Genomic DNA, 144,179 nt, shown 5'->3' with positions numbered 1-144,179 from the left:
TTACATATCTCCCTAGAAACACTATGCATTTTTTTGGTCTTCTGTGGTTATAAAAAATTTGATTGTTATACACATGTCGTTTTGAGGATATAATATTCGACTTTGAATCTTGGTTTTATCATTATAACTAACTTGAGTGATGGAGTGTGTGTGTAGATGATTGACCGCTTACCTCGAGGGATATCAGCCGGATATACTCTCGTGTCTTATAGTGAAGGAGCATTTCTAGACTGGAGTGGAAGTGCAAAGGCTTGTCACTACTACTCATAATGGGGAAGAGAAGAAAAACATGATTTCTATGGACTTTATTGTACCTAATACATTCCGAACTTGGTATCATTATGCTGCAAGGAACCCTGAGTTTAGAACACCTGAGCATAAACCCTCGCCTGTTGGGAGTATCGAGTGGATACAATTCAAGTTGGAAAAGGAGATTGTTTTCACTAATCAAATATTGAGCTTGACCTACGACTGACAAAAGAAACATGGATGGCCAAAAACATACTTCCTTTAGTAATGGCTAGAGGATACATCAACATTGTTATGTTTGATGTACGGGGTCGTCAATTCGAAAACAAATCGGTACCTTGAAATTTTTTCTTTGACTTATTGGGGAAGTGAATAATCCACAACCCTCGCCATATAAAAGTTTTATACAATGCCCACAATAGACCTCAGTGCCTTGCAGATTGTACAAACATACACAGCTCAATTGGATGGGACACATCGGATGTGTTTTCAAAAGAATCTGCTTACTTCAATGACTACTTCGGATACAAGAAGGTGAGTGTTCACACCAAAATGGGGGTACCTATAACAAACAAATCTCTTACTCAAGAATGGTACGACTCGCACGCCAACCAAGAAATGTTTCAACCAAAGATAAAAAAAGGATTATTGGGGTCACCCATCCGATATACTCAAGGAATGGGACAACTATACTCCATTGGTGGAAGGATGTCACAATGGATATTACTGAGTAAATTATGTCAGAGACCTTAAGATTTATTAGAAGCTTTTGAGACACTTTGTAGACTTTTCAAAAACCCAAATTTTTGTGATTTAGAAATTGGATTAATTTATTCGTTATTCTTTCTCCTATTTCTCTCTCATCTTATCTTCAACTGTCTATTCTATTTGATTTAAGGACTTCAAGAGCATTATAATATTGTACAAAGTGTGACCTTGATTGACATGGTGCAGTAAGTTACCATGTCTCCTAGAGGAAATGTGGCTGTTGCTACTAACACAAACGAACCTATTGTTTCTCAACACACCATCATTGATAGAGACATCCATGCTATGCTTCGCAAGTCTCAACCTAGAAATTTTAGCAGGGAAGGCAAAGATGTAGGTAAAGTTCTTGAAGATTGGATTGAGCACATGGATGACTACTTTGATTTGGCTCATTCGTCAGTAACAAACAAAGCTACCATGACTACCATGACTAAGTTCAACCTAGAGAAGACAACCAAGCATTGGTGAAGAGACCATTGCACAAAAAGTAGTGTTGGCCCTAATGCTGCGACTTGGGATTACCTTAAAACCTAGCTCAAGAAGAACTTTTAGAGCAAAGTTTATCATTCAGAACATATGAATGAGTTTCTTGACTGTACTCAAGGAACCAGAGATCTGGAATTATACTATCAACATTTCTTAACCCTTGTCACGTATGCTCCAATAGGGATGACTCAAGAGGTCAAGGTATCTCAATTTGTGTTAGGGTTACATAATCCTATGAAGACTAGACTCCGGAGTCTTTGTCTTACCAATTTTGCAAATGTCCTTGATGCAAGAAAACCTATAAAAATAGAGTTATCTAGTACCAAAAAGAGGAAACCAGAACCAGTTCCTGTTCATAAAATCAAAAGACCTCGTCCCGAGGAGGAACAAAGGTCTGGAAATCCACAGCAAAGAAGACACAACTTATTACATATGAAAGCTAGACAAGATCATTTATGTTACACTTTTTTTGATCCTATCCTCATCAATCTAGGGATTTTCCATTTAACAAGTCAAGTTTCATGGGAGTGATGGACAATTATGAACATAGAAACTTCTATATGAATCATGAAATTTGGAAATTTTAGAGCGAGACCATCGGCAATTGAGAGGAACTTCAATCAATAAAACTTTAACCAAACCCACAGACAACCTCAAAACCAAGGTAATTTTAGACCAAGAAATCCACCTTTTTGTTTGGAATAGACCGCATGTCAACAATAACAGCAATGGAAATTTTAACCGTCAACCTCGTCCAGAAGGAGGAGGGAATCAAAGACCTCAAGGAATACCTAAAGTTAACAGATCTCAAAGGGCTAGAGGTGAAGGTAAACAGGAAAACTCTTATGTACATGCTGCAATTGAACATCAAGGAGCGAATGAATAATTTTTAGTAATTCAAATCCCAGCGGAGTATCAAGGTAACCATTTTACCTTATTGATTAATTCAGGGAGTACACATTCTTTCATATCTCCCAAGTGTATCAAAAACCTCATTTTGCGTGAACACCCTGATACGAACCTTACAATAGAATTATATATAGATAGGAAGGTTAAATCTTCTACTTCAATGGGTAACTTGAATTTTGTTTTGCATGGTCATAATACTTCTGCAAACTTTAGAGTCTTACCCATAGGAATCTACAATGGAATCCTCGGCGTGGATTGGCTTAAAGCCAATGATGCTCACATACATTGGAAAGATGCTTCATTGACTTTCAAAAATGACAATAACTCAAGGGTTATAGTTACTCAGAAACAGGCGAACCTAAGCTCAGACTAGTGAACTTTACTAGACTTATAAAGAGTTGACGGGAGCAAAGCGAACCCCGAACCCCGACGGCCTCTAAAACACCGGGGACCGAATGGCGCGCCTCGAGCCTGTCATGGTAAAGCAAACAGGGGGCACCACCTAGCTTCAGCGGTTAGGACGCAAACAACACACCACCATAACAAAGTTTTCATCCAAGAGAGATGGATGCTTGGGAGCAATGATGAAGAGGAAAGGGAATGAGATCAAGTGAGAGAGAGAGAGAGAGAGAGAGAGTGAGGGAGGGGGTATAGCGGCTTAGTACTTAGGCACCACAAAAGGATGGCGAATCCGCACACCCTTCACAGATACACAAGCACACTCTGAACACAAGACTAGGTGGCGATTCCGCACACCTCACATGGGCAAAACATTGCAAGGAAACATACTCACAAAACCTCAAGCTTTATCTAGAGAATAAGGCGATGAAATGGGGAGCATAGGGTAGGGGAATGAGAAGGGAGAGCGTGGTAGAGCACATGGCGGATAGGTGGGAGTTGATGGCGAAGACTCACACGAGGGTTACGGCCATCATCCTTCATTTAGTTTGCCTTCATCTTCCATAGCCCAAGGGTGTAGAGGTCATGCTTAAGACGAGCATGGTGATTGCGGTGATGGTGATGGTGTGGGTGTGTGTGTACTAGGCACACACAGTGCATAGTGTACTCTTAGGTGATGGTGTGTGTCCTTAGTGTGATGGTGACCCGTCTTAATATAGGGGAGGAGGGGGAGAAATTCTAGAATTTAGAAATGAAGAAATCATTATCTACATAGGCCATGTGACTGTGGGCCCCACTTGTCTGGCTGTGTGTATATGTGCCAGAACAGTAGTCTCATGAGAGAGAGACTAAGAGAGAGAGATGGGTTGATGAAAAAAAGTGAGAGGTGACACGGAGAATAAAGTAATTACAAGAGGGAAGAGAGGGGAGTGTGTTCAGAGGTGAATCTGTGTGCAGATGTTGATCCGAGCCTATCACAAATTTTTGTTTATCATATTTTGTTGGTTTTCCTTGCTTCTAGAGGTTTACAATAAAAGAAAGAGTGAGAACAACCTCTTGGAAATTTTTTTTAAAAAAATGATTTGATAGGAATTTTTTCTTGACTAGTGGTAGAGGGAGAACCTAGTGGTAAAGGGAAGGGAAAATATGTAAATGTGAAAGAAAAGATATGATGTGGTTGTGGAGCCATGCACCCATGATTCAAGGGTCATGAGTGGCTCATATCATCATGGCTTTGGAGCCATATGATGATTCAAACAAATGGGACCCAAGTGGAAGACTTGGTAAAGGAAGGAACCAGACACATAATTTTGCTGAATTTTTAAAAAATACTTCCACTCCGATCCAAGAAAAGTTGTCCTCATCAAAGTTGTAGCTGATGCGCTGGAGATTCTGGCCATTAGTTTTTTTATAATTTTTGCATCTACGGTATAGGAGATATGGCCAAAATGGTGGACACCAATTTTTTCAACTGTGGTGGAGACCACTCCCTCTACCTTTACACACAAACACCCTTCCTTTTCCACATTGAGACATTCTCTAAAAATCAGCCATTAGTCTTCTCACCCTCCTCTCCTTCCTTCTTCCTCTCAAGCTAAAAAACCCATCAAAATTCCTCTTCTAATCACCTCTCGAATCATGCTTAATCTTGTTGTAATTCATAAGTTCTCATTCAACCCCTTTCTATTATTACTAGATATGTATTGATTTTATGTAGATTCTTTACATTTTAAAATAAGGAAGCTCTTGGACTCAAGCTATGGAGGAAGGAGTGAAGACAACACAAGTGATGATGGAGCTAATTGGTCAACAAATCACTTGGAAGGAGCTACTTCATTGGTTGAATGCCCCTAATCAAGCTTCATTTGTACAAATTACACTTGGATCTTAACCTCACTCCTAATCACTCTCTTTCCTATATAAAGAGGCCTTCCCCTTTGTAATTTCAAGCCTCCCTCAGCCCCATTGAGTCTCTGTATCACTCACCATGAGCCCATAAGCTCATTCATTCACTCTATTCTTGCACATTCTAGAGTGCAAATTGTTTCATGCTAGTAACCTCTCCTCCTCTTACTTATGTTAATTAAGAGAAATCTTTTATATGTGTGTGAGAGTGCTTGATGTGATCTTGGCTAATCCTTGAGTGGTTGTTTGGTAATCTACATGACTATTTGTGTTGGGAGTGTTTGAGGTCATCCATTCCTTGTACACACACTAAGGTTAATGCTTCATTCATAGTGATCTCTCTCTCTCTCTCTCTCTCTCTCTCTCTTTGTGTAGCGGTCCTAGCCCACGCTTCCAAGACTAGGTGGTGCCCTTATCTCATTTCCCTTGTGGCGCAATGGAGTTTGTTTTGGTGTAGAGGCCACCATTCCAAATTTCCTTCGTCATAAATTGGTGCCCCCACGGAGGAGTTCTCAAGCAGCGCTCTGTCAATCCTATGAAGGAGGATCCATCAAATTCTCCGAGACTTCCACTATGGTCTCCCCAAGAAGCTCGAGAAAAGAAGCGTCTTTATCGACAAACAGCACGTATACGGGTAAAGAGAGTTAACTACTCACACCCTTCTTTGCTTCAAGGAAAATCTTGTAGTCATCAAGTCCCTAGGTCAAAAAATTGTGTTGAGTGCTTTGTGGCTAGTGTGAGGACACTTCCTTTGAAGCCTCGACTTCAGGTGGTGAAATCACTCTCAAACTCGGGTATTAACAAGTTTTTGGAGGGGGAGCTACACATCAATGGGGTGCGGTATTGGCAGGAGGCTACATATGGTGATGCACTCCAACTACTACTAGCAAGAAGGCTCAAGGTGGTTGAGAGGGTAGCCATCGAACCCTATGAACTCTACAAAGCTGAAGATGGTCACACCAAAGCTAAGCTAATCACTGGTGAGCAAATTCTTCGCATCTCTCAAATGGTGGGATCCAAGAGAGCTCAACTTCAATGAAGTGCTTCATGGAAGTTTCTATTTAATGCACCAATGAATAATCCCATTTTCTACAACTTTCAACCAGTTCAGAATATTAGGGTGAATGTGCGCATTGATAGAAAGATTTTTTTCCAACAAAGATTGGTCTTCTATTTTGGAGCTGAGAGGTTGACAGAGATATTGTTGTCCCCTGACCCTATAATATTTCCTATTTTGGAGTATAATGTATCTTTTGATGTTCATATCTTCATCTTGCTTTAAGCATACTCCATGAATCATAGGGATTTATATGGACCTTTCCAACCTCTTGCTAGACAAACTGTGCATATAATAGCTAGCACAAAGCTTAGGTTCCAAAACATCATAAGGAACTTACTAGGCCCTCGTCGTCTAGCTGAGATTAATGCATCTATCAATCCATTTATTCTACCCTTAATAAGATATGATTTGGGCCTAGACGTTTTCATCTTTGTGTTGTATTGAGAGGAAGGCGACCCACTTTTATGATGGCTTTCCCAAATTTTCTTGGGCATAGTGGGGAAAATGATGGGGATTTTTTGGATAACTTGGAGATGGCTTTCCTTGTCTCTGGGAGGGATGATGAAGCATTGAAATTGAGAGCTTTTCCTTTGGTGCTCAAAGAAGAAGCTAGGGTATGGTTCCAGGCTCTAGATCCAACCCAAAGAATTGATTGGGAGGGATTGAAGGTGGCTTTCCTACGAAGATTTCAACGAGCCAATTCGGCAGAAGAACTATGGCAACGGCTTCTGGCCCTTCATCAAGTTGACCCTCATGGTTATGCAACCTATGAGGAAGGTTTTCTGAAACTTTGGGGGCAATGGTCAGACTCACTAAACCCTGGTGAGCGAGCTCCCAATTGCCTCCAAAAGGATCGATTTATCTCAGGTTTGTACCCCTTGCTAAGGGAGAAGGTAAAGAGAAAATTTCCAAATGCTTTTGAAGATGCCTTAAGAATTGCTAGGGAAAAGAATAGAAAGATTCTCTATCAAGCCCAAGCTGGCCAGCTAGCTTTGGGAGGAAATATCACAACTATGGAAGCTTCTCACATACCTCCAAATGTGCCTAATGCACCAGACCTCAATAGAGGTCAACAAGAAGATATGCTCCAACAAATAAACAATATCACAAACCAGCTAGAGGGGTTGAGAGTAAATCTTGTGCAGGGTGCAAGAAGGCCTATTGAGGGAAATGGTGGGAATCGGCCACCAATGCGACGTCAAGCAAGGGAAATGTTGTGTTACAAGTGTGGGGAAAATGGCCACGGCATGTATAATTGTCCTCATCCCAGAAGATATGACTACCCTGTCAGAGGTCCTCGACAACAAGTAAGTCCTCCCCGTGCTAGATCTCAAGCACAAGAGCAACCGCAACCTCAAATTTTGCAGCCACCTCGTGCTCAAGCTCAAGCCCCTGCTACTCAACCAAATGTGAACATCATAAGGATGGAAGAGGTCCTCAAGGGCAGAAGCAACTAGGAAGAAATAGCTAAAGGGAAGATGAAGATAGATGAAGTGGCTACAATGCCTATCAAACGTGTGCGTGTCCAAGATGAAGTAGGTAAAGAAACAAGCAAGGATGCAAGCAATGAAGCAAGTACATCTCGGGCAGCTAAAGATGAAGCCAAGAAGAGAAAGACCCGTACTAGGTCTCAAATTGACATCTCTGATTTTCCTATGGGATCTCGGACACAACCTTATGACTTGACAGCTGATGTGAGTTCTCAAGGACCAAAGATTACTTGGCCACAACTACTTCGTATCTCCCCAAAGCTTCGACGACAATGGTCAAAAATGGTGAGCACGAGGGCAAAGCGAAGTAAGCTAGTAAGTGTAATCAAAGCATATGGTCTCAAGGATATAGTGCCTTTGGTGGAGGCTCAAATCAAGGGACAACGGATTCCAAAAACTTACATTGACAGTGGAGCAGAGGTTTGTGTTATGACAGAAAAGCTAATGCATCAATTGGGTTTAGAGGTAATGGAATCATCAAACTTTAGGGAAAAAATGGCCAATAATGTCTCTGTCACTTGTGTGGGTGTAGTGAAAGCTTTGAGAGTTTCTGTTTTTGGAATCACTACAGAGGTTGATGCTTATGTGATGCCAGTAAAGGGAGAAGGATAACCCCTTATTTTAGGACGACCTTGGCTCATGGGTATAGGAGCTAGGAAAGATTGGGAAACAAGAGACTTGGAGTTGAGGCCTCGCATGGGTGGCCATAGTCGGAAGGTGGTTTATAACCTAAAGAATTGGTGACAAGAGAACCTTGAACTAGAGACGTCAGCTGATGAGTGGAGCTCAAGTGGATGCTCCTCATCCATGGACGAGGAAGAGAGTTCAAGTGAAGAGAGTGATAGCACTCTCGAAGTCACGGGCATTACCATAAAGGAAACTACCTCATCAAAAGACAAACCAAGGATCCAAATGGAGAATGTGTGGGATGCCAGCCTAGAGGAGATGTTATCCAAGGATATAAAGGAAGAAGAAAAGGAGGGTTATGTAAATGTTCTCAAGAAGCATGCATCATTGTTTATTTCTGATAACACTCACATTACAGTGAGGCGGTCCGGGGCGGGCAACAAAAGAGGCGACCTCTAAACACCCCTCAAGGCTCCCGTGCTGCTCAATTGGGGCTGGGGCAACCACAAGCACAACACAACAACAAACCCACAGCCAAACCCAAACAAGATAGGGGCACCACCTAGTTATGGTATGCGAACTAGGACGCAAGAGAGATTTTGGCACAACCAAGAAGATGCACCACACAACACACACAAACAACCTCACACCAAGACACGCACAAACTGGACTAGAGAGAGCTAGAGCAAAGGGAAGAGAGAGAGAAAAGGATCTTGCGTAATACCTTATTTGTGACTTGCAAATGGAGATGGTTCGTTATGATGCTATCGTAGAACTTGTATAAACTCACTCAATGCTTAGTGATTGCTAAAACATTGCCAAAACACACACACACTGTCTTAGGGTGTGGGAGACCTCTCACCACAATACCCTCTTACAATGGACACAAAACTGGCAATGAAAAACACACTAAAACACTTTCTAAAATCAAGATCAACCGATAAAAACTCAAATACACAAGTCACCTTGAATTCACCAAACCGTATTGCACAAATGGAAGGACGAAGATTTGAACGTCGAATCACGCCTTTGATGCACCAAACCTCAATTTATTGATGATGAAGGAGCATATACAATAGTGGGTTTGAAGTTTGTGGAACTCACACTCTCTCACTTGCAATGTGTAGCTCGAAGGCTTCTCTCACACCAAGAGTGAAGCTCACAAGTGGTTGCTACACCTAAGTCTCTCCTCGTGCATAGAGTGTTGGGGTGCTATGTGAGATGTTGGAGGTTGTTTTACAAGAAGGAGAGGGGTCTATTTATAGGTTGGAGACCCCTCATAAAGATGATTGAAAATCCTAATTTACAAGCTAACAAATCAGGATTATGATTTTTTTGAATATCAAAACATTGCGGGCCTTCTTTGTCTGCTTGAGTCATGGGTGTGGGCTCAAAAGAGAGCATTATTGATGGTAGATAAGGTGAAAGTAAGTAAGGAGAGAGAGAGAGAGAGAGAGAGAGAGAGAGAGAGAGAGAGAGAGAGAGAGAGAGAGAGAGTTACTTTGTACATGTCTTGAGGTTAGGTCAATGCTATTTTGTGTTAGTATGTTAGTCGTTAGTAATCACTAGAAAGTTAATGTTACATTTACAATGGGTAGAGTGAGTTGATTTGATGAAGGAAGAGGGGTGAATTAAAAGAGAATTATTGAGATGGTGAAGCTTTGAAGAAGCTTGAACTCACCCTTGTGTAGATTGTGGAAAAAATGACCGCTGGTCTTCTTCTTCTTCTTCGCTTCTTTACGCCGCCGCCACGGTTGACCACCACGATGAAAAGAGGATTTGTTGATGAAAAATCCTCAATTTGCAGAAGTTATCATGGTTAAGATGCTGAATTTTAGATATTTTAGGAGAGGTAAATGAAATTGTAACATAGAAGCAATAGAGAGAGACATGGAGAGGGTGTATGTATGTAGAGGTTCATAAAAGAACTATAGGGATGAGAGAGAAGGGTAATGGTGAAGAGGGTGGGAGAAGCCATGGAAATTGCAGGTTTGAGTGAGGGAAGGAGAGGGAGGGATGTGTAAGAGTGAGTAGGTGTGTGGAAGGGTGAGAGAAGACTAAGGGCTACTTGTGAGAAAAGTGGGCAGACTGGGGTCCACTCAAAAAATCATAGCTCACCGCTGGTAGCTCCAAAAATCATGAAAACATTTGAGATGATTATTCAGAGCGTGGTCTACATTTTCTCTTTTGACCACCGCTCCAAATTCGGAGTGGAGATAGGTGCCAAAATTCTCACCAAAAAGCCTGTTTTTTATGCCTGCAAAAGTCTTTTAGTGGCCCCCTCCTTTGTTGAATTTGTACAATGCATCCAAGAGTGAGCCCCTCCTTTGTCATATTATAATACAAAGCATTCAAGTTGCCCTTGACCCATGCATGGAGGAGGATTATTGGTGAAATAAGAAATATATACATGGTGGGACTAGTGTATGGACTATTCATGGACTTTAGCTCAATGAGCACATGGTGTTAGAATAATGAGTAAAAATAATAATAAAAATATGGAGGAGTTATGGATATGGAAAGATTTGGAATCATATGATATGGTCCCTCCTTGAATTATTTTGGGTGAAAGAGAAAAAGGTATGCAAGTAAATAATATAATAAAAGTAACCAATGAGTAGAAATCAATTTTTTGTTTTCACGAGGGTGAGGGTGAAAATGTGGGAGTGATTTGTATAAAGGAAAAATATGAGGTTAGAGTATGTACATATTGGCAAAAAATATAATTATGGTGTAAGAGGATGAAAGAAGGTGTACATAGGTTTAATAAAACACACACCTAAGTAGAAATATTTAAATAAATTACCAAAATAATTATAAAAAATCCCTATATTTAGGCCATATATACAATGAAATATTTACACACAAAGAGGCCATAATATACTTTATTTTTTTATTTTTTTTATTTTTTTTATTTTTTTGGCTCACCTAGCCCAGTGACTAGCTAGCTGAGGGTTTTTAAGAAGATATGGGAAAGTCCCCTAACTCACACACGCCTATTTACAGTGAAATGGTAGGGTTAGCCATAGTGTTTGTGTGATTTTGGTAGGGTGAGGTAGCTTACTATGGAAATTATGGAGAGCCGAAAAACGGCTATCATTAGCCCCCCCCTTAGATAATGGTACATTCATGTACCATTTATCTTATCATACAACATATATATTATGTAACGTCTGTCTTTGTCTGCTCTTATCTTTGAAGAACCTTTGTTGTATGATTAAAAAACCTTGTGTGATATGGAAGGTTCTCCGAGCCAATAGCAAGATGAAATGAAGTGACGGAGTAAACCTCCTCCATTGAGAAAGTTTCCATAAGCACCCCCCAGGATCAAAGATCTTGAAATATCTTTCCCAAAGCGAGATGTATGGTATGGAATCACTTACTGATTTCGGTTGAAGAAACTTGTAGATTTTACTGTTGTCCATCATTGCATCTATCACTATGAATGTGATATAAAAGATTGGTTGCTCTTCCTCCTGTGTAAAGTTGATGTATCTGCTACGATCTTCAAGAGCTTGTATGAGCGAATTCCTGAACTGTAGCTCATAAAATTCATTCAACCTGGGTAGGCTCACCAAGTCAAAAATTATATGGCCTTCATGATTTAGGAAAGCTCGATCCATGCTTCCAGCTGCTATTGGAAGGTATTGCAAATAGTTTACCACATAAGTAGATAATAGACGAAGGTTTCTATTGCTTCCAACACATTGGAAGAGAATAGATTTTGGTACTGATTGATGAGATATCCACATGTAGCAGTCAGCAAGTTTTTCATCTATGATGAAGACCAGAAGCATCACAATGTGCGACCTCCATACACCAAAGAACCAAATGAAGAAGGTTTGGAAACCTCCGTTCATCACCAAGTATTCATGTCCTCCTCCACTTAAGAAGGTATGGTGCCCTCGATGAAAGGTATATGTGAAGAGAGGAGAAGTTGACTTTGAAGAGGTGAAACCCAATATGAAGATGATTGGGGCTTCAAAAGCTTGGATTTCCTTGCTAAGAGATTGTCCCATGAATGAAGAGCCACCCACTAAAACACCATTGGAGAGAATGATACCCTTCTGATAGTTTCCTTTTATGATTTTATCTTTTACTACTCTCCCATGTTCTTCATCCCCTTCTAAGCCCCCCCTTTGGCAAGGTTGTAACTCCTCACATCGTACCACCTCAAAGGTTGATGGATTACTGTTTGATTTTTCAAAAAATTTGGCTTCTTGCATTATAGGTTCCTCCATGCTTAACATACATGGGTCATACCAATGCTTTTCAACATCCTCAAACACTTCTTCAAGATTATCCTCACATGGATTCAACTCACACTCTTCTAATTTGTTTTGGAGTTGTCATTCCATGTACACAATCATCTCTTTATGATCAATGTGGTCTATGATCTCTCCACCTATGATTTCATCTTCTTCTTCACTCTCTTCGTTTAGACAAGATACACTCTCAGAACATTCCATAAGATCAAGGTTACCTTCAAGGTCTTCATTCTCCATAGAGTCATGTTGCACAAAAGCTTCGTCTGCTCGGACTAGAAATTGATCCTCCGCCAAAAGGTTGGATGTATCCATTATTGAATCATCAATGCCATTTGAGATATCTTGTGTTGATTTTTTCATGCTTGTGATAAAGGTAGAAGAAAGAGATTCCACATTTGAATCTTGGCCACACACTTTAGCACTTGAATAATCAGCTAGCATGTAAGTAACTTCTTCAACATTTGTCGGAGTAGAAGGAGACAAGTATGGCAAAGGAGATGACTCCTTGATAGAAACACTTTCATGATGGCTGGTTCTTCTAGCATGATGGAAACCATTTTTGATGTAGAAGTACTTGTGAAACTTCCTTCGGGCAATAGTGACCGCTTCTTCAAAGGTAGAGGGTCCACTACAAGTAACCTTAGTCTTTAGGAAAGGAGACAAACCCGAAATAAATTGATCCATTTTTACATAATCTGGAAATGTAGAACTAAATCCACATCCTTCCCATTGACGAGAAAAAATATCCTCATAAGCATAGTAGTCTTCACCATGTTGTTGAAGTCTCCGTAGTGAAGCCCATGCTTTCTCCGTTGTTGGAACTTTAGAGAATCTGGCCTTCAAAGCTTTGGAAATTTGGGTATATCCATCTTCAATCTGAGAAGACATACTCCAAACCCATTGCTCAGCGTTGCCTCTAAGGCATAGCAATAGAAAATCCCCTTTTTCAATGTCATCCCTTTTACCAAGGATATGACAAACCATTCTAAAATCAACAAGAAAATCATCAACATCTTCTTCTGGATTTCCAAAGAAAATTGGGATATCATCAAAGGTATAGCGTGTCATAGTCTCTCAATGCTAGAACCACACAAAGATTAGTTCCAGACCATCATCAACTAACTACAAAAGGTCTTTCAACATGAATTCTAGACTTTTATGTGAAAATATTTTTTTCCTTTCTTATGTTATCCATAATCCGAACCATATTCTAGATCAATTTTTGTTTCCTTGAAATTAAACTCGGTCATACATGTTTTCATGATTCATGAAATCTACTTGATTATGCTAAAATTCAAGCATTCATGGAATACAACAACACTAAGCACACAATCGCTCCTCAGTGGGCGCACCAAAAGTGAGGCGGTCCGGGGCGGGCAACAAAAGAGGCGACCTCTAAACACCCCTCAAGGCTCCCGTGCTGCTCAATTGGGGCTGGGGCAACCACAAGCACAACACAACAACAAACCCACAGCCAAACCCAAACAAGATAGGGGCACCACCTAGTTATGGTATGCGAACTAGGACGCAAGAGAGATTTTGGCACAACCAAGAAGATGCACCACACAACACACACAAACAACCTCACACCAAGACACGCACAAACTGGACCAGAGAGAGCTAGAGCAAAGGGAAGAGAGAGAGAAAATGATCTTGCGTAATATCTTATTTGTGACTTGCAAATGGAGATGGTTCGTTATGATGCTATCGTAGAACTTGTATAAACTCACTCAATGCTTAGTGATTGCTAAAACATTGCCAAAACACACACACACTGTCTTAGGGTGTGGGAGACCTCTCACCACAATACCCTCTTACAATGGACACAAAACTGGCAATGAAAAACACACTAAAACACTTTCTAAAATCAAGATCAACCGATAAAAACTCAAATACACAAGTCACCTTGAATTCACCAAACCGTATTGCACAAATGGAAGGACGAAGATTTGAACGTCGAATCACGCCTTTGATGCACCAAACCTCAATTTATTGATGATGAAGGAGCATATACAATAGTGGTTTTGAGGTTTGTGGAACTCACACTCTCTCACTTGCAATGTGTAGCTCGAAGGCTTCTCTCACACCAAGAGTGAAGCTCACAAGTGGTTGCTACACCTAAGTCTCTCCTCGCGCATAGAGTGTTGGGGTGCTATGTGAGATGTTGGAGGTTGTTTTACAAGAAGGAGAGGGGTCTATTTATAGGTTGGAGACCCCTCATAAAGATGATTGAAAATCCTAATTTACAAGCTAACAAATCAGGATTATGATTTTTTTGAATATCAAAACATTGCGGGCCTTCTTTGTCTGCTTGAGTCATGGGTGTGGGCTCAAAAGAGAGCATTATTGATGGTAGATAAGGTGAAAGTAAGTAAGGAGAGAGAGAGAGAGAGAGAGAGAGAGAGAGAGAGAGAGAGAGAGAGTTACTTTGTACATGTCTTGAGGTTAGGTCAATGCTATTTTGTGTTAGTATGTTAGTCGTTAGTAATCACTAGAAAGTTAATGTTACATTTACAATGGGTAGAGTGAGTTGATTTGATGAAGGAAGAGGGGTGAATTAAAAGAGAATTATTGAGATGGTGAAGCTTTGAAGAAGCTTGAACTCACCCTTGTGTAGATTGTGGAAAAAATGACCGCTGGTCTTCTTCTTCTTCTTCGCTTCTTTACGCCGCCGCCACGGTTGACCACCACGATGAAAAGAGGATTTGTTGATGAAAAATCCTCAATTTGCAGAAGTTATCATGGTTAAGATGCTGAATTTTAGATATTTTAGGAGAGGTAAATGAAATTGTAACATAGAAGCAATAGAGAGAGACATGGAGAGGGTGTATGTATGTAGAGGTTCATAAAAGAACTATAGGGATGAGAGAGAAGGGTAATGGTGAAGAGGGTGGGAGAAGCCATGGAAATTGCAGGTTTGAGTGAGGGAAGGAGAGGGAGGGATGTGTAAGAGTGAGTAGGTGTGTGGAAGGGTGAGAGAAGACTAAGGGCTACTTGTGAGAAAAGTGGGCAGACTGGGGTCCACTCAAAAAATCATAGCTCACCGCTGGTAGCTCCAAAAATCATGAAAACATTTGAGATGATTATTCAGAGCGTGGTCTACATTTTCTCTTTTGACCACCGCTCCAAATTCGGAGTGGAGATAGGTGCCAAAATTCTCACCAAAAAGCCTATTTTTTATGCCTGCAAAAGTCTTTTAGTGGCCCCCTCCTTTGTTGAATTTGTACAATGCATCCAAGAGTGAGCCCCTCCTTTGTCATATTATAATACAAAGCATTCAAGTTGCCCTTGACCCATGCATGGAGGAGGATTATTGGTGAAATAAGAAATATATACATGGTGGGACTAGTGTATGGACTATTCATGGACTTTAGCTCAATGAGCACATGGTGTTAGAATAATGAGTAAAAATAATAATAAAAATATGGAGGAGTTATAGATATGGAAAGATTTGGAATCATATGATATGGTCCCTCCTTGAATTATTTTGGGTGAAAGAGAAAAAGGTATGCAAGTAAATAATATAATAAAAGTAACCAATGAGTAGAAATCAATTTTTTGTTTTCACGAGGGTGAGGGTGAAAATGTGGGAGTGATTTGTATAAAGGAAAAATATGAGGTTAGAGTATGTACATATTGGCAAAAAATATAATTATGGTGTAAGAGGATGAAAGAAGGTGTACATAGGTTTAATAAAACACACACCTAAGTAGAAATATTTAAATAAAATACCAAAATAATTATAAAAAATCCCTATATTTAGGCCATATATACAATGAAATATTTACACACAAAGAGGCCATAATATACTTTATTTTTTTATTTTTTTTATTTTTTTGGCTCACCTAGCCCAGTGACTAGCTAGCTGAGGGTTTTTAAGAAGATATGGGAAAGTCCCCTAACTCACACACGCCTATTTACAGTGAAATGGTAGGGTTAGCCATAGTGTTTGTGTGATTTTGGTAGGGTGAGGTAGCTTACTATGGAAATTATGGAGAGCCGAAAAACGGCTATCAACAGGTGTCGCTGCAGTGAAGCATCATATCCATCTAAAAGAAGGGAGCAAGCCTGTAGTACAAAAACTAAGAAGATTAGGAGTTGTGCAACAAAATGCACTGTAGTCTGAGGTGAAGAGACTCTTAGAAGCAGGATTCATATACCTAGTAGAAAATTCAGAATGGGTCTCCCCAGTAGTGGTGAGGCCAAAGAAGAATGGTAAATGGCGAGTGTGCGTGGATTACAAGCCACTAAATGCTGCAACAAAGAGGGACCACTTCCCTCTCCCATTTCAAGATGAGATTCTAAATGAAGTAGCAGGCCATGAGAGATACACAGTGTGTGATGGCTACTCTGGCTACTTTCAAATACGCATTGCAGAGGAGGACCAGAAAAAGACTACTTTCATCACACCATGGGGATGTTTTGCATTTCGAGTCATGCCTTTTGGTCTCACCAACGCTCCAGCCACCTTTCAACGATTCATGAACATGGTCTTCCAGCCTTACTTTGGTAAGTCCATAAGGGTTTTCATAGATGACTTTTGTACTTACAGCTCCAAAAGTATGCATCTCGGCAAGATTGATAAAGGATTTACTCGTTTAGCTAAGCTGGGTGGACAACTAAACAAGGACAAATGTCACATTGGGGAAAGCAAGGTTACACTATTAGGGCATGTAGTGTCCATTGATGGAATCGAGGTAGATCCTGAAAAGATAGAAACATTGCTAAATCTACCTTCCCAACTTCCATCAAACAATTAATCTCTTTCTTGCAAAAGCTAAGATATTTGAGTAGATTCATACACTTACTCTCCCAAGTGATATTTCCTCTACAACAGCTGACTCGTCAAGAGACTCTTGTTTGGAGTGAAGAAAGTGATGGGCATTCTAGAGAGATTAAAAAAATGTTACGGTCACTTCTTGTAATCCTCCAACCTTGTTGGGAAGAAACATTCTTTGTAAACCCTAGTGTGGGAGAAGAGGCCATTGGTGCTGCCCTCCTACAAAAAGATCCAAAAACATCCTTTATGAGGCCTGTGTATTTTGCTAGCCGCCTCATGGAAAACACAGAGAAGGCCTACACCCTGATGGAACAGCTAGTGTCATTTCTCATATTTGCGGTAACCAAATTTCGGCCATACTTGCTACCGAAGAGGTTTGTAATTATCACTGTGGAGGATATGTTTCCCTATGCACTACAACATATGGAAATCTCTGACAAAATAGCAAAGTGGGTGGTGCGACTTCAAGAGTTTGATTATACAATACAGGTTGAAAGAACAACTTGAGCATGCTTAGCCGACATTTTAACAAACAAGTGCTATGAAAAAGTTTTCCATTTGAAGAGAAAGGAACTTCCACCACCTCCAGCTCCTGAGGCTTTGGTCAATGCTTATAGCCTCTACTTTGATGGAGCATACAAGAGAACCAAGGATAAGGCAACTGCAGGCATCATGGTATTATATCCATTGGGAGAGAGGATCCATGGTGAAGGGATCACTCTAGAAGATGTCCACTCCAACAATGAAGCAGAATATCATGCTCTGATTCATGGCCTTTGTTGGTGCCTCAATAATTCAATTAAGAGATTAAACGCTTTTGGTGACTCCATGCTTTTGGTAAGGCAAATGCAAGGTACATGGGCTTGCAAAAATGCCCGTCTCTCTACTAAAATGAGAGAAGCCAAAGCTCTTATGAGGAGATTTATGGAGGCATAAGTACATCATGTGCCAAGAGACCAGAACAAGGATGCAGACCACCTAGCATCATCAAAGTTAAATGAGTCAATAGTGGGAGCAGTGGCCATCAAACTTCCACTTCAGCAAGGCAAGGAGGACTTGGAAGATATTATGCACATTTTGGAGCAAGGAGAGGCTCCTAAACACTTGAATGCATGGGAAAGGCGATGGTTAGCTAGGAAGGCTACCAGGTATCGCATAGTAAATGATGACTTGTATTGTCTTGGTAAGGATGGTGTGCTTAGGAGAGTGCCTTTGAAGAGTGAAATTGAAGAGATTTTAAAATCTTGTCACGATGATATGTGCGGAGGACACTTTGCACACGACGTCATTAGTAGAAAGGTTCTACAAGCTGGGTTTACTTGGCCAAGTCTTCATCGTGATGTCAAATACTGGTGTCAAACATGTGATGAATGTTAGAAAGCAGGACCACGACAGCTCATAGCTGAACCTCAGAACCCAATAAAGGTATATGGGCCCTTTGAGAAGTGGGGAATTGATGCCATAAGGCCTCTACCACGCACTCAGTCAGGTAAAGAGTACATCATCATGGGAGTAGACTACATGACTAGATGGGCTGAGGCTATGCCGACCAATAGAATTACTGCTAAGGATGTGAGTCAGTTCATCTTTGACCACATCTGTTGCCGGTTTGTCACCCCTCTTGAAATACTATCTGATAGAGGACCAGGGTTTAGAGCAGACTTGGTAGGAGAACTCATGAAGAAGCTAAATATTCAGCATCAACACTCTACTCCTTACTACCCTCAGTGCAATGGTTTGGTGGAAAAGGTAAATGGAATCATTTGCAAAATTCTCACCAAACAGGTACATGCCAGGCGCCAAGATTGGGACAAACACCTGAATGGAGCTCTATGGGCCTATACAACCTCCTTCAAAACCACATTAGGGTACACACCCTTTCATTTGGTTTATGGAAAGGAGGCGCTTTTTCCCATTGAAGTGAAGTTAACAAGTCTTTGAATATTGGGTAGCCAGCTAGGCTCTCAAAAGGAGAAATTACATCAAAGGATCATGGATCTAGAGAGGCTGCAATTGGATCGTGAAGAAGCCATCAACCACTCTTCTCAAGAAGCAGAGAAGCGCAGAGAAAAGTTCAACAAAAAGATAGCATCCAAAGACATCAAAAAGGGATCTCTGGTGCTTCGATATGACAATCGCTTCGACACTCGTAAGGATGGAAAGTTTCTTTTTCGATGGGAAGGCCCGTTCTTGGTCACCAAAAAGTTCAAAAATGGCTCTTACAGACTTCAAGACATTGATGGTAAAGTGCACAAGACCAGGACAAATGGATGGTGTCTAAAGCCTTATCACATCAGGATAAGGTCAGCTCAGGATCAAAGAAAGTAGGCTACAGGCATAAATACCCCTAGCCAGGTTTGGGGGGGCTATGATCCGAGCCTATCACAAATTTTTGTTTATCATATTTTGTTGGTTTTCCTTGCTTCTAGAGGTTTACAATAAAAGAAAGAGTGAGAACAACCTCTTGGAAATTTTTTTTAAAAAAATGATTTCATAGGAATTTTTTCTTGACTAGTTCACCGGAGGTGAAAGGTAGAGGGAGAACCTAGTGGTAAAGGGAAGGGAAAATATGTAAATGTGAAAAGAAAAGATATGATGTGGTTGTGGAGCCATGCACCCATGATTCAAGGGTCATGAGTGGCTCATATCATCATGGCTTTGGAGCCATATGATGATTCAAACAAATGGGACCCAAGTGGAAGACTTGGTAAAGGAAGGAACCAGACACATGATTTTGCTGAATTTTTAAAAAATACTTCCATTCCGATCCAAGAAAAGTTGTCTGCATCAAAGTTGTAGCTGCTGAGCTGGAGATTCTGGCCATATTTTTTTTAAATTTTTGCATCTACGGTCTAGGAGATATGGCCAAAATGGCGGACGCCAGTTTTCTCAACTGTGGTGGAGACCACCCCCTCTACCTTTACACACACACACCCTTCCTTTTCCACATTGAGACCTTCTCTAAAAATCAGCCATTAGTCTTCTCACCCTCCTCTCCTTCCTCCTCTCTCTCAGGCTCAAAAACCCATCAAAATTCCTCTTCTAATCACCTCTCAAGTCATGCTTAATCTTGTTGTAATTCATAAGTTCTCATTCAACCCCTTTCTATTATTACTAGATATGTATTGATTTTATGTAGATTCTTTACATTTTAAAATAAGGAAGGTCTTGGACTCAAGCTATGGAGGAAGGATTGAAGACAACACAAGTGATGATGGAGCTAATTGGTCAACAAATCACTTGGAAGGAGCTTCTTCATTGGTTGAATGCCCCTAATCAAGCTTCATTTGTATAAATTACACTTGAATCTTAACCTCACTCCTAATCACTCTCTTTCCTATATAAAGAGGCCTTCCCCTTTGTAATTTCAAGCCTCCCTCAGCCCCATTGAGTCTTTGTATCACTCACCATGAGCCCATAAGCTCATTCATTCACTCTATTCTTGCACATTCTAGAGTGCAAATTGTTTCATGCTAGTAACCTCTCCTCCTCTTACTTATGTTAATTAAGAGAAATCTTTTATATGTGTGTGAGAATGCTTGATGTGATCTTGGCTAATCCTTGAGTGTTTGTTTGGTAATCTACATGACTATTTGTGTTGGGAGTGTTTGAGGTCATCCATTCCTTGTACACACACTAAGGTTAATGCTTCATTCATAGTGATCTCTCTCTCTCTCTCTCTCTCTCTCTCTCTCTCTCTCTGTGTGTGTGTGTGTGTGTGTGTGTGTGTGTGTGTAGAGGTCCTAGCCCATGCTTCCAAGACTAGGTGGTGCCCTTATCTCATTTCCCTTGTGGCGCAATGGAGTTTGTTTTGGTGTAGAGGCTGCCATTCCAAATTTCCTTCGTCAATGTGTGTGAACACAAGAAAAATCAGGTAACCACCAGGTGGGGATGGGTCTGTGGGCACCTTTTTCAGTGAAACTGAGTGTGTGTGAGTGTGGGGGAGGTTATTTAGCTACAAGACAAGAGACATGGCGCCCTTTAGAGAGAGGGGGGGATATTTGGGTCATGGGATATGATAGGAGAGAGAAAGAGGGGGTGGGGTATACTATTTTGGAAGATAGGGTAAGCTGCATGTGAGTTAGGGTGCATCATTGGTGAGTTATAATGCATTATTGGTGAGAGGTGGGGTAGCTTGAGGGGAGAGAGAAAGGAGAAAGGACAAGGGGAAGAGAGAGGGGGTTGACCTTTTGAGTGGAGGAGAGGAAAAGGGACACCCGGCGAGGCAACAGTGAAGAAAAAGGAGGCAAGGTGGGGATGGGCTACCCCGCAGGCATGAGGTGGCCTATTTTGCCTTTCTTATATATTTACATAATCATACTTTATTTTTTTTCTTACTTTTTTCAATGCCTTTTATCACTCCCTCCCTACGAGGGGGTTTTCATGGGGTGGGGAGGAGAGAAGAGGGGTATTGGAGTTTGGCTTGTGAAAAGCCCCCATCATTAGCCCTCCCATTTTGGCTAGAGGCATTCATGTCTCTAGCTCATCTGTTTGATCATTATCGTCGGAGCTGGTGGCTGATGGTGTGTCCTCATCTGGAATGTCAATTGGTGGAGCTTGGTCAAATCGAAGAAAATAATGTTTAAGTCGCCAACCATTTACCCTGGTTTTATGAAGTTTTCCATCAGCCTCCATTGGCATACTTTTTCCTGATGATGAAAGGGCCTTCCCATCGGAGTAGGAGTTTCTTATCCTTGCGCGTGTCGAAGCGATTGTCGTAGCGGAGCACCAACATTCCTTTCTTCAATTTTTTTTTCTGGAGATGCTCGTTAAAGCTAAGCCGTCTATGCTCTGCTTGTGCTGCATAATAATTTATTGCTTCTTCTCTGTCCAACTACAGTCTTTTCAAGTTGATGATGTGATCTCTCAAATGCATGTTGGGTTGTTGAAGTTGGCTTGCCATTACTCTGAGACTTTGTAGTTTCACTTCAATGGGCAAGATTGCTTCCTTACCAAATACTAGATGATACGGTGTGAATCCCAAGGATGTACGAAATGAAGTTCTATAGGCCCATAAAGCTGGTAGTACATACTTATCCTAGTCTCCGGGATGATTGTTCACCTGCTTGGTAATAATTTTAGAAACCATTCCATTTACCTTTTCAACTAGGCCATTACATTGAGGGTAATATGGTGAAGAGTGCCTCCTTGTATTGCCCAGTTTCTGCATTAATTCTCCTACCAAGTCTGCTCTGAAACCTGGCCCCCTATCAGAGATGATCTCTAAAGGTGTGCCAAACCTACAACATATGTGCTCGTAGATAAATTTAGCTACCTCTACCGCTGTGATTCTAGTGGTGGCTGTAGCCTCTGCCCATCTAGTCATGTAGTCGAACCCCCATGATAATGTAGAATTTTCCTGAGTTGGCCCTAGGTAATGGCCCAATGGCATTGATACCCCATTTTTCAAATGGGCCATATGAGAGAATAGGTGTCTGTGGTTCAGGCATAAGTGACCTAGTGCCGGCCTCTTGACACAACTTACATGTCTTGCACCAATGGTGTACATCATGGTTGAGGCTAGGCCATATGAAGCCTGCCTGCAAGATTTTCCTACTTGTTATGTCTAGGGCAAAGTGACCACCACAAACCCCATCATGACAGCTAGCAATTAATCCCATGATTTCGTGAGAGAGAGGGACCTTCCTGAGTATTTGGTCCTTACCCTTACAGTACAGACCGTCATTGATGAGTCGATACCTTGTGGCCTTCCATGTCAGCCATTGATTCTGTCCCTTTGTTAAATCAGATGGGCATTCCCCTGTTTCCAAAAAATGCATGATGTCAGGTAAGGCATCACTTCCTTGAAATAGAGGGAGCTTTAGTTTTATTGCTCCAACCACCACTTCCTGTAGTCTTTCACTTGCTAGGGCATCTGCTTCTTGGTTTTGAGCCCTTGGGATATGGTGTATTTGAACTTCTTCAAACTTACCCAACAAGGTTTTTACACCACTTAACTGAGTCCTTAAACTAGGATTCTTGCATGTCCATGCTCCATTTACTTGCCTTACCAGAAGTAGAGCATCCCCAAATACATTAAGGCGTTGTACACCTTGTGAGACGCACCATTGTAGACCCTTGGTTAGTGCTGCATACTCAGCTTCATTGTTAGAATGTGAATCTAACAATTGGCCCAATGAAAATACCTTTGTCCCTTTTTCATCAAAGACCACTATGCCTACAGCTGCTTTGTCGGACGCTCGCTTGTAGGCTCCATCAAAGTAGAGAGAGTATGCTCCTTCTACCATCGGTGGTACTCGAGGTAATCGTACTTCTCCTTCCTTAGATTGCTTCTCCTTCCCTTCAAAGACTTGGTAGGTCATGAGTCCCCCCAAACTTGCCCTTGTCGTGCTTTCTACCTGTACCGTGTAGTCAAAATCTTGCAGACGAACTAGCCATTTAGTAATTCTAGCAAACACATCCATGTGTTGTACAACATAGGGAAATATTTCATCCGTGGTTAGAATCACAAATTGCTTAGTCAACAAATATGACTTAAACTTTGTAGTTGCAAATCTAAGAGCTAGGACTAAGTGTTCCACATGGGTGAAACCTTTCTCTCCTGCTGTCATCATTTGACTAGAGAAGTAGATTGGCCTCATGAAAGATGTCGTCGTATCCTTTTGCAGTAGCACAGCCCCCAACGAGTCATCACCAACACTTGAGGTGACATAGAATTTTTCATCCCACATAGGTGGTGAGATAGTTGGCAGAGTGGCTAAGACCTCCTTTACCTTGTTGTAGTGATGTTCGCTTTCCTCGTCCCAAGTGAAAGTTGATCTTTGAGTGAGTTGTTGCAGTGGTAGAACAAGTTGTGATAGTAGATGTATGAATCTACTTAAGTACCTCACCTTCCGTAGAAAAGAGACCAGTTGACGTGCGGTCGTTGGTGAAGGTAGGGCTATGAGTGCGGACACCTTACTTGGGTCGGCGTTGATACCTTTTGCTAAAATTTCATGGCCTAGTAGAATGACTTTACTCTCCCCAATGTGGCATTTATCCACATCTAATTGCCCACCTAAGCTCTGCAACCTGGCCAAACCTTCAGTTACCTTTTCTAAATGTGAAATACGAGAGCTATATATACAAAAATCATCAATGAACACTCTTATGGATGTTCCAAAGAACGGTTGAAAAACATATGTAACATATCTTTGGAATGTGGCAGGTGCATTTGTGAGACCAAATGGCATTACCCTGTATGCGAAACAACCCCATGGCATGATAAAAGTGGTTTTTAGCTGATCTTCCAAGGCTATGCGTATTTGAAAGTATCCAGAATAACCATCACAGACGGTATAGCATTCAAAAACCGCTACTTCATTCAGAATTTCATCCAAGAAAGGGAGAGGAAAGTGGTCTCTCTTTGTAGGTGCATTTAGTGGTTTGTAGTCAACACAGACCCTCCACTTACCATTCTTTTTAGGCGTCACCACTATGGGTGACACCCATTCTGAGTTTTCTACAAGATAGATGAATCCCGCCTCCAATAGTTTCCTTACCTCGGCCAAGAGTGCCTTTTCTTGTATGACCCCCAGTCGTCGTAGCTTTTGCACAATTGGTTTACCCCTTCCTTTAGCTTAATATGATGTTCCACCACTGTAATGCCTATGATTCTTTCATAGTTGTCAATGAACAGGTTAGGAAATCCCATGAACATTTGCAAAAAACTATCTTTCTCCTCAAGTGTTAATTCCGTAGACAACATACCCTTCAACCTACATCCTCCTAGGCCAGGTGATTTCCTCTCCTCTTCATTGGGTTGCCCTTTTGGTGATGGATCACCAGTTGTGCTTACCCGTTGTGGATCCTTCATAATGATACCCATCACATCAATGGAACTATCACTTTCGTCGATGGATGTGGTCTCCTCCTCAGAACTGGAAGATTCGCTAGTGGTTTTATCTGCCGATGTTTCCATACTCATTTGCTTCTGCTTGCCAATCATCATGTCATAGTAGATTCTCTCCCCTTTCTTACCGGTCATGCGTAGAAGGCCAATACCCCAGTCCTATTTTGCCTTCATGGCCATCAACCATGGCCTTCCCAAAATTAGTGGATAGCCCTCCCCCTTAGTAGGCATTCCAAAAACATCTACCTCTACCTCAGTGTTGAAAGCTTTGATTTTCACGGCACTTACCACACCCACACACTTTACTTTTGCGTTGTTTGCCATCTTTGCCTTGCATGGAGAAGGCCTGTCAACCTCGAGCCCTAATCGAAGCATCATAGCGTCACTCATTACACAGATTTGTGAACCTCCATCAATGTAGGTGTTTCCAACCCTCTTTCCTTTTATGTTTACGTCGACAATTGGAAGGATGTCATCCATGTTGCATCCCGAAATTTCTCCGGCTACGTTTGTTTTGGAGCGTCTTGTACTTACCATTTTAGACCATTGTCGCCTTACTTTAGGTACAAGATGTAGCAGCTGTGGCCATGTAGTCTTTGGTCCTTGCTCTGCCACATCCAATGTTAGATCATAGGGCTTAGAACTTTCCCCTAGCTGGAAGTTGGTGATGCCCAATTTCCGTCGTGGCTTGGATGGCCTCTTGCTAGTTTCTTCTCTCATGCTTCTCTCATCATCTGATTGTGTAGCTTTCTCCCTCCTAGATCTTTTCACAGTCATGGCTTCAAGTGGTACTAAAAAGGTTACCTTCTCCTTACCCTTGTCCCTCTCCTTTGCTCTGGGTGGATCCACTACTACGGCTTTTCCTTTCTCTTCTAGCCTTATGATGTTTACAGGGCGATCAGGTGGTGGGGCTGGTGGAAGAGGTGGGATGGAGCTTGTAGTGGTGTCTGGGGTGGACGTAGAATTTGTGTTGGTGGGGGTGGTGCTCGGGGTGGGGGTGTTCTTTATCTAGGGGGTGACAATTGGTTCCTCCTACCTCCTCTATTATAGTTTTATCGTGGTTTGGGACAGTAGTACATACCGTGACCGTCTTCTCCGCAGTTGTAGCAATGATACTCCCTGTTTTGTCGTCGTGCTCTTCTAGGGTCTTCATAGCTTTCTTGACGCCTCCCTTGTTGTATTAAGTGGATAGACAAATTTTGCAGTTGGTCAGTAATATGGGCCAACATATCTTGTTGGTCATCTCTTACCCCAAGAGCCGGTGGTGGTGGTGGAATGGTGGTTGTCGTAGTTTCTGGTGGACATGATGTTGCTATTTTTGTTGACTCGGTTTCTTTGGCTTTCATTCGCAGCTTCTTGTCCTTAAGGCGAGCAATCTCAGCGGCTAACTCGTACGTAGCCTCGAATCTACCTTTCACCTTCTCCTTGAGAAGCGGCCATAAGCCATGCGTGAACCGATATTTTTTTAGGAAATAGGGTGCAGCTTCCCCCCTTGCCAGTGACTCAACCCACCGTTCCCACAAATCCCCAAATTTGGACTCATAGGTGGCATATTCTAAAAGACCCTCCTGCTTCAAGTCTCTCAACTTGTCCCACAACTTTTCTGAAGTGGTACCTCCCCCAAAGCGCCTCTTAAAAGCGGTTTTTAAGGGTTCCTAGTCATCCTTGGTTGCTTGTGGAAGTGCATTGTACCACGATCTAGCTTCTAGCTCCATGAGATGCTTAAAGATTCTAGCCCGGGATTCATCCGTATCTTTATTGCTCACTACACATGCTACTTCAAAGTCATCTAGGAAGTCTGTTACCAAATCCTCCACCTTCTTTCCTTTAGATGTTGGAAATGCTACACTTGCCATGATTACTGAGAGAGAGCTAGAAAGACACACTGCTTAACTTGCAAAAGTTTTTTTCTTTTTTACAAGGAGGCGTGTATACCCTCTTATACTAGGACATAGATTAAAACTTCAAACGGTACATTGCCTTGTACCAAAGGTAGGACAAATGGTTGACCTGATGCCAGAACCTCAAAAAATCGCTCCCCACCCAGCATGGTGTCAATGACGTGCTGGTAGTGAGCCTTCAAATCCAGTATTACCTTGATTGAGCGTACACGTGTTGGTATGTGTGATCTGTCTTGAGGTAGGTTGTACTGATTCATGTGAAGCTTAGAGGTGCTTAGTCACTGTCCAAGCTTGTGGGAGAGGGTGGTGTTCTTTCCTGAAACAAACTCAGTAGATCCCTAGTTTCTCTAGTGAGAGTTTGAGCCAATGATTTCGTTATCTGTGCTGTAGCATCAGGTGCGACTTGAAAACTGACTGTGATAATTACCTCGGTGACTTGAGTTACCTGATTCTCGAAGTAGAATAGTGTTGATTCTCTATTGTGTAGAGATCCTTCCATTTTGTTGTTGTGAGTTGGTTGTAGGTTGCGGACATGGTTTCGACCTTCTCCTTCTTCTTCTTCTTGGAACTTGGCCTATGTATATCCACTGGGTTTGGCGTGTTGGTTGACTCTCCAACTACAAATCGATTACCGTTACGCCTGGCACTCGAGCTTCGATGGAGATGCGGAGTCTGTCTGGTTGTGCTTCGAGCTCTTCTTCTTCTGTCGTCCAATTAGAAAATCTTGCTAGCCATTCATCCATTCACAATACTTTAGGGGTTTCAGTCTTGTAAATTGAAGGGTTTCATGAAAAGATCCTCAGTGGGGGCACCAAATGACGGGAGCAAAGCGAACCCCAAACCCCGACGGCCTCTAAAACACCGGGGACCGAATGGCGCGCCTCGAGCATGTCATGGTAAAGCAAACAGGGGGCACCACCTAGCTTCAGTGGCTAGGACGCAAACAACACACCACCATAACAAATTTTTCATCCAAGAGAGATGGATGCTTGGGAGCAATGATGATGAGGAAAGGAAATGAGATCAAGTGAGAGAGAGAGAGAGAGAGAGAGTGAGGGAGGGGGTATAGCGGCTTAGTACTTAGGCACCACAAAAGGATGGCGAATCTGCACACCCTTCACATATACACAATCTCACTCCAAACACAAGACTAGGTGGCGATTCCGCACACCTCACGTGGGCAAAACATTGCAAGGAAACATACTCACAAAACCTCAAGCTTTATTTAGAGAATAAGGCGATGAAATGGGGAGCATAGGGTAGGGGAATGAGAAGGGAGAGCGTGGTAGAGCACATGGCGGATAGGTGGGAGTTGATGGCGAAGACTCACACGAGGGTTACAGCCATCATCCTTCAAGTAGTTTCCCTTCATCTTCCATAGCCCAAGGGTGTAGAGGTCATGCTTAAGATGAGCATGGTGATTGCGATGATGGTGATGGTGTGGGTGTGTGTGTACTAGGCACACACAGTGCATAGTGTACTCTTTGGTGATGGTGTGTGTCCTTAGTGTGATGGTGACCCCTCTTTATATAGGGGAGGAGGGGGAGAAATTCTAGAATTTAGAAATGAAGAAATCATTATCTACATAGGCCATGTGACTGTGGGCCCCACTTGTTTGGCTGTGTGTATATGTGCCAGAATAGCAGTCTCATGAGAGAGAGACTAAGAGAGAGAGATGGGTTGATGAAAAAAAGTGAGAGGTGACATGGAGAATAAAGTAATTACAAGAGGAAAGAGAGGGGAGTGTGTTCAGAGGTGAATCTGTGTGCAAATGTGTGTGAACACAAGAAAAATTAGGTAACCATCGGGTGGGGATGGGTCTATGGGCACCTTTTTCAGTGAAACTGAGTGTGTGTGAGTGTGGGGGAGGTTATTTAGATACAAGACAAGAGACATGGCGCCCTTTAGAGAGAGAGAGGGGGGTATTTGGGTCATGGGATATGATAGGAGAGAGAAAGAGGGGGTGGGGTATACTATTTTGGAAGATAGGGTAAGTTGCATGTGAGTTAGGGTGCATTATTGGTGAGTTATAATGCATTATTGGTGAGAGGTGGGGTAGCTTGAGGGGAGAGAGAAAGGAGAAAGGACAAGGGGGAGAGAGAGGGGGTTGACCTTTTGAGTGGAGGAGAGGAAAAGGGACACCCGGCGGGGCAACAGTGAAGAAAAAGGAGGCAAGGTGGGGATGGGCTACCCCGCAGGGATGAGGTGGCCTATTTTACCTTTCTTATATATTCACATAATCATACTTTAGTTTTTTTCTTACTTTTTCCAATGCCTTTTATCACTCCCTCCCTAAGAGGGGGTTTTCATGTGGTGGGGACGAGAGAAGAGGGGTATGGGAGCTTGGCTTGTGAAAAGCCCCCATCAGAGTCATAGGAAGAATGAAAGGTTTTACGCAATAAAGCTTAACCCTAAGGAGAAGAAAATAGATTCACCTGAATCCCAATGGATAACAAACTTTGATGATGTATTTCTCAAAGAATTTGAAGAGTTACCACCCAAGCGTGATGTTGATCATGCAATAGAGCTTACTCTAGGAGCTCAAGCAGTTGCCCGTAGACCTTGCAAAATGTCAATACCTGAATCTGCAAAACTCAAGGAGCAATTAACTCAACTCCTTGAACGAGGCTTCATTGGACCCAGCATTTCTCCATGGAGTACTCTTGTTCTCTTAAATCAAAAGGAGGATGATACTCTACATCTTTGTATTGATTATCGTGGATTGAACCAGGCAAAAATCAAGAATAAATATGCAATACCAAGGATTGACGAATTTCTTGACCGATTACATGGAGCTTCTATCTTCACAAAGATTGATCTTAAGTCACGGTATTACCAAATCCGAATCAAGGAGGAGGACATACAAAAGACAAGATTTAATACTCCTTTTGGACATTATGAATTTACAATTATGCCTTTTGGACTTACCAATGCTCCTGCAACTTTAATCGTCTTATGAGGTCTACATGTTTCGGGAGAATCTTGATGATTTTGTTCTTGTCTTCTTTGATGATATCTATATTTACTCAAGAAACAGAGAAGAACACAACAACATGTGCAGCGAGGACTTGAGCTTTGTCATCAAAATAAACTTTATGCTAAACATAGCAAATGCACCTTTTTCACTAACAAGGTGGAATATTTGGGGTTTATTGTATCTAAGGATGGTGTTTCTATTGACCCAAGTAAGATCAAAGATTTGAAACTATGGAAACATTATCCTCTTTGAAGGAAATTTAAGCTACATACCAATCATAAAAGCCTGAAGTGGATCTACACCCAACGTGACCTTAATGTGCGGCAACGAAGATGAATGGAGTTGTTATGCAAATATTATTTTGGGATTGAATATAAACCTGGGAAGGAAAATCTTATGGCCGATGCCTTGAGAAGGAGAGTACTGTAACGGCTGTCACAACCTCCACTACTTCTTTAATTGACCTTGTTCGAGAAGGTATGACTCAAGACCCGTATCACATAAAAATCCAGTACTTGATGAACTTAAATAATCGACAGAGAATAAAGAGAGGCAAATCAAAGGCTTCTGTGTTGAAGTAAATGACCTTTACTTTAATAACCGTCTTTGTAATCAAAATCAAGATGGAACAAAACTTCAGATATTACAGGAAGCTCATGATATACCTATAGTAGGACATCTAGGATACATTAAGACTTACTCTACTGTAAGAAAGAGTTTCTTCTGGCTAAGGCTAAAGCGTGATGTGTTCTGGTATGTTACAATGCCTAACATGTCAACGTATTAAAGCTGAACGAATCCGATACCTTGATAAGCTTCAACCTATTGATGATCCACAAATGAAATGGGAATGCATATGCATGTGCTCCACAAATGAAATGGCAATGCATATGCATGTATTTTATTATCAGACTTCCCACATCTCTGAGATATGAATCTATTTTTGTGGTTGTTGATATGCACGCTTATGTGTGAAGTTATATATGGTTTATGTTGCCGCACATTAAGGTCACGTTGGGTGTAGATCACGTCTTAAGAGTCACATGTGTATGAACTCCAACAGATTGCAGGGGCTATGTCAAACTCCAAGTCTAGGAGTTGGTTTAGTGTGATTATGATTCATGGTTAAGAGATGAGATTCTCTCATGGATTATGGTTGTGATTTTATGGTGGAAGTTGGTGTGGCTCATGGTTTTTTTTTGGGATATGGTTATGTTGCCAAAATGTTTGCAGCCATGTTATGTTCTAAAGTGGTTATGCACGATTGGTCGTGCCTCACCCAAGCTGGGTGGAGTGCTCACCCGTGTGATGTGATTGGATTATGGTTTCTGGTTTTGGGATTGGATCATGAAGTGATCTAGATGGTCATGGTAGACATGTAAGGGTAGAGACCCTGTACAATCTAACTACTTGGAAAAGATTGTTTGTGCATATGGGAAGTGCGATTGTGATTGGACTCACGTGTTATGTTTCTCATGGAAGTGTCGCTACAAGACTAGGATCACATACATCAATTAGCCTTAGACTAAAGGGTTGTTGACCTGGGGCTTTGCTGGATCGAGGGTGTTGCCTAGGTCTTCTTCTTTTTTCTAGACTCGTCTACACGATGATTAGTGCGTAGGGGGTTGAATGACCTACACGGCTAACGCGTCATGTATTTTTCCTTGGCTTTGCCTAAACACCCAGTGCTGGGCATCAAAGAGACGTGGTGCCTAAACTGGTATGGTTGGTGTTGATACCCTACCACCTAGTGTTACTTGGGATCCTTTCAGAGCTCGGGTTCATAGAGGGAGACGAAGCGGCCTCAGCTTATGTCTAGCGCAGATAGGTTGGAGGTGTTCTGGATCGCTTCCAACGGAGTGAAATTCTCTCTATCCGTAGTAGAGCAAATGTGGATGGGTGGACCGGTCCATCCCTACACATGGTCCGGCGCTCTGCTATTTTTTATATCATAAACTTTTTGATGTTATGGTATACCCATATTTTTTTATTGCATTAATACATGGTTTCCTGTTTCATTTAGATGGGGCATTTAAAGATTCTCTATTGTCATTTTCTCATGTCTCCGTGCACTCTAATTCACCCTCCACTATATTCTCTCTCTCTCTATCTATCTATCTCTCTCTCTTCTCGCAACGTAGTGTACACGTATATTCACCATGATATTCACCCTCCACAATGTTATATTTTTCTTGAGTACGCTTTCATTCATAAGACCCATTCAAGGGTAGCACTAGTCGCTAGTTACCTCTGGATGCAGTCCGACTCATGGCCTAAACTCCATTCTTGGTCGGGCACTGAGAACTCCTCCCCTATACAAATGTTTTCACAACTCTGATGTATATCGAAACTTTTATAAAGGTGTAAAGTTTATATTTTTTGCATAGACTCCTGGGGAAGTGTATCTCTCAATTTAGGTTTTGTTTTGATGAAGAAAGTGGAAAGACACTGATCAGAGCCTATCACAAATTTTTGTTTATCATATTTTGTTGGTTTTCCTTGCTTCTAGAGGTTTACAATAAAAGAAAGAGTGAGAAAAACCTCTTGGAATTTATTTTTTTTAAATGATTTGATAGGAATTTTTTCTTGACTAGTTTACCGGAGGTGAAAGGTAGAGGGAGAACCTAGTGGTAAAGGGAAGGGAAAATATGTAAATGTGAAAAGAAAAGATATGATGTGGTTGTGGAGCCATGCACCCATGATTCAAGGGTCATGAGTGGCTCATATCATCATGGCTTTGGAGCCATATGATGATTCAAACAAATGGGACCCAAGTGGAAGACTTGGTAAAGGAAGGAACCAGACACATGATTTTGCTGAATTTTTCAAAACTACTTCCACTCCGATCCAAGAAAAGTTGTCTGCATCAAAGTTGTAGCTGATGAGCTGGAGATTCTAGCCATATTTTTTTAAATAATTTTTGCATCTACGGTCTAGGAGATATGGCCAAAATGGCGGACGCCAGTTTTTTCAATTGTGGTTGAGACCACCCCCTCTACCTTTACACACACACACCCTTCCTTTTCCACATTGAGACCTTCTCTGAAAATCAGCCATTAGTCTTCTCACCCTCCTGTCCTTCCTCCTCTCTCTCAAGCTCAAAAACCCATCAAAATTCCTCTTCTAATCACCTCTCAAGTCATGCTTAATCTTGTTGTAATTCATAAGTTCTCATTCAACCCCTTTCTATTATTACTAGATATGTATTGATTTTATGTAGATTCTTTACATTTTAAAATAAGGAAGCTCTTGGACTCAAGCTATGGAGGAAGGAGTGAAGACAACACAAGTGATGATGGAGCTAATTGGTCAACAAATCACTTGGAAGGAGCTTCTTCATTGGTTGAATGCCCGTAATCAAGCTTCATTTGTACAAATTACACTTGGATCTTAACCTCACTCCTAATCACTCTCTTTCCTATATAAAGAGGCCTTCCCCTTTGTAATTTCAAGCCTCCCTCAGCCCCATTGAGTCTTTGTATCACTCACCATGGGCCCATAAGCTCATTCATTCACTCTATTCTTGCACATTCTAGAGTGCAAATTGTTTCATGCTAGTAGCCTCTCCTCCTCTTACTTATGTTAATTAAGAGAAATCTTTTTTATGTGTGTGAGAGTGCTTGATGTGATCTTGGCTAATCCTTGAGTGGTTGTTTGGTAATCTACATGACTATTTGTGTTGGGAGTGTTTGAGGTCATCCATTCCTTGTACACACACTAAGGTTAATGCTTCATTCATAGTGATCTCTCTCTCTCTCTCTCTCTCTCTCTCTCTCTCTCTCTCTCTCTCTCTTTGTGTAGCGGTCCTAGCCCACGCTTCCAAGACTAGGTGGTGCCCTTATCTCATTTACCTTGTGGCGCAATGGAGTTTGTTTTGGTGTAGAGGCCGCCATTCCAAATTTCCTTCGTCAACACTACAAGCCTATCTACTCTAGATAGTTGAATGATTAGATCTAGGAAAAGGACTTACACTGAAGATGAAGAGTGGATGATGACTTTGGTGTTTGTATGTAGGAAATTTAAAATAATTGAAAAGTTCTATGCATTTCATCTAAATTTTTTTTTCGTGAAGTGGTGCTTCATCTACACCCAGGAAAATGTATCATCAAGTGGGTGCTAGAGCTGCAAGAGTTCAAGTTTGAGTTCAAGCTTGATCACAGGATCAAAGCACATCTTGCCTATATTTTGGTGAACAAGGAAGCTGTATTATCGATGTATCCAAGGGTGATAAGAGAAGAAGGAGGGGAAGAGCCTTACTTGGAGGGATCTTTGGTAATGTGATTCCATTAGGAGATTTCTGAGGTCACTTGGAGGGCCTTCTAAGAAATTATATTTCTCTATCTAAAAATGTTTTTAAAATATACTTGCACTTGTTGCGTACATCCAAAAGGACAACTGAACACTCAGAAAAGTGAACCTAACTTTCCAAAAATCCTCCAAAACGGTCACTTTTTCATTCAATGCATGTGTCGTTTTCATGAAGTACACGACACTCATTCAATATAGCTTTCGTCATCATTGAAATTTAAAAAATCACAAAGTTATCAGTTGGTGTTAGAATTTAAAGTTTTTGACACCGCCAATGCATCCAAAATGACCAAAAACTTAAAAAATGTATATCTACTTTCCTCAATCTGACACCCAGAGAGGGAGAAATTTTCAGAATAACCCTTTAAATTTTGCCTCACCACGCACGGGGGGCCATCTAGAAAATTCCAAATGGCCCTCAGCACACTGTGAGGCAAAAAATAAAGAATTTGGATCACGGTGCGCAGAGGTTCATCAAGAATTCTCTAGATGGTCCCTTGTTATAGACCCATTGAGTCTGAGATATCTTTTCTCCTCCCAAGGTAATGGTAGCATCCGGATTCTTAGTACCAATGATAAACTTCGATGACTTTTAACTCCTCTATCCATTGAAGTTTCTTGAGGTTGGTATCCATGCACCATATCTTGTCAGCATCGATGGTATAGATTCCTCTAGATGGACTCGAGTTGATGCCCCATCCTCTATGCACCCTTGGGATAGGTGGTGCAAACACCCTATCCAAAATGATCATCACCCTTTTTCGAAACTGATAATTTGGTGATCGGCATGCATTTTCAAATATGATGGTGAACACCTGGAATTTTTGGTAGGCTGAATAAACATTTTCCTATACCAGGAAAATATACAGAAAAGTTCATACTGAACTTTCTTGTACCAGGACTGAACTTTCCTGTACCAGGAAAGTTCAGTCTTCAATACCATATAAAAACTCAAAACAATTTTTCTAGGTTCTTCTATTATTTCAAACATTCGCATCCTTCAATATCCAAACATCAATCTAAAAATCTCCGCAAGCTTTAACCTAAGCCTGATACCAGTGTGAGGTCCCTACCCCTTTTTGAGAGGAGCGGAGTACCTTTGATAGGTCTCCAATCCTGAAAAAGAAAAACCAAGAGGGGCATGAACCATTAGTGAAGGATTGGTCCTATCTCGCTATGGCGGAGGGTGATCACCATAACCCTATCTAAAAACTATCTATAATCAATTATACCTAAAAGTATAAATCTTAGAGTGACCAACCTGTGCGCTTTTTTCCCCATGTTTCAGAAGCACAGCCGCCAAGGTTTGTCTCTTTTAATCCTTATGACTTTAAAAAAAAACAATTTCTAGCATTGGAAAGTTACCCGACTCATCGGTTCCACCCGTCCATACAATGATACCGTCCGGGTATCGTTCTCATACTTTCCACACCACACTCATCCTTCTTTTGTTATCTAATTACTACCACATTGTTTAAACATACATGTTCCTTTACTTTATTTATGATACTGGCACGTTAAAACAACCCTTCAAACAGTATTACAAACAATAATCAAACAAGAAGTCGTCCAATTTTAAACCAACAACCCTTGGATTAGGTTCACTTAAGAATCTCTACTGGCGCTATTATGTCCGATCGGTATATACATTATTTATAAAAACCCTTGTCCTCATGAGCGTCCCATACCGCTTGACAAGTACTCGTTGTGCTAATCTGGATGTACTCCCACGGCCACGCAACAACGGTGCCAATCTAGGTGTCATCCTCACGCCACGTCAAAACAAAAATTCAGTATCCAGCTGGGCTAATATGGGTGAACTCCCACCACAGCATCAGCGGTGACATCCTGGGCGTCATCTTATGCCTCGGCAACTGCCACATAATGCTAGCGCTAATAAGTAGAGAGACTTGAGAGAAACCCTACCGAAGGTTTTAGACAAACATTATTTCCTATAGCAACCAGTTTAACCAGACAATCTTTTCTACTTGTCAAACATATGCCGGTTTCTTGGGGTTAAACCCCGTGGTTTTGGTCCGTGTTTTCTTTCCATAAGGTAAATAATATATTTCTATGGTCTCGCATATGCAATGATGCATAACTTGAAACCACAATACTAACCTGTACAATAGCTCTGATTGGTCCGCCTTGGGTTCGAGCACGCTTTGGAGCCATTTTTTGTACTACACCTATGTTATACACTTAGAACTTTAAATTGGTCAATTTCCCTAGTAATCTCCTTGTTTTCAAAGAGAGTCTGTAATTTGAACCCTCGCCAACTCGGATTCACACTTAGTGTTGTTGTTCTATATCTAATTTCTATACATCAAATATTTGTTAATCTTAATTAATCAAAAATTAAGTGTGTAAACTACGAGTGAAAGTTTAGGACTGCATTACTTTTATGCATGACATTTCTAATCCAATTCTTACTTCCATTTCTATACTACAACTAAATCAATTTTTAGTATTATTCAAAATTCTACTTAATCTAATTGACAATAAAATTGTTGAATGAGAATTTCATCATGTATAATAAGAATATGATGAGTTCTCTTATGTATTAACTTTCAATTAACTATGCATAAGTTAATTGTGAAGATGTACTAACTAGAGAGAGTAGGTATACTTAGATAGATTAGAGTAAGAGAAAACATACACACACATCTTTTCTAAAGTTAATTGAATCTTACTAATCCATTAGAAGATTAAAGTAAAATAGAACACACACGCATCCTTTTCTAAAGCTAATTGAACCTTACCAATCTATTAGAGAGATTAGAGTAAGAGATAGCACACACACACACACACACATCCTTCTTAAAAATTATTGAAGCTTACTAATCTATTAGAGAAATTAAAGTAAGAGATAGCAAACACACATCATTCTTAAAGTTAATTGAATATTACTAATCTATTAGAGAAATTAGAGTAAGAGATAGAACACACACACACACATCCTTCTTAAAGCTAATTGAATCTTAATTAATACGTACCTTACTAATCCACTAGAATGTTTGCTCTCTTAGTGGTTTGTGGACGTCTTCTCTGTAAGAGAAGTGGTAGCACTTCATGAACGCTATAGAGGCAATCTCTATGTTTTAAAGTGTGAGCATGGATGCTCTATTTATAGCAGAAAAGAAAACATCCAACTTTTTTTTTCCCCCAAAAAGATAAGTTTTTTTAAATTTTTAACTTTTTTTTTTTTTGGAAAATCATACCCACGTTTATGGTACCCTTGTGGTACCCATCAGCTTGATCAATTTGTCATTATCATCAAAAGATAAGGTCACACATCCCCCCCTCATTAAGATTAGTCAAGACTAGCCTCTCCTTTTCATGTGACAGTGTGTCCCACTTTGTCCCCTCCTATGTGAGTCCAAGTGAGTCCATGTGCCTTCATTTGTCATCTCTCTGTATTCTTTTGTCTTTATAATTATTTTATTTATTTCCTTAATGATAATTTATTTTACATTTTTAAGTTAAACTTTACAGTCTTATATTAACTTTACAGTGGTAAAAGAAAATTCTACAATCAGACTAAGTTTTACAATAAGTTAATTAGTGATTCGTATAGCTAAACATGTCAAAATTTTGTAGCGTAAATTTTAAGTTCTAGGTTTTCTCAGCCTACGATTTATAATTTGAACTTGAATATCTTAAATAATGAGTGATGGTTAAAACAAATTCAAATGCGTAATAGAACTTGTGTGAAATTTGAAAGTAGAGAGCTTACAGTAAGAGCCTCTCCCTAACAAATGAACCTCAATGTGCTTTGTGCGAGCATGAAAATTGGGTTTCCCACAAGTACCAATGCACTCTGACCTTCAGTGTAGATAGTGTTGGCATTGTCATGTCCAACACCCAAATCAGTCATAAGGCATCTCAGCCATACACGTTCAACTGTAGCTATGAAGACTACCCGATACGCAGTCTCATAACTAGAAGTGGCCACATTTTCTACTTTCTCAACCATGATATGCATGAGCTTCCAAGAATGAAACAAAAACCACTTGTGGACACTCATGTGTGAAAAAAAACTAGCCCAATTTGAGTCCAAAAAAGCAACAATAGAGAGAAAAAAATCTTCAAAGATGATAAGATTATTGCAAAATTACAAAGCTCTAGTACCAATGTTATGTGCAATATAATTGAAATGGTTAAGAACTAGTTTTACACTTCCACAATTCTTTACTTCTTTCCTTGATATTAGTGATTCATTTTAGTTGAATGATGGTTATTTAAACTTTTTCTTCAAGAGAGAGAACAAGAAACTGTGGTAGAGATGTGTCGAGGGGTAAAGAAAGAGGGAGAAGAGGAGAATAACACCTTATGGTGTCCCAACCAAAATTGTCCTATGTAAAATGCAAAATATGCAATAGCTTGCATAGAGACTATCCGTGCATAAGAAAAATACATAGAAAAAGTTGATATGAGACGGACGAGAGAAAGAAGAGAATGGGAGAGGAGAAATGGAGGAGAAGAAGAGGAAGAGGAAGAAAGAGGAGGAGTGGAGGAGAGAGAGAAATCGAGGTAGGTGGAGAGGGAGAGGAGCAGTGGACGAGAGATAGCTTTAGCACAAGGGTGCTCTGACCTTCGCTCGGCATAGCCCGAGGGGCTAGCAACAAGTCTTTGCAATTGAGCACATCACACTGTACGACTACACCTTATGCTCATTATAAGAGTGCCATGGAGGTTTTGGCCGATGGCGGGCGACGCAAAATGATGACATGGTAGGACAGTCGTAGGGTTCGATCACACCACCAATTGTCTCTGAGCCCTTTTGAAAGAAAAGGACGAGGGCACTGCGAGCTTAATGGGAGAGAGAGTTCAAAGTGACCCAAGGGAAATACCAAACCAGGCCTGGCTAAATGGACAAAGGTACCAACAGGGGAAATTCAAAGGCCGCCCAAGCTAGTCAAAGGGGCGAATTGGGAGCCGATCAAAGGGATTCCGAGGCTATCAAAGGGATGTAAGGGGAGAATGAGCTGGAGATGAGATCAAGGAGAGAGAGCACACTAAAGGGAGTCCAAAGCAGGTAGTCAAAGTCAACCAAGTGGCCAAAGCTAAGGGCCATTCAAAGAGGGTGGACAAGCAAGTCCAAGAGGTAGTCGAAGTATAGCCAAGGATTAAGCTCCAATTTGAGAGAAGGAGAGTAAAATAAAATAAAAAAAAACCAAGGGGCACTAGCAACATCGCTAGTGCACCCCTTTCTCAAGCTAGAACCCCCCCTTTCAAGAGAGAAAAGAGAGATTAGATCAAACAAGACGGCTCCCCGTTTAGAAACTACCAATTTAAGATGTTAGATGGGCCAATTAAAATGCAATTTTTAAAGCTGAAGGTCCCTTGTTATAAAAGCCATTTTGTAAATCAAACTGGGGACTTGTTTTGTGCCAGTTGAAGCATGCAAAGTGGAGGTTTTTGATAGAGGAGTGTGATTGTCAACCACCTTTGTATTTTCTCATGAAAATGGCCATTTTGATGGAAGGGAAAGCTTTATATGTGCCTTTTAAAGTGTAATCAAGACAATATTGCCCATTTGTGTTGTCATTTCCCATTCCCCTCTTCTTTTTCTCCTGTTCTTGTGTTCCCCCGCAATGTCGGCACAATGTGGATGTGTGCCCCCCGAACCGGCGATGCTCTGTGTGAAAGAGTGAGATTGAGCGGCTGTGTGCCACGTGCAAGGGTTACCATGGATTGTGGTAGTGAGTGTGAATTATGTGGTGGTCTCGTGGAGTGTGTAAGCATTGGGAAATGAGAAGGCACTGGTATGCTAGTTCATAGTGTGTGTTTTGAAGGTGTTTCTAAGAGGATAGGCGTGCTGTGGATACCCTGAGCTATAGAGAAGACCTTGTTTGTGTACTGGGTGTGTTCCCCCATTCCCCTTCTCTAATGTGTACTAGAAATTATCTACCAACACCAACTATATGCTAAGAAGAGTAACTATATCTTCTTCATAGAAAAAGCTATGTATCTTGGTTTCATAATCTCCAGAGAAGGTGTATCAATGGGCCCTAAAAATATTGTACGAACGGACGGAGATGGCCTATGATGAAGGGTACACTAGCACATAGAAAGAGGAGAGCAAAGCGGAAATGTTGAAGATAGATGTAGATCTATTTGGAGTCACCATAATCGAATCCCCTCCTAAAGAAAAAGATATGTAGCCTCAAATTCGTGTTTTAAGTGTTGAAAGAGGTGTCAAGCATGTTGAGTGAGGATGTGACCAATGGTAAGAAGGAGAGTTATGTTGAGCTATGTGAGTCATATCAAAACCTATTTGTGATGGAATAGAAAGATTTACAAGGTGCAAAAGGGGCAGAGCAGAAAACTCTCCTTCAAGGAGGGACATAAACCTAGAGCACGGAAGCTGAGAAGACTAGGGAGATCCAAAAGGAGGCCCTTTGGTAGGAGATCAATGAGTTCATGGATGTAGGTATCATATACCCTATGAAGGAGTCAAGGTGGGTTTTACCAATGGTTATAACCGCTAAGAAGAATGGGAAATGGAGGGTATATGTCGAGTACAAGCCATGGAATGCGGCAAACTGAGAGAAATTGCTACCCACTATCGTTTCAAGATGAGATCCTAAACCAGGTGCTCGCCATGAAAGATACTCAATTATGGATGTTTTTTGGGGTTTTTTTGGATAACGATAGCACTTGAAGACCACATTTATCTCTCCATGGGGTTGTTTTGCTTACCGCATGATGCCATTTGGGTTGGTGAATGCATATTCTACTTTCCAAGATTGGATGAACAGGATGGTTGGCCCCTACCAAGGCTGCTTTATCAGGGTATTCATGGATGATATAGGCTGTTACAACTCAAGAGTGGATCACTTGTCAAAGCTGCAGTTGAGATTTCAAAAGGCTTTATGTAGAAGGAGGTCAATTGAGCCCTAATAAGTGCAAGCTAGCACAACCTCGAGTGCAGCTATTGGGTCACGTGGTGTGGCAAAATGTTATATAGGCTAATACTGAAAAGGTGAAAGCATTGGTGCTGATGGAGCCACCATCAAATGCTCAAGGTCTGGCTTTGTTTTCTCATAAGTTAAAGTATCTATAGCGCTTCTTTTGGATGTTGTCACAATATGTGCATCCTCTTCAAAAGAGGGCTCAACAAGTGCATGGTTATAAGTGGAATGAAGAAGCTGAGGAGGTTTTTGAAAGGGTAAAAGAGATATTGTGTCAATTTCGAGTGGTGTGTCCTCCTAATCAAGAGGACAACTTTTTTTGTGTCTATGACAATAGGCATGGTTGCTATTGGCGCAGTTTTACTACAGGAGGTAGGTAGAAGCTTCAAACCAATATACTTTGAGAGCAGAGTGAATAGCCCATAAGAGACTACCTACATCAAAGCAAAGCAATGGTTAATGGCTTTGGTCTTCGCTTGCAGGAAGTTTAAAGTGCATTTAATTGTGTGCAAGTTTTTTGTGTTCACAACTGAAAATCTAATACCAGAGGTAGTGCTGCATTTGAAACCAGGGAAGAGGATTATGAAGTGGGTGTTGGAGCTTCAAGAGTTTGAATTCAATTTCAAGGTAGACCACACAAGTCGATGTCACTTGATGGACATTCTTGTCAATAAGGCTGTTGATTTTGCAGCCTATCCAAGAGTAGTGCAAAATGAAGCTAAAGAGGAGCGAGATCTGGAGAATGCTTTTACAATGTGGTTGGAGGAAGCGTATTGAAGGGTAGTACAAAAGGTAAGAGGAGGTGTGGTGATATATGACCCATGCAACAAAGCCATATTTTCAAAATCTTATGATATAGAGGATCTCTACACCAATAATTAGGTGGAGTATCTCACTCTGCATTTAGGTTTAAAGCACTGTATAAAGGTTGGAATTTCCATGTTAGTGGTGAAGGGAGATGTGTTGCTAGTCATCAAGCACCTGTTAGGCCAATGGTAGGTAAAGAGGGAATCTTTGAAGCATTGGTTCTTTTTCGTTAAGAAGATTCAAAAGTTTTATGGAGAAGTTTAATTGAAGCATGTGAGGAGAGAGCAGAACCAAGTGGCAGACCATTAGCAAGTAGTAGAGTGCATGTTGTAGGCCTATATGTGGGCCCAGCCACTTGTGAAAGTAGGGATACCTTAAAGGAGACTGAAGGGTTTTTGAGTACAGGGCAATGTTTAGAGGGTTTGTCCAAGTTGTAGAGAAGAAGAGTGGTGCAAAAATCTCACAACTTCACACAAGTAGATGAATATCTGATGAACTATGAGCGTGACGGAGTGCTAAGAGATAGGTATGGTGCTAGAGAAATTCCATGAAGAAAGTGCACACTAGCGTATAGACGAGGTTCTATTTTGAGTGTTGAGATCAGGCTTTTGGTGGCCTTTCATAGTGAAGGACGTGAATTATTGGCGCAAGACATGATTGTCAAACTATAGGTGAAAGACGGCTGGTAGCGAAGTCGTAGGATGCCATCATCGCACAAAGTGCTTTTGAGAAGTGGGGTTTGGATGCTATAGGTCCACTCTAGAAGTCTACAAGTGGTAAGAAGTATGTGATGGTAGTCTTTGACTACCTTAAACGGTGGGTCGAGGCCAGGGCTGCGAAGGAAGTGAATGTTAATGTGGTAGCTCACTTTGTGTTTGATAACATATGTTGCAATTTTGGGGTACCGTGGGTGTTAGTTTTGATAGGGGTCAGGGTTTTAGAAGTGAATATTAATGTGGTAGCTCACTTTGTGTTTGATAACATATGTTGCAATTTTGGGGTACCGTGGGTGTTAGTTTTGATAGGGGTCAGGGGTTTAGAAGAAATCTAATGCGTGCATTAGTAGAAAATCTAAAGATTTAGCATCAATTTTCCTCACCATATCATCCCCAATGCAATGGTCTAGTAGAGAGTGCTAATGGGAAAATAATCAAAATATTGACAAAATACGGGTATAAGCAAGTGACTGACTAGGAAAAAAATCTAGAAAAGTGTTTGTGGGCGTATAGGATGTCCTATAAAGTGGCTACAAATTTCACTCCATTTGAACTAGTCTATGATAAGGAAGCTATATTTCTAGTGCATGCACAATTAAGTGCTTTGAAAGGTCTGTGGCATTTCAATGCCACTCAGCATGAGGTTTTGATAGGATCGGATAGCCACTCTGGAGGCTTTTCAAATGGACATGGAGGTAGTAGAAGACTACTATGTGAAGCAGAGAGAGAAGGGGATTGCCAAGTTCTATCAGGACTTGCCAGATAAGAAGATAGAGGAGGGAAACATGGTGATAAAGTAGGAGAGTTACCTGGACTTCACGTTCCAGAAGAAGTTCAAGAAGAAGTGCCGTACAAAGTGCAGAAGGCCTTTCCAAGTGGGACCTATAAGCTGGTAAGAGCAAATGGTAAGCTTCTTAGGCACATGGTGAATTGTGTGCAGCTGCAATGAACATGATGTTTTTGTACATAGCCTATACATAGGGTTGTGATTTTGCAAGTTCTTGGAGTTGTGAGTTTGGTGTGCGAGTTGCTAAAGTTCTCTACATATGCCTTTGGTCGAACGTTAATGTTTGAGGAGGGGACTGGGCAATGATGGTACAAACAAAGCTGTTTGAGGTCAGAAGTAGTGCTAAGAAATTCCATAGATGTGCACAAGGGCATGCCAAAGAGTTTAGGCAGATATCAAGGTCCTGGGAAACCAAAAGGTAGGGGAGATGTATGCTTAATGCTACCTTTTAGGTCAAGGAGGCTCCAAAATGGGCTAGCTAGAATGGCAGATTCAATTGTGCAAAGTGTTCTATTAGTGTTCTCAAATGTAATGCTCGATGTGCTCTAGAAACCAGCCCAGACGGATTGTCAAATGGAGCCTCAATGTGAAAGATATTTTATTTCAAATTTGGAAGGTGTTGTAGATCTCCGATGGAAAGGGCAGCAGGGGATATATGACTAGAGCCAAGACCAGTGGATGCATGTGAAGAGCTTGAATTGCTGATCATGCCTATCTCTTTGGATTGCAAATTGGAGCTCTAGAGGGTAAGTTATGGCCATTAGAAGATTTTTCAAAGGTTAGTTATGGGCCAAGTTGACCACATTGAAGGACGTGCCATCCAGTATTGTTTTGGGCTCAACCAAGATCTAGAGGGAAGTATGCATCAAGAGGAGTCAACGGGGACTCTCTACATGTCAATGAGGCTCCTGATCAGCAAGATACAACAGGTTGAAGCTAGGAGCTAATGCTAAGAAATTAAGTGGGTGCATATGATTTTTGGCGAAGTTCCGATGCATGGTTCAATGCCATGCAAATGCTAAGGGGTGGGAAGACACTCAAGGTTTGAAGTCAGGGAAAGGAATTTTGGTCGGATGTAGTGGCTTAGGGATCGGATAATTGAGCAGAGAATGGTGGATGTCCAAGTGGGGGGGGGGGGGGGGGGGTTTTTTGATGGGTGTTCAAGGAGTTTCTTAGGCCTTGGAAGTCCATTAAGCCTGGGGACACCATGTCCGTGGCGTCTGCAAAATCCCATATGTGCAGCATATAGTTGGGATGAAAGCCTATAAAGGTTGTGGCATGGCCCATTGGAGGTCTGAAAGTGTGAGAGAGAGGGCTTGCTCTCTCCTGGAGAAGGTGAGCTTGTGGAGGAGCACTACGCAGGTAGCTGGTCGCCGCGTAACAGAGGTTTTGATCAACGATCGATGATTGGTGAGCAACACTTTTGGTAATGGGAATGGCGGATGACAAACAACGGGCAAAGAAAAATGATCACGTGGCAAGGCAGTAGTAGGGTCCGATCACACAACCAGTTGGCCCCGAGCCCTTTTGAAGCAATGGCACGGCCGAGGGCACTAGAAACCTTACTAGTGCCTTATCTGCATGACATAGAGTGTGGTCATGTGCAAGCTTAATGGAAGTTAGAGTCCAAAGCGGCCCCAGGGTAGCTCCAAATCGGGAGGGGCCAAATGGACAACGCGTACCAAAAGGGGCAATTCATAGGACAACCAAGTGGATCAAAGGGGAAAATTGGGAGCCAGTCAAAGGGATTCCGAGGCCATCAAAGGAATGTAGGGGGAGTACGAGCTGGAGATGATATGAAGGAGAGAGAACACACCAAAGGGAGTCCAAAGGAGGTAATCAAATGCAGACAAGTGGGCAAAGCTAAGGGCCATTCAAAGAGGGTGGACAAGCAAGTCCAAGAGGCATTCCAAGTAAAGTGAAGGGGTAAGCTCTGAGGTGAAAATACGAGAGTTAAAAAAAAAAAAAACAAGGGGTGCTAGAGACATCGGTAGTGCACCCCTCTCTCAAGCTACCATCCCCCCTTTCAAGAGAGCAAAGAGAGAGCATATCAAACAAGGAGGCTCCCCATTCCAAAATGGCCAATTTGAGATGCCACATGGGCCAATTAAAATGCAGTTTCCAAAGTTGAAGGTCCCCTACTATAAAAGCCATTACTTTAATCAAATGGGGGGAGTACTTGAAATGTTCTTCCAAGACATGCTCTCAAAACTTTGGCTAATATTTGGCCATGTGATCATATTTTAAGATTTTTTTAAAAGTGGAAATTGGGAAATTTCCAAATTCGCTAATATGGTGTTATGTGTATGCTATTCTTGCGTCTCCTCTTATGCAAAGAGCATACATCTACACGAGAGGTAGTCATGATATTATTCTTCCAACTCTATGCTCCTAAGTATTCCATCGTGATGTGGTTTACTTTATAATTAATGGTTGATTGCGCATATGGAATTATCCATACATGTTGGAAGGATCAAGGTAAGAAGATTCTCAAAACTGAATTTTTGCTTAAATGATAAACTTGAAGACATCTGTAAAATTAAAATATGTCCTCTTTGATTTGTTGTTTCACAATTGTAGGCTGATCCTACATCAATTTTGAGTTATTTCAAATTTTTTGAGCAGTGGTCTGTTTTAGACAGGTTTTTGGAAAGAAGGAAAAATTGCTTTTTATGGGTAAACTAGAAGTTTTTGTTATTGAAATGTGGTGAAACTTATCATCTCAAAAGAATAAGATAGTTAGAAAAGATCTACATGTCCATAATCAAATTTTGATGTATAGATGTGAATTCAAATTTTTTGTCAATTTTGCATGCTAATTTTTGCGCTTTTTGACCCTGGGGATAAAACCACTAAAACTTATCCAAATTGAGCTCCGTTTTTTGGAGCACGTTCAAGGTATTGAGATAAGTGGAGTTATACTTTCAAACTAATATTCTAATGTTCCTAGAAGATAGATTCACATTGTATGTCAAGTCCATAGGTTGTCGTCTGTGTGTTTTTTTTCATGCATACTAAGGAGAGAACCGGAGTCCGGATTTGATTCTGCTTGTTGGTATAAGTTTATGGTACCAATTTGGATTTTTCTTTATGCTCAAAGATATATATTTTTTATTGGATATAATTTAGACTATGTATGGTAAAATAGGTGAACATGCAAGCTCATGACATCTTGAGGCTGGAAAATACATTGCAATGCTTGCATGTTGTCTGATCATGACTGTAGGGGAGATAGCTTGATTCCTTGATGGTAAAGAGGAATCATAAAATATTTTGGTTGGATTTTGTAATGAACTATTGAGATTGATGGCTCTCCTGAGTGAAAAGATTTCATGTATAGTATATTGATGATTGAATTGAGGAGGATTGACATGTGGTATGGTTACTTGCAACATCTTTATATGGTCCAGGTGATGATGCCAACCAGTGGTTTGGATCATCTATATTTGAACTAGTACTGAAAAAGTATTTTTGGGGTATGTTCCCATGTGTTGTCAGGTATGTTCCTATATTTTTGTCCAGGATCACTGTAGCATCCTGAAGAGGTCGATTTGCCTAAACTCACTAGTCGTCACTCATCTCTATCATTGGTGGGTATGTGATGCTTTCAAAGCTTGGGTTTATGGAGGTGTTCACGGCAGCCCATGACTTGAGTGTTGGTCATGCGGTGTTGGGATCCACTCTCAAAGGAGCAAGATTCTCTTCATCCATAGGGAACCAAGCGGAGGGTGGCCCGTTCGATTGAATTACAACTTGGGCTCAATCATCTAGAATATGACTTGGTAAGTGACGTTCAAAATCAAAAGTCCAATATCACTTTTGGGCAATTGTTGGCACAAAATCCAAAGCTAAGGCGATAGTTATCTTCGAGTTCTAGCACGAGGCTAATGAGGGCCAAAGGAAATGTACATACAATGCAGAATATGGCTTTGAGGGTGAGGCCCTTGCAATTACTTTCCCATTGCTCCAATAATAAAGCTCTAAAAGCCATTCCAAATGCATAGTTGTTGACTCCCAACAAATGCAACTAGAGCCAAGAAAAAGCATATGGCACTTCACCACACTGATAACTAACACCCAATTCAAGCATTAATATCTTATCGATCTAGACTTTGACTGACATTATGTTAGCTCCTCTTGATGCACACTACCCGTGAGAGCTTTGGAGGTCCCTCAAAAATACCAAATGGCATGCCAACCAAAGTAGTTAGTTTGGCCCATAACTAGCCCCTAGCCAATATTTGGTTGGCCATATCTTTCTCGTTCACCTTTCCATTGAGGATTTGAAAATACCATCATGCTCCACAAGCTGATCACTTTGCATCTATCCACCCACACAAGCTCTGTTCATTTGTCCCCACTCCATCGAGAATCTGGAAAACACTCCATTTTTTGATAGCCATAACTTTTACCTAGTAGCTCTATTTGAGGAGCCATCTCGACCACCTTCTAAAGCACTTCAAGTACTACATTTCAAAGCATAATCCCAACATTTTGGATACCTAGTCTTTTAATCCTAGTTTTTCCCTTTTGGAACCTTCTTGGCTTAAAAAATCCCATTAAGCATACATTTTCATTGTCACTGGCCTGCCCAGGTCTCCACACCTGCCTTTGCACCCCGGCTAACTGCCAACATACATACCCACGTGTGTGCACATTCCTAGAACCAAACAGATTTGTCTTCACCATCACTGCCCAACCCCCTTGTTGAACATTCATGTTCAACCAAAAGCATATGTAAAAAACTTAAGAACTACCACATCGAGCTGGTAACCAAACATACTTGCAAACCACACCCCTATGTACAACATATGTGTAAAATCTTAAACCACCCCATACCTTATCTTTCTCAGGGGTTTCCCACCTCCCTTGGCTAAAATTTCATGCACATTAGACACTGAACCCCTATCAAAGTACAGCTTGATCCACAGATGATTCACCATGTGCGTAAGAAGCTAGTTGTTCGCCCTTACTAGTTGGTAGCTCCCATTGGGAAATGCGTTCTGAACTTTATATGGACTCGTCTATTTATTCTTAAATTTTCTTTGAAAATTAAACTCCAAGTAGCTCTCATACTTCATTATTATATCCCCTTCTTGTATCTTCTTATCAGGTAGACTTTGATTAACCTTTGCAAACCGTTTCTCTCGCTATTTCACATAATAGTATGTTCACATCTCTCTATCTATCCCCAAAGCTTTATTACTAACAAACCAATCGTGTGAAACCTTGTATTGGGTGGTGGTGATGTGCCACATACCCTTCAAAGAGCCTAGCTCTACGTACATGGGCATCACTATCTGCTTATTATAAACCATCTCAAATGGAGAAAATTTTGTAGCCACCTTGTAGGATGTCTTGCATGCCCACAAGAACTTCTCCAAATTCATTTTCCACTCTCTCTCCTTCTTATAAACATACTCTGACAACATTCTAATGATCTTCTTGTGGGACGGGTGTCTAACCTCACTCGTATCTTATTGAAGACGTAGCGAGAACCATGAATATAATTGTCAATCCATGGGATGGAGCTGACTCAATTAGTGCATAGAGGCTACAAGAGGTTTTCAATCTCTTAGAAAACAACAAGCAACTCACATTTAACTCAGGCTACACTCAAATGACTGAAATCACCAAAAGTAGTTTTTGATTTTGAAGAGTAAATTCCTACTTATGATAAGATTAGTCCGCGGGTCGGTGATGCCAAAAGCTACAAAACACCCTGAAATGCTTATGTCAATGCGTAGATATTTTACCTACGGTTGCAATGCAACAGACGCGATTGCAATGTGACAACCGTGGAGGGAGTAGGAAGTGCGAGAAGGAGAGAAGTGAGCGCCGTTAGCTCACGCTGTGTATTTCATTATCCAAAAACTTAAAGAAACTGGCTTTTATACCTTAGCCAAGGTTTTTGGTGGTCAAAACTAATAATCTGGGAGCTCTATTTAAAGACAGGTTGATACAATCTGGAAGCTTGTAGCACCGGCTCATCAATTACAAAGTTTTTCCGGAAAGTAGGAGTTACAATATTCTTGATAACATTGAAAGCTCCAAAAAATAGTATCCAAGTTAGGTTGTTGATAACATTGCCCCCTCCTCGCCAGTTTCGTCCCTTGACACAGCTTTATGAGCTGAAGTAATCTTTGGGTTGACGGCTGGCGATGCGGTCTTTAAGTGCATGGAGTGCTTTCCCATATTTCAATCTTCTTTCTTTGTCATGAACCTGCAAGAAATGCATGGTGACCCTGTTTTTGAGCTCAATGGCTGAGTAGCCAACAAATCTGGAGGTTAGGTTGCCCAAATATCTTTGTTCACCAATTGAAGAGCCCTGTATAGAATGCTTTCTCAAACGCCAACATATTGCTAGATGGCAAGAACATGCATTGGGCATAGAAGCCATAAGAACTTCTTCGGAAGGCTAGCCCACTGAGGTCATAGCAGAGACTCTTGTTTCCCTCAAGGAATGCCATCCATGGTGCTCCTACTTTCTCTAGCTCATGAAAAGATGTAATGCATGTGAGCAGCATTTGGAAAATTTTGTAGAGCATGGCAGATGAGAGATTAGGGAGACTTTTGAAGAATGTCATGGTGCTCGTTAGGGTTTTCACCATGTATTCCTCCATCAGTATTCCCTGATCTAGTGCTGGAAATCTTGGATAGTTGAGCCATGTAGGGCGCTTCTTATTCAATGCCTCATGTGCTTGCCATGTCCTTACCCTTGGTACAAGACAAAAGGTTGGGTCTTTCTGAAGGGTTACAGATGCTCTTGTGAAAAAAATCAAGTATCTAGGATTCTTGTTTAGCCAGCTCTTTCTCCACTTGGGGTGGACTTTCTCTATGCCTTCTTCCTCCATGTCTTTATATAGTCTTTCTTTCACATGTAACACCTCTACCTTGATCAAAGGATATGGCAATGATTTTTCATGCCATTGTGCATTGATTTGGTTGGGAGTGAGTTGAGGGACTTTGACTCAATGGATAACCCTCAACTCCCAATCCATCACTGCTTTCCATTGTTCATCTATCTCCTGAGCAACCTGCTCCTTGAGTGCATCTTATTCAACTTTAGACAACTAGACCATTGACACTTGCTCAGCATCTGCTATTGGTACCTGGAAATCTGCCTCTCCTCCTAGCCCTTCTGCCCGTTGTGTTTCCATCTAAGTGAAAGAGAGTGATGGGATTTCAACGTTTGGTTGCTTTGAGGTACCAGCTTCTTCTTGTGTCTCTGGCTGTCCCTCTCTCAATAGCTGATTGCCCTCTTTAGCTCGACTATCTCCTTGAGCAGTTGTTCTTCTCTTTGTACCCACATTAATGCAAGTTCTATTTGTTGTGACTGCTCTATCTTTATCTTGATTTCAATATCTTTATTCTTCTTTTTCAATGCCTTAAATACTTTGTATGTACCTTTGATTGAAGCAACTGCGGGAGGTTCCCTTATTTGTATCAAGAAAGCTTCTTGATTGTTGATCCTTTGCTCGGGATATTGAAGTGAAGCATTTGCTACGTCGAATTGCATTTGGATTTTTTGTACTAACAGAGTTATGGTAAAGAGTTCATTTGTTACCTCTGTTAGCTGTTGGTCTTTGATCTTGCAGGCATCTGTTAACTTGTTGAGAAGTTTGCCAAGCTCCTCCATTTCCTTTTGTTGCTTCTCTTGCGCTAGCTGGTGTTGTTTAGCTTCAGCTCTCAACTTAGGTCTTGGATTTTTCTCTGAAGATCTGAGATGACATTTATTGTATCATCTAATTCTCCTTGTAGATCATCGATAACCATCTCTAGCTCTCTAGCTTTAGCAGTGTGTCTAAGTGTTGTTGTTTGCAATTTCTCAGTCATCTCTTGCATCTACTTGGAATATTCATTCACTTGTATGATGACTTCATCATTTGTCTACCAATTTTCACGCTTTGTAGGCTGTCTGGATGTTGCAGTGGTTTCTGTGTGTAGATCCTTGAGTTGTTCTGTAGCGGTTGGTTGTGGTTGCAGCAGCGGTTCTACCTTTCCTTGAGGCTGTGCGGTTGCCCCGAGTGATTTTTCTTCTTGAGGCTTTGTGGATGCCTCTGTGGTTTCTTGATGGGTGGTTGTAGAAGGGGTGGCCTCTACCTCTATTGCCTTGGGTTGCTCAAAACTTGCTACCTCATGTGGTTGAGTCTCCTTCTCTTTGACTTGCTCGCCCTCAGTGGGTCTAAGTGTTGATGAAGGGGAAGGGATTGGCATTGGGTAATCCACCTGTTCCATAGCAGGTGAAGTTGGCTTCGGAGAAATTTCCTCATGATATTGTTGTGTCTCGCTTTGTGCAGTACCCTCCGCTTGAGTTGATTGCTCTGCTGCCTCTTCTCATGCTTTTCTCTCAGCTTCTTGAGCTTATTTCAACTTGAGTGCTTCTGCCTCTACATACATTCTTTCAAGAAAATCTATGGGGTCCTTTGCTTCTTTCCTTGCAGGGTTCTTAATTCGAGGACCACTTATCTCTTTAGAAACCCACTTTTGTGGGTCCTCTCCTATATCTTGGCAGCTTCTTTCGTAAGCGTGTTTCTCTCTTTCAAACCTCGCCTTCTTCTGTTGAGGTTCCTCTTGGTGTGCAACCACTGCTTTTTTCTTCATCTTTTGTATTCTGGCTCGCCTTTCCTCGTTGTCTGAGCTTTTGCTGCTATGTGCTTCATGAGAGCTTTTTGCCAACTCTTCATCAGATTTGTAAACTCTCTTTTGTCTAGCAGGTGGTTCCTGGAGATGGCTGTGTAGACACAATCAATGTGTTTTGATCTAGGGCAGGCAACAAATTGTTTGCCATGCCAATAACATAGTACGATATTCTTGTTAATATTTCAGGTGCACCCAGATAGGTGATCTTACCCTCTTTCTTGGTGCCCTTCACTGTTGATAGCACATACTGAGCGTGATCAATCACTTGCTTGGTTGTTGACTTCAACACTTGTGTGAATGTAATCGCAACTGCATGATTAGGTGTTGTGTACCTTGGGGGACTCTTTGCTAGAAAATGGAAGTGCTGATGATAAAGACGTGCTGGTTCTTCCTCTTGCTTTTGTATGAGGTCAGCAAAGGTTACCGTAGCATTGTCCTTGGTGAAGGTGCATGCTGTTTTTCTATCTCGAGCCCTCATTGTCATCCCCTCTAATGGAAACTTCAAAGCCTTAGCCAAAATTTCCTTTGTGATCACTACTTCGACTTTCTAACCTTGTTGATCAGTAATTTGGATTGATCCATCTTCCTTAATTGTAGACAAGAGCTCATAGGATTTCTGGAAGTCTACGCCTCACGGTTCCTCGTTGTAGAAATCCGTGAGGCCGAGCCTTTTGTTGGCCTCCTTTGTGTCTATCTTTGCCGCAACATCATAGATTTCTTTAGATAATAGTTGCAGCTCTACTTGATGTCCTTCTTCACTTAAAAACCTACCTGTGAAAATTGTGGTGTTGTTTTCTTCAATCTGTTCTCTAAAGAGATATGTTGCTTTGGCCGTCCTTACTAAACTGGGGTCCAGTTGGTAGGGTGGCTGCTCTTGCAGCTTCTTTCTTTAAGAGACCCTCTTCTTGGCCTTCTCCGTAGCTTGCATTTCTCCTGTTAAGTGAATAGAGTGCCAAAGTTTGAAAATTTTTGCAATTTCCGCTTTGAAATGCCCTTGAGTCTGAATTGCTGAAAAATTGAGTCCAATTTGCTTCAAATCAAATTTTGAACATGCATAGATGCATAAAAACATGTAAAGATCAAAATCATAAAGTCCAAATAAAAATTTGCAACAAAAGTGAATAATCGCGATTATTTACAAGTGAGGAATTTTCTCAACCTTTTGCATTTTTTGCATCATAGGCTTGAAATATATAGCATTTCAATACCCTGAGTGAAGTCGATGCTCATTTGAGTGCAAAGGGTGAAAATGGTGCCAGATTTTGGGTTTCTGTATCTGAAACAGTAGATATAAAGGAATTTTGAGATTTTGAGATACAAATTTTCTCAAACTTGGTCAGTGGGCTTGGGAAATCATTTGCTTTGGTCCCATAAGGTCAAAGTTGTAATTTTCTCCCATTTTTGCAAGAAAGTAAATAATCGTGATTATTAACTTTTTCATCAAAATGAACATCTTTTGGTGCATCTTGGTTCTAAGCATGATGTAGACCCTGTTTATGAGATATGAGGTGATTTGGATCAAAAACTGTGACAGATAACTCAAAATTTGTATTTGAAAGACTTCTTTGCGTTTTTTTGACAATTTTCCAGGTTATCATGGATAATTTTGGCTCATACTTGAAATGTGGCATGTAATAGATGTGTACAAGTGATGAGTGATGTGAAGGTACCATTTTCAAGTCAAAAAATTGCAAAAGTAAACAATCATGATTATTTACAGCAGTCAACTTTTTTTGCTAAACTTGACAAATTTTGTCCTGAACATATTCAATACATCTAAAACAAGTCCTAAATTGAATTTGGTAAAGTTTTTGTCTTGTCGACATCGCTTCGTGCTTTGTTGACTCTCAATTTACTGATTTTTGTGACTACATGGCCTGTGGAGTTGGTTAGTCACTTTTGAGGCTATGGACTTGTCTGCTACAGAGTCTTGGAGCAACTCATTCAATTTTGGCCCATTTGGAGTCAGTTTGACTTTGTATGTCAAATTTGACGCTTTGTAGCCTTCGAGCTAATTTCTACTTTTCAAGAGATTTCCTTGATTGCTTTTATGAACCAACCATATACATTGTGTATAGACCCAATCTATAAGCTATTTGTGGAGTCAAAATTCAATTCTGGCATCTGCCAAAAACCTAGCTTTTCTACTTGGGACCCCCGTCAACCCTTTCCGAATGGTCAATTGGTGATATAGAAGTGTTCTATTGTATAGGGGCATGCTATAGTTCAAGCTTCCTTCGATTTGGTTGAGCTGACGGGCTGCTATGGTCAATTTTTGGTCGTAGGACTTCATGCATTGCTCGGATTTTAGGGTTTTTTCTTGGGGTTTAGACTAGCTACCGGCCATACAGAATGAATCATTGATAAGTATAGAACTTACCTCTCATGTCTTGTGTGAGACGGCGCTGTAAACGGGCGACTGTGGACTCCAAAAATCGTGCTCGAAGAAGGTCAAAAAGCTCTCTCTCCAAGGGCAACAAGTGCAAATGAGGTGATTTTAGACTACTCTAGATATCTATACTCGGACTTCCTAAACCATTTTTCCCCAAATTCCCCTGTTAGTCCTACTAGACCATGAAATCTATGTTAGACTCAAAAATTTCCTCAATCGGATTCCTATAACTCATTATGCAAGAATTCTGCAAAAATAGGTCTTGGCCGCCTAATTTAGGCTTCCCGCTTCCATCTGCCGATTTGATTGAAACTTTTTGTGCTTGTCTACCTTGTTGTTCTAATCATCAACGTATCTTTAGTTTTTCCATCTGAGCTCAATTGCTATTTATTATTAATTCTTGATCTGTTTATTGAAAAAATCAAAGAAAATAACAAAATGTGCTAAAAAAGCAAAGTAAAAATCCAATAATTAAGAAAATCCATTGAAAAACATAGCTTAATTTTTTTTTGGATTTTTCCATTTATAAGTCCCAATATCAAGAGAAATAAAGAAAAATAACCAAAAAAGACTATTTGTGCTTGACTTAGGTATTGGGTTTTCTCCTCAGGAGTAATGCATAAAAGCAATATTCTATCTCGATTTCTTTTGTACAACATTTCAACTAGTAATTGATACATAGCCGATTGCTCAATTAATCCAATTCTAATAGGATGTGGTATTTACCAATCCACGTGAGCTATGGTCATCAAGGATACCATGTCTTTGCTCAATCAAGATGGAAGCTTAGTTTCAGCCGAAGAGATTGAATCAAATTCTTGTACTTGCTTCAAGTACAGGTAATTGTTCCCCAATCTTGGATAAGTTGTACTTGCCACATGAAAGGTCTTTTCAATATGATTTCGTCATTGAGTGTCTTTCCAAAGTCTACCGTGGTAGAAGTGTGCTGATATTCAATCCCACAGGAATTAATTATCACTTTTTCAAGCAATCCTAAGGGTCTTTCGATGTGTCCATCAACCAATTGCAATTTCATTCAAGTTTGTCTAATGGTTGATTGTCCCCAAGATTCTCATACTTGTTTCCTGGCTATGGCTATGCCTACCTCACTATTCGGTATTGCCATGGTTTCTATGTCATTATATTTCACTGGAAGAGTTTTGTTTCCTTCTTCTCCTTTGTAGCATTCTCCGACTTTATTAATTGGAACAGATCGAATCTCTTTGTTATCGAGTTCATCTTTCAATTTTCTCAATTTTTTTGCGATTAGCCCTGTTATCCCCACCTTTTCTAGAGTTTTCTATAGATCACTCCATAAATATGGTATGATTTTTAAGAGTTCTCCTAAAGTAAGAGTGCATTGGATGGGTGTAGATATGATTGAATGGATGTTGTCTAGTTCTAGGTTCTATTCCGCTCTTTTTACCTCAGTGGTTTTATACACTATGGATTCATCTTCGTTAACTTCCTCTATAGGAGCTGACTTCAGAGTTAGGCTCCCATCATTAATCTCTCTAAATTTTTCCCATAAGTGTTCTGGCCAGTCTTTTTCTACTAATGGAATTCCTCTAAGGCATCTTCGTTGTTCGGCACTATAAGTTCTGGCTCTTTTGTTTCAAGGTGGGGTTCTACCACCACTTTGGATTTTTCTTTACTGGTTCCTACCACAAGCTCTTCAGGTTTTGCCATTCTCTTGAGCTTGGGTTTTTGTTTTTTCACCATCTCTTGAGTAATTCTTACCAAATCTTGATAAGCTTCAAGCTTAGCTTCTTCCATGTCTGGAGAAGGGTAGTTTTTCCATTTGTTTTCATGTTTTGGCCTGCTTCAAGTCCCGCATGGTAAGCTTCCAAGGCTGCATTGATTGGCTCAAAAAATTTTGACAACCAAAATTGATCCTCCAGATTTTAGGGTGGTTTCCTTGATTTTATTTCTAGTTTCTTTCACCTCTTCCTGGAATAGTTTCTTTGCTTTCTCCTCGATTTCAGCCCTTTGTTTTTGTTTTCTCATCTCATACCTTTTGCTTCTGCTCCTTTTGGTCTTTCGAAAGGAAATTTTTGTATTCTCTGAATCATCAGAGGAGTTATGTTTCTTTTTCTTAGCCTAGGCTCTGGTGATTACCTTGATTACCTTGATTGGAACAATCGGTTCACTCTCAAATGAGCTACTAGGTCTCACTTGGACTACGTTCACTATTGTTTTACCCTTTTTTAAGGGATTTTTTGGAAAATCTTCCGGAAAGTGGTCTCCCTTTTTGCAACATTGTATGCAATAAGCTTCAACTGGCTTAAGGTTCTTGTCAGCTCAGGGCATTTGTTTTTCCAATGATCATTTGCACCACAGTTATGACAATTTCCAATTGTTGGTTTAATCATGGGTCTTATCATAGGAGGTCTAACACCTTGATTAGCTACATAGTACATTGGTGCCAGTTCTGATGTAGTATAAATCACAGGTTCCTCCATTGGTGGTGGTTGTGAATTATACCAATCTCCTTCTATCATTACTATAGATGGACTAGGCTCAACATAGGGTGTAGCAGGAACTAGTGCTTGTTCATCTATGACTCCCTCTGGATGCATGTACTTTATAGGCACTGTATTATGTCCCAGATATGGAGATTGTTGACCCAACACAAGCTCAGGTCTTTTCATACCCATCGGTGGTCTTTGAGCTGGGGCCATATTAGGCTGATATCTGTACATGGGTTGTCCCTCTGGTGTCATAAGCACATATTGGACATTCCCATCATACTTTGGTCGGTAATAGCACTCATTGGTCTCATGGTTGTTCTATCTACCCTCCATTGCACACCATTTTTTCATTCTAATTGGTTGTCCCTGTTGAGGTATCCCTTGTCCTGGTCCCCTCATAGGTCTTTTTGCATGTTATTCATCATGTCATTCATCCTTTTGAGCATGTCTTCTATGGTTGAAAGCGGTGCTGTAGCAACCGTTCCTCCTTGTGCTAGTTTGGTGGATGTTGTTTTCTTGCTTTGGTTATCCTTAGGAACATCTTCTTCGTTGAAAATATCACAATTGTCTTCTAAGTTAATAGCATTTGACACATACTCTTCTAGGGTCTTATGCTTCTTTCTATACAATATAGCATAAAGTTACTTGTTTAGCAGTCCGTCTAGAAACAATGATACTAGTCTTTCCTCTACAACTATCTTTTACTCTAGGCATCTTGCAATGTATTGCTTCATTCTAGTTGCACAATCCTTAACAGACTCACCTTGTGTTTGAAGCTATAGAATTGAGCTACCGTATTATGTTTGATCCCCGTTTTGGAACAAGAAACAAATCCTTGAGCTAATGTATTCAAGTCCATGATTGACCTTGGTGGAATGTTTTGGAACCATGTCAGTGTTTTTCCTTCTAATGTCATTCCAAACCCCTTGAATTGAGTATGGAAATCAAATATGAGTTTTGATCTTAGGACTTGTTTTAAAACTTGCTAAGTGGTCATATGGATCCCCAAATTTACCGTATTTTTTGACCCATTTTTTAAAATCAGCTGGTCTGACACGCCTATTTGGTTCAACTCCCCGTCTCCTGGAAGTTGGTCTTATTCTATGTCTTCAAACCAGTTTGTTGGAAATAGTGACTCATGTAGCCCTGGACCCTGGCTTTAGTGTAACCTGGTTTTCTTCATGATGAGGTGGTTTCTGATTTTTTAACATTACTCTCAAAAGATCTCTCGTGGAGTTCTTCTCGTGGAATAGTTTATGGTCCTTGGCCCAATATCCAATCCCTTATGGAGTACCCTTGGTATTTGGTCTGTTCCACCTCTTCAGGAGTCATCATAACAAAGTTATCGTTATAACAATCCCTAAGCAGGTAGGTTGGTAGATCTGCTGATCCCTTATCCTTAGTTTTAAAGATATAAACTATCTTCATGTGCGTTAGTTTTCCTGATTTGGCATGAGAAGTCCATAGGAGATCTTTGACGTTTCTATCCTCCCAACAATAGACTCCAATCCTAGGATTATCCGTACTAATCCGTTTGAGGGGCTTCAAATCAACTTAATCATATCCCTCGAATTCTAAAGTCGCTGGTCCTTATTTTGCTGCCATATCTGGAATTATGGTATTTACCTCTAACTCCGATTTGTCTATCACATTAGGGTTTTCAAATTGTAAATACTGAGTTCCATCCATGTACATTTTTCCTTGTTTGTTTTCCCTGACTTCCTCTTCAAACTCTATGGCATGGTCTTCAATGCGAATAGCATACTCTTCGTTAGGATCCAAGTAAACCTAGGATCCATGACGATTAGTCATGGATCTTAGGTCATTAGGATCTAGGTAAACCAAATCCATGGCGATTAGTATTATAAAAAGAGAGTATATGCTTATAGCGCAGTCATTCTGGTTTCTGAATGAGTCGAATAGGAAGAAATTTCAGATGTTGAATCTGAAAAAGTGTTTGAGACTTCTTCCAAGATAGTGTGCAAGTGCTCGCCTTGATTCACACTCTCTTTGGTGGATATTCTACTAGAGATCTCTCCAAATATACCTTGATTTTCTAGTATACCACCAGATTTAAGGTTCATATAGACTCATGAACCCCTGGATAGAGTACTTACCGTCAGATTGACTTGTTGTTAATTTCTTCCACATGACTTGATTGCAACTTTTGTCAAGCTTTCAATTCCTTGTCTGCAACATGATTCTTGTATCAATTTTAATCAAGTTAGCTATTCTTTTACAAAGACTGTACACTTCTTGCTAACTGTTATGACTGATCTACGTGTATCATTTCAAATTGAGCTAAGTGAGTCAGCAATTGAGACTTTCAGATTCCAGTTTTGCCTAAAGACAAAGGACTACTGTGCAACCTGAAAACTGAGTGAACATGTACCAATTTGGATCTGATTGAACCCAAAATTTCCCAGTGGCCTTGTATTATGTTGGTCTAATGTTGTACAAGTTCAAAAGTAAAAAATGGTGTCTCTATGTAATAGTAGTAAATAATCACGATTATTTACTTTTCTCAAAAAATTTGCACTTTCTAGATTGATTTGCCAGTATACAACTTCTGAAGGTCTCTGGACAAGTTTCACTCAGTTTGAACAAAATTTGTCAAGTTATCAACAATCTCGTGTCCAGAGACTCGGTTTTCAAGAATCTGGCTTAAGTCTGACTTTTGTGATCCAAATTTCACCAAAATTGATTTGTGTGGTTTACTTGATATGCTTGACCTTGTGGTATACTCAAATGTGCAAGAATATCAATTTTTGTAGCAGATGTAAATAATCGCAATTATTTACTCCAACTATTTTGCTGCAAATTTTTGTCCCAATCTTGACACAGATCTGTTAAGCAGCCACCTATATCAACAAGGCTTTAAGCAAGATTAGAGATATGAGAAGCTTGTCAGTGTTCAAGAGTCAGGGGAGCATCAGATGCAGTAGGCAATGCTGAAAGCCACCTCTCTCGACACTTATAAAGTAGAGGAATTCAATGAAGAAAACGTCTCTCTCATACAGGGTGTACATCTTGATGAGAAGCTGCAACAACAAGAGGGAGGGAAGGCCTTTCTCTCTCTTGCAGAGCATATGCTTCCTAGAGGAGTCAGAGATGTGGTGAGTGTAGAGTCAAAGTTTCTTTGTCACAACGAGAGCCGAGGTGAACCGGTCTTAGAGGATGAGGGCGGTGCTAATGGCGTGTATGATGACTTTGTTTTCTTTGATGATCTCTTATTGGAGGTGGGTGATGTCCCTCGTATGTCACCTCTGGCTGATGTATGCATATCTAGCGAGGTTGACTTTGATGATTTGGAGAGTTTTCTCAATGAAGATAATCCTCGTGTTCAAGTAAAGAGCTCTCTCATAGTTCATGATGAGAATGCATATGCCGGTCATGTGTAGAAAGCCTTTGTGTGCCTCTTTGCAGGGGTATATGCTCATGTCCATGTATAATGGAGTGCAGTTTGTGCCTTGGTGAGTTCTTTACAAGTTTTCTTACTCATGGTAACAAGGATGAAAGTTTTGAACTTTCCATATGCGCTGCTAATGAGGAATTATATCGAGGTCTAACCATTTTTCATGGGAAGGGAAGATACGTCCAGCTTGTTTGGAATCTAGGTGGGAATCGGTCTTCAACTAGGGAGGCTGAGAGATTTCCCTTTGATCCAGGTGGAATTTTAGTTCAAGTATCCAATAGGAGGAAGCAGTAGAGGGAGTGTTATCAAAGCAGCCAACAATGTCTCCAATGAAGCTTGAGTTGAGCCTGAATAATCAACTAGAGGGTTGGCTAAAGATGATGGATTAAAGATTCTCCTCAACCACTTCATTTGAGAGCCTCACAATATTATGATCGACCACTGTTGACATGTCTATGTGACTGCTATAGTGGATGCAAGAAGTCTTTCTGTGTAGGATTTGGAGGCCAAGCTCGCTAGGGACAATCCTTTGACTATTAAAGATGGCAATCGAGCACGAAGAATTTTGGCCATCATCAAGCATAGCGATCAAACCACGGAAACCTACTAATAAGTTTATGGAGAACCTTGCTTCACAAGACGAGGGTGCTTCAAAGGGTTCACTCGGAATAGGTTTTTCTAGAGTCATGGTCTTGAGAGGCTTTCTCTAGGTGGGAATCACCCCTTGGCTTCAAAAATAAGAAAAGGTGATGGAAACATAGCGAGCATGGCCTTGCATGGGGGCCATCGCCAGCAAGGAGAGCCGCGTGTGTGTATATGAGGGAGAAACGATGGTGTAGTGCTGAGCATGGAGGCCATGCTGCAAGCCTTCTCAAGGCTCCCACTTGCAGAAGTCTGTAAAAAGGAGGGCGAGAACTGAGGGCTCTAGAGAAAGAACATAGAGTGAGGGAGAGGTACCTCAGCTCACAGGCTGCACTACAGGAGCCGTTGGTGGAGTGGGGCCAGCTGAGAGGGGGTGGACGATTGCCAAGGAGAAGGGGGGCGGGCTCTGATTGAGAGAAGGCAGAGAAGCTCGACAGGCCGAGGACGTCTCCAAGCAAGAGGGGTGGTCGCCATACTCAACCACGTCATCAATAGAAAGGGAGAAGGTAAGAATTGAAGGGCAGAACACATAAGTGGAGAGTTGCTCCCCGATGGGACTTCTTTGACTACGACTTCACTCGTTTTCTCAACAACCCCTCAGCAGACCATGAGGCAGCCTGCTTCAGGGTCCATGTTTTGTTCCTTGCCGCTAGGGGGACAGAGGGCTTGCACTCAGCAGTTGGCTTCTCCTTCCCCTTTTGCGACCAAGACCAAACAGAGTGGACTCTCGACTTAGTGTTGAGATGGTCGCACACTCAAGTCCTAGAGTTCTCTCACCACATGGGAGAACTAGGAGTTACAGACATGCTCGAGAATTTGTGGCCATTAGCCAAGTTTGCACTGACACCTCCAGATTCAGCAGGATGTAGGCAAATTTTGGTTTACTTCTTTACCGATACACAGTGCTTGCCATGATCTGTATACATTCATGAGGACTCCTGGACAGAGGAGGTGGCTTTACGTACGACCCGCTCTGCTTAGGCACTCGATGCAGTCACGCCTATCTAGAGGACGCTCGAATGCGGACTACTCCCCATCCAATCCAACCTCGAAGATAGCCATCTAGCTACTACGGCATCATCTATTCTCTCTCCCTCCCCATGAGGATCGTCTCATGGAACGTGCAGGGACTAGGTGGACCCCAGTTTCAGCATTAGCGGGGCCGACTTTGTCCGGAGCTTCAGTGCTGCCTTGTGGGAAGAGAGATTGATCTCCTTATGCTTCACGAGCACCATATGTGTGAGAGCTGCATTAGACATTGGGTCAGCTCTTGCGTGGACGATATGATACTTTTTGTTCAGCTGCTTTTGGACCTGGAGGCATCTAGGGTAGGGTATGTATGACTAATGCGGACTCTTTGCAGCAGGTCATTGTGGGCAGAGGGATTACTGTGCCAGGTAGGGCTCATTGGATTACTATGAAGGTTCAGGGTGGCCTAATGGGTTTCTTGAATATCTATGTACCCAATGTGGCGAGTGCTTGGGCATAGTTTTGGTCTCAGATAGTTGAGTCTCTACCGCACGCAGAACACTGGTGCATAGGAGGGGACTTCAACATGTTGGAGGACCCTTCTCATAGGATTGGTGGAAGCCATGCTATAGTGCATGGAGTTGAGCTGGCAGCTTGGGAGAGGTTTTTTATGACTCTGAGGGTTTCGGATGTTTGGCAGCACTCTGGTTTTGTGAGGTCCCTAGACAACCTTGCCTTCTCTCGGTCAGACCGCAGAGTGGGAGTAGTGAGTCTATCGCGGATAGATCGCTTCTACAGTAGTGACCACTTCAGTGGCTTGGGAGGGACAGTGTGCATTCTGGCAGGGACCTCCTTCTCGGACCATGCACCAGTGATCCTCACAGTAGCAGACAGGCAGAGGAGTGGGAGCACGATGCTTCGCATCCAAGAGAGAGTCTTATTGGACTCAGCCACTCGGAGAGCGGGTAGAGGCTCTTTGGAGAAAGAGCTTGGATAGGCAGAAGTCTCCTGCTGACAGAGTGGCCTTAGGCCTAGCCTAGATTAGCCGCTTTTTTCTCCAGGAGTCTCTGGCTAGCTGGGATGCTGCGGGATAGGAGGAGCAGCGTCTCAGATGGGGCATTGCTTTGCTTCAGAGGATACAAGAGCATCATCCAGACATTCCTTTGTTGGAGGAGCAGTTACAGTAGGCTCGACAAGAGCTTGCTAGCACAAAGGAGAGGTGACATGAGTTTGCTTTTCACCGACAGGCATCTCAGCGGACCCAGGTGGGCGATAGATCGACTGGTGCTTTCTTTGAGGCAGTGGGACTTCGGCACTCACATGCCAAGGTCAGTCAATTGAGGAGGCCAGGCGTGTCAGTTCCTTCTGAGCCCGAGGATATGCGTGCAGTTGCTGTTGAATTTTATCGTGAGTTACTATCTGCAGAGTCCCAGTCAGAGCGTCAGGATGCATGCAGGAGCAGGTTTGGGCACAAATGACTTGTCTTGTGACTGAGGAGATGTGTCGGAGGCTTGAGCTGCCACTTCAGCTTGAGGATCTTCACACAACTCTTAGGGCCCTTCCCCATGGTAGCTGTCCAGGTGAGGATGGGCTAACTCCCAAATTTTTCTTGGAGTACTAGGATCTGCTTGGCCCAGATCTCTGTAGTTCTTTTCAGTACATTTTTGACACAGGAGTGATGCCTGACAGCATGAGTGAGGGCCTGATCTACCTCATTCCCAAGGAGGGTGGCTCCTTGGATGAGATTCTATAGTGGTGCCCCATCACCATCCTCAACTCAGCCTAAACAACTATTGCCAAGGCTCTGAGTTTGAGGATTCAGCCACTTCTAGAGAGCCTTATACATGGGACTCAGACAGGTTTTGTCAAGGAACGCAGTATCCTTAACATCTTTACTTTTTGGGAGGCTTCTTCCCTGGCACGCCTCCGTGGTGAGGACCTCGCGATTCTTCTTCTCGACTTTGAGAAGGCATACGACATAGTTGACTGGGACTTTCTAGAGGCCACTCTTTGCAGGATGGGCTTCTTAGATGCTTGGATCAGTGGGGTGTCATCTTTGTACATACATGCTCATAGTTAGGTACTTTTGGAAGGAGGTAGAGGTGATCGCTTCATGCTTACGCGCTCGGTCAGACAGGGATTTCCTCTTGCTCCCTTCATCTTTCTGTTCTATGTGGAGGTGATGAGCAGGTTTTTGGTGTCACAGCGGGTTGGTTTATAGGGCTTAGCAGTTCTTATTCGGGGAGATGAGCTTTTGGACACTAAGTTTGCCGCGACGACTCCGCCTTGTACTTAGATGGCCAAGAGGCCAACCTTCACAGGTGTGAGAAGGATCTGGAGACATTCTGTTGTGCATTGGAGGCACTGATAAACTGGAAAAAGACAGTGGCTTTCTTAGTTGATAGTGCTCCTATGCCAGATTGGATGCCAGGAGAGGGTTTTACGTGGATTCCCCCAGGGACTGTAATTCACTACAGTTGGGCTGTCAAATGGGTTTGGACTTGTCTCCGGAGCAGCAGATTTCTCCCCTTCTCCTGTCTATTAGGAGAAAGTTGTTACATTGGATCTAAGCATGACTTTCTTTGGCTGGCAGAGTAGTAGTTTCAAACCAGGTGTTGTTGGCAACTATGTGGTACATCACTTCTTGCTGGATCTTTGCGAGTTCTTGTATCAGTTAGGTAGAGAGGCTGATCAAGAACTTCCTTTGGTCAGGACGTGACACTCAGATAGACCGATCCAAAGTGGCTTGGCAGGTCATCACTCTTCCTTGTTCATAGAGAGGACTTGGGATCATTGATCTAGCAAACCAGAGTAGATCCCTTCTTGGGAAGTTCATCTTCAGGGGACTTCTTCCAAGTGAGGAGCCCTGGAAGGAGTTCTTGCTACAACGGCTTTGTGCTAGGGTGCCTCAAGCAGGAGGCCCTTGGCAACCTTCGACTAGATGGATCATCACAGAGATGCGTAGAGTTGGTTTGAGCAGGAGACTGGAGGACCACTTTTCTGTGAGCTTGCTTTGATCTTGGGAGCGGTGTGGCTTGGAGAAGAGATAGCCTACGTGTACGAAGGAGAGACTACGGAAGCCCCTCGTCTAGAACCCCATGGTTAGCACTCAGAGAGACCACTTGGTTGGCAATCGGTCTCATGTTTCCAGGGGTCCCATGGCAGTGGGTCCAGCGTGCTCTTGAGGTGACTGGCTAGAGTTCCCAGGTTTTTCAGAGGAGGTCCAGGGTCTTCAGCTACTACAGGGCATGAGAGGGATGCAGAGCATGTGCGAGGACATCTCGGAGTGAGTTCCAGCTGAGTGGATCATGCCTTTTGAGAAAGTAGCACCCCGGTGGATGGGAGCCTTCACAAGATTAGAGGTTCTAATCTCAGTCAGGGCCTGCTCAGAGACTATTCCATCCCTTTTATTCGAGCTCCATGGTGGGGGACGCCTTCACCGAGTCATAGTAGAGGCCGCGTAGGTGGCAGACTGTTGTTTTCAGAGGATCCGAGTAGTGGGAATCCGTGGGAGGACTTGTGTCATAGATCTTGACCAAGCAACTCTTAAGACTGGACACTGGAGGCTGTGGTCTTGGGAGTGTTGTCCACTCGCACGAGTACAGTGGGATCTTTGTGAGTGGCTATGGAGGTATCCCTTATCTTCTACAAACCATCCAGGAGTCCCGTTCTTTCAGTACACTGTTCATCTGGGACCACATATACTAGCAGCACAGAGAGAGGCCCGTCCAATTGTTGCAGCACCTCATTGGCAAGAAGAGGGTCTCACATCTAAGTTCTTGGCAGAATTTCTGGAGAGGTTGTGGGACTCTAGATAGGTCAGGTGAGTCATCTTGTTTTAGTGGCTAGTCGCACACAAAGCTAAAACAGTTGGGAGCTGGCTAGTGCATAGTGGTGTCTCGGCCTCATGTGCAGCTTGTGACCATCTTGTGGAGAGTTAGCATCACGGTCTGTTGGACTGTCCCTCGGCCCAAAAGGTGTGGCTACGAGTTCTTCGATTGATGCCTGCTCACTCCACGGCTTGACAGTACACTTGGGGAGCAGTGGCTGGTCCACCCTCACGGGCCCGGCACTTCAGTTTGAGCTATCCTCCACCAGCAGGATGATAGTGATATAGAAGGGGCGACCTACACTTCAGCCTGCTACTACAGAGCTTACTTCACAAGAGTGGTGCAGGGAGAGAGAGGTGTGTTGGGAGCTCATCAGTGGCCTGGCACTCTAGTTCATTTGGCGGGCCGGTTGTTTTCGCATCTTTGAGGCTCGCCCTATGCCACCAGCAGAGACTGTACGCCATTTTGGCTAGAGCTCATTCACACTCTCAGAGGATAGCTCGAGGGACTACAGGGAAGCTTTGATCGCATGCGGGAGCGCAAAGAGGCTTTCCTACGACTCTGGCATCCTGGGCCCTTCTACACCATGGTCCAAGCTGTACTATGATGGCACTACCGACCACGTGTGTGGCTTTTCCCTCCCCCCATTTCTTGATTTCGACCCATTGTACATATGCTGGTTTTTTCATTGGGAGAGTCTTCCACCATGGTTGTTGTAGCCCTCTCTTGAAGAGGTGGTTGTTTCCCTATGGGTAGTTTCAGTAACTAATAGAAAGATCTTTTTCTCGAAAAAACAAAAAGTGGAGCGTTGCTCCATGGACTGTAGACGGGATGCCCAAATGGGTGCAGCTTGGGGAGTTTTCCGTGGTCAACAGCAGGTGATGAAGGCTGAGAGTTGAGGGCTCTAGAGCACCCACAAAGCAGAACCGTAGGCATGTTTTTAAGGTCAGGAGGGAGGTGGTGAGCAAATCCAAGGAGTTGCAAGTAGGCGGGTTGAGCCAGCTGCACGTTAGGGCTTGTGGAGAGCCGGAAGCTGGTGGTGGTGAGGAAAAAGCAAGGGAAGGTGGGTGGCTATCATGGGTCATGCAGAGACTCCAAGGGCATGAGATGGAAGGAGGCTGTCATAAGGTTGCCTCACGGACAGTTTAGGGGTGACACCCATGGCATGAGGGCCTAAGGCGGCCATTTCATGAAGGGATCAACATCCTGAAAGGAGCATTGCCACATAAAGCAAAAGGGGAGCTTGCCATGCAGAGGTCTTTTGGACTTACAATGTGGGTTTTGATTTTAATAGTGTCTTACCTGTATAAGGCTAGTGATCAAGCCTAAAACCCTTTTTCTCATGAAAATTGAGCGCTTAGAGATGTACGGGTCAAAAAGAACCCACCTTTTTAAATTTTACAAGTATAGTCTCCCTATAAGAGGGATTTCAAAGAATTGTAAAGGGTCGTTTTGCTAGTGAAACTTGAAAAGAGCTAGTGAGGGTTTTTTCCTCTTTATGACCATGGAGTCTGTGTAAGCTTGTGCAAGAAGAATCTCGCCCATTTCTCCCTCTTTTGGTGTTGATTCCTCACTCCCCCTCCCTGCTTTTACTCACATGCTGGGTTTGTGTTGCCGGTGTTGGAATTAGGGTTGAAAAGAAACACACACAACTTGGAGAAAGACAAAGGAAGTTCAAGGCACACAATAGAGATTGTGTTACTTAGTGTGCAATGGAAAGAGATAGCCCTAGAGTGATGGGCATATATACAATGCACGGGGAAAAAACCTCCTAGTGAGGGAAAAAATGCACCGACGGTCTTAGTGTGTTTACACACATCAGTACCACATGTATATGGTAACAAATCCCCCCTGGAGTGATGTGGTGAACGAGAGCTGGTACATGAGTAAAAGGAAGTGCCATGCCCTGAGGACATGATCAATCCACAAAGGGGAGTAAGCCCAAAGCTTTGTGAAAAGATTCGAGGTTCGCATGAGACAATGCCTTTGTGAAAAGATCTGCAAGGTTGTCTTGTGTTCGCACGTACGCCAAGTTGATCTCTCGTGCTAAGAGCCTCTCCCTCACATAATGGTAATGCACCTCAATGTGCTTTGTGCGAGCATGAAAAACTGGGTTCCTCGCAACTACCAATGCGCTCTGACTGTCAGTGTAGATAGTGTTGGAGGTGTCCTACCCAACACCCAAATCAGTCTCATAAGGTGTCTAAGCCATACACACTCAACGGTAGCTGTGAAGATTACCCTATACTCAGCCCCACAACTAGAAGTGGCCACAATAGGTTGCTTCTTGCTCAACCATGATATACATGAACTGCCAAGCTAGAAACAAAAACCACTTATGGACACTTGCCTGTCATAACAAGCAACCCAATCTGAGTTCGAAAAAGCATGTAAGTCTGGCGACAATGATCCCCCCTTAGGATAAAACAAGCCAAGATGTAAAGTTCCACTAAGGTAGCGGAAAATGCCTATGCTTAGACCCTCGGCTATGCATAAATTTGTTGACCTGTGAGACTGCAAACTGAATATTTGGCCTCGTGTTGCATACATACATGAGGCAACCAACAACAGTCTGGTAAAGAGTGACATTAGCAGGATCGGCACCATCATGTAGACTCAACTTCAAACCTGTTTCCATGGGAGTGGCACTAGGTTTGCAATCCTCAAGTCCAAACATACATAGCAATGTCTCTATGTAGCTTTTTTGATACAAGGCAATACCACCATCACACTGCTTAAATTGTATGCCCGAATAATGATGCAACAACCCCAAATCTTTCATCTTGAAATTAGCGTTCAAATCAGCCTTAAATTCAGCAATATGTGCCTCATTGGGACCAGTGAGATCTAAAAATCATCCACATAAAGAAAAACAATGAGAAGTACATCACCCTCACGCTATACATACAATGTTCTTTCTGCTCGACTATTACAAGAGCCTCGTTTGACCAAATGAGTGTCAACTTTCTCATACCAAGCATGAGGAGATTGCTTCAACCCATACAAAGCCTTCTTACATCTGCAAACTTTGTCCTATTGTCCTTTCCTGACAAAACTGCGAGGCTGCGTTACACAAACTCCCTCAAATATGTCACCATTCAAGAAAGCAGTAACAATGTCTGATTGATGTACATCCCAACCAAAATGAGATGCCAATGCACATAGAAAATGCACAGTAGTCATACGACAAGTGGAAGCCAAATTTTATTCATAATCTATGCCTTTTTGCTGTGAGTATCCGTTTGCAACAAGTTGAGCCTTATGGCGATGATCCATCCGGCTTGCATTTCAACTTGTAAACCCACTTCGTGCCAATGTCCTTTTCTCCAGGAGGAAAATCACATAAAGTCCATGTGTCATTTTCTATAAGTGCATTATATTCTGATTGCATTGTAGCCATCCAATTTTTTGAATTTTTTGCTTCATCAAAAGACAGAGGTTCCTCAACACATGTAAGCTAGACACAGCCAAAGCATAACAATCTGATGCATAAGATGCATGGCCAGAGCCTGAACTAGTATGACTAGACAAAGGTGCAACAATTTTAGTGTCACGTAATGTATTCACCATCGATTTTGGCATACCTCTAGCTTGCTCATTTTCAGCTATTTCTTCATCAAGTACATCATGTATATCTACATCAGTAAATAGGTTGATCTATGATATTTTCAAAAACCTCCATAGGCTATACATTTGCCTCATTGGAATTTACATTTGAACTTCCACCACACTGAAAAGAGGCAAATAAAAATTAAATGTCTTGTGAGCTTACATGACTGTCTCTAGTACAAGACAATTAGGGTTGAACAAAATCTTCCTCAAACACTACATCTCGTAAAACCAGAATACGCTTTGTTTGTGGATGATACAAACTGTAACCTTTGCTTTCATCACTATAACCCAACAAAAATACATTTGACAGCCTTATCATCCAATTTTTTGTGCTCTGTTTGTGGCACCAAAGCATATGCCAAACAACCAAAAACATGCATGTGCTCAATAGAAGGCTTTCTATCATTCCATGCTTCATATGGAGTAATAGAGTGCAAAGCTTTCGTAGGAAACTTGTTAAGTACATAAGTGGCACACATGATGGCCTCAAGCAAAAAAGAATGCGACAAAGCTTAACTTTTGACCATACATGGTTCCATTTTTGTAAGTGACTTGTTTCTCCTCTCAGCTACACAATTTTGCTGAAGCGTATAAGGCACTGTACATTGGTGTTTTATCCCATGACTTGCCAGAAATGCATTGAATTCATGAGACATATACTCTCCCCCTTGATCGGAATGGAGGGTGCCCATAGTACATTTCGAGACATTTTCAATCATAGCCAAAAATTGTTTGAAGCACATAACAACTTCAGAGTTCTCTTTAACCGAAATTACACATGCATGCCTGGAGTAATCATCAATGAAAGTCATGCGAAGTAGAGGTAATTGCCCAAGGATGGAGTTTGCATGGGCCCACAAACATCACTATGCACAATGTGCAACTTGTATGTGGCCCTAACTAAACCATGCTTTGAAAACATACAACGCTGCATTTTACCCAAAATATAGCCTTCACAAACAGTTTGACAAGTGCTTCAAGAGGCGGTAAAGAAGCAACCATATTAGATTTTTGCAAACGCAGTAAACTGGCATAATTCAGATGCCCAAAACGTGCATGCCACGGTTTTGCATCTGAAAAAGAGAGTGAGCTTATACAGCCCACGGCACAAAAGGCTAGATGCAACAATTTCATCACCAAAATTGAAATCATGAACTGTACATATGTCATCCACAAATCTGACTACAAGTCCAACTGTAGAAAGTGCCAATACAGACAAAAGATTCTTCTCGATTCCAAGTACATAAAGTACATAAAGTGCATAAAGTGCATTAACTATCATTTGCAACAGTAAGAACAATCTTTCCAACTCCCTGAATAGGATAAGAGGCATTGTTGGCACAAGTGACTGAATTCCCATGAGGGACAGACTCGAGAGAGGTGAACAATTCGCGATGTGAGGTAATTTGCTTTGTAGCACCACTATTGATATACCACACATGTGAATTCATAGCAACTGACATGCATGCATCATGAACAATGGGATTGTAAGTGCACTCTACACTAAAAGCCCATTCTGCATCAACATCAGCATCCTAGACTCCTTTGACAAAAGACTCAACAATGACTGCATTTGTAGTGGAACCAACATTTGCAGTGGAACCACCCTCTTGCTTCTTAGTCTCTTTGACCTTCAACTTAGGACACTGCTTGATCGAGTGGTCATTAGCTTTACAATAATGGCAACACATTTTCTTTTTGCTCTTATCATCAGGATTTCTAGACGAATTGCAGAAGCATTGGGAACATTATATTTTCCACTCAAAGTAGAACAATAAGAAGTGGCTACATTGCTGTTACCACCCTTTCCTTGAGAAGCAATAAAAGCCTGTTCAATTGCACGTTTCCTAGTCCTATTTTTCTTGGAAGTGACTCTTAGAACAGAAATGTTCATAATGCATCAAACTTAAGAAGTTCAGGATTTCCTTGGGTCATAAGTCTCCAAGTACTAGCAAATGTCTGATAAGAATCTGGTAAGGCATTAAGAGCAATCTACACAAGGGAGCTTTCTGAAATGACTTCACATGCAAAAATAAGTTGCTCATTGATATCCTTGACACCAGCAAGGTAAGTGTCCATATCATCTTCCTCATGCATAATCTTCATTTCCTGATCTTTACGTAGCAAAGCAACTTTAGCCTCGTTGCGGCTTGCATAAAGACCTACTAGAATATCCCAAGCTTGTTTTGCAGATTTTTGTTGAAAAAATGTGAGGAGTAATGGTGTGCTTCACAGACAACACAATCAATGCATGAGCCTACGCATCCTTTAAATCCCAACGAGCTTGTTATGTCTTAGGCAAAACAACTCTAATAGCAGCAAGACCTGCAACATCCTTAACATCGCCTACATTCGCAAAACCAGGACATACATCAATTGCCACCACAATATTCCAGACGACCTTTGACACAAGAACATGTTGAATCATGTAAGCCCACATAGGGTAATTGTTCCCAATATCCAACCTGTCCTCAGTAGCAGCAAACATCTTGAACACATCTGTGTTGCTGTCAGCCATGGAAAATGTATGCACCCGATGTGAAAACTTCCCAAAATGAGGAGAAAATAAGTGAGACTAGCACATTCTACATAGCAGAACCCGCAAAAGACTGTATAGGACGTGTTATGCCAAAAACGACACTGACAAAAATTTTGCACAAAATGACAAAATTGCAGGTCTAGACCTGCTTGTAGTGGAAATGGAGGCTGAAATGAGCCCGAATGAGAAATCTCACCCTGTGAACGCTCCGCAAAGCTCACAGAAATTAGAGAAAGTGAGTAGGTGTGTACTGGAGTTTCTAGCGAGTAAACCCGGGAGGATGCAACCTTGTCTAATACCAATTGTTGGAATTAGGGTTGCAGAGAAAAACACACAACTTGGAGAAGACAAAGGAATCTCAAGGCACACAATAGAGAGTGTGCTACTTAGTGTGCAATGGAAAGATAGATAGCCCTAGAGTAATGGGTGTATATACAATGCACAGGGGGAAAAACATCCTAAAGAGGGAAAGAAGGTCCTAGTGTGTTCACACACATCACTACCACATGTATATAGTAGCAGCCGGTTGCGGTGCGGTGGAGTGAAACCCTGAGCTGATGTCAGTACAAGAAAAGTAAGAGAGATAGAGAAGTTTGTGCAAGTTTGCGGTGTGGAATTGAAGTGTTGGGAATGTAAAATGTGTTGGAGATTTCGTAAAGCATGTGTGTACATATTGGTGTTGAGAATTAAGCATGTACATGTGAGTTTTTGTGGATTCTGAAGGTGAATTCCAATTGATTAGGGTGTTGTGTTTACCTTGGGCTGTAGAGAGCCTCACATTTTGTGTTACGGATGTGTACCCCCTTCCGCCTTTCTATCTTCTAGGATGGCATCTCGGAGCTATGGTCCAATTTTCACAGGTGATGGTGAGGCGATGAGAGTCGGAATGAATGGATTGCGGATTTCAAGATGTATATGTAGTCACTACAGATGCCAAACAAAGACAACAAAATGCAAAAATTTTTGTTGGTGATGCATGGCAAAGTGAAAGTGTGGTACAAAGCGTTAGACGATGAGCCAACGCTCTATGGGTGTCTTACACAACTTTGGCATAGAAGCATCCCCAATCAAAATGTGCAAGATATATGGCCTAGAAAGAGTACCCTCTATAGCCAGTGAAGTGGGGAGAGAGCTCCACGAGCTCGTCGGCTATGGCTTCCAGCCCATTGGAAGCTGTGTGTGGATCTTTGTGGCAACTTTTTGTGGCGGTGGTGGTGGCTGTGGCGGTCGTTGGGTGGTGCTACTTGCATGGTGTGGTTAATGACATGGCAAAACCTTTGGAGGTGGTGTTCTCGCACCCAAAAGTGGGGCCATTCCTTTTATATTGAAGGCCAAGTGGATGTCTTGGGTTGTCACGGCGCTGTGAAAACCAAAATGAGCTCAAAGAGGTTCTCTCAAGGATTGTGCGAGGGAATGAGGTTCTGAAGTGTCTTCAATTCACAAAGGGTGTTAAAATTGTACCCCCTATGTGGATAAAATTCACCTCAATTTCAAAAATTCAGCTCCTAGAGCTATATGGGTAAAAAAGAACCCACTCTTTAAAATTTTTCAAGTATAGCCCCCCTATAAGAGGGATTTCAAAGAATTTTAAAAGTCCATTTTGCAAGTGAATCTTGAAAGAAGCTAGTGAGAGGATTTTTCCCTCAGTGTAATCATGGATGGAGTCTATGTAATCTTGTGCAAGAAGAAGTTCGCCTATTTTCTCCCTCTTTTGGTGTTGGTTCCCCGCCCCCCCCTCCCTTCTTTTACTCGTGTGTAGTGCTTGTGTTGCCCATTGAGTGCAACCCCAAACCAATGTATGTATAAGCAAGGAGCACAGGAGAGAGAGAGAGAGAGAGAGAGAGAGAGAGAGAGAGAGAGGTTGCATGAGTCTCTGGTGTGGAATTGAAGTGTTGGGAATGTAACAGGTGCTGGAGCTTTTGTAAAGTGTGTACATGTGAACTTTTTGTGGATATTGAAGGTGAATCCTAGTGGATTGGGGTGTTGTGTTTACCCTTAGTTGTAGAGAGGTGCACTTTTTTTTTTCTGGGTGTGTACCCCCTTCCCCCTGCCTAATGTGCTATGTGGGTGGACCAATCCTCTAAGATGTCAGGAGATCCTTTTTCTTTGGCATATGAAGAATAAGATTAGTGTGGTCAATGGACGATCGAACATTGAAAGTCCAGCCCACAGTAAAGGCACAACGCCTTTATCCCAAAAATCTCCCAAGTAGAGGTGAATGTGCCAATAAGTGGGTGCTACTAGCTAAACTTCTAACATTCACAAGAAAATGGACTCATTAGGTAATCTCTCAACCCATTCTCATTAGACAACTTTCACTAAGTTTGAACAAAATTTGTCAAATTATCAACAATCTCGTGTCCAGAGACTCGGTTTTCAAGAATCTGGCTTAAGTCTGACTTTTGTGATCCAAATTTCACCAAAATTGATTTTTGTGGTTTACTTGATATGCCTGACCTTGTGGTATACTCAAATGTGCAAGAATATCAATTTTTGTAGAAGATGTAAATAATCGCAATTATTTACTCCAGCTATTTTGTTGCAAATTTTTGTCCCAATCTTGACACAGATCTGTTAAGCAGCCACCTATATCGACAAGGCTTTAAGCAAGATTAGAGATATGAGAAGCTTGTCCAGTGCTCAAGAGTCAGGGGAGCAACAGATGCAGTAGGCAATGCTGAAAGCCACCTCTCTCGACACTTATAAAGTAGAGGAATTCAATGAAGAAAATGTCTATCTCATACAGGGTGTACATCTTGATGAGAAGCTCCAACAACAAGAGGGAGGGAAGGCTTTTCTCTCTCTTGCGGAGCATATGCTTCCTAGACGAGTCAGAGATGTGGTGAGTGTGGAGTCAAAGTTTCTTTGTAGCAACGAGAGCCGAGGTGAACTAGTCTTAGAGGATGAGGGCTGTGCTAATGGCGTGTATGATGACTTTGTTTTCTTTGATGATCTCTTATTGGAGGTGGGTGATGTCCCTCGTATGTCACCTCATGGGAAGGGAAGATATGTCCATCTTGTTTGGAATCTAGGTGGGAATCGGTCTTGAAGTAGGGAGGCTGAGAGATTTCCCTTTGATCCAGGTGGGATTTTAGTTCAAGTATCCAATAGGAGGAGGCAGTAGAGGGAGTGTTATCAAAGCAGCCAACAATGTCTCCAATGAAGCTTGAGTTGAGCGTGAATGATCAACTAGAGGGCTGGCTAAAGATGATGGATTAATGATTCTCCCTAACCACTTCATTTGAGAGCCTCACAATCTTATGATCGACCACTGTTGACATTTCTATGTGACTGCTATAGTGGATGCAAGAAGTCTTTCTGTGTAGGATTTGGAGGCCAAGCTCGCTAGGGACAATCCTTTGACTATTAAAGATGGCAATCGAGCACGAAGAATTTTGGCCATCATCAAGCATAGCGATCAAACCACGGAAACCCGCTAATAAGTTTATGGAGAACCTTGCTTGACAAGACGAGGGTGCTTCAAAGGGTTCACTCCGAATAGGTTTTTCTGGAGTCATGGTCTTGAGAGGCTTTCTCTAGGTGGGAATCACCCCTTGGCTTCAAAAATAAGAAAAGGTGATGGAAACATAGAGAGCATGGCCTTGCATGGGGGCCACCACCAGCAAGGTTACCCGCGTGTGTGTATATGAGGGAGATACGGTGGCGTAGTGCTGAGCATGGAGGCCATGCTGCGAGCCTTCTCAAGGCTCCCACTTGTAGAAGTCTGTAAAAAGGAGGGCAAGAACTGAGGGCTCTAGAGCAAGAACATAGAGTGAGGGAGAGGTACCTCAGCTCACAGGGTGCACTACAGGAGCCGTTGGTGGAGTGGGGCGAGCTGAGAGCGGGTGGCCGACTGCCAAGGAGAAGGGGGGCGGGCTCTGATTGAGAGAAGGCAGAGAAGCTGCATAGGCCGAGGACGTCTCCAAGAAAGAGGAGTGGTCGCCATTCTCAACCACGTCATCAATAGAAAGGGAGAAGGTAAGAATTTAAGGGAAAACACATAAGTGGAGAGTTGCTCCCCGATGGGACTTCTTCAACTATGACTTCACTCGTTTTCTCAGCGATCCCTCAGCAGACCATGAGGCAGCCTGCTTCAGGGTCCATGTTCTACTCCTTGCCGCTAGGGGGACAGAGGCCTTGGACTCAGCAAATGGCTTCTCCTTCCCCTTTTGCGAAAGAGACCAAATAGAGTGGATTCTGGACTTAGTCTTGAGATGGTCGCACACTCAAGTCCTAGAGTTCTCTCACCACATGGGAGAACTAGGAGTTACAGACATGCTCCAGACTTTGTGGCCATTGGCCAAGTTTGTAGTGACACCTCCAGATTTAGCAGGATGTAGGCACATTTTGGTTTACTTCTTTACCGATACACAGTGCTTGCCATGATCTGTATACATTCATGAGGACTCCTGGACAGAGGAGGTGGCTTTACGTACGGCCCGCTCTGCTTAGGCACTCGATGCAGTCACGCCTATCTAGAGGACGCTCGGATGCGGACTACTCCCCATCCAATCCAGCCTCGAAGATAGCCATCTAGCTACTACGGCATAATCTATTCTCTCTCGCTTCCCATGAGGATCGTCTCATGGAATGTGCAGAGACTAGGTGGACCCCAGTTTCAACGTCAGCGGGGCCGAGTTCGTCAGGAGTTTTAGTGCTGCCTTGTGGGAGGAGAGATTGATCTCCTTATGCTTCAGGAGCACCATATGTGTGAGAGCTGCATTAGATATTAGGGTCAGCGCTTGCGTGGACGATATGATACTTTTTGGTTAGCTGCTTTTGGACCTGGAGGCATCTAGGGTAGGGTATGTATGACTAATGCGGACTTTTTGCAGCAGGTCATTGTGGGCAGAGGGATTAGTGTGCCAGGTAGGGCTCATTGGATTACTATGCAGGTTCAGGGTGGCCTAATGGGTTTCCTGAATATCTATGTACCCAATGTGGCGAGTGCTCGGGCATAGTTTTGGTCTCAGATAGTTGAGTCTCTACCGCACGCAGAACACTGGTGCATAGGAGGGGACTTCAACATGTTGGAGGACCCTTCTCATAGGATTGGTGGAAGCCATGCTATAGTGCATGGAGTTGAGCTGGCAGCTTGGGAGAGGTTTTTTATGACTCTGAGGGTTTCGGATGTTTGGCAGCACTCTGGTTTTGTGAGGTCCCGAGACAACGTTGCCTTCTCTCGGTCAGATCGCACAGTGGGAGTAGTGAATCTACTCCCACTCTGCGGTTTTGTGAGGTCCCCAGACAACGTTGCCTTCTCTCGGTCAGACCGCAGAGTGGGAGTAGCGAATCTATCGCGGATAGATCGCTTATACAGTAGGGACCACTTCGGTCACTTGGGAGGGACAGTGGGAATTCTGAGAGGGACCTCCTTCTCGGACCATGCACCGGTGATCCTCACAGTAGCAGACAGGCAGAGGAGTGGGAGCACGATGCTTCGCATACAAGAGAAAGTCTTATTGGACTCATCCACTCAGAGAGCGGGTAGAGGCTCTTTGTAGAAAGATCTTGGATAGGCAGAAGTCTCCTGCTGACAGAGTGGCCTTAGGCCTAGCCTAGATTAGCTGCTTTTTTCTCCAGGAGTCTCTAGCTCGCGGGGATTCCACGAGAGAGGAGGAGCAGCGTCTCAGATGGGGCATTTCTTCGCTTCAGAGGATACAAGAGGATCATCCAGACAGTCCTTGGTTGGAGGAGCAGTTACAGTAGGCTCGACAAGAGCTTGCTAGGTGGGCGATAGAGTGACTGGTGCTTTCTTTGAGGTAGTGGGACTTCGGCACTCACATGCCAAGGTCAGCCAATTGAGGAGGCCATGCGTTTCAGTTGCTTCTGAGCCCGAGGATATGCGTGCAGTTGCTGCTTACTTTTATCGTGAGTTATTGTCTGCAGAGCGTAAGGATGCATGCAGGAGCAGGTTTGGGCACAAATGCCTTGTCTTGTGACTGAGGAGATGTGTGAGAGGCTTGATCTTCCACTTCATCTTGAGGATCTGCACACAACTCTTAGGGCCCTTCCCCGTGGTAGCTGTCCAGGTGAGGATGGGTTGACTCCCAAATTTTTCTTGGAGTACTAGGATCTGCTTGGCCCAGATCTCTGTATTTCTTTTCAGTACATTTTTCACACAGGAGTGATGCCTGGCAGCATAAGTGAGGGCCTGATCTACCTCATTCCCAAGGAGGGTGGCTCCTTGGATGAGATTCTACAGTGGTGCCCCATCACCATGCTCAACTCAGCGTAAACAATTATTGCCAAGGCTCTGAGTTTGAGGATTGAGCCACTTCTAGATAGCCTTATACATGGGACTCGGACAGGTTTTGTCAAGGAACATAGTATCCTTAACATCTTTACTTCTTCTCGACTTTGAGAAGGCGTACGGCATAGTTGACTAGGACTTTCTAGAGGCCACTCTATGCAAGATGGGCTTCTTAGATGCTTGGATCAGCGGGGTGTCATCTTTGTACAGACATGCTCATAGTTAGGTACTTTTGGCAGGAGGTAGAGGTGATCGCTTCATGCTTACGCGCTCGGTCAGACAGGGATTTCCTCTTGCTCCCTTCATCTTTCTATTCTATGCGGAGGCGATGAGCAGGTTTTTAGTGTCACAGCAGGTTGGTCTATAGGGCTTAGCACTTCCTATTCGGGGAGATGAGCTTTTGGACACTGAGTTTGCCGCGACGACTCAGCCTTGTACTTAGATGGCCAAGAGGCCAACCTTCACAGGTGTGAGAAGGATCTGGAGACATTCTGTTGTGCATTGGAGGCACTGATAAACTGGAAAAAGACAGTGGCTTTCTTAGTTGATAGTGCTCCTATGCCAGATTGGATGCCAGGAGAGGGTTTTACGTGGATTCCCCCAGGGACTGTAATTCACTACAGTTGGGCTGTCAAATGGGTTTGGACTTGTCTCCGGAGCAGCAGATTTCTCCCCTTCTCCTGTCTATTAGGAGAAAGTTGTTACATTGGATCTAAGCATGACTTTCTTTGGCTGGCAGAGTAGTAGTTTCAAACCAGGTGTTGTTGGCAATATGTGGTACATCACTTCTTGCTGGATCTTTGCAGTTAGGTAGAGAGGCTGATCAAGAACTTCCTTTGGTCAGGACGTGACACTTAGATAGACCGATCCAAAGTGGCTTGGCAGGTCATCACTCTTCCTTGTTCATAGAGAGGACTTGGGATCATTGATCTAGCACAACAGAGTAGATCCCTTATTGGGAAGTTCATCTTCAGGGGACTTCTTCCAGGTGAGGAGCCCTGGAAGGAGTTCTTGCTACAACGGCTTTGTGCTAGGGTGCCTCAAGCAGGAGGCCCTTGGCAACCTTCGACTAGATCTGTAGAGTTGGTTTGAGCAGGAGACTGTAGGACCGCTTCGCTCTGAGCTTGCTTTGATCTTGGGAGCGGTGTGGCTTGGAGAAGAGATAGCCTACGTGTACGAAGGAGAGACTACGGAACCCCTCGTCTAGAACCCCATGGTTAGCACTCAGAGAGACCACTTGGTTGGCAATCGGTCTCATGTTTTCAGGGGTCCCATGGCAGTGGGTCCAGCGTGCTCTTGAGGTGACTGGCTAGAGTTCCCAGGTTTCTCAGAGGAGGTCCAGGGTCTTCAGCTACTACAGGGCATGAGAGGGGTGCAGAGCATGTGCCAGGACATCTCGGAGTGAGTTCCAGCTGAGTGTCTCACGCCTCTCGAGCCAGTAGCACCCCGGTGGATGGGAGCCTTCACAAGATTGGAGGTTCTAATCTCAATCAGGGCCTGCTCAGAGACTATTCCATCCCTTTTATTCAGCAAGTCTTTGTAGAGGCCCCATAGGTGGCAGAGTGTTGTGTTCAGAGGATCCGAGTAGTGGGAATCTGTGGGAGGACTTGTGTCATAGATCTTGACCAAGCAACTCTTGAGACTGGACACTAAAGGTTGTGGTCATGGGAGTGTTGTCCACTGGCACGAGTACAGTGGGATCTTGGTGAGTGTCTATGGAGGGATCCCTTCTCTTCTGCAGAGCATCCAGGACTCCCGTTCTTTCAGTACACTGTTCATCTGGGACCACATATACTAGGAGCACAGAGAGAGGCCTGTCCAGCTGTTGCAGCACCTCATTGGGTGGAGGAGGGTCTCACATCTGAGTTCTTGGCAGTATTTTTGGAGAGGTTGTGGGACTCTAGATAGCTGAGGCGAGTCATCTTGTTTTAGTGGCTAGTCGCACACAAAGCTACAACAGTTGGGAGCTGGCTAGTGCATAGTGGTGTCTCGGCCTCATGTGCAGCTTGTGACCATCTTGTGGAGAGTTAGCATCACGGTCTGTTGGACTGTCCCTTGGCCCAAAAGGTGTGGCTACGAGTTCTTCGATTGATGCCTTCTCTCTCGACAGCTTGACAGTACACTTGGGGAGCAGCGGTTGGTCCACCCTCACCGGCCCGGCACTTCAGTTGGAGCTATCCTTGACGAGCAGGATGATAGTGATGTAGGAGGGGCGACCTACACTTTAGCCTGCTACTACAGAGCTTACTCCACAAGAGTGGTGCAGCGAGAGAGAGGTGTGTTGGGAGCTCATCAGTGGCCTGGCACTCTAGTTCATCTAGCGGGCCCATTGTTTTCGCATCTTTGAGGCTCGCCTTGTGCCACCAGCAGAGACTGTTCGCGATTTTGGCTAGAGCTGATTCACACTCTCAGAGGATAGCTCGAGGGACTAGAGGGCAGCTTCGACCGCATGCGGGAGCGGAGAGAGGCTTTCCTACGACTCTGGCGTCATGGGCCCTTCTACACGATGGTCCACGGTGTACTATGATGGCACTACCGACCACCTGTGTGGCTTTTCCCTCCCCCCATTTCTTGATTTGGACCCATTGTACATATGCTGGTTTTTTCATTGGGAGAGTCTCCCACCATGGTTGTTGTAGCCCTCTCTTGAAGAGGTGGTTGTTGCCCTATGGGTAGTTTCAGTAACTAATAGAAGGATCTTTTTCTCGGAAAAACAAAAAGTGGAGAGTTGCTCCATGGACTGTAGACGGGATGCCCAAATGGGTGCAACTTGGGGAGTTTGCCGTGGTCAACAGCAGGTGATGAAGGCTGAGAGTTGAGGGCTCTAGAGCAGCCACAAAGCATAACCGTAGGCATGTTTTTGAGGTCAGGAGGGAGCTGGTGAGCAAATACAAGGAGCTGCAAGTAGGCGGGTTGAGCCAGCTGCACGTTAGGGCTTGTGGAGAGCCAGAAGCTGACGGTGGTGAGGAAAAATCAAGGGAAGGTGGGTGGCTATCATGGGTCATGCAGAGCCTCCAAGGGCATGAGATGGAAGGAGGCTGTCATAAGGTTTCCTCAGGGACAGTTTAGGGGTGACACCCATGGCATGAGGGCCTAAGGCGGCCATTTCATGAAGGGATCAACATCGTGACAGCAGCATTGCCACATAAAGCAAAAGGGGAGCTTGCCATGCAGAGGTCTTTTGGACTTACACTGTGGTTTTTGATTTTAATAGTGGCTTATCTGTATAAGGCTAGTGATCAAGTCTAAAACCCTTTTTCTCATGAAAATTGAGCTCTTAGAGATGTACGGGTCAAAAAGAACCCACCTTTTTAAATTTTACAAGTATAATCTCCCTATAAGAGGGATTTCAAAGAATTGTAAAGGGCCATTTTGCTAGTGAAGCTTGAAAAGAGCTAGTGAGGGTTTTTTCCTCTTTGTAACCATGGAGTCTGTGTAAGCTTGTGCAAGAAGAATCTCGCCCATTTCTCCCTCTTTTGGTGTTGATTCCTCACTCCCCCTCCTTGCTTTTACTCACATGCCGTGTTTGTGTCGCCAGTGTTGGAATTAGGGTTGCAAAGAAACACACACAACTTGGAGAAAGACAAAGGAAGTTCAAGGCACATAATAGAGATTGTGTTTCTTAGTGTGCAATGCAAAGAGATAGCCCTAGAGTGATGGGCATATATACAATGCATGGGGAAAAAAACTCCTAGTGAGGAAAAAAATGCACCGACGGTCTTAGTGTGGTTACACACATCAGTACCACATGTATATGGTAAAAAATCCCCCCTGGAGTGATGTGGTGAACGAGAGCTGGCACATGAGTAAAAAGAAGTGCCATGCCCTGAGGACATGATCAGTCCACAAAGGGGAGTAAGCACAAAGCTTTGTGGGAAGCTTCGGGGTTCTCATGAGACAATGCCTTTGTGAAAAGATCTACAAGGTTGTCGTGTGTTCGCACGTAAGCCATGTTGATGTCTAAGCCATACACACTCAATGGTAGTTGTGAAGATTGCCCTATACTCATCCCCACAACTAGAAGTGGCCACAGTAGGTTGCTTCTTGCTCAACCATGATATGCATGAATTGCCAAGCTAGAAACAAAAACCACTTATGGACACTTGCGTGTCATAACAAGAAGCCCAATCTGAGTCCGAAAAAGCATGTAAGTCTGGCGGCAATGATCCCCCCTTAGGATAAAACAAGCAAAGATGTAAAGTTCCACTAAGGTAGCGGAAAATCCTCTTGAGATCCTGCCAATGCTTAGACCCTCGGCTATGCATAAATTTGTTGACTTGTGAGACTGCAAACTGAATATCTGGCCTCGTGTTGCATACATACATGAGGCAACCAACAACAGTTTGGTAAAGAGTGACAACAGCAGGATCGGCACCATCATGTAGACTCAACTTCAAACCTGTTTCCATTAGAGTGGCACTAGGTTTGCAATCCTCAAGTACAAACTTACATAGAAATGTCTCTATGTAGCTTTTTTTATACAAGGCAATACCACCATCACACTGCTTAAATTGTATGCCCAAATAATGATGCAACAACCCCAAATCTTTCATCTTGAAAGTAGCGTTCAAATCAGCCTTAAATTCAGCAATATGTGCCTCATTGAGACCAGTGAGATCTAAAAATCATCCACATAAAGAACAACAATGAGAAGTACATCACCCTCACGCTTTACATACAATGTTCTTTCTGCTCGACTATTACAAGAGCCTCGTTTGACCAAATGAGTGTCAACTTTCTCATACCAAGCATGAGGAGATTGCTTCAACCCATACAAAGCCTTCTTACATCTGCAAACTTTGTCCTATTGTCCTTTCCTGACAAAACTGCGAGGCTGCGTTACACAAACTCCCTCAAATATGTCACCATTCAAGAAAGCAGTAACAATGTCTGATTGATGTACATCCCAACCAAAATGAGATGCCAATGCACATAGAAAATGCACAGTAGTCATACGACAAGTGGAAGCCAAATTTTATTCATAATCTATGCCTTTTTGCTGTGAGTAACCGTTTGCAACAAGTTGAGCCTTATGGCGATGATCCATCCGGCTTGCATTTCAACTTGTAAACCCACTTCGTGCCAATGTCCTTTTCTCCAGGAGGAAAATCACATAAAGTCCATGTGTCATTTTCTATAAGTGCATGAAATTTTGATTGTATTGCAGCCATCCAATTTTTTGAATTTTGTGCTTCATCAAAAGACAGAGGTTCCTCAACACATGTAAGCTAGACACAGCCAAAGCATAACAATCTGATGCATAAGATGCATGGCCAAAGCCTGAACTAGTACGACTAGACAAAGGTGCAACCATTTTAGTGTCACGTAATGTATTCACCATCAATTTTGGCATACCTCTAGCTTTCTCATTTTCAGCTATTTCCTTATCAAGTACATCATGTATATCTACATCAGTAAATAGGTTGATCTATAATATTTTCAAAAACCTCCATAGGCTATACATTTGCCTCATTGGAATTTACATTTGAACTTCCACCACACTGAAAAGAGGCAAATAAAAATTAAATGTCTTGTGAGCTTACATGACTGTCTCTAGTACAAGACAATTAGGGTTGAACAAAATCTTCCTCAAACACTACATCTCGTAAAACCAGAATACGCTTTGTTTGTGGATGATACAAATTGTAACCTACATCTTGTAAAACCAGAATACGCTTTGTTTGTGGATGATACAAACTGTAACCTTTGCTTTCATCACTATAACCCAACAAAAATACATTTGACAGCCTTATCATCCAATTTTTTGTGCTCTGTTTGTGGCACCAAAGCATATGCCAAACAACCAAAAACATGCATGTGCTCAATAGAAGGCTTTCTATCATTCCATGCTTCATATGGAGTAATAGAGTGCAAAGCTTTCGTAGGAAACTTGTTAAGTACATAAGTGGCACACATGATGGCCTCAAGCCAAAAAGAATGCGACAAAGCTTCACTTTTGACCATACATGGTTCCATTTTTGTAAGTGACTTGTTTCTCCTCTCAGCTACACCATTTTGTTGAAGCGTATAAGGCACTATACATTGGTGTTTTATCCCATTACTAGCCAGAAATGCATTGAATTCATGAGACATATACTCCCCCCCTTGATCGGAATGGAGGGTGCCCATATTACATTTCGAGACATTTTCAATCATAGCCAAAAATTGTTTGAAGCACATAACAAATTCACAGTTCTCTTTAAGCAAAAATACACATGCACGCCTGGAGTAATCATCAATGAAAGTCATGCGAAGTAGAGGTAATTGCCCAAGGATGGAGTTTGCATGGGCCCACAAACATCACAATGCACAAGGTGCAACTTGCATGTGGCCCTAACTAAACCATGCTTTGAAAACTTACAATGCTGCATTTTACCCAAAATGCAGCCTTCACAAACAGTTTGACAAGTGCTTCAAGAGGCGGCAAAGAAGCAACCATATTAGATTTTTGCAAACGCAACAAACTGGCATAATTCAGATGCCCAAAACGTGCATGCCACAGTTTTTCATCTGAAAAAGAGAGTGAGCTTATACAGCCCACGGCACAAAAGGCTAGATGCAACAATTTCATCACCAAAATTGAAATCATGAACTGTACATATGTCATCCACAAATCTGACTACAAGTCCAAGTCTAGCAAATGCCAATACGGACAAAAGATTCTTCTCGATTCCAAGTACATAAAGTGCATCAACAAGTGTGAAAGAGCTATCATTTGCAACAGTAAAAACAATCTTTCCAACTTCCTGAATAGGATAAGAGGCATTGTTGGCACAAGTGACTGAATTCCCATGAGGGACAGACTCGAGAGAGGTGAACAATTCGTGATGTGAGGTAATGTGCTTTGTAGCACCACTATCGATATACCACACATGTGAATTCACAGCAACTGACATGCATGCATCATGAACAATGGGATTATAAGTGCACTCTACACTAAAAGCCCATTCTGCATCAACATCAGCATCCTAGCCTCCTTCGACAAAAGACTCAACAATGACTGCATTTGTAGTGGAACCAACATTTGCAGTGGAACCACCCTCTTGGTTCTTAGTCTCTTTGACCTTCAACTTAGGACAGTGCTTGATCGAGTGGTCATTAGCTTTACAATAATGGAAACACATTTTCTTTTTTTTCTTATCATCAGGATTTCTAGACGAATTGCAGAAGCATTGGGAACATTATATTTGCCACTCAAAGTAGAACCATAAGAAGTGGCTACATTGCTGTTACCAGCCTTTCTTTGAGAAGCAATAAAAGCCTGTTCAATTGCACGTTTCCTAGTCCTATTTTTCTTGGAAGTGACTCAGGATTTCCTTGGGTCATAAGTCTCCAAGTACTAGCAAAAGTCTGATAAGAATCTGGTAAGGCATTAAGAACAATCTACACAAGGGAGCTTTCTGAAATGACTTCACATGCAGAAATAAGTTGCTCATTGATATCCTTGACACCAGCAAGGTAAGTGTCCATATCATCTTCCTCATGCATAATCTTCATTTCCTGCTCTTTACGCAGCAAAGCAATTTTAGCCTCATTGCGTCTTGCATAAAGACCTGCTAGAATATCCCAAGCTTGTTTTGCAGATTTTTGTTGAAAAAATGTGAGGAGTAATAGTGCGCTTCACAAACAACACAATCAATGCATGAGCCTACGCATCCTTTAAATCCCAACGAGCTTGTTATGTCATAGGCAAAACAACTCTAATAGCAGCAAGACCTGCAACATCCTTAACATCGCCTACATCCTCAGAACCAGGACATACATCAATTCCCTCCACAATATTCCAGATGACCTTTGACACAAGAACATGTTGAATCATGTAAGCCCACATAGGGTAATTGTCCCCAATATCCAACCTGTCCTCAGTAGCAGCAAACATCTTGAACACATCTGTGTTGCTGTTAGCCATGGAAAATGTCTGCACCTGATGTGAAAACTTCCCAAAATAAGGAGAAAATAAGTGAGACTAGCTCATTCTACATAGCACAACCCACGAAACACTGTATAGGACGTGTTATGCCAAAAACAACACTGACAAAAATTTTGCACAAAATGACAAAATTGCAAGTCCAGACCTGCTTGTACTGGAAACGGAGGCTGAAATGAGCCCGAATGAGAAATCTCACCCTGTGAACGCTCCCCAAAGCTCACAGAAATTAGAGAAAGTGAGTAGGTGTGTACTGGAGTTGCTAGCGACTAAACCCAGGAGGATGCAACCTTCTCGAATACCAATTGTTGGAATTAGGGTTGCAGAGAAAAACACACAACTTGGAGAAGACAAAGGGTAATGGGCGTATATACAATGCACGGGGGGAAAACATCCTAAAGAGGGAAAGAAGGTCCTAGTGTGTTCACACACATTGATGGGGGCTTTCACAAGCCAAGCTCCCATACCCCTCTTCTCTCGTCCCCACCCCATGAAAACCCCCTCTTATGGAGGGAGTGATAAAAGGCATTGGAAAAAGTAAGAAAAAAATAAAGTATGACTATGTAAATATATAAGAAAGGTAAAATAGGCCACCTCATGCCTGCGGGGTAGCCCATCCCCACCTTGCCTTCTTTTTCTTCACTGTTGCCCCGCCGGGTGTCCCTTTTTCCTCTCCTCCACTCAAAGGTCAACCCCCTCTCTCTTCCCTTTGTCCTTTCTCCTTTCTCTCTCCCCTCAAGCTACCCCACCTCTCACCAATAATGCATTATAACTCACCAATAATGCACCCTGACTCACATGCAACTTACCCTATCTTCCAAAATAGTATACCCCACCCCCTCTTTCTCTCTCCTATCATATCCCATGACCCAAATACCCCCCTATTTCTCTAAAGGGCGCCATGTCTCTTGTCTTGTAACTAAATAACCTCCCCCACACTCACACACACTCAGTTTTACTGAAAAAGGTGCCCACAAACCCATCCCCACCCGGTGGTTACCTGATTTTTCTTGTGTTCACAAACATCTGCAAATAGATTCACCTCTGAACACACTCCTCTCTCTCCCCTCTTGTAATTACTTTATTCTCCATGTCACCTCTCACTTTTTTTTCATCAACCCATCTCTCTCTCTTAGTCTCTCTCTCATGAGACTGCTGTTCTGGCACATATACACACAGCCAGACAAGTGGGGCCCACTGTCACATGGCCTATGTAGATAATGATTTCTTCATTTCTAAATTCTAGAACTTCTCCCCCCTTCTCCCCTATATAAAGAGGGGTCACCATCACACAAAAACACACAACATCACCAAAGAACACACTATGCAGTGTGTGTGCCTAGTGCACACACACACACCCACACCATCACCATCACCGCAATCACCATGCTTGTCTTGAGCATGACCTCTACACCCTTGGCTATAGAAGATGAAGGGCAAATAAATGAAGGATGATGGCCATAATCCTCGTGCAAGTCTTCGCCATCAACTCCCACCTATCCGCCATGTGCTCTACCACTCTCTCCCTTCTCATTCCCCTACCCTATGCTCCCTATTTCATCGCCTTATTCTCTAAATAAAGCTTGAGGTTTTGTGAGTATGTTTTCTTGCAATGTTTTGCCCATGTGAGGTGTGCGGAATCGCCACCTAGTCTTGTGTTTTGGAGTGAGCTTGTGTATGTGTGAAGGGTGTGCGGATTCGCCATCCTTTTGTGGTGCCTAAGTACTAAGCCGCTATACCCCCTCCCTCACTCTCTCTCTCTCTCTCTCTAACTTGATCTCATTCCCTTTCCTTTTCATCATTACTCCCAAGCATCCATCTCTCTTGGATGAAAAATTTGTTATGGTGGTGTGTTGTTTGCGTCCTAGCCGCTGAAGCTAGGTGGTGCCCCCTGTTTGCTTTACCATGACAGGCTCGAGGCGCGCCATTTGGTCCACGGTGTTTTAGAGGCTGTCGGGGTTCGGGGTTCGCTTTGCTCCCGTCAACATCACTACCACATGTATATAGTAGCAGCCGGTTGCGGTGCGGTTGAGTGCAACCCTGAGCCGATGTGAGTACAAGAAAAGTAAGAGAGATAGAGAAGTTTGTGCAAATTTGCGGTGTGGAATTGAAGTGTTGGGAATGTAAAATTTGTTGGAGCTTTCGTAAAGCATGTGTGTACATATTGCTGTGGAGAATTAAGCATGTACATGTGAGTTTTTGTGGATTTTGAAGGTGAATTCCAATTGATTACGGTGTTGTGTTTACCTTGGGCTGTAGAGAGCCTCACATTTTGTGTTACGGATGTTTACCCCCTTCCCCCTTTCTATCTTCTAGGATGGCATCTCGGAGCTATGGTCCAATTTTCATAGGTGATGGTGAGGCGATGAGAGTCCGAATGAATGGATTGCGGATTTCAAGATGTATATGTAGTCACTACAGATGCCAAACAAAGACAACAAAATGCAAAAAAAAATTGTTGGTGATGCATGGCAAAGTGAAAGTGTGGTACAAAGCGTTAGACGGTGAGCCGACGCTCTATGGGTGTCTTACACGACTTTGGCAAAGAAGCATCCCCAATCAAAATGTGCAAGATATATTGCCTAGAAAGAGTACCCTCTATAGCCAGTGAAGTGGGGAGAGAGCTCCACGAGCTCGTCGGCTATGGCTTCCAGCCCATTGGAAGCTGTGTGTGGATCTTTGTGGCAATTTTTTGTGGCGGTGTTGGTGGCTGTGGCGGTCGTTGGGTTGTGCTACTTGCATGGTGTGGTTAATGACATGGTGATGGGGGCTTTTCACAAGCCAAGCTCCCATACCCCTCTTCTCTCGTCCCCACCCCATGAAAACCTCCTCTTAGGGAGAGAGTGATAAAAGACATTGGAAAAAAGTAAGAAAAAAATAAAGTATGATTATGTAAATATATGAGAAAGGTAAACTAGGCCACCTCATGCCTGCGGGGCAGCCCATCCCCACCTTGCCTCCTTTTTCTTCACTATTGCTCCACCGTGTGTCCCTTTTCCTTTCCTCCACTCAAAAGTTCAACCCCCTCTCTCTTCCCCTTGTCCTTTCTCCTTTCTCTCTCCCCTCAAGCTACCCCACCTCTCACCAATAATGCACCCTAACTCACATGCAACTTACCCTATCTTCCAAAATAGTATACCCCACCCCCCCTTTCTCTCTCCTATCATATCCCATGACCCAAATACCCCCCCCTCTCTCTAAAGGGCGCCATGTCTCTTGTCTTGTAGCTAAATAACCTCCTCCACACTCACACACACTCAGTTTCACTAAAAAAGGTGCCCACAGACCCATCCCCACCCGGTGGTTACTTGATTTTTCTTGTGTTCACACACATCTGCACACAGAATCACCTCTGAACACACTCCTCTCTCTCCCCTCTTGTAATTACTTTATTCTCCATGTCACCTCTCACTTTTTTCCATCAACCCATCTCTCTCTCTTAGTCTCTCTCGCATGAGACTCCTGTTCTGGCACATATACACACAGCCAGACAAGTGGGACCCACAGTCACATGGCCTATGTAGATAATGATTTCTTCATTTCTAAATTCTAGAATTTCTCCCCCCCCTCCCCCCCTATATAAAGAGGGGTCACCACCACACAAAAACATACCACATCACCAAAGAACACACTATGCACTGTGTGTGCGTAGTGCACACACACACACACCCACACCATCACCATCACCATCACCATCACCGCAATCACCATGCTTGTCTTGAGCATGACCTGTACACCATTGGCTATGGAAGATGAAAGGCAACTAAATGAAGGATGATGGCCATAATCCTCGTGCAAGTCTTCGCCATCAACTCCCACCTATCCGCCATGTGCTCTACCACTCTCTCCCTTCTCATTCCCCTACCCTATGCTCCCCATTTCATCGCCTAATTCTCTAAATAAAGCTTGAGGTTTTGTGAGTATGTTTTCTTGCAATGTTTTGCCCATGTGAGGTGTGCGGAATTTCCACCTAGTCTTGTGTTTTGGAGTGAGCTTGTGTATGTGTGAAGGGTGTGTGGATTCGCCATCCTTTTGTGTTCCCTAAGTACTAAGCCGGTATACCCCCTCCCTCACTCTCTCTCTCTCTCTCTCACTTGATCTCATTCCCTTTCCTTTTCATCATTACTCCCAAGCATCCATCTCTCTTGGATGAAAACCTTGTTATGGTGGTGTGTTGTTTGTGCCTAGCCGCTGAAGCTAGGAGGTGCCCCCTGTTTTCTTTACCATGACAGGCTCGAGGCGCGAGGCGCGCCATTCGGTCCCCGGTGATTTAGAGGTCGTCGGGGTTCGGTTTTTGCTTTGCTTCCGTCATTTGGTGCCCCCACTGAGGATCTTTTCATGAAACTCTCAGTTTACAAGATTGAAACCCTTAAACTATTGTGAATGGATGAATGGCTAGTAGGATTTGCTAATTGGATGACAGAAGAAGAACAGCTCCAAGCACAACTAGACGAACTCCGCATCTCCATCGAAGCTCGAGTGCCAGGCGTAACGGTAATCGATTTGCAGTGCGAGAGTCAACCAACACGCCGAACCCAGTGGATATACATAGGCCAAGTGCCAAGCAGAAGAAGGAGAAGGTCGAAACCATGTCCGCAACCTACAACCAACCCACAAGAACAAAATGGAAGGAGATCTACACAATAGAGAATCAACACTATTCTACTTTGAGAATCGGGTAACTCAAGTCACGAAGGTAATTATCATAGTCAGTTTTCAAGTCGCACCTAATGCTGCAACACAGATAACGGAAGCATTGGCTCACACTCTCACTAGAGAAACTAGGGATCTACTGAGTTTGTTTCACGAAAGAACACCACCCTCTCCCACAAGCTTGGACAATGACGAAGCACCTCTAAGATTCACATGAATCAGTACAACCTACCTCAAGAGAGTTCACACATACCAACACGTGTACGCTCAATCAAGGTAATACTGGATTTGAAGGCTCACTACCAGCACGTCATTGACACCATGCCGGGTGGGGAGTGGTTTTTGGAGGTTCTGGCATCAGATCAACCATTTGTCTTACCTTTGGTACAAGGCAATGTACCGTTTGAAGTTTTAATCTATGTCCTAGTATAAGAGGGTATACACGCCTCCTTGTAAAGAAGAAAAAAACTTTTGCAAGTTAAGCAGTGTGTCTTTCTAGATCTCTCTCAGTAATCATGGCAAGTGTAGCATTTCCAACATTTAAAGGAAAGAAGGGGGAGGATTTGGTAACAGACTTCCTAGATGACTTTGAAGTAGCATGTGTAGTGAGCAACAAAGATACGGATGAATCCTGGGTTAGAATCTTTAAGCATCTCATGAAGCTAGAAGCTAGATCATGGTACAATGCACTTCCACAAGCAACCAAGGATGACTGGGAACCCTTAAAAACTTCTTTTAAGAGGCACTTTGGGGGAGGTACCACTTCAGAAAAGTTGTGTGACAAGTTGAGAGACTTGAAGTAGGAGGGTCTTCTACAATATGCCACCTATGAGTCCAAATCTGTGGATTTGTGGGAACGGTGGGTTGAGTCACTGGCTAGGGGAGAAGCTGCACTTGATTTCCTAAAAAAAGATCGGTTCATGCATGGCTTATGGCCGCTTCTCAAGGAGAAGGTGAAAGGTAGATTCCCGGCTACGTACAAGTTAGCCGTTGAGATTGCTCGCCTTAAAGACAAGAAGCTACGAATGAAAGCCAAAGAAACCGAGTCAACAGAATCAGGAACATCGCGTCCACCAGCAACTACGACAACCACCATTCCACCACCACCACCGACTCTTGGGGTAAGAGATGACCAACAAGATATGTTGGCCCATATTACTGACCAGCTGCAGAATTTGTCTGTCCGCTTAATACAACAAGGGAGGAGTCAAGAAAGAGATCAAGACCCTGGAAGAGCACGACGACAAAACAGGGAGTATCATTGCTACAACTGCGGAGAAGACGGTCATGGTATGTACTACTGTCCCAAAGCACGGCAAAACTATAATAGAGGAGGTAGGAGGAACCAATTGTCACCCCCTAGAGAAAGAACACCCCCACCCCGAGCACCACCCCCACCAACACAAATTCTACGTCCACCCTAGACACCACTACAAGCATCCATCCCACCTCTTCCACCAGCCCCACCACCTGATCGCCCTGTAAACATCATAAGGCTAGAAGAGAAAGGAAAAGCCATAGTAGTGGATCCACGCAGAGCAAAGGAGAGGGACAAGGGTAAGGAGAAGGTAACCTTTTTAGAACCACTTGAAGCCATGACTATGAAAAGAGCTAGGAGGGAGAAAGCGACACAATCATATGATGAGAGAATCATGAGAGGAGAAACTAGCAAGAGGCCATCCAGGCCACGACGGAAATTGGGCATCACCGACTTCCAGCTAGGGAAAAGTTCTAAGCCCTATGATCTAACATTGGATGTGGCAGAGCAAGGACCGAAGATTACATGGCCACAGCTGCTACATCATGCACCAAAAGTAAGGTGACCGTGGTCTAAAATGGTAAGTACAAGACGCTCCAAAACAAAGGTAGCCGGAGCAATTTCGGGATGCAACATGGATGACATCCTTCCAATTGTCGACGTAAAAATAAAAGGAAAGAGGGTTGGAAACACCTACATTGATGGAGGTGCACAAATATGTGTAATGAGCGAAGCTATGATGCTTCCAGTAGGGCTCGAGGGTGACAAGCCTTCTCCATGCAAGGCAAAGATGGAAAACAACGCAAAAGTAAAGTGTGTGGGTGTGGTAAGTGCCGTGAAAATCAAAGCTTTCAACATTGTGTTAGAGGTAGATGTTTTTGTAATGCCTACTAAGGGGGAGGGCTATCCACTAATTTTGGGAAGGCCATGGTTGATGGCCATGAAGGCAAAACAGGACTGGGGTACTGGCCTTCTACGCATGACCGGTAAGAAAGGGGAGACAATCTACTACGACATGAGGATTGGCAAGCAGAAGCAAATGAATCTGGAAACATCGGCAGATGAAACCACTAGCGAATCTTCCAGTTCTGAGAAGGAGACCACATCCATCGATGAAAGTGACAGTTCCATTGATGTGATGGGTATCATTATGAAGGATCCACAAAGGGTAAGCACAACTGGTGATCCATCACCAAAATGGAAACCCAATGAAGAGGAGAGAAAATCACCTGGCCTAGGAGGAAGTAGGTCGAAGGGTATGTTGTCTATGGAATTAACACTTGAGGAGAAAGATAGTTTTTTGGAAATGTTGATGGGATTTCCTAACTTGTTCATTGACAACTATGAAAGAATCACAGGCATTACAGTGGTGGAACATCATATTAAGCTGAAGGAAGGGGTAAAACCAGTTGTGCAAAAGCTACGACGATTGGGGGTCATACAGGAAAAGGCACTCTTGGCCGAGGTAAGGAAACTGCTGAAGGCGGGATTCATCTATCCTGTAGAAAACTCAGAATGGGTGTCACCCGTAGTGGTGACGCCTAAAAAGAATGGTAAGTGGAGGGTCTGTGTTGACTACAAACCACTAAATGCAGCTACAAAGAGAGACCACTTTCCTCTCCCTTTCTTGGATGAAATTCTGAATGAAGTAGCGGGTTTTGAATGCTATACCATCTGTGATGGTTATTCTGGATACTTTCAAATACGCATAGCCTTGGAAGATCAGCTAAAAACCACTTTTATCACGCCATGGGGTTGTTTTGCATACAGGGTTATGCCATTTGGTCTCACAAATGCACCTGCCACATTCCAAAGATATGTCACATATGTTTTTCAACCGTTCTTTGGAACATCCATAAGAGTGTTCATTGATGATTTTTGTATATATAGCTCCCATATTTCACATTTAGAAAAGGTAACTGAAGGTTTGGCCAGGTTGCAGAGCCTAGGTGGGCAATTAAATCTGGATAAATGCCACATTGGGGAGAGTAAAGCCATTCTACTAGGCCATGAAATTTCAGCAAAAGGTATCAACGCCGACCCAAGTAAGGTGTCCACACTCATAGCCCTACCTTCACCAACGACCGCACGTCAACTGGTCTCTTTTCTACAGAAGGTGAGGTACTTAAGTAGATTCATACATCTACTATCACAACTTGTTCTACCACTGCAACAACTCACTCAAAGATCAACTTTCACTTGGGACGAGGAAAGCGAACATCACTACAACAAGGTAAAGGAGGTCTTAGACACTCTGCCAACTATCTCACCACCTAAGTGGGATGAAAAATTCTATGTCACCTCAAGTGTAGGTGGACTCATTGAGGGCTGTGCTACTCCAAAAGGATACGAAGACATCTTTCATGAGGCCAATCTACTTCTCTAGTCGAATGATGACAGCAGGAGAGAAAGGTTTCACCCATGTGGAACACTTAGTCCTAGCTCTTAGATTTGCAACTACAAAGTTTAGGTCATATTTACTGCCTAAGCAATTTGTGATTCTAACCACGGATGAAATATTTCCCTATGTTGTACAACACATGGATGTGTCTGCTAGAATTACTAAATGGCTAGTTCGTCCGCAAGAGTTTGACTACACGGTACAGGTAGAAAGCACGACAAGGGCAAGTTTGGGGGGACTCATGACCTACCGAGTCTTTGAAAGGAAGGAGAAGCAATCTAAGGAAGGAGAAGTACGATTACCTCCAGTACCACCGATGGTAGAAGGAGCATACTCTCTCTACTTTGATGGAGCCTACAAGCGAGCGTCCGACAAAGCAGCTGCAGGCATAGTGGTCTTTGATGACAAAGGGACAAAGGTATTTTCGTTGGGCCAATTGTTAGATTCACATTCTAACAATGAAGCTGAGTATGCAGCACTAACCAAGGGTCTACAATGGTGCGTCTGGCAAGGTGTACAATGCCTTAATGTATTTGGGGATGCTCTACTTCTGGTAAGGCAAGTAAATGGAGCATGGACATGCAAGAATCCTAGTTTAAGGACTCACTTAAGTGGTGTAAAAACCTTGTTGGGTAAGTTTGAAAAGGTTCAAATACACCATATCCCAAGGGCCCAAAACCAAGAAGCAGATGCCCTAGCAAGTGAAAGACTACAGGAAGTGGTGGTTGGAGCAATAAAACTAAAGCTCCCTCTATTTCAAGGCAGTGATGCCTTGCCTAACATCATGCATTTTTTGGAAACAGGGGAATGCCCATCAGATTTAACAAAGGGACAGAAGCAATGGCTGACGCGGAAGGCCACAAGGTATCGACTCATCAATGACGGTTTGTACTGTAAGGGTAAGGACCAAATACTCAGGAAGGTCCCTCTCTCTCAGGAAATCACGGGAGTAATTGCTAGCTGTCACGACGGGGTTTGTGGTGGTCACTTTGCCCTAGACATAACAAGTAGGAAAATCTTGCAAGCAGGCTTCATATGTCCTAGCCTCAACCGTGATGTACACCACTGGTGCAAAACATGTAAGTTGTGTCAAAAGGCCGGCACTAGGTCACTTATGCCTGAACCACAGACACCTATTCTCTCATATGGACCATTTGAAAAATGGGGTATCGATGCCATTGGGACATTACCTAGGGCCAACTCAGGAAAATTCTACATTATCATGGGGGTCGACTACATGACTAGATGGGCAGAGGCTACAGCCACCACTAGAATCACAGTGGTAGAGGTAGCTAAATTTATCTAAGAGCACATATGCTGTAGGTTTGGCACACCTTTAGAGATCATCTCTAATAGAGGGCCAGGTTTCAGAGGAGACTTGGTAGGAGAATTAGTGCAGAAACTGGGCATTACAAGGAGGCACTCTTTACCATATTACCCTCAATGTAATGGCCTAGTTGAAAAGGTAAATGGAATGGTTTCTAAAATTATTACCAAGCAGATAAACAATCATCCTAGAGACTGGGATAAGTATCTACTACCAGCTTTATGGGCCTATAGAACTTCATTTCGTACATCCTTGGGATTCACACTGTATCATCTAGTATTTGGTAAGGAAGCAATCTTGCCCATTGAAGTGCAACTACAAAGTCTCAGAGTAATGGCAAGCCAGCTTCAACAGCCCAACATGCATTTGAGAGATCACATCATCTACTTGGAAAGACTGAAGCTGGACAGAGAAGAAGCAATAAATTATTATGCAGCACAAGCAGAGCATAGACGGCTTAGCTTTAACAAGCATCTCCGGAAAAAAGAATTGAAGAAAGGAATGTTGGTGCTCCGCTACGACAATCCCTTCGACACGCGCAAGGATAAGAAACTCCTGCTCCGATGGGAAGGTCCTTTCATCGTCAGGAAAAAGTATGCCAATGGAAGCTACCAGCTTATGGAGGCTGATGGAGAACTTCATAAAACCATGGTAAATGGTTGGCGACTTAAACCTTATTTTCTTCGATTTGACCAGGCTCCACCTATTGACATTCCAGATGAGGACACACCATCAGCCGCCACCTCCGACGATAATGATCAAACAGATGAGCTAGAGACATGAATGCCTCTAGCCAAAAGGGGAGGGCTAATGATGGGGGCTTTTCACAAGCCAAGCTCCCATACCCCTCTTACGGAGGGAGTGATAAAAGACATTGGAAAAAAGTAAGAAAAAAATAAAGTATGATTATGTAAATATATGAGAAAGGTAAAATATGCCACCTCATGCCAACAAGGCAGCCCATCCCCACCTTGCCTCCTTTTTCTTCACCGTTGCCCCACCGTGTGTCCCTTTTCCTCTCCTCCACTCAAAAGGTCAACCCCCTCTCTCTTCCCCTTGTCCTTTCTCCTTTCTCTCTCCCCTCAAGATACCCCACCTCTCACCAATAATGCATTCTAACTCACCAATAATGCACCCTAACTCACATGCAACTTACCCTATCTTCCAAAATAGTATACCCCACAGCCCCTTTCTCTCTCCTATCATATCCCATGACCCAAATACCCCCCCCTCTCTCTAAAGGGCGCCATGTCTCTTGTCTTGTAGCTAAATAATCTCCCCCACACTCACACACACTCAGTTTCACTAAAAAATGTGCCCACAGACCCATCCCCACCCGATGGTTACTTGATTTTTCTTGTGTTCACACACATCTGCACACAGATTCACCTCTGAACACACTCCTCTCTCTCCCCTCTTGTAATTACTTTATTCTCCATGTCACCTCTCACTTTTTTTCATCAACCCATCTCTCTCTCTTAGTCTCTCTCTCATGAGACTGCTGCTCTGGCACATATACACACAGCCAGACAAGTGGGGCCCATAGTCACATGGCCTATGTAGATAATGAATTCTTTATTTCTAAATTCTAGAATTTCTCCCCCACCTCCTCCCCTATATAAAGAGGGGTCACCATCACACAAAAACACACAACATCACCAAAGAACACACTATGCATTGTGTGTGCCTAGTGCACACACACACACACACCCACACCATCACCATCACCGCAATCACCATGCTTGTCTTGAGCATGACCTCTACACCCTTGGCTATGGAAGATGAAGGGAAACTAAATGAAGGATGATGGCCATAATCCTCGTGCGAGTCTTCGCCATCAACTCCCACCTATCCGCCATGTGCTCTACCACTCTCTCCCTTCTCATTCCCCTACCCTATGCTCCCCATTTCATCGCCTAATTCTCTAAATAAAGCTTGAGGTGTTGTGAGTATGTTTTCCTGCAATGTTTTTCCCATGTGAGGTGTCTGGAATCGCCACCTAGTCTTGTGTTTTGGAGTGAGCTTGTGTATGTGTGAAGGGTGTGCGGATTCGCCATCCTTTTGTGATGCCTAAGTACTAAGCCGCTATACCCCCTCCATCACTCTCTCTCTCTCTCTCTCACTTGATCTCATTCCCTTTCCTTTTCATCATTACTCCCAAGCATCCATCTCTCTTGGATGAAAACTTTGTTATGGTGGTGTGTTGTTTGTGTCCTAGCCGCTGAAGCTAGGTGGTGCCCCCTGTTTGCTTTACCATGAGAGGCTTGAGGTGCGCCATTCGGTCCCCGGTGATTTAGAGGCCGTCGGGGTTCGGGGTTCACTTTTCTCCCGTCAATGGCAAACCCTTTGGAGGTGGTGTTCTCGCACCCAAAAATGGGGCCATTCCTTTTATATTGAAGGCCAAGGGGAAGTCTTGGGTTGTAACGGCGCTGTGAAAACCAAAATGTGCTCAAAGAGGTTCTCTCAAGGATTGTGGGAGGGAATGAGGTTCTGAAGGGTTTTCAATTCACAAAGGGTGTTAAAATGGTACCCCCTATGTGGATAAAATTGACCCCAATTTCAAAAATTCAGCTCCTAGAGCTATATGGGTAAAAAAGAACCCACTCTTTAAAATTTTTCAAGTATAGACCCCCTATAAGAGGGATTTCAAAGAATTTTAAAAGGCCATTTTGTAAGTGAATCTTGAAAGAAGCTAGTGAGAGGATTTTTCCCTCAGTGTAATCATGGATGGAGTCTATGTAATCTTGTGCAAGAAGAAGTTCGCCTATTTTCTTCCTCTTTTGGTGTTGATTCCCCGCCCCCCCCTCCCTTCTTTTACTCGTGTTGACCATTGAGTGAAACCCCAAACCAATGTATGTATAAGCAAGGAGCACAGGAGAGGGAGAGAGAGATAGATAGATAGATAGATAGATTTTATTATCGTCCTTGGAGGTCAAATATGACCTATGGTACCAAAGTTACATGTGATGTAGTATGTGTATGGCTGATGAGTGACTCTCGATGCTCCAGAATTGTAGTGATGAGAGTCGCAATGGAGAGCCCACACTTTGGTTGGGAGAGGAAAGTGTGTAGGTCTAAGTTATGGCTGAAAATGTGAGAGAAGCAAGTTCGGATGTGATCAAAAGCTGAGCACTCTAGTAGTGTGTGGTACTCAGACTCTCGAACTTGCAGTGAGCATAATGTGCACAATCGATTTGACTCTTCTCCATTGCCCCAACGCCCTATCTCGCATCGAAGGAAATGGGAGCTAAGCCGAATTGCTGCGATAGTGCGTATCGCGGACAAGGGAATAGGCTCAAGCATGTAAGTGTGAGTATCGTTTCCTCTCTCAGCAAAGAACATGGTTTTGTAGTTGGGGGCAATATAGGTGGTGTAATGTATGAAGCGTGACCCACCGGATTTCTCCCAAGCTGTAATACATTGGCGTTGTAGAAAAGCTTCATTCACTTGAGAGTCAATTGAAGCATCATGTAGCAAGTGTAATGTATCCCATCTCCCAAACCACTTCTTTATGTCTTGCATCCATCCCGTGCTCAAGATCTTGCTTTTATGTGTCTTTTGAACTTTTTTGCTTGCTTCCCATGCAATTGTAGGAAGTCGATGTGAGGGGTTTTGACGCATCTTTATCATGTACTCCACAACCCTTTCCATGCCCATAACCTCAATTGGAAGAGATCCCGACTCAAGAAGTAGGAGCATATATGGTGTTTGTGTCTTAACTTGGAGAAAGTTTGTAAGAAAACGCTTTTGGACATTCTCAAACTCTTTCCAAGTAGACTTTGAGATGCTCCCGCCCCACACTTCAACTCCATAAAGAAGAACCGGTGTCACCAATGCATCAAAAAGATACTTCTTGAGAACCCAACACTTGATGTTTCCCGCATTACACATGTTCTCAAATGCATAATATGCTCTCTTTCCCGCTTCCAAGCAACTCATAGCAGATTCATGCCACTTGTGATTGGATGGAACCTCAAGGCCAAGGTACTTAAAGCTCTCAACAACTTCAAGTGTCTCGTTGTTGTACACAATGCATGGCTTCTCCTTATGGTTGGTTTTCACAAGCATAACCTTTGTTTTGGATTCATTTACAATCAGCCCACTATGCAAGCAAAAGTTCTCAAGGACAACCATAAGCTTTTGTGCATCTTCTAAAGTGTGTGCTAGAAGCACTACATCATCCACATACAACAAAAGCATGATTACCGCATTGCAAATAGTGACCTCTTCAATGCCTTCTTCTTGCATAAAGTCAAGTACCATTTGTTCCAATTGATCGATGCATAGACCAAAGAGAGTTGGTGACAATGGACATCCTTGTTTAACCCCAATAGTGCTTACAAAAATTTTTGAAATTTCTCTTCCCATGCGCAATTGACAAATCACCTTGTCATAGATTCGAGAAACCGCAAGCATAAACTCACTTGGCACTTGGAGTTCTTCCATCCTTCTCCAGAAATTGTTACGTGGAATCATATCAAAGGCTTTCTTAAAGTCCACAAAACAACAATACAATCGCTTGCCTTTCAACCGACTTTCCTCCATGAGAACACGAAGAGTGACAAGATGATCAATGGTGCTAAGGCATCGACGAAAACCCGCTTGTCCCTTTGCACGCTTGTCATTCTCTTCAGCCCAATCACTCAATTTCATCTCCATTATGCACCCAAACAACTTTGCCATAAGAGACCCAATCATTATAGTCCGATAGTTGCTTACATTCTTTACATCCCCTCCTTTATGCAAAGGCTTAACCCAATTAGTACTCCAATCATAAGGCATACCATGTTGAAGTGCAAGGTTGAACATATCACACATCCACTCATGGGTAAAATCTCCCGTCCATTTGATCATCTCCGGCTTGATACCTTGAAGATCTCCCGCTTTGCGAGTGGCCAACTTTTCAAGCCCACCGCATACATCCTCAATAGTAAAAAAAGACGGCATACATGGGAGTGAACCATAAAATGGCATTTTTTCAGTATTTTCTTGCTCATATAATTTCCTAAAATGTGTGTACATATCCACTAGACTCAAGTTACCAAAATTCTCAACCCGCTTGCCTCTCAAGTTTCTCCAAAATCTTCCACATGCATGTGCCTTTTCTTGGACTTGAAATTCTTGTTGCTTTAATTCCCATCTTCTTCTCTTCTTTTGAATCAATGCCTTGTATGTATGCAAATGACTTTGATAGTTGTCTTTGTCCATAGTTGCATCAAGCTTTATCAAGGACTTTCGAGCATCTTGACATTCTTTATCAAACCACCTTTTGCGTGATCTATCTTTGTTGATACCATGGAGATGCTTTATGGCAAAGCATTCTTCCGCACAAGAACAAATAGCTTTCTTGAAAGCTTCCCATTTAGTTTCCAATGGTGCATCACATTGAAGCTTTGTCATCCATAATTTTTGCTCAACCATTTCAATGTACATTGGTGCCCGTTTGAAATCCATACATAGTGATAACTTCTCTTTCCTTTGGCTGAGATTATCATGCTTAGTTGCTTCTCCACATGAAAGGTCAATACATAAGGTGCGATGGTCGGATTCCGGGGTCCATTGACCAGACATAAAACTCTTTATATGATACATGATGGCTTCAGAGAGTAGCATATAGTCAATCACACTATCCCCATTATGTCTTCTACACGTAAATCCATTGGTTCCACTCCACAAAGATACACCATTGGCAATGAGCATACCCGTGCTATTACACATGTGTAAAAGTAACTTTCCATAGTGATCCGGCTCTTTCTTATCCATTTAAGTACGATCATACAAGTGAACTTCCTCCAACTCCCTTGAAATGTATGGCATATCAAATTGTTGAGTATCATGTTGCAATGTTTTTGTGCGAGCATTCATATCCCCAAATACAATAACATCACCTTCACCTTTGAAATAAGCAATGTCCTCTTCCAAATCAGAAAATGGTTGATCTCTATCCATGCAAGCATAAAAGGGAGAATCATGATGAGGGATGTAGCAACCGGCTACAAAAATGGATGCTCTTTTTGGTGTCATAATTTTCAGCCATACATAACGTTTGTACTTGTCATCTTTCACAATTGATACAAAATCTTCCAATCCTTTCTTAACCATACATGCTAACCCTCCTTGTCCTCTTCGTTGCTTGAGATTCTTTGACCACATCAATGAATGTACATTGTAATCCTCCAAGCCGTTAATCCTTTGTGTATCATGCTCCCAAGTTTCAACAAGAAGTACAACATCGGCTTTGCTTGTTAGTTCATCAATGCCAACCCCCGCATTCCATGGGTATCCATTACAATTCCAAAAGCATATTTTCAATTGTAACTCGGTCTCATAGGTCACGCATCCCTATTTGCTTGAGAGACTTGTCTCCTCCTTCGGCACATTTTCTTCACGAGAGATCTCCTTGTTTTTATTATTCTTTTCCTCATATGCCTTGCGACGCATATTTTGTTGCTTAATAGTGCGATCTTCACATACAAAACATTTTGTATCCCTCAAATAGATCCAACTATTATCAAGGATAATCTTTCGCTTGGTCTCATCCGGCATGGTGCATACAATTGGCCGTTCTCCCGAGCGAGGAGCTCCTTGCTTCCCCACTCTATGTGCTCCATAGACCATAACTCCGGACATGCCAAAGTGGGTTTTGAAGAAATCTTCAATAACAATGGCAAGAGAAGAAGGTGTCTCTAATTTCTCTTCGGGAATTCCACGAATAACAATGTTCTTGGAACGTCGCTCCCGTTCCTTGAACTCTTCCACATCCACATTCTCAACATTCTTTGTTTGAACCATAGCTTGCATGAGTGAGGAATTAGAAACCACATTGCTACCACATACATCAGCCCAAGACTTGTTTGTGCATACATTTTTCATGTCGCATACATCCCGGATCATAGTGTCAAATTTCTCCTCTTTCAATACATGGTCATGCTCTACTTTGCTCATCCGCTCCTTCAAAGCATTCAAGTCCACAAGAGAGCGTTTACATTCCTTGACTTCCTCTTCAAGTTGCATCAAACGTGTTGTTTGCATCTCAAGTGTCCTCTTGAGATTCTCATTCTCAACCACAAGTACCCTTAGTGTGCCATTCTCCATTGCAAGTGCTCGTAAGTCTTCGCCTTGTTTGTTTACGGTCTCTTGCAATGATACCAAGTACGCCATGATCATGGTTTCCGATGTTGTTGTTTGGGTGATTGTGTTGCTATCTCCATACTTAGGAGATTTTGGATCATTTTCCACAATGGTTGTGGACATTGTTGAAGAAGAAGAACCCTTGCGAGTGTCGGAAGACATTGTATGTAAAATAGGAGATGAGAATCAATTTTGTTGAACCTGTTCACTTCGGAAATTATGCTACAGAAACGCCTTCCATAACTCTGAAAATTTCTGTCTTTACATCAATGCGTAGAGGACTTCGTGCTCTTCGATTGAGGCTATAGATCACCCAAATCGGAGTTCGGATGAAGAAGTTATGATCAAAAGAGTGGACTGCTGTCTAGTAGGTCAAAAAACGGCTGCACTGAGAGAGAGAGAGAGAGAGAGAGAGGTTGCATGAGTCTCTGGTGTGGAATTGAAGTTTTGGGAATGTAACAGGTGCTGGAGCTTTTGTAAAGTGTGTATGAGAGTATTGGTGTGGCAAACTGAGTGTGTACATGTGAACTTTTTGTGGATATTGAAGGTGAATCCTAGTGGATTGGGGTGTCGTGTTTACCCTTAGTTGTGGAGAGGTGCACTTTTTTTTTCTGGGTGTGTACCCTCTTCCCCCTACCTAATGGCTATGTGGGTGGACCAATCCTCTAAGATGTCAGGAGATCCTTTTTCTTTGGCATATGAAGAATAAGATTAGTGTGGTCAATGGACGATCGAACTTTGAACGTCTAGCCCACAGTAAAGGCACAACGCCTTTATCCCAAAAATCTCCCAATTAGAGGTGAATATGCCAATAAGTGCGTGCTACTAGCTAAACTTCTAACATTCACAAGAAAATGGACTCATTAGGTAATATCTCAACCCATTCTCATTGGCTCTCTCCATCGATCTACATGCAATTGTATCGACTTTTAATGATAGGCAATTATGCATATACATGCTAGAGCCTCCATGTAAATCTCGTAGATAACTATGTATGTTCTACAAAGCCTGATGATGCATCATGTCGGTGTCTTTCATGACAATTCTTGCTACAAATGCTTGGTACCGATGAAATAAAGTTGCATTTTAAACTAAAACGCGTTGAAATAGGCCTCGAAAGAGACGCCGGTATTGTAGCGTCGGTATGACCATCGGTATAGCTTACTTGGAATAAAACCTCAAATACATATTGGAATAGACAACGTAATAAACACCGATATTTGTATAGTATATTTCGACGTTCATACCGTTGCTTATGTCGACGCTCATACCATTGCCTATACAGACGACTAAACCTGCAATTTTTTTTTGGGTAGAGAGGACTGGGAACTAATGCTGCATGTACTGCAACAAAAGAAAACAGCCCTCACTGCCCAAAGGAAGAGTGCACAAGCAACGGCACTCCACCTACAAGCTGACGTTAAAGATAGAGTGTATGGAAATTAGCAAAATCATAATAAAACATGAGTCGAAAACTGTAACACCATACACATAACCTTTTTGCCATACCATAACCATTACCATAACTTGCTTGTCATACCATAACCATAACAGCATTACCATCATTGCACAACCATAACCATTACCATAACTTGCTTGTCATACCATAACCATAATAGCCATACCATCATTACACAACCATAACCATAACAATAACCATCACATGATTGCTATACCATCATATCAAAACCATAACCATCACCTGATTTCCATACCATCATTGCACAACCATAACCATAACCATAACCAAACCATAACCATAACCATAAACATAACCATAACCATAACCATAACCAAAACCAAAACCAAAACGATAACCATAACCATAACCATCATATGATTTTCATATCATTATACAAAAACCATGATCTTAAGTTGACTGTCAAACCTTAACCATAACATGTATGCCATACCATAAACATAACTAGAAACCATAAACATCATCACTACAAAATTGTACATATGCAAAAAATCACTGAGTGAGAAGACCCTCATGGTAATGCCTCCCAATCGAGGTCCTCTCCCTCCTCCTGTAGAAGCAGCTGAATCAAAAGGGCCACAAGTCCATTCTTGTACCCATACTTCTCCTCTTAGCGTGCTTCACAGTAACTTTCTTCAAAATTATGGTTTAATCATTAGATAAATCTTCAAATAACATATATGTTATCAATAATTTAAAGCATATGTATAATACTTACAAACTCGTGTCAAAGCATATCATAGCCTCCACTCCCAAGGTGTGACACTCTAGCAGACTCCAAACGTGCTCTGGCTGCATCTCTCTGCTCTCCTGAAATCTATCAAGATTGTCTTGTGTCTTTCGTGCAATCCCCATCCACTCCTCTGCGCCCAACCATTCCGGCTTGGGACTGCCATCATTGTACCTGTCTCTTCCCTCTCACCGACGGTGTGACATTGTGGACTTCATCACGCTCAAAATCAAGTTTTTCGAGACTTGATCGTACCCCTCTGCCAGCCTGTACTCTCTCTTAATGGCGTCGACGATGTAATTCTTTCTCTCATCATCGAGGTTATCCCAAATCTCCATCATAGAGTGACCAAATTGAATCGTACAGAGCTGTCGACTCCTCTGTTGCATGGCCTTTTCGAACCTATCTGCCACAACAACCCCATCCCTACTCTTGTACACCTTTCTAGGATCATGCTCGTGTGATCCCCAAGGTGTACGTGGTGTGCCCATCGGTGAAATATCTACTGAAGAGATTGGCGGATGCTCTCTCAATGGTGTGGACGCATCGGTAGAACCGCTACCACGTCAACCACCACCTCCAAAACGACGCCTACCTTGTCTCGAGGATAACCATTGGTCGGTGTAGGGGACACACCAGTCCTAGGTGTAGGGGGCACACGATTCCTAGGCGTAGGGGGCACACTAGACTGACGTGTGGGGCCGCTCCTGGGCGTAGGGTTGGTCATAGCCTGGGGAGGTCACCTAATAAAAATGTAACCTATCACATGAGTTTAACAAAAGGGTATTTAAAGTTTTTGAAACTTACAGAAATATATATATAGAAGGGCTTTTTTTTTCAAATTTGAAAAAAACTTACAGATTTTAAAATAAAAGGTTACATTATATTCTTAATAAAATTCACAGATAAGGGGTTTTATGAACATGTCTTGAATGCAAGTGATATGGTAGTTTTCACATAGTGAACCCCCCGAGGGCCATAGTAGGTCTAGAGGGACCTGCACCCCAAAGGTCCTGTGCCATCACGATGTGCTCTCGTGTGAACTGAGAAAAAAAGGAGCCCGTCTGCTCGGGTGACATGCCGGCTGTACTGTGATAGGAAAACTAAAACTAGGAGAAAGTGGCTCATCGTCATCGACCATGGCTAATCATACACAAACAACACCCACAAATACGTTAGTTTATGTAAGGAATGCTTAATCAATACAAATAACAAATCAACGAAACTGCTACACAAATGACAACATATAAAGTGTATTGTAGACTAATAAAAAGAGATTTACAAAAAGTTTCCTAGCAAAAGTCATTAGTTAATCTCTCATCCTCTATGAGATCTGATGCACCAAAGATGTCTATCTCAATCTATACTTCTACATCTTTGTCCTCGAACTCTACTTCTTCGTCGCTCTTCGCATCAGCTTCACTATTTGACACCTCATCTCTAGGTTTAGAGAATTGCTCAATGCTGACATCCACCTCAAAATCTAAACTTAAAGTTGGAGTCGGTCTTGTGCTTTGTTCATGAATCACCTCTTTGAGCTCAACATCCAATAATTCACACACTTGCTTGCTACGTGGAGCAACTTGAATGACATAGAGCCAACAGGGTTTAGACAGATCATTCTCATCATTTTCTGTCCATAGTGGATCGTGTATGAATAATACTCGTTCACAAGCTGCTTGGTCTTCGAGATGATCTCCCCCATATTCTTGAAGATGTGCACTGGGTCGAGCAAATGATTAATCATTAGGTCACTCCAATATGGGAGATCATGGAAAATAGAAAGTCTTTTCATTCCACGTGGCATCCAATCTCCCCTCTCCAGCCACATGTTTTTCCAATCTCTCTCTTTTAGTGGATGCATGTCATGTTTGCATATGTTTGGTCCACGTAGCTCATGTCCTTCAGGCAAAAATCTACCATGCTCCTCGTAAATTGTCTTGATCAAATGATTAAAACGGCAAACGCCAAGTCGGGGACATGCATGATTGCCCGAGTAACTCAAGCCTGAAACTGAGTTTCAAATCAAGTGGCAAGGTCCTTTCTTGGTCTTAAGCAAGTTTCCAAAATGGCACATATCAGCTTGTTTTGCTGACTTGGATGGAACCCTACATAAAGCATGTGTGAATGGCTACAAGTTGTAGAAGTTTATTGTAAGGTTGAAGATGGTAATTGAGGATGAGCCTTCTTTTGAGGAATTTTTTGATCATGTTGCTAATGATGAAGATGAAATTAAGACTCCCTCATGTGATTTACAAAGATCTCTTTTTTGCTATTGATTCATGCATGATCAAGCAGGCTCCGGTGTGGAAAACTATGTTGGGTGCATTTTTGACACCCCCTTTTTTGTAAGTTTGTGCATATGGACATGACTCCCGGAGTCAAAAGAGTGTGTGGGCCTTCTTTTTGTGGGTTTTCTAGCTTGCTTTAGCAAGCACATGTACATGCAGGGAAAGCCACTAGCATATGTTCCTGCTAGTGAGTTAGTGATTTTTTTGAAGTGATACATTGTCACGGGAACCGAATAATAGAGATAGACGGCAAAACAGAGGAAGAAATCTTTGTATTGATAGTGTTTGATATAACAGAGGAGCAAAATATATATATGGGCGCACTCCGTTGTACGGAGCTCGAACCTCCCGACCACCCCCGAGCTTCAGTTCGCTTGCATGCAGCGTCTCACTCGCACTCGCACTCGCACTCGCAGAAGAGAGAATGGTGAATCCCCCCAAAACGCACCACCCGTCCTTCTATTCTCCTCCAAAAGCCTGCGACCTCTTAAAATAGCCGCTTTTCTATTTTTGGCGCTCGGTCGACTCGACTTGCGCGCCAATATACCTGCGAGAACAAGGTAAAAAAAACGTGATCGCGAAGCGATCCGTAGAGGTTAGTTTTTTTTTTTTTTTTCACAATTTTTCAGCTGTCTTCAACTGAACATAACTCCCAAACGGAGCCAAAACAGCCCAAGTCCGTCTCATACAATCTTGTTGCCCTCGCTGCGCTCTTCGACGGCTATGTGATGGAAAATTTCCATAGCTTGCTCCGATTTGCTGAAAATCAACCTGCAAAACAGCATTTTCTACAAAAACGATGCAAAACAGTAAATCCAACTTTTTTCTTAATCTTTGGCCTTCAACGAGCATCAAAACATCAAAATCTCTAAAAACTCAAAGAACCAAAGTTGTTCCTTATAACGCAGGCTTCAATCGCTTCATACATCACTTTTTCAAAATCCCACGTTAACGCCTTCAAAAATGCCCCAGAAAGTGCCTTCCGGATCAAAAAATTTTATCGGACGAAAACAATCCACACATCCTTCTACACAGTGGACTAACTTTAAAATGACAAAAACTTCCTAGAAAACAAAATTTATTACTAAAACACCTCGAAATCAAGTCTTGTTACATACATGTCAGGTTCTTGTATGTGCATGTTAGTGAGTTTTTGAAGTGAGACTTGTATATAGATAAAACTCATGTAAAAACTTAAAAACACTCAACTAAACTATACAAATTGGAAGGTTCTTTTTTTTATACATTTGCACTATATGGCCCTAGGGGTAGAGCGTGGTTTAAGTGTCAATGTAAAAGTTCTCAAATAGAATTTAGACCATTCAAGGGAGCCTACATGGACACCATGGTAGACCTATGGCCCTAGGGCCATATGAGATCTCATAGGAAGAGAGGGAAACCTTTGGACCTTGAGTTTACACACTCACATAATGACTCTAACTACATAGGATCTATCATTAGAATAGAGAGAAACATATGGCTCTAGGGACATAGTGTGGCCTAGGTCTCAATGTTAAAACTCTAAAAGAGCATTTAGGCCATTCAAGGGCACCTACATGGGTATCATGGTAGACCTACAACCCCATTACCATAGGATTTACCTATGCACCTTGAATTTATACATTGGCACCCTATGGCCCTAGGGCCATAGGATCTCTCATAAGAAAAGAGGGAAACCTAAGGCCCTAGGGCTAGAGCGTGGCCTAGATGTCAATGTATATGGTCTCAAAAGGCATTTAGACCATTCAAGGGAACCTACATATGCAACATGGTAGTCCTATGTCCCTAGGGACATAAAATCTATCATTTGAATAGGTGACATCCTATGGCCTTAGGTCCATAAGACCTCTCATCAGAATAGAGGGCAACCTATGGTCCTAGGACAATGTGGCCCATGTGTCAATGTTAAAGCTCTCAAGGATCATTTAACCACTCAAGGGATCCTACATGGTCACCATGGTAGCCCTAGGTACAAAGGATCTCTTATTACAATATGGGAAAACCTATGGCACTACACCTTATACATTGGAATCCTATGACATAGGCCCATATGATCCCTGATTAGAATAGAGGAAAACATATGGCTCTAGGGATAGAGGGTAACCTAGGTTCAATGTTAAATCTGTAAATGAGAATTTAGGCCATTCAATGGCACCTACATGGGCAGCTTGGGAGCCCTATGTCCCTAGGACCATAGGATCTCTCATTGGAATAGAGGAAAACATATGGCACTTGAGATTGTAGATTGGTACCCTATGGCCCTAAGGCCATATGATCTCTCATTATAATAGAGGGAAATATATAACCTACCTATGATCACCATCATGTGTCCTAGAAAACATAGTGAGAGCCCCTATGACCTTAGGGACATAGAGTGAGAGTATAGAGGTGCAAAAACATGATATTGTGGTCCTTCAGGTTCAAAACAAATCAAATTATGGTCATGTTAGGAAATAAGACGTAGCTAAATAGATAATTGAGTAGATTACTTAATGGAGAGAGACAGATTTATATACACGAGATTATAGAGTAGAGAGAGAGAGAGAGAGAGTACACACGATATACGTGGTTCACCCAATGTGCGCTATGTCAACGGGAAAGCAGCCACTCAATGGATTTAGTACTTCAAAACAAGAAGTAGTTTACAAAGGGATTATACCCTTAATGGAGCTCCCGCCTTGCTTCACTCTCACCACCTCACACTCACCTTGTTGCATCAACTTCACACTATAAAATGTGTGTAGAAATGGCCTCCTTTTATAGGCCAAAAGGGCTGCCCTCTCTTATGAGAGACAGCCATGTGTAGCCGCCCTTGTGTGAATAAGTCCAAATCGGACCCTCCAATCTTCCCATGTGTGGCTGCCTCAAATCTTATGAGAGACAAGTCCGCTTTTGAATTCGTCCATCGGCCATTCAATTCGGCCACCGGCCACCGGCTATTGAATTCCGACCACCGGCCACCGGCCAACCGACCGGTTGTTTTCCGACCACTTTTCGGCCGCCGTCCGGCCATAATATTCCGGTAAAAAAGAATATTCCGACGAAAAAAAAAGTCTTGGGGGCCTCCGCCCCCGATGCCTTTAAAGTTGCCCCTGATTCTTGTCCGTGAAAATTTTGGTTTCCGGTGAGCGATTTTCCTTCACGCACGATGGCTTCTCCTCATAATGGGGGCCTTACAAATGTGCGCTTTTACCACAGAAAATTACAAGGGTAAATCAGGCTCCATACTTAACAATCTCCCACTTGGAGACTGATCTTCAAAGCAAACCTGTGACTGCTTTCCATTCTGGCTTCTTATCCTTGAATGCCGATTGAAGATGAGCAAAAGCTCAACGTCTCCTTGTTGACCACCTTTGCAAAAATGTCCGCAGGATTTTCACTTGTATGCACCTTTCCTAGCTTTAGTTGTCCCTCTTCCAAAAGAGTGCGTATGAAGTGATATCTCACCTCAATGTGCTTTGTCCTTGAATGAAAGGCTGAGTTCTTCGCAAGATGGATAGCGCTTTGTCTATCACTGTACAAGACACAATTGTCTTGTTTGAATCCAAGCTCTTCTAAGAATCTGTGAAGCCACAGAATTTCTTCGCTTGCCTCAGTCATTGCTACATACTCTGCTTCCGTGGTAGAAAGTGAAACCACTTTCTGCAGCTTTGAAGCCCAGCTTTCTGCTATGCCTCCAACCGTGAACACATAGCCAGTAGTGCTCCTTGGAGTATCTTTGTCACCTGCCATATCTGCATCAGCATACCCTTCTAGAAAAATATCAGTTCCTCCAAAATACAAAGCATTTGTTGTTGTCCCTTTTAGATACCTAAGTATCCACTTCACAGCTTGCCAATGCTCTTTACCTGGGTTGTCCATGAACCTACTCACAACTCCCACTGCATGTGCAATGTCTGGCCTTGTCCAGATCATAGCATACATTAGAGAACCTACCGCTGCAACATATGGAACTTTAGACATATAGGCTATCTCCTCTTGTGTCTTTGGACACATATCCTTCGTTAGTTTAAAATGACTAGCCAAAGGTGTAGAAACTGGTTTTTCATTTTGCATTGCAAACCTTTCTAGTACCTTCTTGATGTAATCTTCTCGAGATAGCTTTATTGTCTTCTTCGTCCTGTCCCTTGATATTTTCATACCAAGTATCCTCTTTGCAGCACCCAAATCTTTCATTGAAAAAGATTTGGACAGATCCTCTTTTAGGTCTTTGATGTCTTGCATGTTAGCACTTGCAATCAACATGTCATCAACATACAACATTAGGATGATGAATTTCCCATCTCCCAAATTCTCCATGTAGACGCAGTGATCCGAGTTGCATCTTGTGAATCCATGATCCAACATCCATCGATCAAATTTCAAGTACCATTGTCTTGATGCTTGCTTTAAACCATACAAGCTCTTCTTTAATCTGCAAACCATTTTCTCCTTACCTTTTACTTCATACCCCTTTGATTGAAGCATGTAGATTTCCTCCTCTAAGTCACCGTGAGGGAATGCTGTATTTACATCCATTTGCTCGAGATTTAGATCATGAGCAGCCACAAGGCTTAAGACAAGCCTAATTGAGTTCATTTTTACAACATGAGAAAATATTTCATTGAAGTCAATACCTTTCTTTTGAGAAAAACCTTTTACCACAAGCCTAGACTTGTACCTTTTCTTCCCACCTTCTTCTTCCTTTAGCTTGTACACCCATTTGTTTTGAAGTGCCCGCTTACCTTTAGGAAACTCAACCAACTCCCATGTTTGGTTGCGATGTAGTGAGTCCATCTCCACTTGCATGCTCTTCGTCCATTCTTCTTTGGATTTATGTTGCATACCTTCTTCATATGATTCCGGCTCTCCAGAATCTGAGATCAAGGGATGGTTGAAGGAAGGAACAAACCTTTCTGGAGGTCTACTTGCTCTTGTAGATCTTCGGGGAATAGGTTGAGGCTCCTCATTTGGTTGACGTTGTTTCACATTGTCACCGTTTGCAGTCCTTGAGTCTTCACCGTCCTCAAGCTCCATGTACTCATCACTTGTTTCTTTTGTTTGTTTTCTTTCCAAGTAATCTTTGTACATATTTTGTTCGTAAAAAATTACATCCCTACTCCTTAAGATTTTACCATCTTCAGGATTCCATAGGCGATACCCAAAGTCTCCTTCTCCATAGCCAATGAAGAAACACTTTTTGGACTTTGCATCTAACTTTGATCTTAGGCTTCTATCTATGTGCATAAAAGCCTCACACCCAAACACTTTGAGAAATGCATAATTCATCGGTTTACCTGTCCATGCCTCTTCTGGAACTCCCCCATCCAATGCCGTTGAGGGTGACCAATTGATTAAGTACACAGACGTACTTACAGCTTCCGCCCAAAGCTCAAGCGGTAGGCCTGCATGTAGCCGCATGCTTCGTGCTCGTACCATGATTGTCCTGTTCATCCTTTCCGAAATCCCATTTTGTTGAGGTGTCCTTGGGGTTGTCCTTTGCCTCCGAATGCCATTGCTAGCACAAAAGCTTTCAAAAGCTTTGCTGCAATATTCGCCTCCATTGTCGGATCTGAGGCATTTAACCTTGGTACCTGTTTCATTCTCCACAAAGGCTTTCCACCTTTGAAATATGGAAAATATATCGGATTTATTCTTCATGACATAAACCCATGTTTTTCTAGTCGCATCGTCTATGAATGTTACATAGTACAATGAGCCACCAAGTGATGGTGTACTTGCAGGACCCCAAACATCAGAATGAACCAACTCAAGTTTTTTATTTTTTCTTTCATTTCCTGATTTTTGAAATTTTACCCTCTTTTGTTTACCATAAACACAATCTTCACAGAACTCTAAGTCCACTTCTTTCAAACCTGGTAGAAGCTTCTTTGTTTGAAGGATTTGCATTCCTTTGGCACTCATATGCCCAAGTCGGTAGTGCCACACCGCACTGTCAACTTTTATAGTTGCTGCACAAGCTGAAGGTTGCGTGCTAACAGTACACAAGTAAAGTGTACCGACTTTTTCACCCTTGGCAACCACCAAAGATCCCTTTGAGATCTTCCACCGTTTGTTTCCGAATGCAATGTTGTGACCTTGATCGTCCAATTGTCCCGTAGAGATCAAATTTTTGCGAAGAGAAGGAACATGCCTAACATCTTTAAGCTACCATTCATTTCCGTTAGCAGTTTTGACAAAAACTGTACTTTTGTCGACAATCTCACAAGCTTCATCATCTCCCAAGTATACATACCCAAAATTACCTTTGGTGTAGTCTTGGAAATGTTGCTTGTGTGGTGTCGCATGGAATGAAGCCCCGGAATCTACTATCCAGGAATTAGACACATTGTCTAATGAAAGAATTAGAGAATCTTGCTCTACTTTACCTGCCACATTGGCCGCCGATGTTGGCTTGTTGTCTTGAGACTCCGTCTCCTTCTTCTTCTTGGACCAGCAATCCTTCTTGATGTGGCCCTTCTTGCCATAGTTCCAACATTCAAGAACTGACTTTGTGCGTGACTTGCTCCGCCTTGAGCGATCACGACCCTTTTGGTTTTCGAATCTCTCCTTAAGCCTTCCTCTTGTTTCCACTGATAGTGCAGCACTTGATGATTCTCCTGTGCTTCTCCTTCGCATTTCCTCGCTTAGGAGAACACCCACAACATCATCAAACTTAAGAGTATTTGTGCCAGAGATAGAATTACTTACAGCCATCACAAGGCTGTCCCAACTATCCGGTAGAGATGATAGTATAAGGAGAGCTCGTACTTCGTCATCGAAATTGATTTTCAATGATCGAAGTTGACTTATGTTTGTGTTAAAGTCATTTAGGTGTTCTGCAACTGAACCATTCTCTGCCATCTTTAGATTGAACAAGCACTTCATAAGAAATACCTTATTGGATGCCGATGGTTTCTCGTAGAAGTCGTCAAGTGACTTCATCAAGTCCTCCGTGGTCTTCATCTCTGAAACATTGAAGGCCACCGTTGACGCCAAGCTTAACCGGATTGTTCCCAGTGCCTTTCGATCAAGGATAATCCATGCTTCATCTGCCATTGTTGCCGGCTTCTTCGCAAGACCGCCTAGTGGCAAATAGAGGTCCTTCTGGTAGAGATAGTCTTTAATCTGCATCTTCCAATGTTGGTAGTTTTTGCCGTTGAACTTCTCAATCTTGAGCTTCCCTTCCTCCGCCATAACTCCCACTCAATTCAAGGAATCCTTTCCTTGAGATAATTTAGCTACGAGCAAACCTTGCTATGATACCAATTGTTAGGAAATAAGACGTAGCTAAATAGATAATTGAGTAGATTACTTAATGGAGAGAGATAGATTTATATACACGAGATTATAGAGTAGAGAGAGAGAGAGTACACACGATATACGTGGTTCACCCAATGTGGGCTACGTCCACAGGAAAGCAGCCACTCAATGGCTTTAATACTTCAAAACAAGAAGTAGTTTACAAAGGGATTATACCCTTAATGGAGCTCCCGTCTTGCTTCACTCTCACCACCGTACACTCACCTTGTTGCATCAACTTCACACTATAAAATGTGTGTAGAAATGGCCTCCTTTTATAGGCCAAAAGGGTTGCCCTCTCTTATGAAAGACAGCCATGTGTCGCCGCCCTTGTGCGAATAAGTCCAAATCGGACCCTCCAATCCGCCTATGTGTTGCCGCCCTTGAGAAGACAAGTCCGCTTTTGAATTCGGCCACCGGCCACCGGCCATCGGCCATTGACTACCGGCCACCGGCCAACCGACCGGTTGTTTTCCGACCACTTTTCGGCCGCCGTCCGGCCATAATATTCCGGCGAAAAAAAAAAGCCTCGGGGGCCTCTGCCCCCGAGGCCTTTAAAGTTGCCCCTGATTCTTGTCCGTGAAAATTTTGGTTTCCGGTGAGCGATTTTCCTTCACGCACGATGGCTTCTCCTCATAATGGGGGCCTTACAAATGTGCATTTTTACCACAGAAAATTACAAGGGTAAATCAGGCTCCATACTTAACAAGTCATACAATAGAAAACACCCTATGATTCTAAGTCTAAAATGTTTCCAATGTAGAGGGTCTAATGGGTATAAAGTACCCTATGGTCCCGAGGATATAGATTGTTTTCTATAAAAAACATATTTTAAGCTCCAAATCAGTCTTCAAGATACCTACAAATTTCACCCTATGACCTTTATGCCATAGGGTAGAATGTGTTTTCCTTCAAGAAACCTATCATCAACACCTTATAGTCAAAGTTGACCATGCAACCACAAGGCCCTTTAGGGTGCTTCTAACTTTTCCACAAGCTATATTGCAATGACATCCTTGCTCTTATTAAATATATTCTCATATATCTACTAAGTTTATTCTGAGATAGCAAACTTGTCATTTGGATACTATCTAATTATCTTCCAAGAGTGTGACAAATCTAACAATATGTGTTTTTTAAAACTTGGAGTCCTTCAACACAATATTGCGATTTGATGAAGTTACACTTGAGATTGTTGATACAAAGGATTTTTAAGCTATTGAACCTTTTGAGATTTTGATGTTGACAAAATTTCACCTGAGATTGTTAAAACAAATGATTCTTAATTAGAAATCACACCTTATGAGAAAGAGTTTATGGATTTCCATAGAAACCAGAGAGTTCTTGAAGAAGTTGAAAAAACTCTACAAGTTCCTTAAGGTTAACCACTGCATCCATTGGAGAATAATTTGAAAAGTGATGCTATTGAAGTAGAAGATTCTATGGATCTCCTTAGCAACCACAGAGTTCTCAAATAAATTGACAAAAACTTACAAGTTCCTAAAGGTCAACCATTGTAGCCATCAAAGAATAATTTTAAGAGTGGTGCTATGGGAGTAGAAGGTGATGCAAGTTCCAAAACGTATACAAGAGCAGAAGAAGAATTCATTTGGAACATTTTAGTAGCTCAAGATCTAGGAAGTGAGATGCATGGTAATTTGGACTTTTCATTCACTGATAGACCAATGCTAGCTATAATAGTGAGCTTGGGCGGATTGCTTTTGAGATGATGTTGGAACAAGTCCAAAAAATGAAGAGCTTAAAGTTTCAACATGAGTAATTGTTTTATGACCAAGATGCATTGAGTTTTTTAAGATTCTACTTAGTAATTTCAATGCTAGGATATGGTCAACTGCTAATGATACACATGTAATGGACATCATCAAGATTCTAGAGAAGAAGGCTGGAGAGAAGTTTCCTTTCTTTATGATTTGGGCACAAAGCCAATGTCAATCATGTGAAGAATCAAGAATCACTCCCCTACATAATCCAAGAGTAGAAGCACTTTTTAAATGGTTGGCTATTGCATCAACAAAATTTGGGATTGATGCAAAAGAATGCTTCTAGTAATTGATGCACCATTAAAGGGATACATTAGTCCTACATTGAATTGTATTTTTTTGTCATCATTCAATGTTGATGAGGAGGATAATATCCTCCTTGGGAATTTTCTGCCTTATATTAAAGCTCTTCATCATGTTAATGATCTTCGCACAATTACAAGCTGTTATTTATATGGACAAGCACCCATAGTGCAAGGACATGAACTTTATAATCATGTTCACAAGGTTGTTGCAGAGTGGAAAGAAAATTTTTTGGTTTGTCTATGGAAAACCTACTACACATGAAGACTATCAGAAGCTTTCCGTCCTGATGACGATGAAAAAGATGCAGCATCTAGCAATGTCCACTCAAAGTCAGGACAAGAAAATCCTAACGGTTGATCAAGAAAAAGTGACACTTTTAAAGAATCGTATGAAGCGTTTATCATCCTTAAAATGTATCGAAGCAATTATGCTTGCTTAAAAATTGGGATACAAGAAGTCTTCTATCAAAGTACATGAGGCCAAGAATTATATAAAACAGTTAAAGATTGAGGTTAATCTCAAATAGATCTCCATTGAGGAGATGATTGAGTAGATTTTTGTAAAATTATGGAATCTAAAAAGCTCTTTATATATTTTTAGATTGCTTATTAAAATTTGTCTTTAAATGTGATATGTAACTTTTGACTTTGATGTTCCATAGGCTCAATTTTAATTTATTGACAGATTCAAATGTTTGTCATTTTATAATCTGTATCCATTGTACCATCAAGGAAAATCTACATGGCCATAAGGGCATATGTTATGTTATGATCTTAGGGAATTAGCACTTTATAATATCAACATCCCATGAACCTACCGCAATACATTAAATTATGTTCCACCACAAGATACTACTAATTGTGGCTAAAAATAAGTGTCTTAAGATCCTAATTTTTGTAACAAGGCACTTATGATCCCTTTATAGATAGCTTCAATAAAAAACATGGGCTTCTTAGGAAATATCACATTATTTTTGACATTCTTAAAGTGAATTTATGTTCTTTGGAAATGGCACCTTATGGCCTTTGGGTCCTAGAGAACCGTTGTTCTCTGGCCACACATTAACAAAGTGTGGCCATATGAAGCCAAACTATTGGCCCTGTGTGATCCTGCATATGGCCACACTAGTTTATCCACAAAAAACTTGACGATATTAAGGCCAAATATTGTTATATTAACTTCTACAAGATTTTTATTAGTTACAGTCATACAAAGCAATGTAACTTGTACATAGGGTGGTTGAACTAGGGTTGCAAGGAAATGCACATAGCTTGGAGAAGATGAAGGAAGCTCAAGGCACACAACAGAGAGTGTATTACCTACTATGCAATGGAAAGATATATATCCCTAGAATGAATGGGCCTATATATAATGCACGGGGGAAAAACCTCCTAAGAGGGAAAAAATGTCCCTGCAGTCCTAAGCGTTCACACACATCACTACCGCAGGTATATGGTAACAAATCCCCCCTGGAGTGATGCGGTGATGAACGAGAGCTGGCACATGAGTAAAAAGGAAGTGCCATGCCCTGAGGACATGATTAGTCCACAAAGGGGAGTATGCCGAAAGATTTACAAAAAGCTTCAAACTTCTCACGAGACAATGCCTTTGTGAAAAGATCTGCAAGGTTGTCCTATGTTGGCACATTAGCCAATCTTATCTCTCCTACTGAGAGCCTCTCCTTGACATAGTGGGAATGCACCTCAATGTGCTTTGTGAAAGTATGAAAAATTGGGTTCCTTGGAGTTGCCAATGTGCTCTGATTGTCAGTGTAGATAGTGTTGGCAGTGTCCTGTCCAACACCCAAATCAGCCATAAGGCGTCTGCACCATACACACTCAACTGTAGTTGTTAAGACTATCCTATACTCAGCCTCACAACTAGAAGTGGCCACAATAGGTTTCTTCTTGCTTAACCATGATATACATGCACTACAAGAGTTCACTTAAATTCCGGCACCACATTACCGACGTCACTGGCGGGCGTCGGTATATGTGTGTGTGTATGTATGGAGAGAGCTAAAGTTTTTTAAAAAATTCGATTTTCAAATTTTTGACGTATATTCCGGTGACTATTCTGACGTCAACGCGAATAGACTTTCTGAGGCTTATTCCGACAACTGTTCCGATGCTTGAACCAAGATTTGTACCCATGTCACCTGCAAAAAAATAAACCGCGGGCTTTCTTTGTGCATTTCACTTGTTCTTGTGTGTTTTCTCAAGCTCTTTTCTTCCCCATCTCTCACAGATCTGGTGCGAAACAAGCCGTCGGAAGTGCTAATCTTGCTTGTGGGTTAGCGCATAATACTAAGGTGAGATTGTTTTCATGTTTACTTTTAGATTTAGGGTTTAGGGTTTAACTTTATGTTTGTGTGTGCATTTTTGTAGGTTCTAGAACTTTTACAACATCTTTCATTGCTCAATAGGACAAATGTGAGTGATTGAACCTTTAAATATATATTAAATATATTTAAATTACTTTATATATTAATAAAAGAAAATTTCATGCTTTAAACTCTCAATGCTTTAAAAGAAATTATGATTTGTGATGTGAAATTTCATTTTAAATTAGGAAAAAAAATTGTTTTGGTTTATGAAAAAATCTTGTTTTGAATTATGTCGTTTTTAAAATTATGCGATTCATGGGGTTCATGTTTTAGGTTAAGTTTAGGTTATAAGTTAAGTTAGATTAGGTTAGGTTAGTTTATCTTATTTGTTAGGTTATGTTAAGTTAAGCTACATTGTTAGGTTAGGTTAAATGTTAGGTTAGGTTAGGTTACGTTAGGTTAAGCTATCTTATATGTTAGGTTAGATTAAGTTAAGCTATGTTAGGTTAAGTTATATTAGGTTAGGTTAGGTTAAGCTACATTAAGTTAGGTTAGGTTATCTTATATGTTAGGTTAAGTTAAGCTAATCTACGTTAGGTTTAGCCAGGTTAGGTTAGGTTAGGTAAGGTTAGGTAAGGTTAGGTTAAACCACATTAGGTTAGCTTAGATTAAGCTACGTTCGACAATATCGCAAGTCATAGAGTACCTAGAGCACATATTAAAAACAACACAATGGAAATCCGTTCGTCAATACGGAAATCCATATAGCTTACCCACAACACATATGCATTGTGGGCAAGCTCTATGGATTTCGGTATTGCCAACGGCTCGCCATTGTGTTGTTTATATGTTTGTAAGTCGTTTCAAGTCCTAAAATAGCTAAGCGGCCGTGAAAATAACACCATGGCGAGCCGTTTGGCAAAACAGCAAGTCATAGAGCTTGTCCACAATGCATATGCATTGTGGGCAAGATCTATAGCTTGACGTATTGGCAAATGGCTAGCCATTGTGTTTTCTATATGTCTGCAAGCGGTTTTCAAATCTTAAAATAGCTAAGCGGTCCTAAAAACAACACAATGGCAAGCCTTCTGGCAATATGGCAAGCCATAGATCTTGCTTACAATGCATATGCATTGTGGGAAAGATTTATGGCTTGCCGTATTGCCAAATGGCTCACCATGGTGTTGTCTATATGTTTGCGAGCAATTTTCAAGCTCTAAAATTTCCTCGTGTCCCTAAAAACAACACAATGGCAATCCGTTTGGCAATACAGAAAGCCATAAATCTTATCCACAAAGCATATGCATTGAGGGAAAGCTCTATGGCTTTCCGTATTGCCAAAAGGCTTGCTATTGTGTTGTTTTTAGGACCGCAATCAGTTTTCAAGCCCTAAAATAGCTAAGCAACACAATGAAGATCCATTTGACAAAATGGAAAGCCATAGAGCTTTCCCACAATGCATATGCATTGTGACAAACTCTATAGATTGCTGTATTACCAACGGCTGGTCATTGTGTTGTCTATATGTTTGCGAGCGATTTTCAAGCGCTAAAATTACCTTGTGTCCCTAAAAACAACACAATGGCAATCCGTTTGGCAATACGGAAAGCCATAAAGATTGCCCACAAGGCATATGCATTGTGGGCAAGCTCTATGGCTTGCTACATTGCCAACGGCTCGCCATTGTGTTGTGTAAATGTATGTGAGCAATTTTCAGGCCATAAAATTACTTCGCAACTCTAAAAAAAACACAATGGTGAGCCGTTTGGCAAATTGGCAAGCCATAGAGCTTCCCACATTGCATATGCATTGTGGGCAAGTTGTATGGCTTGTTTTGCTAAACGCCTCACCATTGTGTTGTTTTTATTCTAGGTTAGGTTTAGGCTAAGGTTATAGGTTAGGTGAGATTATAGGTTAGGTTAGAGCTATCGACAAATTAATAGTCGAAAAAATACAAACGGACTTCGAAGATGACTCGTGTACTTCTAAAATCGCAAATGGCCTTCGGCTAGATTAGGTTATAGGTTAGTTTTAGGTTATAAGTTAGGCTACATTAAGTTAGGTTAGGTATAGGTTTTAGGTTAGGTAAGATTATAGGTTAGGCATAAAAATTATAGGTTAGGTTAGAGGTACTGTCAGATTAATAGTAGAAAACAATCAGACTTTGAAGATGACTCGTTTACTTCTAAAGACGCAAATGGAGTTCGATTAGGTTAGGTTTACGTTGTAAGTTAGGTTACATTAAGTTAGGTTAGGTTTATGTTACAGGTTAGGTTAGATTATAGGTTAGGTTAGAAAATTAATAGTAGAAAAAATGCAATCGGACTTCAAAAGTGCACACAAACTTTAAGAACCTTAATATATAGTCATTGACCAATAAAGACTTGGGCAATCATTTATGTCCAAAATGTGGTCCCGGACTTGGCTTCAGTCGCTCTGAGCATTTGAGCAAGACAGTTTACGAGGAGCATGGTAGATTTTTGCCTGAAGGACATGAGCTATGTGGACCAAACATATGAAAACATGACATGCATCCACTGAAAGCGAGTGATTGGAAAAACAAGTGGCTGGAGAGGGGAGATTGGATGCCACCTGGAATCAAAGGACTTTCTATTTTTCCATGATCTCCCATACTGGAGTGACCTACTGAATAATCATTTGCTCGACCCAATGCACATCTTCAATAAAATGGATTTTACGAGAGATGACAATCTCAGTGGTCTTAAGTCCCACGATTGGCACAAATGTTTACAGTTCATCTTACCAACTGCGATAAAGGGTAGTTTGACAAATGACATTAGAAGAAAAATCTACAAAATCAATGAATTGGTACAGTGGATCAGTTCAAAAGAGATAAGAGAAGACAACATCGATGCAACACGCTTGAATGCTATTGACGCAGTGTGCATGGTGGAGAAGTACTTCCCAACAAACATTCTTACCATCCAAATGCATGTACTTGTGCATGTGGTCGATGATGTTGTAGTTGCTGGGGTGGTCCATAGCATGTGGATGTTCTTCTTGGAGAGATTTATGAAGACTTTAAAGGGGTTTGTTCGTCAAAGGGCTCGCCTTGAGGGTAGCACGACCGAAGGATGGCTTGTACAAGAGTCTCTTGTCCTCATCAGTGAATTTTTTGTCTCAATTGATCTAGAGATGCCCCTAATGTGGAATACTGAGGTCAACGTTAAGGTGAGAGGGGACGAGAGCCAGAGGGACAAGGCATCGTTAGGAAGATGAACATCACAATGCGAAAAAAGGTTATGAGATTTTTCGTTCTCAACTCAAAGATCATGCAAAAGTGGCTAGAGATATACAGAGGGGAAAACCAACAATATTTGACCGATTGCCTTCAATTCAAGCGCAACAATGCAACTAGAAACCTTCCTTTTCCAAATCATCTTCAAAAATTGCATGACTTTCCAACTGGGTGGTGGTTATATGCGACACTCTCAGAGGCAAAGAGGAATGGAGTGTTGATTACTGAAGAGGAAGAGGAGATGTCAAGGGGTTGCGATTGGCATGTATATTTCACAACTTCCTTTTCGAGCTCCACATGAAGATTAGTTTTCTTTAATAACTCTTAGTTTATTTCTATTTTGTGGGTGCAGTATCACAAATATGGAGCTTTGTGGTTGCATGGGAAGCACTTCAGAGTGCAATATAGCAACAAACAAAGGGTCTATTTCGATAGTGGTGTTAGGGCTAGCTTCGTCCAAGAAAGTAGGAGTAGTGCCAGGGATGAGAATACAAAGACTAGCAAGCTTGAATACTTTGGCTACATCCAAGACATCTTGAAGATTAGATTTAGAAAGTTTTATATGTTTATCTTTGATGTCTGGTGGTTCAAAATTACTACCAACAGCCCTAATGCAACTGTGCGTAAATACAAGAGTGGATTGATTCAAGGGAACTCTAGGCGGGTGTGGATACATTGGTACTTCTGCAGCATTGTTAACAAGTTGTGTTCATACAAGATCCACTATGGACAGAAAATGATGAGAATGATCTGTCTAAACCCTACTGGCTCTATGTCGTTCAAGTTGCTCCACGTAGCAAGCAAGTGTGTGAAGGATTGAATGTTGAGGTCAAAGAGGTGATTCATGAACAAAGCACAGGACTGACTCCAACTTTAAGTTTAGATTTTGAGGTGGATGTCAGCATTGAGCAAATGTCTGAACCTAGAAATGAGGTTTCAAATAGTGAAGTTGATGTGGAGAGCGACGAAGAAGTAGAGTTCGATGATGAAGATGCAGAAGTAGAGATTGAGATAGACATCTTTGGTGCATCAGATCTCATAGAAGATGAGAGATTAACTAATGATTTTTGCTAGGAAACCTTTTGTAAAGATCTTTTTATTAGTATACAATACACTTTAGATGTTGTCATTTGGGTAGCAGTTACGTTGATTTGTTATTTGTATTGATTAAGCATTTCTTACGTAAACTAAACATATTTTGTGGGTGTTGTTTGTGTATGATTAGACATGGCCGATGACGATGAGCCATACTCTCCTAGTTTTAGTGTTCCTCTCATTCCCGCCGGCATGTCACCCGAGCAGATGGGCACAACACCTTTGGGGTGCAGGTCCTTCTAGACCTACTACGACGAAACCTACGTCTGCGACTAGTCTAGTCCCTCCACTGAGCGGCCCCACATCTTAGTCTAGTGTGCCCCCTACACCGACGAGTGGTTCATCCGCGAGACGAGGTAGGCATCATTCTGGAGGTGGTGGTTGTTGTGGTAGCGGTTCTGCCAATGCGTCCATACCACTGAGAGAGCATCCAACACTCTCTTCAATAAATAGTTCACCGGTCGGCACATCACGTACACCTTGGGGATCACACGAGCATGATCCTAGCAAGGTGTACAAGAGCAGGTATAGGGTTGTTGTGGCAGATAGGGTTGGAAAGGCCATGTGATAGAGGATTTGACAGCTTTGTATGATTCAGTTTAGACACTCTATGATGGAGATTTGGGATAACCTAGATCTTGAGAGAAATAATTACATCATCAAGGCCATTCAGAGAGAGTACAGCCCAACAGAGGGGTATGATCAAGTCTCGAACAACTCGATTTTGAATGTGGCAAAGTCCACAATGTCACATCCTTGCTCAAAATCGAGAGACAGGTACAATCATAGCAGTCCCAAGCGGGTATGGTTGGATGCAGAGGAGTGAACGGGGTTACGCGAGAGACAGAAGACAATCCTAATAGATTTCACCAGTAGAGAGATGCAGCCAGAGCACGTTTGGAGTCTGCTAGAGCATTACATCTTGGGAGTGGAGTCTATGATACGCTTTGACATGAGTTTGTAAGTATTATATGTATGCTTTAAATTATTAATAATATATATGTTATTGAAAAATCTATCGAATGATTAAACCATAATTTTGCAGGAAGTTGCCGCCGTGAAGTGCCTTCCGACACACTGAGAGGAGAAGTATGGGTACAAGCATGGACTTCTGGCCCTTTTGACCCAGCTGTTGCTGCAGGAGGAGGGAGAGGACGTCGATTGGGAGGCATTACCATGAGGGTCTTCTCACTCAATGATTGTTTGCATATGTATAGTTTTTTAGTTCTTATGTTTATGGTATGGCACAGATGTTACGGTTAAGGTTTGACAATTAGCTTAAGATTATGGTTTTGCTATGATGATATGGCAATCATGTGATGGTTATGGTTATGGTTATGGTTATGGTTATAGTTATGGTTATGGTTATGGCTTTGGTTATGGTTATCGTTATGGTTGTGCAATGATGGTATGGCAATTAGGTGATGGTTATGGTTTTACTATGATGGTATAGCAATCATGTGATGGTTATGGTTGTGTAATGATGGTATGGTTGTTATGGTTATGGTATGACAAGCAAGTTATGGTAATGGTTATGGTATGGCAAACAGGTTATGTTTATGGTTTTACAGTTTTCGACTCATGTTTTAATTATGTTAATAGGTTATGTTACTCTTACAATTTTGCTAATTTCCATACACTCGCTCTTTATCGTCAGCTTGTAAGTGGAGAGCGGTTGCTTGTGCTCTCTTCCTTTGGGCAGAGAGGGCTGTTTTTTTTTGCTTCAAAGTACATAGATCATTAGTTCCCAGTCCTCTTTGCCCAAAAAACTTTTGCACGTTTGGTCATCGGTACAGACAACAGTATGAGCGTCGATACAGGCTTCTAAATAAGCTTCGGACTATACTATAGGAATACCGGTGCATATTTCGTAGTCTATTCTAACGCGTATTTCAAGGTTTATTCTGACATAAGGTATACTGATGCTCATACCGACGCTACGATACTGGCATCTCTTACGAGGCCTGTTTCAGCGGTTTTTAGTTTAAAAAGTAATTTTATTTTGTCAGTATCTGCACTGATTTTTGCACGACATCTTGTAGTGATAAACTGCTAAGCATGAAATAAAAACCACTTGTGGACCTCACGTGTCAAAACAATAGCCCATTCTGAGTCCGAAAAAGCATGTAAGTCTGGCGCGGCGATGAACGCCCCTTGGGATAAAACAAGCCAAGATGTAAAGTGCCACTCAAGTAGCGGAAAATCCTCTTGACAGTCTACTAATGCTTAGACCCTGGGCTATGCATAAATTTGTTGACTTGTGAGACTACAACCTAAATATATGGCCTTGTGTTTCATACGTAAATGAGGCATCCAACAGCAGTTTGATAAAGAGTGATATCAGCAGAATTACCACTATCATGTAGACTCGATTTCAAACCTGTTTCCATGGGAGTCGCAATAGGTTTGCAATTCTCAAGTACAAACTTACATAGCAATGTCTCTATGTAAATTTTCTAACACAAGTCGAGTCTTATGGCGATCAACCTCACCATCCGGCTTGCATTTCAACTTGTAAACCCACTCTATATGAATGGACTTTTTTCTAGAGGAAAATAACATAAAGTCCATGTGTCATTTTCTATAAGTGCATTATATTTTGATTGCATGGTAGCCATCCAATTTTTTGAATTCTGTGCTTCATCAAAAGACAGAGGTTCCTCAACATCATGTTAAGACCTCCTTCACAGCTTTGGCCTCGACACACCTGGTGAGGTAGTCGATGGCTACCACAACATATTTCTTGCCACTTGTAGACTTAGGGAGTGGACCGATGGCATCCAAACCCCACTTCTCAAAAGCATTCTGAGCAATAATGGCTCCCTGTGACTCAGATACTAAACGCCTCACTCCTCTAGTCTGACATTCATGGCAAGTATTGCACCAATAATGCCCATCCTTCACCATTGAAGGCCACCAAAAACCCGCCCTCAACACTTGAAACAGTACTTGACCTTTCCCATGGTGTCCGCTCTCCTCATGACATTGCTCCAACACCAAATTAATTTCTTCTTTGTAGAGAACTCTCCTCAACACCCCGTCTCTGCCGTAAGTCATTAGGTCTTCACCTACTAGTGTAAATTTGCGAGCTTTTTGAACTATCCTCCTTCTTCGTAGTTTAGACAAACCTTGAGGACACTGCCTGGTACTCGAGAAATCTTCCACCTCCTTCAATGACTCCCTACCTGTTGAGCTTCTATGTGAAGCTACTCAATATATGGCTTCTCTATATATGGCACCCAGGTCCCCTCTATATATACATCATCTCATGTGTGTATTCTACACACTTTGGGGTTCTACTTCTGTGTTCTCTCCTTCTCTCTCAACATGGTATCAGAGCAGTACGTTTTTGTTTTCGATTTTTCTCCTGATCAAAATCGATTTTGCAGAAACTACCCACGGAAGGGATCGGAATCGATGTGGTCTACAACTTTACAGAAGGAAGTTTTTTCAAATTCAGCATCGATTTTGAGTTATCGTTCGCGGACTGCGTACATACCTGAAAAACAGCTTTGGCATTTTGTTTTTGATTTTTCTGCTAATTGGAAATGGTTTTGCAGAAACTATTTGCGCGGGAGACCGGAATCGATGTGGTCTATAACTTTGCAGAAGAAAGTGTTTTCAAATTCTACACTGATTTTGAGTTATCGTTCGCGGACTGCGTACATACCTGAAAAGAAACTTCCGCTTTTTGTTTTTGATTTTTCTGCTAATTGAAAACGATTTTGCAGAAACTACCTGAGCGAGAGACCGGAATCGATGTGGTCTACAACTTTGTAGAAAGAAGTGTTTTCAAACTCTACACCGATTTTGAGTTATCGTTCGCGGACTGCGTACATACCTGAAAAGCAATTTTCGTTTTTTGTTTTTGATTTTTGTGCTTATTGAAAACGATTTTGCAGAAACTACCTGCGTGAGAGACCAGAATCGATGTGTTCTACAACTTTGCAAAAGAAACTACCGATTCAGTCGAACCGTTGATGATCGTCCAAATTCTATCGAGCTACAGTTGGTACATGATCTTTTGTTATATGATATACTCGTTCATTGATTCTCGTATAATTATTCTTTTAGAGATATAGTTTACGTCGTTTTATTGATAATTTCTCATTGATACCATAGTGATTTTGATGGTACCATGATGATGTTTTGTTAATACTTTGGTCATGGTGATTTTCGTTGATACCATGATGATATGTCATTGATACCATGGTTATTCTCGGTGGTGCCATGATGATATTTTGTTCATACCATGGTTATTCTCGGTGATTCCATGATGATATTTCGTTGATTCCATGGTGATTTTTATTGATACCATGATGATGTTTTGTTGATACCATGGTTATTCTCGGTGATACCATGATGTTGTTTCGTTGATACCATGGTTATTCTCGGTGATGCCATGATGATATTTCGTTGATACCATGGTTATTCTCGGTGATGCCATGATGTTGTTTCGTTGATACAATGAATATTCTCGGTGATATCATGATGCTTTTCGTTGATACCATGATCATTTATTCATTTTTATTGACATAATGATGATATTTTGTTAATACTTTGATGGTATTCATTGATCACTACATTGATAAATGTTGTTTTATGTAGTATATACACATATCATTTGTATCACGTATCACACATTTTGTACTTTTACGTTTATACTTTATGTACCATATGTTGTCGTGCGTATATATGTCGTCAAAAGAGTGGCGTCGCGAACCATCTCTTATGGCATTGTGAACGTAATTATTTCATTAACGATGCTAATAATTTTCATGACATGTTTTTTTTTTTGGAGTCTATGATCTATGTAGGATTGATCAAAGAATTGATTTTATGAAGACAAACTTGGTGACAATAAAAGATTTATGAAGATATGTTTGGTGATGCCATATTGATGACAACATGAAGACATGTTTGGTGATGCGATATTGATGACAAGCTACACAGCAGATTCACGGAGACACTTTTGATTACAAGCTAATCGATAGCTTTTACACCTCTTTATTGAACCTTTGTATTCATTATTGTATTTGATAGGAGTAATGTAACTCCTCATAAAACATTCATTGTAAAAGGAGTGATGTAGCTCCTCGTAAACATTTGTATATTCAATGATTTTTATAATATAACGATGGGTGTATATAGAGCTGTGGGTTTTTCCATTGATCCCCCAAGGGTTTTTTCATCCACAGTTAGGGACCCTTATTTGAGCGGGGGTGTTGAGCTTATATGTGAAGCTACTCAATATATGGCTTCTCTATATATGGCACCCAGGTCCCCTCTATATTTACATCATCTCATGTGTGTATTCTACACACTTTGGGGTTCTACTTCTGTGTTCTCTCCTTCTCTCTCAACACTACCTGTGTATGTGGCCAGGGCCACATATATACCTGCGACATGTACCTACACCTTACTGCTTGCTAGCTGGTCTACCTCTTGGTTGTGCTCTCTCTTCACATGCTTGAACTGGATCTCTGTAAAGAACTTCGACAACTTTTTGATGGCAAAGAACCAATGCTTTAAGGAATCTCGTTTTACCTTCCATTTGCCTAATAGTTGCTTTGATGACCAATAATGCATCACCTTTAACCACCAACCTGAAAACACCGAACTCGATGCATTGTTTCAAACCTAGATAGAGGGCGAGATATTCTGCTTCATTGTTGGTATGGACATCCTCCAAATCACAAGCTTTTGAGAAGATTACCTTGCCGTGTGGATCCTTTGTCACCACACCTCCACCAGCTTTCTTTATCACCCTCCTATATGCACCATCAAACCACATGGTAAAATCTCCCATCAGGTCGGGCTCCTCTTTGGCTTCATCTCGCACCACTCTTGGATAAATTGGAAAATCTACGGCCTTGCTGACCAAAATGTCCACCACATGGGATCGACGTGTATGGTCAATTTTGAACTAAAACTCAAATTCCTCCAACTCTACCACCCACTTCATGATCCGCTTCCCTCGCTTTAAGTGTAGCACTATTGTTGGCAATAGATTGTTAGCTATCAACAAATAAAACTTACACACAATGAGGTGCACTTTGAACTTTCTACAAGCAAAAACCAATGCCATGACCCACTGCTCTGCTTCAGTGTAAGCCACCTCTCCAGGATTTAGCACCCTGCTTTCAAAGTAGATAATCTTATGGCTCTTTCCTACTTTCTACAGTAACACCGCCCCAATAGCCATTGTACCTACGGTCATTGCCACATAGAAATCATCCTCTTGGCTTGAAGGGCACACAGCTGGCAAACTGACACAAAATTTCTTTCACCCTATCAAAAGATTCTTGAGCATCTTCATCCCATTCAAAGCCATGCACCTGTTGAGCCCTCTTTTGGAGAGGATACACATACTCTGACAACATCCAAAAAACAAATGTGACAAGTACTCTAGCTTATGTACAAAGGAGGTCAAGCCTTGCGCACTAGAGGGAGACTCCATCAAGACTAGGGCCTTGACCTTTTCTGGATCTGCCTCAATTCCATTTTGTGACACCACATGACCTAGCAACTGCGCTCAAGGTTGTGCTAGCTTGCACTTCTTAGGGTTTAACTGACCTCCTTCTTCGTCTAGCCTTTGAAAACATAGCTGGAGCTTTAACAAATGATCCGCCCTTGAGCTATAGCATCCAATGTCATCCATGAAAACTCTAATGAACGTGCCAAAGTAGGGACCAAACACCCTATTCATCCAGTCTTGGAAGGTGGCATAGGCATTCACTAAACCAAATGGCATCCTGCGATAGGCAAAGCACCCCCATGGAGAGATAAATGTCATCTTCAGCTGGTCTTCAAGAGAAATCCATATCTAAAAGTACCCTAAAAATCCATCCATAATAGAGTACCTCTCATGATCGGCCACTTGATTTAAGATTTCATCTTGGAACGGCAGCGGGTAGTGGTTTCTCTTGGTCGCCGCATTCAATGGCTTGTAATCAACACACACCCGCCATTTTCCATTCTTCTTAGGGGTGATAACCACTGGAGAAACCCACTCCGACTCCTTCACGGGGTATATGATACCTACATCTAACAACTAGTTAATCTCCTGCCAAAGAGCCTCCTTATGAATCTCCCCTAACGTCCTTAACTTCTGCGCCTTTGGCTCTGCACCCTTTGCTCCTTGTAGATCCTTGTACTTTGTCGCAAATAAATTCAGAAAAGAGGCACACAGCTCAACATAGCCTTTTCTCTCTTTCTTTGTCAGATCTTCGCTTAGCATAGTAGTAACCTCCTCCACACCTATGCCACCAACTTGTGGTTGCACCTCTCCTTTTACATGGGAGCCTTCAACAGTGACCCCAAACAATTCGGCATCTATCTTTAGCATATCATCCTCGCTTTCCTCTTCCTCAGTATCTGTGTAGCTCTCATCATAGGCCGTCTCAGTCTCATACTCATAGATTGTCGTATCATCTTTGTCTTTTTCTGCCACGGGGTGAAAATGGATCTCTTTGGTCTTCAAATCAAGCACCACATGTCTCCCTCTCTCTTTGCCAGGCAAGGTGAACACCCTGCTCCCCCAATTCTTCTTAGCCCCTATTTCAAGTAGTCATTGCCTACCCAAGATGATTGGATAAGCATTATCACCCGCTTTCATCACAAAGAAATCGATTAGGAACTCAATGCCCATCACTTTGACTCTTACGTCTTGAGCCACGCCCAAACACTTGGCTTTGGTATGGTTAGCCATTCTCATGCGTACATTTGATCTAGCTACTGCTTTGACCCCTATTTCCTTCATAGCAGCTTCCATCATGACACAAACCTGTGCTCCACCATCTATATAGGCCTGAGTCTGCATCCTCTTTTCAATGAACGCATCCACTAGAGGAAGGACATCCGTCGGGCTACCCACTCTCAATGCCATGTTTTGTATTGCATGCACATTCCCCTTAGCCTTTCGCAGCCTCGTGCTGACACTTTTAGACCATTGTCTTTGTAGCTTGGGATTTAAAGATACAACTGACCAAAGGTAATGTTAGCCTTTTGACTTTGAACGTTGTTTACCAGGTCGTATTCAGGGTAGCCGCGCCCTAGCTGAAAGTCTGCTTGCTTGATTTTGCGACGTCTCCTCTTCTTGCTAGTTTTCGACTGCTCCTTGCCTTCGTACACTTTCTCCTTACCTTTACGGGCCCTCGTCTCCCGCTCGATTTCTCTCTCTCTTTCCATCCTTTCTCTTTTGTTGGCCAGAACTTCAACATCCTGCTTATCCACTCCGATGATATGCACCCTAGGGACTTCACCACCCTCCTGAGGAGCTGGTTGCACCTGATTCTTGACTACCTGCTTTGCTCCCTCGGGCCATTGAGCTGTGCTTGGCGTCTACCTCTACCAAACAGTGGATAAATTCCGCCTCTTTCTCTTAGTGGATGAGGGCAATCCGACGCATAGTGTCCTTCCTCACCGCCCGCTGTTGTAGCATCGGCCAGGCAGCGGCCTTGCCCTGCCCCTTGCTCCTCTGGGTTGACCTCTATCCATCACGCTTAGCGGCAATTCCTGCATTTGCTCAGACAAATCCTGCATAGTTCGAACCCAATTTTGTGGCACAACAACTACACCCCGGTTCTCATCATGAACCACATCTCTCATACCGTGAGGCTGGACCACTACTTCATAGCCCGACACACACTGTTCAATCTTCTTTTTGATTTTCTTGCTTTTTTTGGCTTTGCGATGGCCACTGCACCATTATAGTTTTCTGGACACTCACTTTCTCCCTCACTTTAGGATGCAGGCATGCCATAAATTTATTGAGCTTGAAGTAGTCGCCATTGGCCAATTGCATGGCACTCACTAACATTGCCCAGCACACTTCAAAACGATCCAAAAACAAAGTGAACTCTTCACTTACATCCTGTTTGAGTTCCTTTAGTTTGGCATCCATCTCCACTGGGGACGCCTCTTTGCGAAAATCATGTAGGAAACCTGCCCGTCGCCGCAGAGCCGGCCAAGCATGCCTCGGCTCACCTTACAAAGCTTCGTACCATACTTTTGCCTTCCCACGCATCACTAAAGGAAATGTCTGCATCTTGTTGTCCTCGTTCTGCATACGCAACGATTGCATATACAGCTCGAAGTTTGCAACCCACTCCTCAGGATTTTCTTCAGCTGTAAAAATTGGCGCATAGCTTCGAGACGCCATGTCGACCAACACTAAAAACGGCTTCTCTTCACTTAACTGGGAGTAATCAGTGTGCTCCTCCGTGGGGGCACCAGAAGATGGAGAGGGAGAATGGGGAACACACTCGGCACACACGCAATGGCCCCTATATAGCTCAGGGTATTCACAGCACCCCTATCCTCTCAAAAACAGCTTCAAAATAAGCAACTCACACTAGAAAGGCCTCGCCTGCACTTTGCCCAACGCACACACGCTTTGCACAATCACCAAATAGCGATCACACCGATATTGGGCGCTTCCAGCTCTCTCACAACTGAACACCCCTCTCTCTTTCTCTCTCACACACACAGGGGGCCTGGAGGAGCGCACATTCTCACACACACCGACACCACACACCTTGAAGACGAGCAAAGAAGAAAGGGGGGAAGGGGGGAGAGACGACGCCAAAAATCAGCACTACTAGCTTCTCCTTCAAACCAAAAAAACACGTACAAGATCCGTACAGTCTGCTCTAGGTCGCACCATGGCCATCACTGTTTCACACAGAGGGACACAAACATCCCTTGCCACTTGAATTTGTCAACACACACCTCAACAAAAAACTCTATTGTTGGCTTCACTTCGACAGAAGCCGTTTCTCTTGACAGCCCTCGCTCGCTTCTTTTTCTACAAAGCTTTCGCCCTTCCGAGCCTCTTCATGGGCGATTTGCCTTCCATGCTTGCTTCCATCCTCGAGCACGCGAAGCGTTTCCCTTTTTCTCCCCTTCTCCTCTTCCTTTTTCCAGCCCAAAGGGAAAACAAACCTTGTTCCCGAAAAACCATGCTCCCCTTTCTTTTTTCTTTTTTCTTTCTCAATGCAACTTCTCCAGCAATAGCGCTGGCCGCTATTGCCTTTGCCTTTTTGTAGCTCCTTCTAGTTTTTTCTTCTTTTGTAACTTGGCCCTTAGTTTTTTAACTCAATCTTCCTTTCCGTTTCTTTTTTCAAATGTAGCCACCCTTCCCTTTTTCATTTGCAAAACAAAGAGAGCTCTAGCCTTTGATTCACGTGCCGTCGGTGCTATACGTGTTCAGGTTCGCCAAACACTCCTCTTGTCAAGTTACCTTCTGTCAGTTTCACATCTGGAGAACTTTTCCACATTCGGAATATTTCCCATCCTTTTACCGCAAGTCGCCCCCTTGGAAACAAATCAAGTCCGCCCTCTTCTACTGTGATTGTCTGTCAATTTGAAGTGGGCGCACCCCGATGCCCCTGACTTCGATCGACGAGCCGATAATTTTGTCTAACTCCTCACATTGCATGAAAATTTCCAAAATTCTAGCAAACTCAAAAAATCTCATGTCGGTACGCCTACCGATGAGCACATACCCAACCCCTTGCAAATATTCATCAGGCCCTAACTTGCCCGTCTGAGCTCCGAATGGCAAACCGAAAAGACCAACATGCTTTACAGCTTGAGCTTTACACGTGTATCGAATGATCCCAATTTTGGCCACATGTGTGTACCTGTCCTGTCCGTCGGGACCTTGCAAAGCCTTCTAACTTCCGACTGACATATCTTTCACGCCAAAGCCCCGTTTGACGAGCCGTCTCGACGAGCTTCTAGAGCATCTTGAATACCACATTTTTTGACACATTTCCTGCATTTTTGAACACCTTGACTTGCCGTCATCATTATCTCACTTTGGAGGCCCTCTTGCCTTAAAAAAAACTTTAAGCACGCATTTCCGTTTCCACTGTCGTGCTGAGGTCTCCCACACTAGCTTTAGCCCTCTACCATGCATTTGCTAGCACCCTTTGCACTGCATAGCACACTTTATAGCGCGGACCAACTTTGGATGCACCAACGGTGATGAAGCCAGGTATTGCGGAACTATTGAAAGGATACTAAAGGTTAATTTAAGCACCTTTCATACCTTCATCTTCGAGTGCAAGTGGTTTGCAAATGTGTTTAGACGACATGAGAATGGCCTCTACATGGTGGACTCTATTATGCATCACATAGGGAGGTATGACTATTTAGTTTTACCGCACAATTGTGAGAAGGTGAGTGACATGTACCTTTTTTATTTTTATTTGCTTGTATCATTAATTACACCAATGTTGCTCACTTTGAGCTTCTATTTTATAGGTCATCTATATCCAAAAAAATCCACCAACCAAAACTTTGGTTCGCAATTCCAGTAACACCTCAAGGATAGAACCTTTTTTTCCACTAATGAAGTGGAGACCATCTTCGACACTCTTCCACCTCCGACTTTGGATGAGGTGGAAACAAAGGAGAGGGAGGTCAATGAATGAAGTCCGGCGACAACAAGTAATAGGGAGGATGATTGTCACGATGATGAAGATGATGAGATGGAGGATGACGAACTCGAAGATGATGAAGCCAATGCATCCACAAATGAAAATTCCATTTCTCTCTTTATTGATTTAAGAGCCATGGGCCTAAAATTGGATGATGCCTCATGTAGAGATCTTTTGGAAGATGACTCATAAACATTTTACACTTATGATGTTTTTTGGTCGTGTAATCCATTCAACTGTCTCTCTCCCTTCTTCCTCTCTCTAGATTTGGGAATATGCTCAATTATGTTATTCAATTGACAGTAATTATTTTAGTTGTAACCAAGTGTAATGTTATTATCCCCCCCCTTCCTCCTCCTCCTCCTCCTCCTCCTCCTCTCTCTCTCTCTCTCTCTCTCTCTCTCTCTCTCTCTCTTCTTTTTTAAATTTAAAAATGCTATACAATATTTTGTAATTTTTATTGAGAGGAGGGAAACACCAAAATTTGAAGGGGGTAAGGGGGGGGGGGGGGGTTATTTTAAGAGAGAATTTGAAAGTTTAGGTGCTAAATTTTGTTGTCAAAAATAAAAGCGGTAATACACGTGTAATAACAGCGGTAATAAACACGGTAATAAACGCAAAAACAGTCGCGACAATATTTTAAACGCAAAAAAAAACCCCAACCTCCTCTCTCTTCCTTCTCTACCTGAATTTGTACAAAACGCGATAAAATAGTACGGTAAACACTTGGAGATTTTCATAGTGAATATAGGTGTTGCTTAGTAGAATCCATCTTTACGAGCTTTGATTTTTTTTAAAAGAGTTTTTTTGATACAAATATTTTTGCAAAAATATATATCAAATGTCTTCTTATAAAAATTAAAATAGAAAAGTCAAATTTGGGTGCTAGAGTCATGTCATCTTATCTAAAATAAGGGAAAATTGAGCTAAAACATAGTAGAATAGCATGATCCTAATATGCCAGTTTTCCATTTGGGAAACAAGTTGTGGATTTTGGTGACCTTCCACACTCTCCTATGCCTTTTTTGTTAGCTCCTACTCCCTCCAGTCATGAGGGGTAAGTTCCTAACTGTGTTTAGAATCATTTTGATTATCACATTGCCGACCACAAGAGCTATAATGGGCATGTAAACATAGTTCAATGTGGGAACTTTCAAGATTGGAAACACTACCACCAGTTACACTAAATATCCAAATTGCACAAAAAATGAACCATGGGCTCATCACTAGTAGGGCAACACATTGGTAATCTCAAAGATGAAAAAATATATTAGAAAATTGGACCTAGTATCTTCAGTGCACCGAAGATGGAGGGACCAAACCTAGACCAGATTTAAAATATGTGCTGGGACCATCATGTTAGGAAATTGTGGAGAGTTAGAGGGGCACTGAGAACCCAATCATTAGTGTAGGGAAAAATTGACCATATCCTTACGGCAAAGTGATATTTTGCACCACAGTGCAAAATATTGATCGATTTGGCCTCAAACTCAAAGGTGGCACTCTATACAATACATTGGATCTTTACCAACCTTCACTGGGCACACAACTAGTGGTTAATGACTCCAAGTCAAGCTCAGATCAAAAGAGGAATGTCAACCTCATATGGGACAACACCAAGTGCAAGAAACACAACCAAGGGCTTCAATCTTCATAATTAGCCTAGTGGAATCTATATGGGGCAAGATAAGAGCATAAATTGTAATAAACAATAAATTTTATCTTAGGCTTTTCGAAGAGAATTTGCTAGGTGAGAATAGTTTTTTCCCCACATTTTTGGATTGCCATGATCCCCCTACCCATCACAAAGCCTTCATTACATTGGTCTACTTCTTTCATGCATACTAATTTCAAATGCAGTTTACCACACCAAAGAGACTCAATTTCCCAAAAGTGACTTTTAGCCTATCAGATCAAACCCAAATTTATTGGACATCAAGAATCAATAGTCTACACCCAATCAAGATGCCAAAAACACAAAATGACCCCAAATCATTCTTTTGTATATTAGTCTCACCTAAGATAGAAATGATAAAGGGAGACCGTACTTGAAATTTGAGGACACAGATATGTTTACAAAGATCAAATAAAGCACCTTGACCAATTTCATCAAGTTTGGCATGCCATAACTCTATCAATCACCAAAAGATCAAAAAGCAATAAAGCAGACACAAATTTGTTCACAACTCTCACCCTAGAAGTGGCCAAAAGATATCAACTCTTTGCATATCACCAACAACTCATACACTCACTATGCATTCAGTCTGACACCAAATTGCATGCACCTACACCCATCTGTATCTAAGGTGCTCCTAAGATAAATTTTGTGAGGATTGTACTAAGTTTAGAGGTCTTTTTTACCTCATTAGCTTTTCTACTTGGCAGGGACTTGCGAGAGTTGGTCTGACCAATAAAAGATGCTCTACCATGGTCATTCTCATCTACTTTAGAAGCTCCAAAAAAGAATACTGTGAAGGAAAAATTTGCCAAGCTTCCACCATATCAGTTAGAGGAATATTCCCTAAAAGAAGCAAATGTCACATGGCTTGCAAAAGAACAATCAGAAAGTCAAAATGTCACTATTTACCATGGATAATTCAAAAGCACACACGCATCCAAAGTATAAGTTTAGATGTTGCCAAAGTAAGCTCAAGACCTTGTCAAAGAAGAGGCAATATTGCCACTTTGGGAGAAAATTGGCCTCAAAAACTACATAGAGCTGGAGCCCTACGGTGTGGACTACAAGAGGGCTTATGAGCTCTTACTGAGCATCACACAAGAAGGAAGGGAAACCATTTTAGACTTGAATGACTCTCGGATCAAGGTAAAAATCACTGAAGATCAGGTTGTAGAAGCCCTAAAGCTATAGAAAGATAGAAAACCCATGAGAGACCGACAACTGCCCACAACCGACATCTTTACCACCAGTAGGTCAACCTCTTTCTCTGATCTAAATCAAAGCGAGATATATTGAGCACTTTGGATCTATCATCAACACTTTCATTTCACTGCTAAAAGACCTCCTAGGTACAAAGTTCCAAATCATGTCGTGGCCTCCATTTTCACCCAAGCCTCAAAGAAAGAGGGAATGACATAAGTAAACAATGCCCAATATATACACAACCCTCACTCATGTGAAAAATTAAAAAAAAATCACTTTCTTAGGAGCTCTAGAAGTTCTAACATGGATTGCTTACCATGCTATAGGTTAGGTAGATCATCTATTGCATGTCCCGGAGTAAACTTTATGGCTACTCCACAATAGTGTTGATGAAGAGAAGGGGCATACAAGAGCTCCACTGGTGGCAACACCTCTAACAGAAAGATTAGTCAATGTTACCAACCAAGAAATTTCTACTACAACAAAGGTTGTGGAAAGAGACAAAGAGGAGAATAAATAGGAAAGGAGGAAACTCCTCTTGAAAGGAAGAAGAGAGAAAAAGGAAAAGCTAAAGTAGATGATGCAAAATCTACAAAGCGGCCAAGACCAACAGTAGGCAGTGGAGGAACCAGCCAAAAAGTAGCAAGAGTTGAAAGAGAGATGATGGCTTTTGAGCTTGAGAGAGGAATTAAAGGAGACTTTGAGGATAATTGGAAACCATCTCCTAAGAGGGTCAAAAATTTGAACCAAACACCCCATGTACGATCTGAAGCATGATCCTAGGGCTGGCTTAGAAATCCCTATCAACAAGAATAATGTCAACAAGAGAAGCCCAAGGCACAAGAAAAAGATAATACACCGTATAAAGAGGAATGACCTAGAGAAAAAGTAAACTCTGATGAGCGGGTTCTATACTTCACTTCTTCAAGAGCACAACCACAACGCAACCACAACCTCAGCAAACAATTCCCATTGATAGCAATGTTGAAACAGAATCTGAACAGCCTAGAGAAGTTTCCAACGAGCAAGTGGATGAACCAGCCATCCCAGCATAGACTCCAAGCACACAAGAAAACCAGTCAATTGAGCGAATCACAACCGAGGCTCCTGACACATCAACGGATCGACCTTAAGCCAGCAACACAAGAAGACAAGAAAGCCTAGAATACATAGATGAATACACTTGGTATTCACAAGATGTGCTGGAAAAAATGAGAGATGAGATCTACGCTTGCCACTAGAAACTCCACACTTTATATCAGCAATTGAAGCACTCAAAGGAAAGGTGCGACATGGCCGACATTTGTAATGAATCATACGAAGATGACATGGAATTCAAAGACAAGGAACTGGATGAATTAACTGAAAATTCCATAGCTCTCCAAACAAGGAATTAGCAGCAAGAAAGTCAATTCAAAGAGGCAACCTACACTTTACAAGAATCAGCTTCCACAATAAACTGACTACAAATTCAGCTAAATATTGAAAATATTCAGTTGGCACAATCTTAAGCTTGGTGCCAAGAGAAAAATACATTGCTAAATCAGCTCAAGAACAATCCTACAGTCACCATGCTACAGGGCACATATGAGACATATAAAGAGGTGAAACAAAAGGTTAAAGACCTTGAGATGGAGCTAAAGCTAGAGAAAATATAGAGAACAGAACTCTCCATTGTGTTTATGCAACAAGGGGAACGATATCAAAAAGAGATTGACCAACTTAAAGCAGAATCAAGAAAATCACAAGAGGATTCCATGGCACATGCAACCACACCAAGGGAAGAACCAATAGATTTTTCAATGGGAGATAAATGCACCTTGCAATTTATGGACTTTAATGCATCTACCACCAAAGAGTCCAGTCTCCTACATCTATATATATCTCATGATGAAATTGGACCCTAGGCTCAACCAAAAAGCTTAACTATTGAGGAAGAAGTGACACGAGGAGACCAAGACAATCTAGAAAGAAGCCATGCATTGGGAAGAGTGGATACTGCTCTCCATCAATGTCAACCTCCTCAATATCAATGAGGCATGGAATCAACAAGACCTCCCCTTTTCACTTATAAAGTTTGAAGTAATCTAGGTCAAAGAGAGACTCATCCAACAAAAGAGGCCCACTTGGATGAACAACACTAGGTTTCCACCACCCCAAAATAACAAACCCACATAAACATATATGGTCAAAACATTATCCTCAACCATTCAGCTATTTTGAGAGATTCAATATTTAGCATGCATCATGTTGGTAAAGATTGCTAAAATGCTCCTAACCTGCTTGCAAAATTTTCATCGTGCAGATCAAACATGCAGCATGGATGTCATTCCTCGAAGGTACGAAGGGCTTATGCTATGAATTATCTAGCCAACCTTCAAAAGAAGTGCTCCATGGATTCTATGCAAGTGTGATGTTTCTTTCATCCTCCTATATGCAAACATATAAAGAAACATTATATACGGGCTTCTTCACTTGAAGATCCAAGATTTTTGGCCACATCATCACCAACCAGCGAGCAAGACTTGTGGGCTACTCTGTAGTTGAGCAAAGAAACAAAATCACCATGCAGTTTATGACAACTAACGACAAAGACCTCTGCCTCAAATATCAACAAGGTCTCAAGCAGCATGCAAAAAGGATTGCAATGAGGAAGCTCGACCACTTCTTAGCACCCTAAGTAGCTATGTGGTGGATGATAAATGCAAAGAGTGGGGGGTGCTAGCTGCTCAGCTAGCAAGAGCCATGGAAAGGGCATCAACAGGGACACCACTCATTTTTTAAGCCAATTGATTGTTTCAAACCCCTTTGTATTACAAAGAAATCCCACAAACTACAAAGCCATTGTAATATTATTGATTGCCAATGAGTCTAAAGAGGTTGAGGGCCTCCAAGTTTGGAATCGTGTGCAGTTTTTAATCTTTGTTTTAAGCCTAAATAGCTAGGAATCCATTATTTCAACCTTGGCTAAGGTATAAAAATCAAAATTTTCAATTATAAACCTAAGTTCTGGATGATGAAAGTAAGCGTTTGCTACAAAATCTCAATGTGAGTCTACAATTTCTTCAATTTTGTGTGTCTCTCTTGTATGATTTTGTATTGCTATTCCAAGCATACCAACGCGTTTGCAAGTGAAATATCTTCCATTTAATGTAAGTTTCTTGCAATGAAAGTGGGTTTTTTGTGGTGTTTTCTACGAGCTGTTCTTGCTTCCTACACACAATACACGCACCAAAACTGGTTTTTGATCGTATGAATAGGTAGAGTCATGTTTAGAGGAATCCACAGAGTGATTTAGGTGCCAAAACCGATTGACCTAAAATAGGTTGTTTATCTTATACACGATTTTGTATGAGTGTCGAAAAATGACATTTGAGTACGTGAGAGCATTAAATATACACTTCTCATGCTAAACATTAAGTTTCATTGTATTCAGGGACTTGTATTTATACCAATTCATTGGATCAAGCTTGTGGTATGAAAAGTATCTTTTGATATCTGACACACATTTGAGATTGAGCTAGGTAGAATCGGCTTAGAATTGGGCTTTCCAAGAAATTAGCTATCTCTTATAGCCTCCATGCACTAGTCAGTTCAGCTACGTCCTAGGGATTGGCAATTTTTATGTCTATGCTTCTAGCTTTGCTAGCATCAATATGGTGAGGGTGGGCAGCCGACCGACAAGCGCAACAAGTGCATGGTTTTGAATGGGATGAAGAAGCTCAAGAAGCTCTTGACATGGTGAAAAAATCCTTGTGTGAGTTGCAAGGGGAGTGCCCTCCAAGTTAAGAAGATGATTTTATGTTTCCATGATGGTAGGTACGGTGGCCATTGGGACAATATTGTTGCAAAAGTTGGGAAGGATCTATAATACTATCTATTTTGAAATCAGGGTAATAAGTCCTAGACAAGCGACCTACATTGATGTAGAGTAGTAGGTCATGGCCTTTGTCTTTGTATGTAGAAAGTTCAAAGTGTATCTCATTGTGTGGAAGTTCTTTGTATTTACGAGGCTAACAATTTGTTTCTTGATAGAGATAGCCGAGACAATAGGCCTCAACCCGTGTGTGACAATGAGACATTCGATGACCGAGCAGCAAGTTATGCCTCGTGGAAAATTATCGAAGAAGTCCTCCTGCTTAGGAGAGAAGTTGAGAACTAATGAAGAGTTGGGAAGCTTGAGGAGATTGCCATGTTTCATGGGGATTATCCCACATGAGAAGAGGAAAAGGGAAAGTGGGGGGTGTATAGGGCACATTGGGTGCCCACTATAGGGTATCAAAGGTGAGAGGATATCTCTCAAGGCTTGATTATGGGGGCTCGTGGGCTCATGGGGCGGGAGATGGCACATTTTTCCTATTCACACTACCTAGACAGGAGTTTCACCAATTTTTTTTGGTCCCTGCTCACTTTCCCCCATCCCATCCCTTGGTCAAAGGGTTACCAACATCTCATTTTTTGCCCAAAGAAGGCCTAAAAGGAGGCAATTAAAAGATGCCTTAAGAGAGAACCTTGTCCGCCGCTAAGAAGAGAGAGAAAAATCTTGGGGATAAAAGATAAGAATTCCGCTACTTTAATAGCTGAAACACATGCACAGCTTCCAAAGAGCTCATTTTTTAGCAAGAAAGAGTTCACTGGCCCCGACTTCGAGCGGCCATAAATCTTTCATTCTTCATTTGTTGTTTGTCTATGGATACTCTATGGACATCTCCACAAGATGAGTTGCATCACAATGTCCCTTGTTTCTCCTAATTTTAAGTGTGTTCCATGCTTGAAGTGTTTTTCATAAATCTCTACAGGTGTTTACCATAGTGTGTCTCGTGCAAGGCTAAAGAGGCATTCATTTTCCTTCTCGTTTGCACGCTAACAATTCTTTGATTCCCCCACGGTAGAGAAAGTGCTCCCATGCTTGAGTTCTTCTCAAATATGTCTATTCTACAGGTGAGAATTTAAAGGGGATGTGGGTCCTTATGGACAACCGCCTATGTATGTGCAAATTGTGGATAGCACTTGAGGCGGTCGTATGATTGGATTGCACCCTTTGGAGGGTTGTGAGGTTTTGTGAAGCCAAGCACTAGGGACCGGGTTATCAACTAGTGTAAGGTGGATTAGGTGCTCAAGCGAGCCATCGACATCCCTTGAACTTTTTACGTCACATGTAAGTGTTTTTGTGGCAATTAAGCATGGTGGCAGATGAGCTCCCACAGTTTCATGGATTGCCTACTGAGAATGCAACAAACTTTTATTGAAAATTTGGAAGTCAAATTCTTAGTGCAGAATATACTAGACCAAGCTATAATGTTGCGGCTACTGCAATACAGATTTCAAGATGATGTAAAAGTTTGGTGCATGCAAAAATCATGGGGTGGTTTTCGACTACAATCATGTGAAGAAAGCTTTCTTGGCACAGTACAGATCCATTGAAGTGTTTGATGAAGTTTGGCATGAAATTTTGGGGTACACTTAGAAGGCTAATCAAAGTGTTGATGATTTTGTCATGCAGTTCACCCGTTTATGGGATAAATGGCCCCAGGATTTGGGAAATGAGATCCCTTCATCAACTTTAAAGAAGGACCCTTTTGTGGAAAACTTAAAAGAAATTTTGAAGTTCAAATTTGAGTTGAAAAGGCCCGCAACCTTTGAGGAGGCAGTCGTTATTGATAGAGAGAAAGAATGTAACGCTCAAAGACTGAATAAGTATGGGAAAGTAGTCCGTGTGCAAAGTAATGGTGGCCAAAAGGAGGAAAACTAGGCAGAAGCTGGAGGCCCTGTTCAAAGGGCTGCTAATACTGAGCAGTTACAGCAAAATATGCAATACATGATGATCATGATGCAAGAGTTGCATCTTAGTGTTCTTAGAGGTGTAGGCGGTCGTGGTCTAGGCATGTGAGTCTCAGCCTAATGCTAATGCAGGTTATGGACAAGGTGGTTTTCAACCACATAGTAGATTTATCCCTACCTATTATAATTGTGGTGAACTTGGTCATATGAATACTTATTGTTCAAAGCCAACAAGGATGGGAGGTGATATGTTTCCAATCTCCCAATAGATTACTAAACAAAGGTCATCATTATTCATTGGATATACGAGGAGATCAAGGTACTGAACATAGAAATCAGGCCTCAACCTCTGGTGGTCATGTGGGTATTGTGTGGGTTGAAAAGAAAGAAGTAGATGTGTTGTTGCTAGGTAAAAGAAGTAGGGAAGCCTATGCCGTGCTAGGTCCTAGAAAAAATAAAGGGAAAGAGAAAGAGGATGAAGATGCGAAATCCAAGAGGAAGAGAAGACCTTGTAGAAAATTTGAAGTGGTAGATTTAACTTTGGGAGAAGGCCAAACAACTTACAGTTTAAAGGAAGACCTGATTGGGAGGAAAGTAGATTGTACTTCCGGACAGTTGATGAATATGGTGCCCAAACGTTAAAGGAAGTCAAAGTCACTAGTAAATACGGAGAAAGAGCCGAAGAATGGACAAGCCAGAGTGTTGGTTGTGGGAGAGTTACCCGACATTTGTCTTGTGGTGAATGCTTGGCACAAAGGTGTGGGAATGGGAGAAGCCTACATTGATGGAGGTGCTCAAGTTTGCATAGTCATGTGTCGAGAGACTAGGTCTCATTACATGCGGAAGCTCTAA

The 144,179-nt window shown here is 42.1% G+C and overlaps 3 pseudogenes; 1 reads left to right on the top strand and 2 right to left on the bottom strand.

Moving 5' to 3' along the window:
* The first annotated feature begins 59,801 nt into the window (after positions 1-59,801).
* On the top strand, positions 59,802-60,421 carry LOC147455365 (uncharacterized; annotated as a pseudogene).
* A 365-nt stretch (positions 60,422-60,786) lies between these two features.
* LOC147455364 (uncharacterized) lies at positions 60,787-66,912 on the bottom strand (annotated as a pseudogene).
* Positions 66,913-75,420: 8,508 nt separating this feature from the next.
* On the bottom strand, positions 75,421-129,012 carry LOC147455363 (uncharacterized; annotated as a pseudogene).
* Between the last annotated feature and the right edge of the window lie 15,167 nt (positions 129,013-144,179).

This window comes from Adiantum capillus-veneris, chromosome 6 (assembly GCF_014529385.1).
Source record: "Adiantum capillus-veneris isolate H3 chromosome 6, ASM1452938v2, whole genome shotgun sequence".
In the NCBI taxonomy this organism is placed as follows: Eukaryota; Viridiplantae; Streptophyta; class Polypodiopsida; order Polypodiales; family Pteridaceae; genus Adiantum; species Adiantum capillus-veneris.
Note: the sequence above shows the minus strand (reverse complement) of the source record. Positions and strands in the feature narration are given on the sequence as shown.